A 144,179-nucleotide genomic window follows, 5' to 3' on the forward strand; every position below is an offset into this window, starting at 1 on the left:
GCTTAGAGCAAGATTTTACACCTTTGTTATAACAGAATTTGGGGGGTTTACTTCTTCACCATTACTTACTGATGATCTTGATAAAGCTTAGCAGTTAGCCTGCTGAGAAAATAAATGTGGTAGTGTTGGTTGAAAAAAACCCCATATAAGTGGACCCATACAGTTCAAATCTGTGTTAAATGAACTATACAAAATCCTGGCCCTATTCTACATACAAAGAATTTGGAGAGGGGGTAGGGTAAGTCTTGGAATTTGCATTAAATTTTTTTATTCTCATCCAATGACGTTTTTTTTCACTGCTTTTTTTAGAGAGAGGGGAAGGGAGAAACATTAACGTGAGAGGGAAACATCAATTAGTTATCTCCTGGACTACAGATCAAATCTGTAATCTAGGTATGTACCCTGACCAGGAATCAAACCCACAACCTTTTTGTTACTGAAACACACTCCAAACAACTTGAGTCACACTGGCCAGGGCATGGAATCTGCATTTTAAACAAACACTCGTAGAAATTTAATGTACTTTTGAGTTTGAAACCCATTGCTTCAACTCCTTAAATGGAAATGCCGAGTAATTGTAACTGGAATTCAGATTCTTTTCCTACTCTCTGGAGCAGCCCTGGCAGGTTCCAGCTCCAATATTACATCAGGAATATCGTGGTATATTTGAGGCTCAGAGTTCTCCCAGAGCTAGACTTCCTGGAACCCTTCCTTTCCTACCAGTGATTTAACTCAGTCTTGGGACTATGGAGAAATAAATTTTTTATTTCACCTCTTTCTTTCTCCAAAACACTATCCTCCTTTAAATTTTAATAGCTATTAAATCAATGCAGACATCCAGTTAGACCTTTAATCTTCTTCAAATAGTTATTAACCTGTACTTTGGAATTTTCAATTAAACCAATATTTATTAAACACCCATTCAAGACCATACCTAGGTTGGGTGCTACAGTCCACACTATTGAAATGCGGGCTCAAAAGCTCTCATTATGGCAGGAATTAGAAGCTCTTCATTTCAGTCCAATGGTCTTAGCACATGCAGTCCATTTTCAGAATGGACAGAAAAACATCAGTGTCAAGGCACTTGGATTATATCACCCATATTTTTTTAAAATATATTTTATTGATTATGCTATAAGTTATCCTATTTTTCTCCCCTTTGTTCCCCATCCACCTTGCACACACCACCCACCAACCTACCCCTCCCCTTAGTTCATGTCCATGGGTCATACATATAAGTTCTTGGCTTCTCCATTTCCTATACTATTCTTAACCTCTCCCTATTTTGTACCTACCATTTATGCTTCTTATTTCCTGTAGCTTTTCCTCCATTCTTTCCCTTCCCCCTCCCCACTGATAACCCTCCATGTGATCTCCATTTCTGTGATTCTGTTTCTGTTCTGGTTGTTTGCTTAGTTTTTTTTAGGTTCAGTTGTTGATAGTTGTGAGTTTGTTGTCATTTGACTATGTAGTTTTGATCTTTTTCTTAGATAAGTCTCTTTGACATTTCATATAATGAGGGCTTAGTGATGATGAATTCCTTTAATTTGACTTCACCTGGGAAGCACTTTATCTGCCCTTCCATTCTAAACGACAGCTTTGCTGGGTAGAGTAATTTTGGATGTATGCCCCTGCCTTTCACTACTTTGAATACTTCTTTCCAGTCCCTTCTTGCCTGCAGTTTCTTTTGAGAAATCAGGTGATAGCTTTATGGGCACTCTTTTGTAGGTAACTGTCTCCTTGTCACTTGCTGCTTTTAAGAGCCTCTCCTTATCTTTAATCTTGGCTAATGTAATGATAGTGTACCTTATTGTGTGCTTCCTTGGGTCCAACTTCTTTGGGACTCTCTGAGCTTCCTGGTCTTCCTAGGAGTCTATTTCCCTTGCCAGATTGGGGAAGTTCCCCTTCATTGTTTTTTCCAGTAAGTTTTCAGTTTCTTGCTCTTCCTCTTCTCCTTCTGGTACTACTACAGATGTTGGAACATAGAGTGTTGTTGTGGAGGTTCCTAAGCCTCTCCTCATTTTTTTGAATTCTTGTTTCTTCATTCTGTTCTGGTTGAATGCTTATTTCTTCCTTCTGTTCCAATTTGTTGATTTGAGCCCTGGTTTCCTTCTCTTCACTGTGAGTTCCCTGTATGTTTTAATTTCATTTTGCATAGCCTTCACTTTTTCCTCTATTTGGTGACCATATTCAACCAATTCTGTTGAGTATCCTTACTACCAGTGTTTTGAACTGTGCATCTGACAGCCAGGCTATCTCTTCATTGCTTAGTTGTATTTTTTCAGGAGTTTTGATCTGTTATTTGGGCCATTTTTTTTTTTCATCTCGGTATGCCTGTTATGCAGTCAGGGGCAAAGCCTTAGGTATTTATCAGGGCAGGGCAACCCATGTCACTGCGTGGTGCTGTATGGGGGGAAGGGGTCTGAGAGGGAACAATGCCACTTGCTCAGCTCTCTGCCTGCTTTCAGTCACTTCCCCCACTACTCACAGCAAATTGGGCTCTTCTGGTGATGATACCTGGGTCAGTGGGTTTGTGTACATTCTAGGACCCTGTGGGTCTCTCCATGAGGCTGGGAGTCTCTCCCACCACTGCAACTCTCTTTACAGCCAGAAGTTCTAAGGCTTTATTTCCCCATGCTATAACCCTGGTTGTGCAGTCTATCTCGCTCTCCAGTTGTTCCTTCTGGTTTATTTGCACACAAATGTGGGACTGCCTGGTCCACCAGCTGCCACCTTGCCCACCCGGTCCTCCAGGTCCCACCTTGCCGCACGTCCTCTTTGCCCCAGCTGCCTGTCTCCACTCCTCTTACCAGTCTAAATGAATGTATCTTCTTTACAGTTGTTGGACTTCCATACAGTTCAATTTCTTGGCAGTTCTGGTTATTTTTTGTTTTTAAATTTGTTGTCCTTCTTTTGGTTATGTGAGGAAACATAGTATAGTATATCTACCTATGCCTCCATCTTGGCCGGAAGTCATGACTATATATCATGGATGTTTCAATTTTAGGGACTTCTGAGAACGCAAAATAAAGCCGATATAAATCAGACCCTTTGAGAGCAGCTTTTCTGAGAGAACTCAGGTAAAGAGACCAACCCAAATCCTTTCCAACTAAGGGTTCTGCCACCTGAGGGGCAGATGACTGGCCATATGCTTCCACATTTGGTTGCCTCCACAATGAGTAAGAACATTGGCTAGACATCTAAATCACAAGAGAAAAAAAATCTTTCTCTATTGCTAGCAACTTGTTCCATCAGAAAGAAAGAAAATGAAAGACTTAATTAACACCTTTTAGAAAGTATTTTGGTATTTATACTTGTTACTTAAAAGCAATTTTTATGAGCAGATCTGAGGAAGACTCAGCAAAAATTATGCTTCAAAATATTCTTTTTGAAGAACTCTGGCTAATAACATTCATTTTGGAAAACAGCCTTATTTTGTTGTTATTAATACTTGCAACAAACAGGCTATTAAAACTTTTTTTTTTCTTAGAAAACTGTAATTCAGAGAGTCAAGCTTGACAGCAAAAAGAAATGGACTTGAGGAGTGTCAGTTTTTCAGTTGAACCTGAAGCCAAGAGTGATGGGTTACTTTTATTTTTTAATAAGGAAGAACATAAAGAAACTGGAATAATTTTTAAAGATTTTATTTATTTTCAGAGAGAAGGAAGGAAGGGAGAAAGAGAAGCAGAGAAACATCATTGTGTGAGAGATATGTTGATTGGTTGCCTCTTGTACACCCCCAAACTGGGGACCTGGCCTGTAACTGGGCCTGTGTCCTGACTGGGAATCAAACTGGTGACCTTTTGGTTTATAGGCTGGCACTCCATCAACTGAGCTACACCAGCCAGGGCTGGGATAGATTTTTTTTTTAACTAAGGGAAAGAAAGAGGAAGAAAGGGGGGTAAGGCATAAGGAAAGAGTTATTGATTTATTTGTAAAAGGAATACAAAGAGCTTTAGTTGGTTTATTCATTTGGTGTCTATTTCCTAACTGCACAGCCTCTGTCACAATGCATTTGTGCCAAATTCCACATACAGATCCTGATTTGCATAGCTCTCTTAATGTCAAAAAAGAAATCAGGACTAACTCTTGCGGGGGAGGATGCGAAGAAAGACTGGAGAATATTCTAGCTGATGAAAAGTGCTTTAATCATCCTTCCCCAAATTCCAAACACTGCCTTTCTAAAAGCACTCTCTAACATTGTTATTTTAACATTCTCTTTCAGCATATCTTGATTTCCACGGTACTTCTGAAATTTAACTAAAAAGAGTAGAAAGTGAATTTATTTTTCTTTCCCCTAGTTTTAAAATGAGTAGCTGAAACTCTGTATTATTATTATTTTTAATATGGAGCAAAATCAGAAGTACAGAGATCCACAGGAGAGCCAGAGAGAGAATATGGGTGGAAAGGTGTTGCTGAATAAGGCAGCAAGTTACAGTTTTTTGGAATCTAGGTGTATATATTTAAGAATAACCACAATAGGAAAAATTAAACAAGCAAAAAAGATGGGTAAAAAAATTACAAACAATTATGCATATACACATCCCCCCCCAAAAAAATTTTTGTCTTACGAAATCCAAGAATTCCAGTCCAAAATTCATGTAAATGTGTTGCTGTGGAACTTATTTTGACTTTTCTCCATAAATACATTGTTGACACAAAAAATATTATTCCTAGTTTATAGACTACAGTTAAGAGTCATTTCAGGAGTTATCTTTTCCTTCAAAAAAAAAAAAACCCCAATCTGAAGAGGTTGTAAATCTTTGTTACTGCCTTTGTGCAGGTCTTAGATTTCATCCTACTTGTTTCCAAAAAGAAAACAGTAAGAGAATGCAGACAGCTGTAACCTAAAGAGTGAAGGATTTAGTGAGCAGTCAATTTCTTATGGAATTCTTCTTTTCTGGCACTGCTATTCTCTATGTATTATTAATCTATTTATATTTAACTCCAGCCATTAGTCCTCTTCTTCCAGCCACTGAACCGTTTGCAAAGGAGAGGCGCGGGAACAGGGATTGCTATTATTAGGCATCCTTGTGTGTGCTGTGAGGGTGGAGACGATTAAATAACACCATTTTGCTGCTTTGAAAATGAGAGAGTATATCGGATGGACACCTCAGGGCTGGTTAACATAACCTTTCCCCTCAAAAAAGTAAAACAACAGAGATACATTTTTGAAGTACTTAATTAAGTCTTCAGCAAGGAGTGCAGGAAAATTGCAGACCCATTAAAAATCCTCTATTCTAGGCAAGAGTAAATTTTCTCTGCAGCACTCTGTCACTGCTCAATTACTGCATCATTTTGACAACATCCCTTATTTCCACAAAGCTTTTACATAATCTATAAACAGTAACAGAAAGGTGAGGAACAGATAATGGGGACAAAATTTGGACCTCCCACACTGTCACTTTCAGTTTTCCATTGAAGGGTGAGGGTGCAGGGTGGCATTTTAAGGTGATCATTAAAAGGCTGAGACATTAATAACTGACGCAGCAAGAAGAATGCTGTGAAAAACTGCCACCTCTTGCTCACTCTTCCAAAGAATGAGTGTAATTCAGTCGTAATGAAGGTTCTTTAATGTTCCTCCCCCAAACCTCTTTCGATCAGGAAAGCCTGGAATCTGTAGGCAAGAAAGATAATCACATTAAGTCTCAAGTAGGCAGAGTTCAAATGCTAATAACCTTTAATTTTTTTTCCTTTCAAATGTCAGTCAGTTGTTCCTGAAAGAAACAACTTCTGTGGTTTTACCCAGAAAACCACAGCAGATTAAATAATAAAAATAAATTCTACCAAAATGGAAAACATTTGTTAACAAATCGTTTTATCTAAATCAGAGGATGAAGGTGAAAGTGAATCTCATAATATTCACCTACTGGACTTTGTATGAATTATTTACTTGTGACAGACTTTAAATACATACCTTTGGAGTCTCAAGCAAATGCTTCTCTTTTATTATTTTATAATGTAGTCTTAACCCTGGATTTTTTTCTCTTGGACCCTTACTTTCCCTTGATCTGACTTTCTTTTGTATTTAACAGAAGGATATCAGAAGGTTATGCCTACAAAGGGACTTACTCCACTTTTTTTTAAACCCTTTAAATTTTTTTAAATTTATTTTTGGAGAGAGGGGAAGAGAGGGAAAAGGAGAGGGAGGGCCTCTCACATGGTCCCCACAGGGGATCTGGCCCACAACCCGGGCATGTACCCTGACTGGGAATTGAACCAGAGACCCTTTGGTTCGCAGCCTGAACTCAACCCACTGAGTTACACCAGACAGGGCTTACTCCACTTTTTTAAACACTTCTGAAAATAAATTTGGCAATCATAGCTCTATAAACTTAAGAACTCATTTTAGGAAGAAAAAATAGATACTGACCTGATTACTGTCTCTTAAAAAGTATCTCTTCTCTATGACCTGTGAGAAACAAAGATTTTAAGGGTTTAGCACACATAACTAGAAAAAGTAGCTAACTGTAATGTGGCTAAGTGCCACCCATGGGGCTAAAAGGCATATATTGAAATGAAGAGTCTTTCCAATAGCTATAGACATCTGGTACAATGAGTTGAATTTGGTGCTAATGAGATCAGGATTGTGGACATATTTCCATTAGAGCCTGCCTCATTCCAGAAATCAGAGAATGACATATAATCCCATGCAACTCTTAGTATGTAGCAGAAAATTTAGCTTTAAGTTTCCTAGCAGTCAGCCCAAAAGGCACTAAACAGAATTCATAAGATAAAAGCAAAGCACTTGCCTTAACAGTACAGCTATTCCTTAAAAAGGAGTCTGTGATACAATGAACCACACATCCCTCTAGTCAACATAGTGAAGTGACAAATTCTGTAGGGCCTCAATGGAGACAGATGACATAACATCAAAGTAGTCAATTAGCTTCTTTTAATGGACTTAATTTTGGTTCAGCAGTTTTAGAACTGTCTGTATTTGGTGAGTAGGAAAAACACAGTAGAGCAGTAGACGTATCTGCACAAATCCATCCCCACTATCATACAGAAGCCCTCAAATGACATGCCCAAATATAGTGGGTTTAAGGAGCACCACATTTTCAGATGATGAAAAATGTTTTAAAAAAATAATGAGTTCTGTTCTAACACTTGAGAAATAGCAATGATTGCAAAGACAGTACTGTTTTCTTTATACAGAAGAAATCACTGTTATGATTGAGAAAAGTTAAGCACATACGAATACACAGAGATTAGCTGGAGATTATTTCTAAGACATTAGAATCTCAAATTCTGAAAATAATTCCTCTGAATGAGCAGTGAGCTTCCAGGCCTGTATCAGTTTACTCTCAACTGCCTAAGAGCCAAATATCTGGATTTTTCTATCTTTAAGAATATAGCTGGGTTGCTGTTAGCTACAAGACATCTGGGGTAAGGTTGCATTCACTGGTCCCAGAGGTAGAAAGCTGGTTCATGATTAATATACGTGTACATCTCAAAATACTTGGTCTTACAGAAAGCAAGAAGTGACTGATTATCTTTCCTCCTTCCAGGGAAGGACAGGAAAATCCTATCATTCTAGAGTAGGGACAAATTAATGCTAGCCAAGGGAGTCTGGAGGAGTGTCAGATTCCAAGAAATCTTTACATTAAATTCTTGCAGATATGATGTATAGAAAACTGGGTGATATTTAACTGCTACATCCATTGGCTCCAGACAGCCATCTCAGTCTGGAAGTCTGGCCACCCTCCCAATGTACATACCTCTTGCTGTGTTTAGGCAATGGAGAGAGAAGTTACTTTTTTGCTTTTGCACATAATTCCCTACCTTCAACTTGTAATGTCTCCATACTAAATCTTGCTCTCTTCTTAAAGCCAATCAAGTTCCCTCTGATATTTTTAAAAAAATAAAGCCTTGACTGACAACTTGGGTCACACTAGTCTATAACCCATTGTTTCTCTAGGATATAACTTATTACATTTAACATTTCAATTTCAAGATTAAACTATTTAAAAATTTAAAGTTATATTGTGGGATTTTTTTCATGTCAGACACAGATCTATAAGATGTTGCTTTCAGGGGATAATAACATTTTGTATGAGATGGGATCAGGGATCTAAACCAAATGAAAGTTCTTAAATTTTAAGTTTGAAAACAATATAGACAGAAAGTGTGGTTCCTTGCAGTGCATCTCATTTACAAAATGGTAATATTTGCACGGCACACTGGGGTATATGGAAGAGGCTGCCAATCATCCAACCCCAGAGGCCCCAGCTGCTCTGGTAACTGAGGGAAATCAGTATCTTGGCATACCTGTACCCTATTTGCGACACACCAATTGGGAAGTTCTGCAATGAAGCAAAAATTTCCCAGTGACCTCATATTAAATAGGGAGGGGTGTGGGGGCTGATCTTCTCCCGACATATTAGATAATGAACTAAATATTGCTCTTTTAGCAATTTAATGAGATCCTTAAATTGCTGAAAGAAAAATGATTCATAAGACAGACCTATGAGGAGAGAAATGTTTTGAGGGGGATTACACTTAAAAGGAAATATAATACAGCAATTAATGTTTTTCAATAATACATACAAAAATGCATCCTATTTTACTTTCCTTCACAATGTCAGCATTGGGCAAGCAACTTAAACGGTCAATTCTATGTGCAATGCAGCTGTATAGCCTTGTGAAGGAGAGAAGAGTGCTCTAATTTACTAGCATGCTGAATCATTCTACACCTTCATTCTACAATAAGATTATGCTAGCAACAGTCAATAATTGAAATGCAAAGGTTTTTGATAGGGAAACAACAGGGAATTGAGATGAAATTACCTTAAAAATAACAGTAACAACAATTAATAGCTGGGAGAGCAAAAAGAACTCAGGGCTTTAACTAAGCAGAATCTCCTCAGTTCAGTGTCTTTTGTAGGGGTTAGGGGTGAATGAATACAAAAAGAGCTACAAAGTAGGGAAACATAAATGATTTTAAGGAGGGGAATTAGGTATCTTTGAAAAACTCCCATCTCAATCCAGTAGCTTTCATCCTTCGCTGAGAGAACACTGGTGATAGAATAAATACGCCAGCAGGCCTTGAGCAATTATACCAACAGATAAGAGAGGTCAAAACAAGTATTATTCAGTGTGTGACATTCAGGATGAAGGCTTAAAAGGATAAAGCATTCTACAAGAAATTTAAAGTCTCATATAAATTAAGTTTAAAAATAACTTAATTGAGGCCATTACCTTATCAAAAAACCTACTGAGCTTGACAGCATTGGAAGAGCCGGCAGCAAGGTACCTTGGATTTGTGCAATCCTAGAAGGTAAAACATAGATCTGCAATTAAAGGTCAGGGAACGTAAGCTCCTTGTTAGTATCACTGCTCCTGATGCACATTTCTACACTAAAATGCCAGCTATAATGCTCTCATAAAATATTTGTGTAATTTTCAAATTATGATGCACAAAGCAAAGAGGAAAGTGCTAAAGGAGGGTAACACCCCTTTTTGTTATTTAAGCAATTTTAGAGGACACTGAACCGATGTATTCATCATCCAATAATTCATAAGGGAAGACAGGACTGCTAATAAACACTAGTAAACACTTTAAACGACTTACTATACTTTTACTGAAATTCCAGGGTCGTGGTGTCTTTGCTTATCATTATTGATTTGCCACCTCAAGAGATAAGAATACTTTGATTTTTACCTCAGAGGGCACACAGGACCAAACTACGACAATATCATGTAGACTCCTTGCAAGAATTATGTTTGTCTTTCAGGCTATGTCCCCTGGGAAATTACTGAAATTATTGGTGTTGCATTTGTTGTTTTGTAATCTCTATGCCTATATGATTCCCTTCCAATGCATTTTACAGTCATTTATATTTTATCCATATATAACATTTCAAGGCGCACATTTTTAATTTTGGCTAGAATCTATAATACGTTCTCAAAACCACACACACACACACTACAACAAACTTTTCAAAGATCACAGAATACTAGAAGCCAGCAAGCTCTGTATCTGAGTGTCTGTAACAACATTTCTAGATTATGTGACATTGGTTAGGTTACTAAATCTTTAAAGTGGAGCTCCCTTATGAAATGGAGGTAATGATACTTACAGGATTTCTGTGAAAATTAAATAAGGTAATATACATCTGGCACATAGCAGGTACTGAAATATTAGTTCCCTTCTCTCTTCATCCCAAGAAATGCTATCAGGCTGAATTTTCAGACACAAAACACCTACCATAAAAGATAATTCCATATACAAATCAAACAGACTGAAATATCATTGTGGAAACTACTGTATTTGAAATAATGTGTGAGTACATTTACACAGCAGTTGGGACCTATGAGAGATAAACCTTAGATGGACCTGTGTAGACGTTTTACAAAATGTTACTGCTGATACAGTTATCAGAATGCGAAAGTACTTCAGAGACTATTTCAAATGGAGCTAAAGTACTAAATACAGAAACCAAGCAGCAAACAAACAAAACTTCCCAAAGGTTTAATTCTAAGGTTGCACAATTTCAGCTTAACCATGCTAGAAAAGTTCTATGATTTTCAGGGTAACAATTTTAAAACTGAAAAGGGTCATCTGTTATTGCTCATGGCAGAGGGCAAAGCCTGAAAATTAATAGCTCTAAAAAGCTTGTCCAAGCTTGAGAAAGGAATAATAACTAGGGAAGATGCTTCAACATGATCGCTTTAAAGTACATGTATGACAGAAAAATTTGTTCTAGACAGAATAAGCCTAACATGATTAAAAAAATAAATATGGAAAACTTTAAGTATGCTTGGAATAACCTGAGTATGTGAATTGGCTTTTTCAAATGTAAATTTTATAAAATCTAAATACAGAGCAAATATTTTGAATGAAAAATTAGTATCTAATTAAGAACTAGAATGTAAAAGACACACCAAATTTTGAAGACTTAGTATTAAAATTAATATTTTATTAATATTTACTTTATAAATACTTTTAAATGTTGATTACATCTTGAAATGGTAAAATTTGGATATGTTGAATTAAATAAAATATATTTAATTTTATCTTTTCTTCATTACTTTTTAAAATATATTTTATTATGCCATTATAGTTGCTCCATTTCCCCCACTCCATTCCCCTCCACCCTGCATACCCCTTCCCCTCCATTCTCCCTCTTTAGTTCATGTTCACATTTCACAAGTTCTTTAGCTTCTGTCTTTCCCATACTATTCTTACCCTCCCTCCTATCTATTTTCTTCTATCGTCTATGCTACTTATTTTCTGTACCTTACTCCCCGTCTCCTCTTCCCACTCCCGCGTTTCTAACCCTCCATGTGATCTCCAATTCTACGATTCCGCTCCTGATCTAGCTGTCTGCTTAGCTTATTTTTGTTTTAGGTGCGGTTGTTAATAACTGTGAGTTTGCTGTCCTTTCACTGTTCATATTTTTTTAACTCCTTTTTCTTAGACAAGTCCCTTTAACATTTCATAGAATAAGGGCTTGGTGATGATGAACTCCTTGAATTTGATCTTACCCGAGAAGCACCTTATCTGTCCTTCCATTCTAAATGAAAGCTTTGCTGGGTAGAGCTATCTTGGATGTGAGTCTTTGGATTTCATGACTTGGAATAATTCTCTCCAGCCCCTTCCTGCCTGTAAGGTCTCTTTTGAGAAATCAGCTGACAGTCTGATGGGAACTCCTTTGCAGGTGACTGTCCCCTTATCTCTTGCCGCTTCTAGAATTCTCTCCTTCATTTTAATCTTGGCTAATGCAATTATGATGTGCCTTGGTGTGTTCCTCCTTGGGTCCACCTTCTTTGGAACTCTCTGAGCTTCCTGGACTTCCTGGAAGTCTATTGCCTTTGCCAGATTGGGAAAGTTCTCCTTTATTATTTGTCCAAATAACTCTTCCACTTGTTGCTCTTTCTCTTCCCCTTCTGGTACCCCTATAATTTGGATGTTGGAATGTTAAAGGTGTCCTAGAGGTTCCTAAGCCAGTCCTCATTTTTTGAATTCTTGTTTCTTCATTCTTTTGTTTGGTTGTTTCATTCTTCCTTCTGGTCCACTCCATTGATTTGAGTCTGTTTTCTTTCCATCACTATTGGTTCCCTGCGCATTTCACTTAGTGTAACCTTCATTTTTTCATTTAATTTGCAACCAGATTCAACCAGTTTTGTGAGCATCCTGATTACCAGTGTTTTGAGGTGTGCATCTGATAGGTTAGCTATCTCTTGGTTGCTTAAAAGTATTGGCTCTGGGGCTTTGAGCTGTTCTTCTTCTTGAGCCATAATGTTTTGGTCTGTTCAAGCCGATTATGTGTGAGGGGCGGAGGCGTAGGTGTTCACCAGGGTGGGGCAAACCAGTGGCTGGGTTGTGACACTGTATGGCAGGGAGGAGTCAGAGAGGGAACAATGGTGCTTGTTCTGTTCGCTCTAGGATTTCAGCCCCTTCTCCCAGTTCCCACAAGCCAATCGGGCCCTTCTGGTGCTGGTTCCCAGGTGTGTGGGTTTGTGTACATTCTAGGACCCTGGGGGTCTCTCCAACAAACTCTCCTGTGAGGCTGGGAGACTCTCCCTGCACCTCAACCCCTGAAAGTTTTTTCAGTTGGTGCTTTTGGGCTTTATTTCCTGGATCTGGGGCCCTGCGTTGCAAGGTCTGTCTCACTGACTAGTTTTTTCACCTGGTTGATCTGCACATGAATGTGTGACCTTTGTCAGCCAGCCACCTTGAGTGCCTCACTGGGTCTGCCTGTTGCCACCCCATGCCTGGGATCTGCCAACCACCGCCTGTGCGCCTAGGTCGGTCAGGCAGCCACTGCTTTTTCCTGCTGTGACCCCACTCTGCTGGCCACCGACTCTGCCCCTCTTACCCGTCTGGATGAATGGTTCATTGTTGTCGGACTTCGGTACAGTTCAATTTTCTGTCTGTTTTGGTTGTGTTTTTGTTTCTAAATCATTGTTGTCCTTAAATCTGGTTGTGCAAGGAGGTACAGTATTTCCACCTATGTCTCCATCTTGGCTGGAAGACTCGTAACTTTTTTAGTGTGAAAACTATTGGAATAGTAACTGGTAAATTTTTAAATTTTCAAATGAAAGTAATTTTATTTCTAAAAACTAAGAAACCATTTCATTAAAAAGTAAGTAAATAATCTTCTCCCTATTTATAATTTAAACACTGACTTTTTTTCAGGCACAAGAATAACATTGATTTCTTCTTTGATGTTAAACATATAGTAACCAAATATGATAGCACTAATATTGTTAAATTCGTTTTCTTTATTTGCGGCTTTATATTTACTTGCTGAGTCTTTCCGATGATCAATCTCTTTTTGAAACTTTAATTCAATTTTCCTCATTTTTCATTCCCTGCATACTCAAGAGCGCTTGCTGTTTCTGCTGTGTCCTTGAAGCCATATATGGACACAAGGCTAGAAGCATGCTGTATGTGAACTCTGTGGAGACTGTATGCCAAAGTACCACCACCACTGGAGTTCCTTTACATCTTGTTAATAACTGGCCCTGACTATGCAGGGAAAGAAGAAAAAGCACACACCTAGCCACCTGAAACAGATATTAATGGAACAAATTAAGAATATTTAATGGTAAAATTCACTTTGGAAATAATGTTCAAATGAGGTAACTCAGTGTTTCTTCAACAAGGATATTATATATTCTAAGTGGCAGTAACCTTTTGAAATATCATGGTCCAGTGCTGACCACCTGGGGCACTTATTCTGAATATTCCATGGTGGCAGCTGAGAAAAATAATGCACTTCTATTGCAAAGTAGAATGTAAAAACCAATGGCACGGCAGACAGATGCTGTTTCATTGTCAGGGTAGAGGTGGGGCTGAACCAAGCAGTGTTCACAAATGTTGATTCACAGAGTAAGGACATCAGAATCACCTGAGTCATTTCTGAGTCATTTCTGAGTCCTGGTCCTCCTGGCAGACCTTATGAATAAAAAGCTCCTGTTATGTGACAGTTACTTAAAAAATTTCATAGGTGCTGTTTCTTGGTAATATGAATATGCAGTCAGGTTTGGGTAATTGTTAATCTCGGTAATTTCTAAGAGTTCTTTCAGATCCAAAATTCTAAATGTTAGTTGTAGAATAATTAAGTGGAAGAGTGGCTTAATTGTACAGCACAGGCCCTGAAGTCAGAGTGCCTGCTTTGACCTGTGTAACTGTGGCCTAGTTACCTCTGCCACTAGTCTTCACCATTTTTAAATATATTTTATTGATTATGCTATTACAGTTGTCCCATTTTCCTCCCTTCACTCCCCTCTGCCCTGCACACCCCCCTCCGACCCATTCCCCCACTTTAGTTCATGTCCATGGGTCGTACATAAAGTTCTTTGGCTTCTACATTTCCTATACTATCCTTACCCACCGCCCCCCCATCTATTTTCTACCTACCATCTATGCTACTTATTCTCTGTACCTCTTCCCCCCTCCCCCACCCACTCCCCTGTTAATAACCCTCCATGTGATCTCCAATTCTGTGTTTCTGTTCATGTTCTAGTTGTTTGCTTAGTTTGTTTTGTTTTTGTTTTAGGTGTGGTTAATAACTATGAGTTTGCTGTCATTTTACTGCTCATATTTTTTATTTTCTTTTTCTTAGATAAATCGCTTTAACATTTCATATAAGGGCTTGGTGATGATGAACTCCTTTAATGTGACCTTATCTGAGAAGCACTTTATCTGTCCTTCCATTCTAAATGAAAACTTTGCTGGACAGAGTAATCTTGGATGTAGGTCCTTGTCTTTCATGACTTGGAATACTTCTTTCCAGCTCCTTCTTGCCTGTAAGGTCTCTTTTGAGAAATCCACTGACAGTCTGATGGGAACTCCTTTGTAGGTGACTATCCCCTTATGTCTTGCTGCTTCTAGGATTATCTCCTTCATTTGAGTATTGGTTAATGTAATTATGATTGCCTTGGTGTGTTCCTCCTTGGGTCCACCTTCTTTGGGACTCTCTGAGCTTCCTGGATTTCCTGGAAGTCTATTTCCTTTGCCAGATTTGGTAAGTTCTCCTTTATTATTTGTCCAAATAACTCTTCCACTTGTTGTTCTTCCTCTTCTCCTTCTGGCACCCCTGTGATTTGGATGTTGTAATGTTTAAAGATGTCCTGGAGGTTCCTCAGCCTCTCCTCATTTTTGTGAATTCTTGTTTCTTCATTCTGTTCTGACTAGATGTTTCTTTCTTCCTTCTGGTCCACACTGTTGATTTGAGTCCCAGTTTCCTTCCCATCACTATTGGTTCCCTGTATATTTTCCTTTATTTCACTTAGTGTAGTCTTCATTTTTTCATTTAATTTGTGACCAAATTCAACCAATTCTTAGAGCATCCTGATTGTCAGTGTTTTGAAGTGTGCATCTGATAGGTTGGCTGTTGCTTCATTGCTTAGTTGTATTTTTTGGAGCTTTGACCTGCTCTTTCATTTGGGCCATTTTTTTTTGTCTTGATGTGCCTGTTACATAGAGAGGGTCAGAGCCTTAAGTATTCACCTGGGCAAGGTAACCCACGTCCCTGTGTTGTGACACTATATGTGAGGAAGGGGTCCAAGATATACCAATGCCAGTTGAAATCTTAGATTTTGCTTTCGGCTGATAATAATACAAACATACATTAGTGAAAATACACACCAAATTAATCTCTTCTGCATTGAAATCCTCAGCCAGGAAAGCAGTCCTAATCAAAACTTCATGGCGCTTGGTTTCATGAATCTGGTCCAGTTTAGTCCCTATTACCAACAATGGGATTTGGTTTTCAACAAACTGTTCCCGGTCATAATCCCTGTAATAAATAATGAAGAGGTGAATAGAATTTACTCTTTTGATGTAGGTATGTAAAATAGCTTATACTATTTTACTGATAATTCACTGACTCTTGTTCACCTTATCACCAAACTACTTTTTCCCTAATTTCTTCCATCTACTTGTTTGTCAATCCATCCTCACCATTTATAGAGTTCTAACTATTCATCTAATTCTCAAAATTTGTCCCCATGAGTCTTTATAGACTATTTGAATAATGGAGTGCCCACCAGGTATAACAAGGTAGGTTGAGTTGACTTCTCCCAAAGCTTTGTTTTCTAAGGCTCAGGAATTTTTTTGTACAGATGCAGAGAGTGGACTGAAACCTCAGCGGGGAGAAAACCCTGGAACCTAGCATTGCACTCAAGCCTTGAGTCAGAGCAGAAAATGGCAAGCTTCTGGGTACCTTCAGGGCTATCCATGTGCTCTATATTTCCATACACATTTCTGTTTAGGAATAAATTATTTAAGGAAAATATTAAATAGGTACATTAAAGCCAGAATAAATCAACCATAGGTGATGCTATAGCCTAGGGAAAGGTGGATTCAACAGATGGAAAGGGAAATAAACAGCTGAATCACAAAGTGAATAGTAAAAGGAAAGAATTAAGTACCAAACAGATGTTTGTTTGGAAATGTGTGCTGTGGGAGACAGAGGAGAGGCCATACAAATCCCTCAGGGTCACTGGCCATTACAATTCTTTTTTTCTATTTCTATGCAGTTGATAGAGTGCTATTCCTTCTTTACTAAAAGGAACACAGAGCTCAATATTGTTGAATTGATTTGAATTCTATTCATATATGAGAAATAAAAGGTTTGGATTTTGGACATATTACAAGCTCAATTTACAACAGTCAGCAAAATCTGGTTTCAAACACCGCGTATGACAGGGAATCAATATTTCATAATCCAATCAATACAACCCACTTGAGGATACCTTTTTCTCTTCTTTTGACATTACTTTCTTTCTCTGTGAATAACCTACTTGGGGGTGTGTGTGCAAATTATCAAATCGTTTTGCCCTTCATAAAAATCCTGCAGAGCCTCAGTTACTCAAAACAATGGTACACAACTGTTTTGAACAATGTAACCTCCCATTTTATAAAAATATTATCACTCTTTGTTTGCATCAAAGACAGTGAAGCTTCAGTTCAAGGTCTTTGATTCTTTTTACCAGCATCAACCCTGATTTAGGAGAAACTATCCAAAACTGAAATTTGCTTTATTAGAGAAAAAAGTGTTAAGAGTGACCTCCTTCAGGACTATTTCCTTTTCTCATACTCACTAAGTCTGGCTCATATACAAATTCTTGTATACAGTTTATCAAACATCATCTCTGATACACATATATTTCTGTCACTTGCAAATTTGCATAATCTCTTGCACATCAACATATATATATTACACATATTAATAAGATATATATTGTAATATATACATAATTTGCTCTCTCATAGCTCTCCTAAGCTTTCCTTTTACTCTCTTTTATTAAATCTTACATCCAATTTGACTTTGGTAAAAAACAACAACAACAAAAAACCTTGCATCTTTCAGACCACTATTTTTAACTACTATTTTAGAGAAGACTTAGGATTCAGAGAAACAAACTTAACAGCACTATAGGCATACAATCGCCAAAGGCCAGAATACAGGAAACTCTACAGGACAAACAGGCCATCTATCTTTCACAAATAAACTGCTACAGGGTAAAAAATAAAAATGAAAAAGGAAAGGGGAAGCTGAGATGAAAAGAAACCAAATACAATGAGTGGACCTTATTTAGATACAGTTTTGAATAAACCAATATTTTGGAGAAATTTGCAAAAATTAAAGTAAAATTCAACATAAAAGAACTATTGTTCACTTTAAGTATGACAATATATTTTGGTTATGTTCAAAAAGTCTTTAACCTTTAATGTTAAACACTGAAGTACTATATATATAGATGAAATATCATGTCTACGATTTTCTTCAACATAAATGAAGAGACACACTGTTTCATGGATGGGATGATACAACAAAAATTCTCCCTGATTTGATCTGTAGCTTTATTGCAATTCCAATAGAAATTCAAGCACAATTTCTGTTAATATAGACAAGCTGATTTTAATTTTATATAGAGAAGCAAATAAGACGAGTTAAACCATTTTGAAAAGGAATAAAGTGGAAGGAATCACACTGTCTAATTTTAAGACTTACTATTAATGCTACTATAATCGAGACAGTAGTATCAGTGAAGGGGCAGACACACATATCAATGGAACAGAATTAGGGAGTCTAGAAATAGACCCATATAAATATGGTCAAATTATTTTTGGCAAAAGAGTAAAAGAAATTCAACAGAAAAGGACAATCTTGTCAATAAATAGTGTTAGAGGGACGTTCATAGCGATACAGGCCTACTGAAGAAAAGATGGAAACATTTCAAGCAAACAACCTAACACTATAACTACAAGAGCTGGAGGAACAACAACAAAGAGCAGAGCAAGTAGAAAGAAGGAAATAACCAGGATCAGGGCAGAATTAAATGACATAGAGACTAAAAGCACAATTCTAAGGATCAATAAATCCAGCAGCTGGTTCTTTGAAAAGATAAACAAAATCAACAAGCCTTTAACCAGACTTATCAAGACAAAAAGACAGAGGACCTGCCCTGGCTGGTGTAGCTCAGTGGATTGAGAGTGGGCCTATGAACCAAAGGATCACAGTTCGATTCCCAGGCAGGGCATATGCCTGGGTTGCAGGCTGGTTCCCAGCAGGGGACAAACAAGAGGCAACCATACATTGATATTTCTCTCCCTCTCTCCTTCCCTTCCCCTCTAAAGATAAATAACTAAAAATTAAAAAAGACAGAGGACCCAAATAAATAAAATCAGAAATGAAAGGGGAGAGGTTACAACTAATATCATAGAAATACAAAGGATTGTAAGAAATTACTAAGAACAACTATATACCAAGAAATTTGCAAACCTCAGTGAAATGGACAAATTTCTAGAAAAATATAATCTTCCAAAACTGAATGAAGAAGCAGAAGAAAGTCTGAAAGGAATGATAACAGCTGGTAAAACTGAAGCAGAAATAAAAAAAGTCCTGGCACACAAAAGCTCTTTCTGCAGACTGCAGACAAAACTGCAAAGTTTTGCAGGGGAAAGACTGCAAAGTTTAGCAGGGGAATTTTACAAAACATTTAAGGAAGAGCTAATCCCTATCTTTCTCAGACTATTCCAAAATATCCAAGAGGACAGAAGACTCCCAAGCTCTTTTTATGAGGCCAACATCACCCTAATCCCCAAACTAGATAAAGACACAAAAAACAAAAGTACAGGCCAATATTACTGATGAAAATAGATGCTAAAATCCTCAACTAAATACTGGCAAACTGCATAGAGAAATACAGTAAAAAGATCATACACCATGATGAAGTGGCATTCATCCTAGGGATGCAAAGATGGTACAATATTCTCAAATCAATAAAAGTAATACATCACATAAACAAAAGACAAAAATCACATGATCATCATTATCAATAGATGTAGAAAAAGCATTTTATAATGTACGGCACCCATACATGATAAAAACACTCACCAAAGTGGGAATAGAGGGAGCATTCCTCAATATACTAAAGGCCAGATACGAAAAACCTACAGCCAACATCACATTCAATGGGCAAAACTAAAGGGTTTCCTACTAAGATCAGGAACAAGACAAGGATGTCTTCTTTCTCCACTTCTATTCCACATAGTATTGGAAGTTTTAGCTACAGCAATCAGACAAAAAAAGAAGAAATAAAAAGCATCCTAATTGGAAAGAAGTAAACCTTTCACTGTTTGCAGATGACATGATAGTGTACATAGAAAACCCTATAGACTCCACCAAAAAACTACTTGACCTAGTAAGTGAATTAGGCAAAGCAGCAGGATACAAAGACAATATTCAGAAATCAAAGGCATTTTTGTACACCAGCAACAAAATATCAGGAACAGAAATGAGAAAAAAATCTCTTTTGATATAGGAACAAGAAAATTAAAGTACCTGGGAATAAACCTAACCAAGGAGGTAAAAGACCTGTACTCAGAAACTACACAACACTGAAGAAAGAAACTAAGAAAGACACAAACAAATGGAAGCATATAGTATGTTCATGGATTGGAAGGATTAGCATCATCAAAATGTCCATACTACCCAAAGCAATTTATAGATTCAATGCAATCCCTATTAAAATACCAATGACATATTTCACAGATATAGAACAAACATTTCAAAAATTTATATGGAACCACAAACAACCCTGAATAGCTGCAGCAATTTTGACAAAGAAAAACAAGTAAGAAGGATCATAATTCCTGACATCAAACTATATTACAAGGCCTCTATAATCAAAACAGTCTGGTACTGGCATAAGAATAGACAGAGATCAATGGAACAGAATAGAAAGACCAGAAATTAAAAAACCATGTTTCTATGGTCAATTAATATTCAACAAAGGGGGCAGGAGCATAAAATGAAGTAAAAATAGCCTCTTGAACAAATGGTGTTGGAGATCTGGACAGCTACATGCAAAAAAAAGAAATTTGACAACCAACTGATACCATACACAAAGACAAACTCAAGATGAATAAAGACTTAAATATGTTGTGACAACATAAAAGTCCTAGAGGAAAACATAGGCAGGAAAATCTCAGCTATTCCATGCAGCAGTATATTCGCTGATATATCCCCCAGAGCAAGAGGCATAAAGGATAGAAAAGCAAATGAGGCTTCATTAAAATAAAAATCTTCTGCATGGCTAAAGAAAACATCAGCAAAATGAAAAGGAAATCAACATTATGAGAAAATATATTTGCTAACGATATCTTAGACAAGGATTTGATCTCCAAAATATATAAAGAACTCACATAACTCCACCCCAGGAAGATAAACAATCCAATTAAAAAATGGGCAGAAGACCTGGACAGAAACTTCTCCAAGGAGGACACACAGAGGGCTTAGACACATACAAAAGGATGCTCAGCATTACTGGCCATCAGAGAGATGCAAATTAAAACCACAGTGATATATCACTTCATACCAGTCAAAATGGCCATCACTAACAAATCAACAAACAACAAGTGCTGAAGAGGATGCGGAGAAAAGGAAACCCTAGGGCACTGTTGGTGGGAATGCAGACTGGTGCAGACAGTATGGAAAACAGTCTGGAATTTCCTCAAAAAACTAAAAATGGAACTGCTTTTTATTCTGGCAATTCCATAGCTGTGATTATATCCTAAGAATCCTGAAGCAACAAATTCAAAAGAATCTATGCACCCCAATGTTCATAGCAGCACAATTTACAATAGCCAACTGCCAGCAGCAACCTAAGTGCCCACCAGTCAATGACTGGGTAAAAAACTGTGGTACATTTACATAGTGGAATACTATGCAGGAGAAAGAAAGAAGGAGCTCCTACCCTTTCTGACAGCATGGTTGTAACTGGAGAGCATTATGCTAAGTGAAATAAGCCAGGCAGTGAAAGACAAATACCATATGATCTCACCTATAAGTGGAACCTAATCAACCAAACAACACGCAAGCAAAATAGAACCAGAGACACTGAAATAAAGAACAAACTGACAGTAACCAGATGGGAGGAGGGGCTGAGGAATAGCAGGGGAAAGAAAGTAAGGGTCTTCAAGGAACATGTATAAAGGACCCATGCGAAAAGCCAAAGAGGGTAGGATTGAGGATGGGAGGTTGGGGTGGGCGGGGTGGGAGACAGTGGTGGTTGTGGGGAAATGGAGACAATTGTACTTGAATAATAAAAAATAAATAAATGGTATTAGAACAATTGGATGTTCATATGCAAAAGTCACCCTCCAACTCTTTCACACTATAACCCAAAAAGGAGCAAGATCTAAAAGTTAATTGAAACTATAAAACTTCTAGAGGAAACATAGGAGAAAATCTTAATGTTCTGGAATTAGGCAAAGAGTTCTTAGATGTGATACTAAAAGGTACAATACATAAAAACCTGAGAAATTAGACTAATAGTTTCACAAAGCAAAACTATTGCTTTGTGAATGAGACTGTTAGGAGGATATTTACACATAAAACATCTTACAAGGTGTTATTCTGGAGGGTGTATTCCTTCAATTGCTGTTAACATTTCAAACCAACTGTGAACTAATCTGGGCTTACCCATTTGTTACCAAGACTCCAGTTGGCACCGAATCTCTGTTGAGAGCTTCCGATGACCAGCGATTCAAGTTTTGGGATGACTTCTTATTTGTTAAGTCATGTACTAAAATAATACCTAAAATAATCAGAGAAAATAATGTCAATATGGAAACAATTCTTCTTCATTTCAGAATTGGCAAAGTGAGGCTTAGTAAAAAATAAGCATTGAACTGTTTAGTGAACCTAACATTCTAGTATGATTAATAATTATTTTAAAATTTCCTCTAACCATAATAAGAGGCAGAGAAGGTCAGTATGCAATACTTAATGGAGTATAACTCTTGCAAACATATATGTACCAAATATAGGAGCACCAAAATATATAAACAAAATCTTGGAGGACTTTAAGAAAGCAATAGATAGCAATACTATTTTGTAGGGGATTTTAACACCCCACATTCAACAGTGGATAAATCTTCTGAACAAAAAAATCAACAAAAATATTGCAGAATTGAAGGACATTCTAGATCCAATGGACTTAATTGATATTTATAGAACATTTCACCCCAAAGAAGCAAAATACACATTCTTCCTAAAAACACAGGGATCATTCTCAAAGATAGACCACATGGTGGACAAAACAAGCCCCAACAAATTCAAGAAAACTGAAATCATATCAAGCATCTTCTTGGATAACAATGGCTTGAAACTAGAAACAAACATCAAGAGAAACACTAAAAACATTTAAATACATGGAGGCTAAAAAACATCTTATTAAATAATGAATAAATTAACAATGAGGTCAATGAAGAAATCAAAAAGTACTTGGAAACAAATGAAAATGAATACACAACAACCCCAAACCTATGGGACACTGTGAAGGCAGACTTGAGAGAGAAGTTCATAGTGATACAGGCCTACCTAAAGAAGATAGCAAAATCTCAAATAAACAATCTAACTCTACATCTAAAAGAACAGAGGAACAACAACAAACAAGGCCCAGCGCAAGCAGAAGGAAAGAAATAACCAAGATGAGAGCATATTAAATGACATACAGATTAAAAACACAATTCAAAAAAATCAATGAATCCAGGAGCTGAAAAGATAAACAAAACCGACAAACTGTTCACTAGACTCATCAAGAAAAAGAGAGGACCTACAACAAATAAAATAAAAAATGAGAGAGGAGAAGTAACAACTGATACCACAGAAATACAAAGGGTTGTAAGAAATTACTAAGAACAAGTATATGCCAAGAATTTGGACAACCTAGGCAAAATGGATAAATTTCTAAAAACACACAATCTTCAAAAACTGAATGAGGAAGAAGCAGAAAAACTGAATAGACTGGTAACAACTAGTGAAATTAAAGAAGTAATCACAATACTACCAGCACACAAAAGCCCTGGACTGGATGGCTTCACAGGCAAATTTTACCAAACATTTAAAGAAAACTAACTCCTATCCTTCTCAAACTATTTCAAACTACTCAGGATGAGGAAGACTCCTAAACTCTTTTTACAAGAGCAGTATCATCATAATCCTCAAATCAAGTAAAGACACAAAAGAAAGAAAATTACAGCCCAATATTTCTGATGAACATAGATGCTAAAATTCTCAACAAAATACTAGCAAACAAAATCCAACAATACATTAAGAAGATTATATAATATGATCAAGTGGGATTTCTTCTAAGGATGCAAGGATGGTACAATATTTGTAAATCAATAAATGTGATACTTACAGAAACAAAATGAAAGGCAAAAATCACATAATCATATTAATATGCAGAAAAAGCATTTGATAAAATCCAGTACCCAGTTATGATAAAAACACTCAGCAAAACAGGAATGGGGGGTATACCTCAACACAATAAAGTACATATAAGAGAAACCTACTGCTGACATCATCTTCAACGGGCAAAAACTAAAAGTGTTTCCCTTAGGATCCAGAACAAGGCCAGGGGGTCCACTTCCGCCACTCTTATTCGACTTAGTACTAGAGGTCCTGTGCAATCAGCCACAGAAATAAGCCAAGAAGAAGAAATAAAAGGCATCCAAATTGGAAAAAAAAACCAAACTCATTATTTGCAGACGACATGACAGTGTACACAGAAAACCCTATAGGCTCCACCAAAAGTCTACTTGACCTATGAAATGAATTAGGCAAAGTAGTGGTATACAATATCAAGACTCAGAAACTGATGGCATTTTTGTACACCTCGTTCTGAACTATCAGAAAGAGGAACTAAGAAAAAAATCCTATTGACTATAGCAAACAACAACAAAGTATCTAGGAATAAAGTTAATCAAGGAGGTAAAAGACCTGAACTCAGAAAACTACAGAACACTGAAGAAAGACTGAGGAAGATACAAATAAATGGAAGCATATATTCTGTTCACTGATTTGAAGAATTAATATCATCAAAATGTCCACACTACCCAAAGCAATCTATAGATTCAACACAATTTCTATTAAAATACTAATGGCATGTTCGACAGCTCTTTTTTAAAAAATATATTTTATTAATTATGCCATTACAGTTGTTCTATTTCCCCCCTTCATTCTCCTCCACCCTAAACACCCACTCCCCCACCGTTCCCCCCCTTTAGTTTATGACCATGTGTCTCAAGTTCTTTACATTCTATATTTCCCCTACTATTCTTGCCCTCCCCCCATCTATTTTCTATCTACTGTCTATGCTACTTATTTTCTGTACCTTCTCCCCCCTTCTCCTACTTCCCCATTGGTAACCCTCCATATAATCTTCATTTCTATGGTTCTGCTCCTGATCTAGCTGTCCTCTTAGTTTGCTTTTGTTTTGGGTGCGGTTGTTAATAACTGTGAGTTTGCTGTCCTTTCAATGTTCGTATTTTTTATCTTCTTTTTCTTAGATAAGTCCCTTTAACATTTCATAGAATAAGGGCTTGGTGATGATGAACTCCTTGCATTTGGTCTTATCTGAGAAGCACTTCATCTGCCCTTCCATTCTAAATGAAAGCTTTGCTGGATAGATAAATTTTGGATGTAGGTCTTTGGATTTTATGACTTGGAATACTTCTTTCCAGCCCCTTCTTGCCTGTAAGGTCCCTTTTGAGAAATCAGCTGACAGTCTGATGGGAACTCCTTTGTAGGTGACTGTCCCCTTATCTCTTGCTGCTTCTAGGATTGTCTCCTTCATTTGAATCTTGGCTAATGTAATGATGATGTGCCTTGGTGTGTTCCTCCTTGGGTCCACCTTCTCTGGGACTCTCTGAGCTTCCTGGACTTCCTGGAAGTCTATTTCCTTTGCCAGATTGGGGAAATTCTCCTTTATTATTTGTTCAAATGAGTTTTCCACTTGTGGCTTTTCCTCTTCCCCTTCTGGTACCCCTATAATTCGGATGTTGGAATGTTTAAAGATGTCCTGAAGGTTCCTAAGCCTCTCTTCATTTTTTTGAATTCTTGTTTCTTCAACCTATTCTGTTTGGTCATTATTTTCCTCTTTCTGGTCCACTTCTTTGATTTGAGTCCCAGTTTCCTTTCCATTCTTATTGGTTTCCTGTGCATTTCCCTTCATTTCAATTGGTTTAGCCTTCATATGTTCCTGTAATTTGCGACTGAAATCAACCAGTTCTGTGAGCATCCTGATCACCAGTGTTTTGAACTGTGCACCTGAAAGTTTGGCTATTTCTTCATCACTTAGGTTTATCAGCTCTGGGGCTCTGAGTTGTTCTCGAGCCATGTTTTGATCTGTTCATGCCTGTTATGTATGAGGAGCAGAGTCTTAGTTGTTCACCAGGGCGGGGCCACTCAGGTTGTTGGTTTGTGATGCTGTATGTGGGGGCGGGGTCAGAGAGGGAAAATGGTGGTTCCCTTTGCTGCTTCTTGCCGCTGGGGCCTGTGCAGTCCATCTCACTGCTCGCTCCTTCACAGGTTTATCTGTGCATGAATGTGTGACCGCAATCAGCCCTCAGTGGGTCCTCCCGCTTCTCCACACCTGGGATCCGCCTATGGCTGCTGGCGCACATGGGTCAAGCGCCCGGGTAGGTCCGGTGGATTTTTCCTGCCCGACCCCGCTCTGCTGCTGGCTCTGCCCCTCTTACTGGTTTGGCTGAAGGGTTCGTTGTTGTCAGACTTCCGTGTAGTTCAATTTTCTGTGGTTTGGCTGTGTTTTTGTTGCTAAAATTTTGTTGTTTTAAAACTTGGTTGTGCAAGAAGGCACAGTGCTTCCACCTATGCCTCCATCTTGGCGGAAGTCCCTAACAGCTCTTGAACAAATACTTCAAAAATCTATATTGAAACAAAAAAGACCCTGAATAGCCACAGCAATCTTGAGAAATAAGAACAAAGTTGGAGGGATCAGAATACCTGATATCAAACTATAGTACCTGGCCACTGTAATCAAAACAGTCTGGTACAAGTATAGAACAGATACATAGATCAGTGGACCAGAATAGAGCCCAAAATAAACCTGTGTCTCTATGGTCAATTAATATTTGACAAAGGGATGATGAGAATACAATGGAGTAAAAAATAGTCTCTTCAATAAATGGTGTTGAGAGAACTATACTGATACATGCAAAAAATGAAGCTAGACCATCAACTTACATCACACACCAGAATAAACTCAAAATGGAAAAATGACTTAAATGTAAGTTGTGATACTATTAAAGTCCTAGAGAAAAACCAGTAAAATTTCAGATATTCCACAAACCAATATTTTTGCTGACATGGGTTCAAGAGCAAGAAAAATAAAGAAAAAAATAAACAAATGGGGGCTATATCAAAGTAGAAAGCTTCTGCACGGCTAAAGAAAACATCATTAAGATGAAAAGGGAACTGACTCTATGAGAGGACAAATTTGCGAATGATACCTGTGACAAAGGTTTAATTTCCAAAATATATAAAGAACTCACAAGACTCAACACCAGGAAGACAAACAATCCAATTTAAAAATGGGTAAAGGACCTGAACAGATGCTTCTCCAGAGAGGACATAAAGATGGCCCATAAGCATACGAAAAATACTTCCTTGTCAATAGCCATCAGAGGGATGCAGATCAAACCCACAGTGAAATATCACCTCACACCTGTCAGAATGACCATCATAAATAAATGAACAAACAACAAGTGCTAGCGAGGCTGTGGAAAAAGGAAACCCTAGTGCACTGTTGGTGGGAATGCAGATTGGTACAGCCAGTGTGGAAAACAGTCTGGAATTTCCTCAGAAAATTAAAAATGAAACTACCTTTTGATCCAACAATTCCAATGCTGGGATTATATCCTAAGAGACCTGAAACACCAATCCAAAAGAACCTATACACCCCAATGTTCATAGCAGCACAATTCATGATAGCAAAGTGCTGGAAGCAACCTAAGTGCCCATCACTAATGAGTGGATCAAAAAACTATGGTACATTTATACAATGGAATTCTATGCAGCAGAAAGAAGAAAGGATCTCCTACTCTTTGCAACAGCATGGACGGAACTGGAGAGCATTATGCTAAGTGAAATAAGCCAGGCAATGAAAGACAAATACCACATGATCTCACCTTTAACTGTAACATAATCAACAAAAGAAAAAAGCAAACAAAATGTACCCAGAGACATTGAAATTAAGAACAATCTAACAATAGCCAGAGGAGGGGAAGAGAGCACAATGGGGGGGCAAGGGTTTTTAGGAAATACTATAAAGGCCACATGGACAAAACCAAGGAGGAGGGTGGAAGCAAGGGCAGGAAGTGGGTTTGGCTGGGGTGGGGGACAGTGGTGGGGGGAAAATGCAGGCAGCTGTAATTGAATAACATTAAAATTTTTTTTAAAAAAGAAATGAAGAAAGGACTTAGCAATTGCAATGCTTACTTAGTAGTGAATAATACATGCATACACCAGGGAGGAAGGGGTGAGATGCCAAATCTTCTGGTACATCAATCAAAGACAAGTTGAAATTACATTTCACAGTAAAAAAAGGTTTAACAAATTAACTTAAAAAAGACAAAAAGATAAAGAAACTCTATTGGTAAATCCTAGGTGTCAGTGGTTTAGTCTATTGACACAGCATAGGCCTTCTATTAACTGCAATTATGTCCTCTATTACATGCCTCTATGTGGAAATCTGCTCCAAGTTTTTGAATCTTTGTAACGAGAAAATTTTTGCACCCCTAAAAACAGCCTTAGTCATCTCTTTATAATTAATTACATAGGATGCCCTCTGAGGGGCAGATGAAAGAAATCTTTGTAACTCTGTGACATCTGGCTTAGACTGTGGGATTCCTAATAGTTCTACTGTACTTACTCAACTTACTGGTGAACTAGGACTCCCAGGGGAGAGTGTTTTGAAAGCCCCATGGTTAATGTCAAGTACCCCAAATACAATTTTATTTCTTAATATTTATTTTATGACAATAATATATAAATAGAAACACTTAGACAAAGCAAATATTCAATATTCTGAATTACATGGTTAGAATCTAGAAACACAAACTGGAATGTGATATGCAGATTTAAATGAAGAGTTGTGAGTAACTGAATCTTTCTTAAATTAAGATGAGTCCAGCATCTCACAGCATTCCACATTAGAGGATCTGTACTCTTAGACCATTAACAAATGGTAGAAATAAAAAACGCTTTACCATTTACAGAGTTGTAGAATACTGCTCTTGTGCTTTTCACACTGCTGGCACTGCCCACAGAGCCTCCGACATCCCATAATTCTATATAGTAGGTCTTCTCTTCTGGGGTTCCTTCTTTGTAGTCATGAACCTAAAAAAATCAATCCATGAAAATAATTCTTATAGCCACTTAGCAAACTGGTAAGCACCCTCATTCTAGTGTAAAGCACTAGACATTGCATATCATTATCTCAAGCTTTCTCCCTCTAATACTCCAACACTTATTATAATCTTTGACCTCACAGGACTCTATATGTACTTAATTGATCCTAACACCTTTCATAGGTTCCCCTTCTACTTCCAAATCCTCCTTTCCTGACTAAGCATAAATTCCATGATTTGTTGTTTTAGTCACTGCTTTGCCCCCTCTCACATTGTATTCACCTGATAAAATATCAACCCTAATTACATCTACCTTTTCTGATTTCCATGCCTATAACCCAGAAAGCTGTGAATGTGAAGCTCAGAAAAATACACATTCAAACTGACTGAATTCATTTTAAACTCAAGTGTACCTTTGGAGCTGTCTTTCAGTCATTGCATATAGTTCATTTCCTCTTTTTCTTTCCTAGATATGTCTTCTCTTTTTAAAATTTTCAATATCCCTTCCTTATCCTCAAACACAGCTAATTACCTTGCTTCCTGACAGAAACAATCAGAAGAGGACTTCTGCAACCTGTTCTTCTCATATCTGTCCATCTCCCTCCATTTGTATCTATATAATCCACTTTTCCTCCAGCTGTGAGAGATAGGCTAGGCTGTGTCTGTCCCTAAGGCATGAGATCCTATCTCATCTTTCTGGTCAAGGTGAGCTCCTCTCATGACCAAATTTTCCCTTTCAGCTAAGTAATTTCCACCAGTGTATTAAATACATGACATAATTTTTCCTGTAATTTTTTAGAAAAAAATAACCTTCTACTTCCTCAAACTACTATGCCACTTCTCTGTTCCAGGATTTATCTGTTTATTTATTTACACTGTTTTCTTTCTTTTTCTTTTTCTCTTTCTTTCTTTCTCTCTCTCTCTCTCTCTCCCTCCCTCCCTCACCCAATGTCAAGTCTCCTTCCATCACCATTTACCCCTCCTTTACCCTTTTCTTCTACCTTTCCCTCTGGTAATCACAATACTGTTGTGTATGTCTATGAGTTTTTTTTTTCTTTTTTTAATCCCCTTCATCTTTTTCATCAGCCCCTTAGACCCCTCTCCTCTGACAAATGTCAGTCTGTTTTCTGTATCTATGAGTCTGTTTCTATTTCATTTGTTTTTTTGTTCATTAGATTCTACATATAAATGAAATTAACATGGTACTTGTCTTTCTCTGACTGGCTTATTTCACTTAGCATTATACTCTCCAGGTCCATCCATGCTGTTGCAAAAGGTAAGAATTCCTTCTTTTTTTTTACAGCTGAGTAGTATTCCATTGTGTAAATGTACCACAGCTTTTTTTATCCACTCATCTACCACGGACACTTGGGCTGCTTCCAAATCTTGGCTATTCTAAATAATGCTGCAATGAACATGGGGTGCTTATATTCTTTAAATTAATGATTTGGGTTTCTCTATTTCTTTTTATAGTGAAAGTCTTCCAAAGGACTTTTGAGTCTATTCTCAACTGTCTCTAATTCTTTTCCTTACATTCTGTTTTGAACTCATTCCTGTCACACTTTTGCCCCAATCACCCTACTGAATCATTCTTTATCAGGGTCACCAATGGCTTCCACATTGTTAAATCCAATGATCAATGAATAATTTTCAACTTACTCTACCATTTGACACAACTAATCACTCTTCTGCTTTGCAATACTTTCTTCATTTATCTTCCAGGATGCCATACTCCTCTGGTTTTCTTCCCAACTCACCGGCTAATCCTTTTCAGTCTCCAAATAGGTTGTCCTTATCTCTCTATTCTCTAATTGTTGGAGTGTCCTAAGATTTAGTTCTCGTATCTCTTTTCTTCTCAGTCAACACTTGCTATTTTGGCAATTTCACCTAATCTTATAATTTTAAGTGTCATTATTATGTTGATGAATTCCAAATTTTTATCTATCTTGGACCAATTCCTTGAATTTCAGACTACCACAGCCACCACACTACAATTTGGATGTTTAATAGATACAATATAGCCCAGAAGTGATTGGCATGAAACACTGAAGTGATGAAAAGCAAGGACTTGCAACCAAGACTACCCTACCCAGCAAGGCTCTCATTTAAAATGGAAGGCAATATTGGGTCTTACATATAAGACCTGAAACCATAAAAACCATAGAAGAAAATATACACAGCAAAATTTTGGGAACTGCAAATAGGAATATTTTATTGCATATATCTCTCCAGGCAAAAGAAACAAAATGAAAAATAAACAAATGGGACTACATCAAACCAAAAAGATTTTGTACAGCAAAAGAAAACATTGACAAAATAAAAATGGAAAGACAACCCACAGGATTGGAAAACATATTCACTGATACATCTGACAAAAGGTTAATATCCAAAATTTATTAAAAATTTACAAAATTCAACATCACAAAAACAACCCAATTAAAAAAATGGGCAATGGGCCTGAATAAACACCTCATCAAAGAGGACATACGGATGACCCACAGACATATACAAAGATGCCCAATGTCACTAATCATCAGAGAAATGCAAATTAAAACCACAATGACATATCACTTCATACCTGTCAGAATGGCTATCATCAATAAATCAACAAATAAAAAGTGCTGATATAGATTCGGGGAAAGGGGAACCGGGAATCTTTTTTTACTGTTGGTGGAAATGCAGATTGGTATAGCCACTGCAGAAAGCAGTATGGAGATACTTCAAAGAATTGAAAATGGATCTGCCTTTTGACACAGCGATTCCACTTCTGGTAATACATCTAAAGGAACTCAAAACACTAATTCAAAAAAACATAGTACCACAATGTTCACTGCAACATAATTTACAATTGCCAAGATATGGAAGCAGCCCAAGTGTCCATCAGTAGATGAGGAGATAAAACAACTATGGGACATTTATACAATGGTAAATACTGCTTGGCAGTAAAAAATAAGAAAATTTTATACCTTGTGACAGCATGGATGGACCTGGAGAACATTACACTAAGTGAAATAAGCCAGAGAAAGACAAATATCATACAATGTCACTCATATGTGGAATCTAATTAACAAACTGAACTAACAAGGAAAACAGAGAGATGCACAGAGAGCAGGATGACAGCAAAGGGTGGGGGAGGTTAGGGGACAGAGGGATCAAGCAAAAGGGAAAAGGACTCATGGACAAGGACAATCAATAGTGTCAGGACTGTAGGGGTGGGGAGGGTGTATAAGGGGGCCAAATGGTAATGGAAAAAATACAATAAAAATTAAAAAAATATATGTCATCACAAAAAGTTTTTAAAAATGGAAGAAATCACTACAAACAATTTTATGCCAAGAAATTGGACAACCTGGGTAAAATGATAAATTTCCAGAAAGATTCAATCTTCCAAAACTACATCAGGAAGAATTAGAAAACCTGAATTGAGTGATAACAAATAGTGACTGAGGAAGTGATCAAAAAACTCTTGACACACAAATACTCTGGACCATATGGCTTTACAGGCAAATTCTACAAATCATTTGAAGAACTAATACATATCCTTCTTAAACTATTCAAAAAAATTCAAGAAAAGGGAAGATCTTCACATTTTTTACGAGGCCACTATTATACTAATTCCAAAACCAGGTGAAGACACAGCAAAGAAAGAAAACTACAGCCAACATCACTGATGAACACAGATGCCAAAATCCTCAACAAAATATTAGATAACTGGCTCCAACAATACATCAAAAAGATCATATACCATGATCGAGTGGGTTTTATTCCAGAGATGCAAGGATGGTACAATACCCACAAATCAATAAATGTGATATATCACATAGATAAAATGAAAGACAAAAATCATATGATCATATCAATAGATGCAGAAAAAGCATTTGATAAAATCCAGCATGCATATATGATGAAAACACTCAGAAAAGCTGGAAGAGGGAACATATACCTAAACATAACAAAGACCAAATATGAAAAACCTACTCCCCAAATCATAATTAACAGGCAAAAACTAAAAGTTTTTCTCTTAAGATCAGGAACAAGAAAGGGGTGTCCACTATCAACACTCTTCTTCAACATAGTGCTGGATATCTGAGATACAGTGATCAGACAAGAAAAAAAAAAGGCATCCAAATTTGAAAAGAAAAAGCAGACTGTCATTATTTGCAGACGACATGATATTAAACACAGAAACCCTATAGGCTCCACCAAAAAACTACTAGACCTAATAAATGAATTTGGTAAAGCAGTGGGACACAAAGTCAATTTTCAGAAATCAATGGCACACCAATAGTGAACTATTATTAAAGAGAGACTAAGAAAATAATCTCATTTACTATTGCAACAACAACAAAAAAGTACCAGGAATCAAGGAGTACTCAGAAAACTATAGGACACTGAAGAAAGAAAGTGAGGAAGATACAAGTAAGTGGAAGCATATATTCAAGGATTGGAAGGATTAACATTAATAAAATGTCCACACTACCCAAAGCCATCTATAGATTCAATGCAATTCCTATTAAGATACCAATGACATATTTCACCAATCTAAAACAAATGTTCCAAAAATTTATATGGAACCAAAAATGACCCTAAATAGCCTCAGCAGTCTTGAGAAAGAAGAACAAAGTTGGAGGGATCACAATACCTGATATCAAACTGTACTACAAGGCCATTGTAATCAAACAGTCTGGTACTGGCATAAGAACAGACACATAGACCAATGGAACAGAATAGAGAGCCCAGAAATAAACCCATTAATTGTCTTTACAGTCAATTAATAACTGATGAAGGAGGCAAGAGCATAAAATGGAGTAAAGCCAAACTCTTCAATAAATGGTATTGGGAGAACTGGACTGATACATGCAAAAAATTGAAACCAGACCATCATCTTACATCATACACCAGGATAAACTCAAAATAGATTAAAGACATAATAAGTTGAGATACTATAAAAATCCTTGAGGGGAAACACAGGCAGCAAAATTTCAGATATCCCACGTAGCAATATTCTTGCCACTATATCTTCTGGGGCAAGGTAAATAAAGGAAAAAATAAACAAACGGGACTACATCAAATTAAAAAGCTTCGCATGGCTTAAGAAAACATCATCAAAATGAAAAGGGAACCAACTGTATGGGAGAACATATTTGCCAATGATACATTTGACAAGAGTTTCATCTCCAAAATATATAAAGAATTCATAGGATTAAACACCAGAAAGACAAACAATCCAATTAAAAAATGGGCAAATAACCTGAATAAACACTTCTTTGAAGAAGACGTGCAGATGGCCCATAGACTTATGAAAAAATTCTCAATGTTACTAGCCATCAGAGGGATACAACTTGAAACCACAATGAGGTATCTCCTCACACCAGTCAAAATGGCCATCATTAACAATCAACAAACAACAAGTGCTGGCGAGGATGTGGAGAAAAGGAAACCCTAGCGCACTGTTGGTGGAAATGCAGACTGGTGCAGCCAATTTGTAAAACAGCCTGGAATTTCCTCAAAAAACTAAAAGTGGAACTACCTTTTTGACTCAGAAATTCCACTGCTGGGAATATACCTGATGAATCCTTAAACACCAGTGTAAAAGAATTTATACACCACCATGTTCTTAGCAGCACTATTTATCTATAATAGGCAAGATTTGGAAACAGCTTAAGTGCCCATCAGTAGATGAATGGATAAAAAAAATCTGTGGTTCATCTACACAATGAAATACTATGCAGCAGAAAGGAAGAAGTAATTCCTACTTTTTGCAACAAAATGGATGAACTGGAGACTGTTACACTAAGTGATGATCTCACTCATAACAGGAATCTAATGAACAAAATAAAGAGCAAAATAGAACCAGAGGCATAGAATCATGGAACAGACTGACAGGTGTAAGAGGGGAGGGGGAAGGTGGGGACTGAGTGAAGAAAAGTGGAATGATTAGTCAAAGAACATATATGAAGGACCCATTGACATGGACAATGGTGAGGGAAATGTTTATGGAAGTGGAGGTCAGGCTGAGTGGAGGAGGGGCAAATGAGGAAACGGTAGGGCAACTGTAATAGCATAAAAATACTTAAAAAGTGAAAAATAAAAAAGAAAAACATATATTTTAGCAGTATTTCTAAGCAAAACCATTGAAACAAAAGACAAAGTGTTACAAGGAGTCAGTTATCTGTTATCAAAAAGCTCAGGCACCTTAGTGAAGCTTTTGTTATCCCATCTCCCTTCCCTCCAAGACCTAAAACCAACTAGGGAGGTTTAGGTACTCCTATTTGCTCCCCTAAGATCCTGTACATGTCTATTATTTCTAACCACACTGTTTTATTTATCTGCCAATATCTCTTCTATTAGGCTCTGAGCATAAGGACAGGGATCATGTATTATTCATCTTTGTAGGCCTAGAAAACAGCATAGTACCTAATACATATTAGATGTTTGGCTATGTTTGTTCTAATAGATGAATAAATTTAGAATATCTCATCCTCCAAGGTTTTATTATATTCAGTTTACTATTTTATTGAATACCATTGCTTCTCAGGTACAGTTTTCAGAACTAATTAAATCAGAACTAATAGGAACTTGATAAAAACAGACTCTTGGACCACTCCTGAAGCTTCTAGGCTGGGGCTCAAATACCTGCATTTTTAAAGAAAGCTCCCTAGGTGATTCTGTTACATAATTAAGTTTAGTAACCATTGCCATACACCACTTTCATCTCTAAAATTATTTCAAATGTCTAAGGTTACCTGCCTAAATGACTGTAATTCCTCAAAGAATGGCCACCACGTAATACAATTCCCAGGTAGCATGCCCTCTTAGCTTTGCAACGACCAAGTCTGCTACCCAAATTCATTTTGACTATATACAGTTCCAACCCAGACTGACAAAATACCTGCCCTAATCAAAACTTCCATTGCTTTTCTCTAGAATTAGAAGAGAAGGTGTCCTTCTTCGTTTTCAGCTTGTTCAATTAATACTGTTTAACTTAATTCAAATGGAACCAAGTCCAAAGAACATTAAATCAGTGGCTTATAGCTTGCAGCTATGACATTATATCACTTACACAGCTAAGAGATCTCCAAGGCAAAGCTTGATATTATCACAGGTATTGCTCTTGACACAGTAAGAGGTTCCTTGGTGCTAAAGTAAGAGCCCAGATGGGGTGGGGGTAATGCCAAGTTATAAGCAATATGTTTTATACTTAAATAGGTTATCAAGGATTTAATACTCAAAGTCATTACAAGGTAGCAAAAGTGTCTGATGATCATCATATGGGAAAAGGAGCCACACTCCTCCATGCTGCTGTTGCCTTGGTTATTCTCTTATACTTACTCTTAACTTTTTATGGAATCCAAATCAAGACAGAGTATAAAAGGTTTTGTCTCGCTTGAAGTTTATTCATTGTTTCTAACTTTAAAAGAGCAAAAACAAATTTAGTAAAGACTATCATCCACATCAAGAGAGAACACTGGCCCCTACTGATGCCAATAAGTTTGGTTTAGTATATATGCCTGCAGAATTATTACTAAAGAGAAGCAGATCTGGGCAAGATGGAGGCGTAGGTAGATACCCTGGGCCTTCTCTCACAACCAAAAGAAGGACAACAACAAATTTAAAAACAAAAAAATAACCAGAACTGCCAGATAATTGAACTGTATGAAAGTCCAACAACTAAGGGGTTAAAGAAGAAACATTCATCCAGACCAATAGGAGGGGTGGAGACAGGCAGCTGGGTGGAGAGGACTTGTGGTAAGGTGGTGGCTGGAGGACAGGCAGTCTCACTTTTGTGTGAGGATAAACCAGGAGGAATAACTGGGGAGAGAGACAGACTGCATTAACTCAGGATTATGGCTTAGGAAAATGAAGCTTCAAAATCTCTGACTGTACAAACCTGTGGGGGTTGCAGCTCCAGGAGAAACTCACAGCCTCACAGGAGAGTTTGTAGGAGAGACTCAGAAGGTCCTAGAACATATACAAACCCACCCACACAGGAATCAGCACCAGAAGGGCCCAATTTGCTTGTGGATGGTGGGAGAAGTGACTGATAGCCAGCCTAGAGCAGAGCAAGCAGCATTGTTCCCTCTCAGACCTCTCCCCAACATACACTGCCACAACACAGCCACGTGGGTTGCCCCATCTGGGTGAATACCTACGTCTCCACCCCTTACTATGCAACACATGCATCAAGACAAAAAAATATGGCCCAAACAAAAGAACAGATCAAAGCTCCAAAAATAGGAATAAGCGATGAAGAAATAGCCAACCTATCAGAGGCACAGTTCAAAACACTGGTAATCAGGATGCTCACAGAAATAGTTGAATATGGTCACAAAATACAGGAAAAAGTGACGCCTATGAAAAGTGAAATAATTGAAAATGTACAGTGAACCAAGAGTGATGAGAAGGAAACTCAGAATCAAATCAATGGTTTGGAGAAGAAAGAAATAAACATTCAGCCAGAACACAATGAAAAAACAAGAATTCCAAAAAATGAGGAGAGGCTTAGGAAACTCCAGGACAACTTTAAATATTCCAACATCTGAATCATAGGAGTGCCAGAAGGAGAAGAGGAAGACCCATAAACTGAAAATTTATTTGAACAAATAATGAAGGAGAACTTCCCCAATCTGACAAAGGAAATAGACTTCCAGGAAGTCCAGGAAGCTCAGAGAGTCCCAAAGAAGTTGGATCCAAGGAAGCACATACTAAGGCATGTCATAATTACATTACCCAAGGTTAAAGATAAGGACAGAATCTTAATCTTAAGAACAGCAAGAGAAAAGGAGACAGTTACCTACAAAGGAGTTCCCATTAGACTATCCACTGATTTCTCAAAAAAAAACATTGGAGGCAAGAAGGGGCTTGGAAAGAAGTATTCCAAGTCATGAAAGGCAAGGACCTACATCCAAGATTACTCTATCCAGCAAAGCTATCATTTAGATTAGAAGGGCAGATAAAGTACTTCCCAAATAAGGTCAAGCTAAAGGAGTTCATCATCACCAAGCCCTTGTTATATGAAATATTATTATATGAAAGGGATTTATCTAAGAAAAAGAAGATAAAAAATATGAACAGTAAAATGATAACAAATTCACAACTATTAACAACCAAACCTAAAACAACAACAAACTCAGCAAACAACTAGAACAGGAACAGAATTACAGAAATGGAGATCACACAGAGGGTTATCAGTGTGGAGAGGCAGGGGGGAGAATGGGGGGAAAGGTACAAGAAATAAGAAGCATAAATGGTAGGTACAAACTAGATAGGGGAAAGTTAAGAATAGTATGGGAAAAGGAGAAGCCAAAGAACTCATATGTACGACCCCTGGACATGAACTAAGATGGGGAAATGCCCTTGGGGGGGGTGGTACAGGGTGGAAAGGAATAAAGGAGAAAAAAAAAGGGACAACTGTAATAGCATAATCAATAAAATATATTTTAAAAAAGGAAGCAGAAAGGTGGAGGTCTTAGTAGAGTGCTGAAAGAGGATAGCAAAGAGCAATTAGGAAAGTGTGCCACAGAGCAGGAACTGAATTTCTCTCATTCACTGCTATGTAGACATATCTCAAAGATATTGCAGGTTTGTTTCAGACCACTGCAATAAAGAGTCATATTAAAGGGAGTCATAACGTTTTTGCTGGTAAGAGGGTCTTGCCTTTAATTTGTAAAAATCATAACATCTGTGAATTACAATAAAGCAAAGCAAAATAAAACAAGACACGCCTGCACTTCCAATTCCTTACAGTGTCTGATACCCAGCAAGTAATACATGTGTTAAATGAACAAATTAATGGATGACTAGTATAGAGTTTGCTGCTAATTACCTCTCCTCTCCAATAATCTGATTTAGCCCTCAGCCAAGCTCATTTCCCCTTTTTAAAATAACTATCACTTTTCCATTCTATTCTATATCAGTTCACTCCTTTGCAAAAGATTGATTTAAACCTTTGTCTCTATTTCCTTTCAGCCTACTCACATCATTTGATTTCTGTCACTAACATTTTTGCACTTTCAAAGGTCAGTACTGACATCATCATCATCGCTACATTCATTTTTTTCCTGTCTCAATCTTTACATCTCTGTAGCATTTCATACTAAAAATCAATCCTCCCTTTGTAAAACTCTCACCTCTTTTTTTCTCTTGTAGTGTTTCCTCATCTTAGCTATCCTACCATTTGATCAAGCTTTCTTCGACCGCTCTTTCACTTTCAGCCTTCTAAATATGCCCCAAAGTTCTTCATTAGCTCTTCTCTTTCTAAATGTTATCTTTTTGAAAACCTCGTCATCTCTGATGGTTCAGGATTATCTCTATATAGAAGATTCCAATTCAGAATTTTCTCTTGAGCTTCAATACCTCATTTTCAAATGCTTTCTGGATAGCTTCAGATGGATAACTCAGATACGGCCATTCATCATGTCCAGAACTGAATTTATTACCATTGCCTCTTCTTGAACCTAAAAAAATATATATATATATCGCCCATCCATCCATTGCCCACACCACCCATTCAATCATTAATGCCCTGTATAATTTCCTGTATGTTCATTCTTCATGAACATGTCACTTTCTCCCTTGAATTGCTGTAACACTAATTTTCATTTAAGTGCTATTTATATAAGAATTTTCTGTGGTGATAAAAATATCCAATACAGTAACCACTAGCAACATGGTACTACTAAGCAGTTGAGATGTGGCCAGTTCAACTAAGAAACTAAATTTTTAATTTTAGTTAATTTAAACTTAAATTTAACACATGAGTCTGGTGGTTACTGTATTTACCAGCATTAGAATACTCTTTTCCTAACTGTCTTTCTTGAACAAAGGCAGTACAGAATAGTGATCAAGAGGACAGGCCCTTAGACTATGCTGTCTGGGGCCAAATCCCAGCTCCATCACTTACTAGCAATGTCCCCCTGGACAAGTCACTTAACATCTCTGTGCCTCAACTGCTTCATTGGCAAATAGGGACACTAACAGTAACTACCTTGAAGGGTTGCTGTGGGAATAAAAGAAATTAGTATGTAAAATAGGTGCCTAGTCTAATTAAAGTGCTAGCCATTATTCATTATTATTGTAATTTTAAAGAGCATTTAAATTACTATAGCAACAAAAAAAATAAAATACTTAGCAATAAACTTAACTGAGGTAAAAGACCTGTACTCAGAAAACTACACAACACTAAAGAAAAAAATGAAGGAAGACACAAACAAATGGAAGCATATACCATTTCCATGGACTGGAAGAATTAACATCATCAAAATGTCCAGACTACCCAAAGCGATTAACAGATTCAACACAATCCCTACCAAACTACAAATGACATATATCACAGATATAGAACAAATATTTCAAAAATTTATATGGAACTATAAATGACTCCAAAAGCCTAGCAATTTTGAGAAAAAAGAACAAAGTAGGAGGGATCGCAAAACCTGATATCAAACTATATTTTAAGTCCAATGTAATCAAAAGAGTCTGGTATTGGCATAAAAACAGACATATAGATGAATGGATCAGAATAGAGAGTCCAGAAATAAACCCATGTCTTTATGGTCAATTAATATTCGACAAAGGGGGCAGCAACATAAAATGGAGTACAAATAGCCTCTTCAATAAATGGTGTTGGGAGATCTGGACAGCTACACGCAAGAAAATGAAACTCGACCACCAACTTAACACCATACACAAAAATAAACTCAAGATGGATAAAAGACTGCAATATAAGTCATGATACCACAAAAGTCCTAGAGGAGAGAATAGGCAGGAAAATTTCAGATATCCCATGCAGCAATATTTTCACCAATATGTCACCTAGGACAAGGGATATAAGGCAAACAATAAACAAGTGGGACTACATCAAATTAAAAAGCTTCTGCATGGCTAAAGAAAATATCAACAAAATGAAAAGGGTACCAACCATATGAGAAAACATGCTTGCCAATGATACCTCAGACAAGGGTTTCATCTCCAAAATATATAAAGAACTCACATGACTCTACACCTTGAAGACAAGCAATCCAATTTAAAAATGGGCAAAGGACCTGAACAGACACTTCTCCAAGGAGGACATACGGAGGGCCCAGAGACATAGAAAGGATGCTAAGATCACTGGCCATCAGAGAGATGCTAATTAAAACCACAATGAGATACCACTTCATACCAGTCAAAGTGTCCATCATCAACAAACAAACAAGTGCTGGGAGGTGTGGGGAGAAGGGAACTTTAGTGCACTGTTGGTGGAAATACAAACTGGTACAGCCACTGTGGAAAACCATATAGAATTTCCTGAAAAAACTAAAAATGGAACTGCCTTTTAAAAAAATTGTTGTTCAAGTACAGTTGTCTCCATTCTCCACCCACCACTCCCCCCTGCCCCACCTTCAATCCTACCCACTTTGGCTTTGTCCATGTGTCTTTTATGTATGCTCCTTGACCATCCTTCCCCTTTTCCTCCCCATTTTCCCCTTCCCTGCTCCCCTCTGGTTACTGTCCATTCGAGAAATTGCCTTTTGATCCAGTGATCCCACTGCTGGGATTATATTCTCAGAATCCTGAATCACCAATTCAAAAGAACCTATGCACCCCAATGTTCATAGCAGCACCCTTTACAATAGCTAAGTGCTAGAAACAGCCTAAGTGCCCAACAAAAATGAGTGGATCAAAAAACTGTGGTACATTTACATGATGGAATTCTACACAGGAGAGAGAAAGAAGGAGTTCCTACTCTTCTGACAGCATGGATGGAACTAGAGAGCATTATGCTAAGTGAAATAAGCCAGGTGGTGAAAGACAAATACCATATGATCCCACCTAGAAGAGAAACCTAATCAACAAAACAAACGAATGAGCAAAATGAGACATGGAAATAAAGAACAAATTGACAGTGACCAGGCGGGTGGAGGCAGGAAGGTAATGGGGGAAAGAAGAGGAAGGATAAAGTGAAGGAATAGGAATAAAGGACTCATGGGTATGGACAATGTGGGGAGATTGACTGTGGGAGTTGGGGGTGATGGAATGGGGGTCAGCAATGGGGAAAAAAGCCACACAACTGTAGTAGGAAAAAAATCTAAAAAATTAAAGAAAATAAATATTATTTATGTATAAATGTTGTAGTACCTACTAGATCCCACTTCATATTCTTACTGAGGATAGACTGCTTTATAAAAAAAATTTATCCCCAGTGCTTGCCCATTGTTATGCTGTCCACATTCAATGAATATTGATTATAGGCAATGTGTAGAGTTAAAATCCCATTAAAGTGAACTAGAAAAGACAAATCAATTTCCTTATTTATAATCTGTGAAAAGATTAAGTTCTATAAATCTCGTCATAAATAAGAGTATCCATACATTTATATTAGTCCCATTAGACTTGGGGCAACAAAATTAGGAGACAGGAATGAATAATACCACAAAATAAAACTCTTCTGCCTTCCACTGAGTTACGAATACCTCTGCAGGGGCCTAAATCCAAAATGTTAATAATCACTGAGTACATACGTTAAGCTCATCAGCTTCATTTAGTACTTGAAATTAAACAAATACATCATTACCTTATCACTGCCATTTTTAGTTGGCTCTTAAACAAATATGAAATGAATTAAAGGAGGCAACTGCTTGTGCATTCATGGGTCTACTCGGATTCTGGAGATCCCCTTTCACGTGTGTGAATAACAAGGAAGCTATAACTGCAATATAAAAGCTGCTAGGAAGAAAGTATTGGTACAAGCACCTGAGGTAAAGGCTCTGTCAGATTAAATTATTCTCCCTAAAGGGAAGAAATGTTCACTTTATTACAAGAATAGTCAAAAGCATTTACATATCTATGACAATTTACTGAAGATTATAATTTAAAAATACCTTTTACTTATGTTGTCACTCAGGAAATGCATTCTCCTCAAAGAATGAAGACAGAAGATCAATCAGCCTAGATACAATGAAGAGTTTTAAGAGCAAGGTCACTTTCAGTCCCACTTCGGAAATGGGACTGAAAGAATTGTTGTCCAAGTACAGTTGTCTCCATTCTCCACTCACCACTCCCCCCTGCCCCACCTTCAATCCTATTCATCCAGACCAGGCTGGCTTTAAAGAAGTTAGTTAGTATCATAATCATTCCAGGAAAATCAGTCACATTACATGACATTTGCCTTTGACTACTGTAGCCTTTAGTCAGTGTTCCTTGGAACTATGAAGTGAGTTCAAAAATCTGAAGTCTAGTATAAGCTAAATAACTAAAGGGAACTCCAACTTCACTTCTCCCAAAAGCATGGTTTCCAAAGGTAATTACTTCTGTTACATTTGAAACTTGTTTGGAGTCTGGAGAACTAACTAATCTCATGCTGGTCTGCTCTCTGGGACTTACATAGAACCACCCTTGCAGATACAATCAAGTCTCCACCTTCATATACAGTGGACTGTTGGGACAGGTTCTTCTGGAAATCTTGTCACCAGCTACACTCAAGGCATTTCACATCCCTGTTATCCTCATCTATCATACATTTTGGGCCTTAATTGGTTTTCATATTCTCACCCCCAAACTACATTCTGCTTCCCCTACCCATCATTCAACCCTCATTTGTTTTCTCCTCTCCACTTTTCTCCTGGAATCTTACTCCATGGTTACAAAATTCCAAATTATTCTTACCCTTAACTTCACTGGATTAACTAATGCCAGCCTCTACTCTGAACATACTTCTCCCACTGCCCCCTCAAATGCTGTTCTCTTTCTTGTTCTAATTACCTTAGAATTGAAAAGTTAAAACAAATGCCTGGCTTACTCTTCAAAGTTACTTCCAGTAGATTATTAATCTGCTCTTATATTTTTAAAAACTTTATTATTTACAGGCTTCGTACCATCCACCTATACTATCGTCCCTCTCCCCTTGCCGTATTGATAGCTACTTGCTTCCTATCAATGAAAGATTCATACTTTTATGCCTCCTGTGCTGCAAATCTCGTCATTAACCACTTCCGCATCCTAGTAGACTGATTCTACATCCTAACCAGTGCTCCTCAAAATACTATTCACCTATATATATCAGAATCACCTCAGATGCTTTTTAAAATGCAGATTCCTGGGCATCATGTATAACTCTGAATCAGAATACCTGGAGGCATGGTCCAAGAATCAAATTAAATGACTAAGACTGTCAGAGTGGTTATCAAAACAAAATTTAACTACATCCTACTTACAAGAGATACATCTATTTATATGCATTTGTTGTTACAAGTGGCAGGATTTCCTTCTTTTTATGGCTGAATAATAGTCCATTTTATGTGTGTGTATAATCTTCTTTATCTATTCACCTGTCGATAGACACTTAGATCTTAAAAGTTAGATCATAACCTAAAGTAATTAAAAAAAATTTTAAAAAGTTCTCATCACAGAAAAAAACTGTAACTATGTGAAGTGATAGATATTGATTAAGCTTATTATGGAAGTCATTTTGTTATACGCATATTAAATCTTTATGTTGTATACCTTAAACTAATACAAAGTTATATGTCAATTATAACTCAAAAAAACTGGAAAAAATAAGTAAATTGGTTTAGCTGTTTTATTATCAGAGAAGACAAGACTTCAAGGCACAATGTAGTACCAGATTTGGAGAGGGACATATCACAATGAAAAAATGTTAAGTCCTTCAGGAAGTTTAAACATTCTTAAATTAGTACATACCTAGTAATAAAACCTCAAAATATACAAATGAAAAATTAACAAAATTAAAGTGGGAAGTGGACAAATTGACACTAATAGTTGGAGATTATAACACTCATTCCTTAGCAACTGGTAAAACAAGGAGACAAAAATTTAGGTTTGAACAAAATAATTAAAAAACTTGACCTAACTGGTATAGCTGTATAGCTGAACACTGTACTCAACAACTATAGAATATGCACTCTTTTCAAGTGCACATTAAATATTTACTAAAATTGACCATAAAATGGGGCATCAAGCAAATCTCATCACATTTCAGAGAATGAAATCAGTGTGTGTTCTGAAGACAATGAAAATAAACTACAGAGAAACAATTAAAAAATAAACATTCTCAAATGGTTGGGAATTAAGTAGCATATTTCTAAACAACTCATGAGTCAAAGAAGAAATTACAATGGAATTAGACAATATTTTGAACTGAATAAAAATGAACAAAACTTCAGAGGTATAGCTAAAGCTGCGTGTTGTTAAAAATTAAGAGCCTTAGAGTTATAAAAGGAAGCCTGCAAAAAAAATCAATGAAAACAACTACCCATTTCAGAAAGTTAGAAAAAAGACAGCAAATTAAACCTCCAAAATGTATATATATATCTTAAAGAGTAGAAATTAATGAAATAGAAAACAAATATATAACAGAGAAAAATCAACAAATCCTAAAACTGGTCCTTGATAGACCTCTGGCAAGACTAAAAGAGAAAAACCACAAATTACTCATACCAGAAATGAAAAAAGTAATATTACCAAAGAGCCTACATATATTGAAAAAGTAGATATAAAAAGATTTTGACAACTTCTTTGAAATGGACAAATTCTTTCAAAAACGTGTTATCAAAATTGACAAAAGGAGAACATAGTCATTTTCACATTTTCTTTAATGTTATTTAAAAACTTCCCACAAAGAAAACTTTAAGCCCAGATAGTTTCATCTGTGAATTCTTTCAGATAAGTAAGAAAAAAATAACAGAAAACTTAGATAAATTCATCCAGAGACTAGAAACATAAACAACTCTTCCCAACTCATTTTATGAGGCTAGCATAACCCTGATACCAAAACTCCACAAGACAATAAGAAAAATGACAGACTAATATTTGTGATGAATTTAGATGCAATTATTTGAAAAAATATTAGCAAACTGAATCTAGTGATATATGAAGACATACAAGACAAAGTTGGATTTATTCCAAGAATGCTAAGCAGGTTTAATATTTAGAAACCAATCAATATAATTTATCACAGCAACAAATTAAAGCTGAAATATTAGGATTATCATAAAAAAACTAATAAAACACAACACCAGTTCATGATACAAATTCTCATCAAAATAGGAACAGAAGGGAACTTCTGTATCTCACAAAGCATATCTACAAAAAATCCTAGAGCAAACAGCAGACTTAAGGGCACATCGAAAGTTTCCTGAGATGGGGAATGAGACAAGGATGTGCAATGTCACCACTTCTATTCAACATGATACTAGAGACTTGGCCGATTCAACAAGTAGGGGAAAACCCAAGAGGTAACTGAAGTGAGCAGACTGAGTTCTGGGTGGGAGTAAGAGGGTCAAGACAAGGGCAAAGGGACAGGGAGGGAAACTGAACTAAAATTCAATTTTAAATTTAAAGCACTGTACCTTAACTTCACATCTAAGCTTCTCTAACCCTCCCTACAAACCTATAGGCTAGAATCAGGAGTGTCAAACTCATTTTCACTGGGGGCCACATCAGACTTGCGGTTGCCTTCAAAGGGGCAAATGTAATTTCAACTCCTTAACTGTTAAGGAGTAGTTACATTTATACAGTCCTAAAATTATTTTGGCCCTTTGAAGGCAACCGCAAGGCTGATGTGGCCACACACCCCGCCCTCCCCCCAGTGAAAATGAATTTGACATCCCTGGGCTAGATAAAGAAGGTATTATTTACCACTACTTTGCAAATAATAAAGCTCAGAAAGTAAACTGATTAGTCTAAGGTCACTTTTTTAAGAAGCAAAAGGTAATAGGACTGACCCAGAAAATAGGAGTTTAAGTCTAAGGTTTTTTAATAGATTTTTTATTTTTGTCATTTTTTGTTGTTCAATTACAGCTGTCCCAATTATCCCTTTGTTGCTCTCCCCTGCTCTATCCCCCCTCCACTCAATCCCTACCCTGTTATTCATGACCATGGGTCTTTTACACATGTTCCTTGACTTGACTCTTCCCCTTCTTTCCCCCAGTATCCCGCTGTCCCTACCTGCCTGGTCACTGTCAATTTGTTCTTTATTTCCATGTCTCTGGTTTTATTTTGTTCATTCGTTTGTTTTGTTGATTAGGTTCTTCTTCTAGGTGGGATCATATGGTATTTGTCTTTCACCACCTGGCTTATTTCACTTAGCATAATGCTCTCTAGTTCCATCCATGCTGTCAGAAGGGTAGGAACTCCTTCTTTCTCTCTCCTGTGTAGAATTCCATCATGTAAATGTACCACAGTTTTTTGATCCACTCATTTTTGTTGGGCACTTAGGCTGTTTCTAGCACTTAGCTATTGTAAAGGGTGCTGCTATGAACATTGGGGTGCATAGGTTCTTTTGAATTGGTGATTCAGGATTCTGAGAATATAATCCCAGCAGTGGGATCACTGGATCAAAAGGCAATTTCTCAAATGGACAGTAACCAGAGGGGGAGCAGGGAAGGGGAAAATGGGGAGGAAAAGGGGAAGGATGGTCAAGGAGCATACATAAAAGACACATGGACAAAGCCAAAGTGGGTAGGATTGAAGGTGGGGCAGGGGGGAGTGGTGGGTGGAGAATGGAGACAACTGTACTTGAACAACAATTTTTTTAAAAGGCAGTTCCATTTTTAGTTTTTTCAGGAAATTCTATATGGTTTTCCACAGTGGCTGTACCAGTTTGTATTTCCACCAACAGTGCACTAGAGTTCCCTTCTCCCCACACCTCACCAGCACTTGTTTGTTTATTTGTTGATGATGGACACTTTGACTGGTATGAAGTGGTATCTCATTGTGGTTTTAATTAGCATCTCTCTGATGGCCAGTGATCTTAGCATCCTTTCTATGTCTCTGGGCCCTCCGTATGTCCTCCTTGGAGAAGTGTCTGTTCAGGTCCTTTGCCCATTTTTAAATTGGATTGCTTGTCTTCAAGGTGTAGAGTCATGTGAGTTCTTTATATATTTTGGAGATGAAACCCTTGTCTGAGGTATCATTGGCAAGCATGTTTTCTCATATGGTTGGTACCCTTTTCATTTTGTTGATATTTTCTTTAGCCATGCAGAAGCTTTTTAATTTGATGTAGTCCCACTTGTTTATTGTTTGCCTTATATCCCTTGTCCTAGGTGACATATTGGTGAAAATATTGCTGCATGGGATATCTGAAATTTTTCTGCCTATTCTCTCCTCTAGGACTTTTATGGTATCACAAGTTATACTGAAGTCTTTTATCCATCTTGAGTTTATTTTTGTGTCTGGTGTAAGTTGGTGGACTACTTTCAATATGTTATCTCACCGAAGGGGAGCTAGAAGAGTGCAAAAGAGAAATTCTGTCTGGAACTTGCCACTGGGTCTCCCAAACTTAAATAAAGTTGTCATTGAAGAATTTATCTAGAATTTGGGAATACGGTAGGCTGAAATGGCAGACAAGTTCCCTCTGACTTTACATGCATAGAAATAATAAAATGTTAAAAAATAAATAAAGAGGACAAGCTCAAAAGAAAGGAAAATCCCCAGATGCTAGAAACAAAGAAAGAACTTAAAATCAGAGTGATAAGTGGGAACTGACCTAGATTCAGATATAGCTTCAGGGTCTGGTCCCTGGAGCTTTAGTGCCCATCTGGGAATAGAGATTTGTTTTCCAGCTTTTAAGGCAAGAGTATATGTGGGTGAGTGACAAAGACCAGACTGAAGTTCTCTGCATGAAGTCTGGACTTGGATGAGCTGCCTAGTCAGTGACAGGGACTTGGAAAAACTATCCAATGGTCAGGAAAACGACAAACTTTCTATCAGGGACCTCAAGTAGGGGTGGTAGAGAGTAGATAAAAAGCCCCCAAGAAATGGAAACCATAGGCCCATGTTATAATTACACATTAGGGAAATTTACATGATCTAGCAGGAAAACTCCTATGTGAGACATTACAAGGACCACTGAAATTGCTAGGGCTGTGGCAGAACAGAAATGAAAAGGCACTGACTGTACTTTCATAACACAGCACAAAGGACTTCCACGGGGAAGAGGAAACAAAATCCCACTGAAGATGTGATCATCTTCAAAAAATTAGAAACCGTACAAAAAGATACATTTTCATGAAGTAGAATCAGCATACAAGGTAGGATATGTATCATCCACCCAGAAAAAAAAAACAGAACATTCCAAGAGCAACCACAAAAGAGCATGTTTAAAATGATTAAAATAAAAAAGTAAAACCATAATGAAAGACTGGAATATTCTGAAAAATTCTGACATTTACAAAATAACAAAAAATAACATCTAAAAACTAGAATTACTAAAATGATAACTGAGTAGACATATTAAAAGCAAATTAGACATAATTGAACAGACTCTTAGTTAATTGGAAAATAGATAGGGGTACATCATCCAGAATGAATTAAGGAGAAATAAAAATGGAAAATATGATAGTTCAATTAAAAATACAGAAGACAAAACTCTAATAGAAGTTCAAAAGGGAATCATCGAAGAATGAAGAAAAACAGATAATGGCTAAGTTTTTTGAAAAATGAAGGAAGCTATGAGAAGCACAACTTCTGAATAGAATGGCTAGTAACTAATTCACACCTAGACATAGGTTAGCAAAACTACATAACATCAAAGATTTCTGATGCAAGATTTCTAATCAGCAGCAAAATAAGTTACAGCCTGTGGAACAACAGCTTCAAAGAATTAAAGGAAAATAACTGTCAATCCAGCTAATTACCATCCCTCCCCTATTTATTTAACTCAATGGAGAGATGTATGCCCGCAGAAGACACTTGCAAGGGAGCAGCTGGAATTCGCAAACACCAACAATATCTGGGAAGATACGTAATTCAGTGGACTCTGCACCTGTGTTTCTGAATTGTGAGATGGAACAGATGACCTAAACATAAGGCTTCAGAAACTTTTGCCTTTGCACTATTTCTAGCCAAAAGTTGGACTTATCAGTGGCAAAGGCTAAGGCAGAATTATTTATGGAGATATAAAGTGAACTTCATATAAAAAGCATAGTAATTAAAACGGAAGTCTCTGGAATCAGACTAACAGGGATCAAAACCTGACTCTCCTTGTTAAGCACTGAGTGAATTTGGTCAAGTTATTTTACTTCTCTGTGCTCTGCGTTCTGCAGCTATATCTAACAATTTAGAAAAGATTTAATAAGCAGAGACATGTAAAGCACTTGGCATAGTATCCAGCACAGAGTAGGTGCTTTATAAAGCCCAGTTATCATCATCACTTAATTTTGACCATAGTACTATAATTTGATTACATACAGGGACTGGCAGAAGTAACACCTGTTTGAGTGTGTGGTTGGTAGGGTAATAATATGGGTGTAATAATTTATAGTTTTAATTTGAACACTTCGCCTACAATGTCATATGGTGTGGTAGAGTACGATATTGTTATGTTACAGAATTACACGTTTATGATTTTGTAATAAAAGATTTTGTATAAAAAGAAGTGTTATTTGTGTTGGACTATGTAGCTTGAACAAGTTATTTTGAATATGACTACTAAAAACTAAAAATAGGAAACATACTCTGACATCTACTGAGCAGCCCACAGTCCACGATGGATTTCCCAGCACTTGATTTTGGCATAGAAGATGAACAAGTGAAGATTTCCCAACACCTGTAAAAGATATAAGAACTGTAATCATACAAGAGTCAAGCTGAAGTCCATTATGGCAAAGGTATAACTGGGAATATGCAGCATTGGTGGTATGTAAAGTACAGTTGTTTAAAGGGTATTCACACCATACCAACCATTTAATAAGTTTTATCAATAAATTAATGGTCAAGGAAAGTGCCCTCTAAAATTCACTTAATGAGGGATTGTTAAAACACAGAATGCTGGGTCCTGCCCCCAGTTTGCTATTTAGCAGGTCAGTTGTGGAGCTTAAAACTTTTGCACTTCTAACAAGCTCCCTGGTGATGCCGATGCTGCTGGTCCAGGGGCCTCCTCACTTTGAGAACTACTGTTTCAGGGAAATTTCATATGAACTAGTCCTTTCCTTTTAAATTGTTTCATTTGTTCAGATTATTTTTTAAATATTTCTTTTATTTTTAGACAGCAGGGAAGGGAGGGAGAAAAAGAGACAAACATCAGTGTGTGAGAGAAACATCGATTTGCTGCTTTTCCCAAGTTACCCAACTGGGGACTGGGCCACAACCCAGGCAAGTGCTCTGACTGGGAATCCAACCAATGACCTTCTGCTCTTCTGGACAGCCCTCAACCAATTGAGCCACTCTAGTCAGAGCATAGTCAGCCTATGTTAGATTTGTAGATTAACATATCCTGAAGGTATCCTCTATCCTGATCACCAATGGAGAGGTCCCTCCATGGCACCCTGTTAGGTGGTCGTCCAGACTGTGCTTGAACACTGTCAGTGATAGGGATTTATTTGGACACTCCAGTTCTCCCTCAGTAAATTTTAAAAGGTAGCCAACCACTTGGCCCAGCTTTACCCTTTGGGAAAAAAGAACAATTCTATTCCCTCTTCTACATCACAGCACTTTACCTTAAAGAAGCACTTTATTTTTCTTTAGTTTTCCTGGGTTCAGAACAATCTGTACGAGGGGAAGAAAAAATGAGTTCTCCCTGTATATTGGTGGAGTCAGTCATTCAATTAACAACATTTTGATGCCATTATGTCAAGCATAGTTGGTGAATCTTTATGTTTCATTAGTAGTATCAAATATTTAGATGCCAGGGCAAAGTGGCTCAGTTGGTTGGAGCATCAAGGTACACACCTAGGTTGTGAGTTCAACCCCCAGTCAGGGTGCATACTAAAGGCAATCAATCAATGGTTCTCTCACAACGATGTTTCTCTTTCTCCCCCTCCCCTTTTCCTCTCTCCAAAATCAATACACATATCCTTGGGTGAAGATTAAAAAAAATTTAGACCATTTCTTTGCGTGTTTTCTTTGTATTTTTATGTAGGAACTTATCATTTGTGGGGTTTTTTTTACTACATAAAAGTTATATTTACAGACAACCAGAAAGTATTTTTTAAAAGGGGTTAAAAAAAAATCACCTGAAGAGCACTACCATCAACAAGTAGGTTTAATTCCATAAGCAGGGTTTTCTATTAGCAGATTATTATTCCAGATAAGGAGTACTTAAAACAACAAATCATAAGCTTTGTTTATAGATCTGGTTCTGTTTGGAATATACTACCCATTCTCTCCCCAACCCTTCCCTCCATTGGCCTAATGAATTAATCTGTCAACACTCAGCATCATTCTACTTATAAAGTCTTTTCTGACTCCACACAGAGAACTAAATACATAATCCACCATCCTCTGGGTCTCCAACTGTACCCTGTAATTTTTTTACAGAACGCTTAAAACATTATGATACTTTTTTGTTTAAAGGTTTTATATTTTATTCACTTTACTTTTAATTTCGTGGAAGATTGGGATTGAATTTCATTCATCTTCCTCCCGGACATAATCTCCAGTACTCAGGAACAGGTTCTTAATTAGTATTTATTTAGTGACTAAAGTTTTCCATTAATACAGAATTTCTCGAACATGTGTAATGTCTCCATTGTAGTTCAGAACACTGACATAACAATTTACTTAACCATTCCCTCATTATTAGTAATTTAGGGTGTTTTGAAATTTTCACTATGCTAAGAAAAAAAATTTTTTTAAACTTTTGTTTACAATTAAAATTACTTCCTTGGTGTATCTTCCCAGAAGTGAAATTCACATGTAATAGGAAATAAACATTTAAAGTTCTTAATATATATTGACCACTTTCATCTAGTTACTGTGCCACCAGTTATACAGATAAGCCTGCGAGTTTTGCTGCACCTCAACAATGTTATATAGCTGCTTAGTGTTATTAATATTTTCATGATCTTTCTCTATTAGATGTCTCATGTAATTGAGTCAAACATTTTCCCAGGTTTCCTTTTTATTCCTTGCATAGACATTCATTTTTGTCACAAACTTAGTTTTTGTCTTTGTATTGATTGCACTGCATCTGTCATTTCTGGGGCATGTTGCTGATTTTTGTGATGGCATATTAGTTTATGTTGGAGGTATATATCTAGGCAGTTTTCAGTTTGATGGGAGGCTTGAGCTTCTAGTTAAGCTTAACTGTATCGGAATAAGCATTTTTATGCAGTAACACATATAGCTCTCTATGAATTAACTTTGGGTGATAAGAGCTAGTTAACACTGAATAAATTCTAAACAGTAAGAAAAATTCACATATCAGAAACAACGGCTAACAATTTCTTTAAGAATTTTGGGAAGTTCTGATTCTACATTTTCACTATTAGGACTAAATTAGATTTAAAAATTCATTGATTACTTGAGGAGAGGGAGGTGGTAAAAGGCCCAATATAATTAAATACCAGCTCCAAATATAGTTGTTGGTAATGTATTTAGCATGTCCCTTCTGTCTGAAAGAACAAAGAGCCAGCGTGTGCCTATTAGTGGGACTTTCAGAATTCCTTACTAAATCATCAAGTATCTCTATGACACAAAACAAATCTCTAAATCCCTTTGTATATTTGTGAAATCCTCCAAGTTTCACCAGGGAAATAATCCCTTTACTCCAAAGTAAACTTTGAAGTTTGAAAAAAAAAAAGCTGGTGAAGTGTACAGAGTATATCCTAACTTGTCCAATAGCAAATCACTGTTAAAAGGGAAATGATAAAAAAAACAAAACTGTTAACTGACTTTACACATGTAGCCTAACATCACTGAATGTTTAACAAGATCTGTCACTTTCCTGGGTGGGCATTCTGTCTTATGTTTTACAATTGAGTTATAATGAGCAACAGTGAAAAAAGCTTACTAATTTCCTGTTTACTTTTCCTCATTTAATACAGCAGTCAATGCAACCATGTTACGGAATGCACTGATTAGTTATAACCCTAGTACCTAATACAGTGCCTGCTCTGCAGTACATATCTAAGGGGGAGAAAAATGGACTATTTCCAACACTATCTAACATGAAATAATTGATGCAATACAAAAGGACATTATAAAAGAGACACCTACTTCAAATATCATGAAACTGTGTTAGCTCTGTATTTCAGTTGTAAATTCTACTTGGTGATTCTCTTGCCAAATTAGACCACCATTACTTTGTCTGTAAAACTGCGTGATTTTTATCAAATTAACTTCAGCACGACTTCGAGCTAAAGTACTGGAGCTGACATATGGGTTTTATTTCATAATGTAACTTCCTAAGGAGAATTTTAAAACGCTCTCTATAAAATATTTTGTAATGTAAGAAGTCTTCAGGCAAGGTGAAAATGTTTTTGACCTGTTCCTTTCCCCAGCTTTGCCGTTCAGAGTTCTGTAAGGGTAGTTTTCAAGCTTTTTGGGCTACGTTCTGTCCATTTCCAAGCATGTGGCACAATGTCTTTGCTCACAACACATATTTAAAGGTCAACTCCTGAAAAGCGCATCTATGAAATGCAAGGTTAGGATTTATTCCCAGTTCGTGAGAAGCGTACGAATGGAGGTCATGGTGAGAGGAAGGATAGTGAGGTGGGAGGGAGAAATGCAGACTTTCAATTTGAGTTCTCAAATGTCCAAGGTATCAAAAGAATTCAAACACTAGGATTAAACTGGGCTCAGCATTGTCTTGAATACTTCATAATACTTCTATTTCTTACAACGTAGTACGTAATAGGTTTTCAATTAAGACCAGCGAGAACAAACAAATCAAGCCCAATTCAGAGTAAAAGAGGACAATCATCCAATATTTCATTTCATAATATAGCTTAGTATTTAAGTACGGGGACACTGGGTTCGAACCGGTTCTCCCAGTTACAACCCTCCGCAACACTTTTCTCTTGGAGGCACGGTCCTAATATCAGTTTCCTTAGCACCGCACCAAACAGAACACGCAAAGTCTGCAAATCTTTTAAAACAAAGGAACTGATCACAAGCGCCAAATTACGATCGTCCCGGAGACCGACGTGGAAAGAAAGCTGCGAAGGCGGAGAAGGGCCGGCACTCCGCGCCCCTATCTGCGGGAAACCGCCGCTGAGTCAAACATAGCAAAGTCCTCTGGGAAGTGTAGTCTTTAGGCTTTCAGAAAGATTTCAGCCGCAGGTCGGAGCCTGTTATTTGGCGGAGGGAGGGAGTGGTAGTTATCGGATAATTTAAAAGTGTCGGGAGCCCAAGAGTTGGGTTAAGCAGCTCACCTGAGTCTCCCAACACCAGTACTTTCACCCGATCCAGGGACGCCATCTTGCCAATGTCTTTCTGTGGTTAACGCCCATTCTGGAATGTAGACCAATTAGAGCTGGGTTTAGAGGGCAGATCCTTCAATTTCATTGGCCAATCAGAGTTTGACTGGCCTCATTGACGGTTTCACTGTGCTGATTGGTCAATTTGGGTTAAAAAAAATAGGGAGTGTCGGTTTACCCAAAGCTGGACGCAGGAATAAGACGTTTCCTTTGTCGCAGGAGTGTGGAGACCCGTTTAAGCCGGTAGTTGAGTCGCTGAGGGAAGCTGTAGTACGAGGGTTCGAGGATTCGCTTTGGTAAACCTTGTTCCCTGTTCCTTGTTCTGGGTTCTCTGGCCGGGAGTCGCATTCAGGGTTTCTCCTCCTTTTCTCTGCTTTCTCTTTAGCTACCCTTGTCCCCTTAGCTACTCTTTTGACTTGGTCCTCCAAACAACCATTGACCCCGGAGCGGCCCGTGTGCGACCTCGGGTACGACGAGCTCGGTTCCACCGTGTGTGGTCCCTGGACTCAGCTGGCAAAATCCGCGGGAACTGGGGGTCTCGTAGTATGGGGAGGAGTGAACATTACTGAACCAGGCTCGTGGAGGGCAGCTGGGTCCAGAGGTTTCGCGGTGGTATGCAGCTTTCTTAGGTATAAAGGCGTGGAGAGTACCATGGGTAAAACATGGTAACTGAGAAAACTACAGTTAAATATATAGGATCCACATTCTTATAGAACTGGAATAGTAGTATATTGAAATAATCTACTTACTGGATTAATAAACTGGACCGCCGCATCTTCTCCTTCTTTTATTTTATACCCGGCAGTGAGCATAGTCTTTTAAAATTGGGAATTTGAGCCTGTTGCTTCCTGCTTAAAACCATTTGGAGTGTAAGAAGGTTTCCAGTAGCTTGTTTTTCTATTCTGGAAGCAGCAGTGAAGGGAAGTAAATTGCTGGGAAGCTGGCAAGGGTAGGCATGTTGGAAGAACACGTGCTTAGGAGATGAGATCTATTGAAAGTTTTATGGAAGTACTTGACTGGCTGTATTGATTCTGCAAAATCAAGATGAACACGATATCCTTGTTCTCAGAGTTAGATGTGGAGAAGTTCAAGTCTATTTACTGCACAAAGAACATTGGAAAAGAGCTATAGGAACTTGTTAAAGCCATTAAGGGGAATCTGGAACGGCCTTTCTAAGGAAATATCCTTTGAGATGTGAGGATTAATTACGAGAAAATAGTTTGGGCAGGGAGAACGGCATGTGCAGAGGTCTGGAAGTGGGGAAGGCATGTTTGGCTGATGGAATTGAGAGCATGGCAGTGTGGCCGGAGATAAGACTGACAGGGATGGACAGTGCAGAGAATTCTTTCATTTCAACTTTGTTTCTCCAACTCTGTGCCTGTTACTCAGTAGTTCTTCAATGTTTGTGGAATTAGAGTACATAGGATTTGAAGACAAGATCTTTCCGGATCTGCACTGGGTAGGAGGTAGGTGAGACTGGGAGGGATTTAGACTCTCGAGCAAACAAAGAAAAAAGAAAAAAGGGCGGGGGGGGGGGGGCTTACCCTTAGAAGTCACACACTTAGAAATTCCCAGAGGCTAACCAGGCAAAGCTCTTTCCCTGTTTAAAAGTGACAGATGCTTTTCCGCTTATTTTTTCCATTTGGAAACCTGTTCTTTTCTTCAGAAATTTCCAGTTTTCAAGAGGAGTTGAAAGTTGAGATTTATATGGAATCCCACTACTTTTAAATGTTGACACTTAACTCAGAAAAGTTTCAGTACATTCAGTACATTCAGACTGTGTGGCAGAGGCTGCCAGTTTGGGACCTCTGACCTAAATAACAAAAAATGCAGAGATTGAGTAGGAGATTGAGCATATGTGAGGAAGTGGAAGTGATAGAGGAGAGAAGACAGTGGTCAGGAAGGGTGACTTTAGAAGGTAGAAATTTTGAACGAGGTGGCGTGACTTCTTTCCTGAGCTCCAGTCTCACTTGTTCAGCTGGACACCTTCACGAGAATTCTGTGCCATTTCCTCAAAGTCAAGCAACTATAAGTGAATACCTCATTTCTTCCAAACCTGTTCTTCAGGCGTTATACTATTTTTGATAGTAATACTTTTCCTAGTAAGACTGTTTAAAACAAATAGCTGTGTCTTATTGTTTAATGAGTATAGTGTTTCAGTTTTACAAGGTGAAGAATTATAGAGATGGATGGTGGTGATAGTTATACGTTATGAGTATATGTAATACCACTGAACTAAGAAATGGTTAATTGGTAAATTTTATTATGTGTATTTTACCTCAATAAATTTATTTAAAAGACCCAAATAACTATCAATATTTAACGTTTTCCTACTTCTTTACTCCATTTCCTATATATTATTCGGTCCTTTTGATTTTGTTTCTGTAATAAGTTTCATCCTGTTCTCTTGCAATTTTTTGCTTTCTTTCTTAGTTCAGGTTTGGTTACTATAGTTCCTAGTACTTCTACAGTGTGTCCATCTTCACTTACCTCAGTCCATTCCTCAGTGTCCTAAGAGTCACTTTTCTAAATAGGGGGTTGTATTATAAATGCCAGTACGTAATGGAACTCATGATGCCAGCTCTGTAAGCAGCATATTTTACATGAGTTATTTAATTTGTACAGCATCACCTTTATGAGAAAGGCACTGTTAATCACATTTTATATATGCAGAAACAGACTGAGAATTTTCAGGGCCACAAGCTTAGAAAATGGTGGAACTGGGATTCAAAACCCAAAACTTTGGACTGCAGAGTCCTCGTGTCACTCCCCTGCTCAGACCACCTCAGTTGTTTCAGGAAATGGAAACAGGCTAAATAAGGGGTACAGGGTTATGCGGGTTGTACATTGGCGGGGTATGTAATAGCCAGTCACCAGGTTTGTCTGGTGCAGTGGTCAGGGACTTTTTCTGTTTACTAGAGTCACCTAAAGAGCTTTTAAAATAAGATGATGCCTAATCTGACCCTCCCAGACCAGCTGAAACAGAATCTCTGGGAATGGGGCCCAAGTGGGTATTTGAAAATGCTCCCTAGATGATTCTACGTTATAGCCAGGTTGAGAACCATTGGTTCCAGATATGGAGTGTATATGGCGGGAGTTCAGGGGAATACAATAGTAGCAAATAATGTTGGAAAAGTGGGTTACTTAGGTTACTTTGTCATTTGTCTGCCATTTGGTCTGTTGGATGTTTCTGAAGCCATATTTTGTGTTTTGCCAGTCATGGAGCACGTTAAAAAAATTGTATCAACCATATTGGAAAGGAGAACAAAATGCGTCTGACAGTATATTAATGATACTACTTTGGTGTTGAATCCGGGCACTCGCCTGGCACCCTTGAGCCTTGGGATAATAGGAAGGCTGTAGGACCACAGGTTTGGCTATAGGTGCTACTTTGTGATCTCTTGTATAGTCTTGCCTGAGTTTTTACAATATGAAATATATACAGGGTCCTGCAGAAGTAACACCATTGAGAGTGATTGGTAGGGTATATGAGTGTCTCACACTAGATGGACAGCAATTTGAACATTTCACCTAAAATGTCATGTGGTGTGCTTGAGTGTGATATTACGTTATAGAATTACATGTTTATGATTTTGTAATAAAATATTTTTGTGTAATTAAAACTGTTATCTGTGCTGGACCCTGTATTTTTTAATTATAACTAACTTCCCATCCTCGCCCCAATTATGTTTATAGATTGGTTATTTAGGAATATCTTTTTAGTACAGTACTGTGGATATAAAAATATCTCTCATAAAAAGATACTATATCTGATAGGGTTAATAACCATAGGTTTTAAATAAAAGATGCAGTAGAAACTGGTGCTAATAACAGAATATGATTCTTTATTGGAACAGTTCAGTGGGATGTCTATTAAAAATGTCCCTGTGGTGTATGGAATTTCATTCGACATAGTCTGTGTGGATAGCCTGACCATATGTATTTTGGGACATATTAAATCAATATGGAATCTGTTATTAACAAGAGCATCACAAGCACATTACATACATTCTCATTTATTCATCACAACAACCTCATTGAGGTAATTAATATTGTTATTTCTCAGAGACTAAAGTATGGCTGTGGTGGTTCATGGGATTTGCTCGGGATCACGCAGCTACTAAAACACAGGCTCTTTGAATCAGAAACCCAGAGCCCGTGCTTTTTACCAGTTACATGACTAGTCTGCCCCATGCCATTCTGGGTCAGGAAGAATTGGGTACAATTTCTTTGTTCTGCAGGGGTTCTAGTATTTAAGAATATTTTGGGCTTTTTTTTTTAAGTACTGGATGGTATTTAATTGGTCATCAGATTTAACTTTGCAAGATTGGTAAAGCTGTCTGGATCTAAGTCTTCATTTCTTTCATATTATAACAGTAATTTTGCTAAACACCTAGTTTGTGATTACTTATGTGTTTATTGGTTTATTGTTATTTTATTGTGAGAACATGACTGTGTAAAACATTCTAGAATTTCAGGGGAAAAGGAAGGATTCACAGGAACAAGTATAAAGGATACATGGACAAAAACTAAGGTGGGGGGGAATGGGAAAGAGGTGAGGAGCACTGGGGGGGTGGGCTGGGTTGGGAGTATAAGACAGAAAACTGTACTTGAACAATAATTAAATAAATCTAAAAAAATTAAATAAAATATATCTTGGTAGAGAAATTTTACTCAAGAACTAAAGACACTCTAAGAATATGCTAACTCCTAGGCTTCTTGGGGGAGGTTTCCAACATCCTCAAAGATGTACAGCAGTGATTTTCAGCTGGTATGCAGCAATAATATTTAAAACATGCCATACCTGACCTCTTTTCCCTTAAATTGTCAAATAATAAATGACAACAGCCAATGGAACAATAGCTGTCTGGTGTGAATGAATCAAAAGTTCACCTATTTTTTTTTCAGACTGGTAAAAAATATATATTTTTTGGTGTGTGGCAGAATTTTAGTAATTTATGTGTGCAGTAAGATGAAAAAGGTTGAAAATTCACAGCTCTGTAACATTAAAAATAGTGTGACTTCATTTAGTTTTTTGTTTTTCTGAAATAAAGTGGGTTTGACATGTATCATTGCTATTAGTAAGTTAATTTTTTGAGCCAAGCACATGTAAATGATGAAAATAGCTGTTTAAGAAATAAGTCAAGCTTTTTAGGTGTAATCTTTTGTGTATTCTGGAGGAGAATATTGTTCTCTGTCAAATGCTTAGGCATTATAAGTCTTATACAACAATGATTTGAGTGCCTTTGTGGCACTCCAAGAGCAGTTAGTGATAGCTCCCTAATGGGTTGATTAGTCTAGATTTCACATGATTACTATGTCCTTATTATGCCTAGGTAATCTTCTCTTTTTTTCTGAATTCAGTACATTTAAAGTGAAGTTTACTGCTAAAAGATGGCAGACCCAGATGTCCTCACCGAGGTTCCTGCAGCATTGAAGAGGCTGGCCAAGTATGTGATCCGAGGGTTTTATGGCATTGAACATGCTTTGGCCTTGGACATCTTGATCCGGAACCCTTGTGTGAAAGAGGAGGATATGCTGGAGCTGCTCAAGTTTGATCGGAAGCAACTTCGATCAGTTTTGAATAATTTAAAGGGAGACAAGTTCATCAAATGCAGAATGAGAGTAGAGACTGCTGCAGATGGGAAAACCACTCGCCATAACTACTATTTTATCAATTATCGTACTCTTGTTAATGTGGTAAAATATAAATTGGACCATATGAGAAGGAGGATTGAAACTGATGAGAGAGATTCCACCAACCGGGCTTCCTTCAAATGTCCTGTCTGTTTTAATACTTTTACAGATTTAGAAGCTAATCAGCTCTTTGATCCTATGACAGGTAAGGCTTTTCCAGTAATCTTTTTAGTAACTTACAAAATATGTACCCTTTTTCTTAAATTGTTTCATTTAATTTTTAAGCCAATTAAGTATGGCATTATAAAAGTAAATGGATATATAAAAGTAAATCAACAAATGTTTTTTCTTAGTCTTACTGTCCTGTTTGACTGTCATTCTCCTTCATAAGGGAGTGTGGGCTTCCACCCATGGCCTTCCTACACTGCTCCTTCACTTACAGCCTGATCTGAGGGGTTGACTTCTCTACCACTTTGAGGCTATTCTGACAACTTTATTTTTGACCTCTTCTGTTCAACAAATATTTGAGCACTTACTTGTCCCAGTCACTGCCAGATGGTTACAATACAGTGTATATAAATGTTACATTGGTGGAAGTTTAAAGTGCTATCAGGAGTACTTAACTAGGGCATCTAATCTGGAAAGGCCTCTGGAAGAGTTTTAAGTAACAGCTGAGACCTAAAAGGTAAGAGCCAGATGAAATAAGAGGGGCACCCTTTCCAAGTTAACAAGTGGATAGATATATAATGTCTTGGCCACTAATTAGCGGAGGAAAAATGTCAACAAGATATATAATTTTCTTCATTTAAATACTTTAATTTTAAGGATTTTTAAAAATCAACTAGAATTAGAAGACTCATTTTCCAAAAGTACAGTATAGCTAGCATTAACATGAAAAACTTTAAAGTGCTGGATTATATAGTTATTTTGTCTTGTCACTTGTAAACTTGTAAAGAGATTATAGTTTTGCTAATTATTCAATGGATCAATTAGGTATTATTTTTGAGAGGTAAAAAAATCTATAGAAAGAGTCATACTGTTAAGTTAGATTGTCCCTTTGTTATGGCTGAATTCAGGAATATAGGTTCCTTCGTAGTTCATAGATCTGTCTTTTAAAAAACGATCAAAATGTAATTTAAAGTTTTATACATAGAATGTTTTATTGTAAGAAAATTAGAGATTTGTGTACTGTTTAGTTTTCTAATTTTAAAATATGTTATATACTGTACATTTTAAAAGATTTTAATTCTTTTTAAATGGGGAATAATCTCAATACCAATTAAGATTATTAACAAAAAGAGCTAGACTATGATTTTTTCCTTATTTACTGTGAAGCAGTCATTTTGATGAAAAGTCATTTAAAGAATTCCAATTTTTGTTCAGTGTTTATTTTGTCTGAACCTGTTTACCTTGAACAGACAATTAACTAGAAAGAATCTTGGTTATAACAAAATCTTAACCATCTTGAATATAAGAATTGCTTGAGTGTGCTGTAGAGGAAATCTGTAGAGTATATCTGGAGCTCTTTCAAAACAGACTAGGAAAACCTTGTGATTTTTGCTGTTCATTGTAACATTTCTTTAAGGAGCTCTGGGTTTTGGCTCTGTGGTCTTCTGCAGATGTTGGTGTTATAGTGGTCATCTTCACCTCTCTTGACTACAGTGAAAGGTGTTATCCAGTCCCTCAGAGAGGGTAATCTAAAGTAATGTGCTTCTACTGCATTTATTCATCATTTGATTCTTACTTAATCTCATGAACCTTTCTAAAAGGAAGTTATTCCACTACTTATACATCAGTATTTATGAGACCGATCCATGATGCTCTTTAAATTTCACCCAAGGTCAGTGTCTGAGTGAAGCTAGTTGTAATTGACTGGTGGGTGGCCTGTGGAAAAGATGGCCTAACACCCAAATATAGTCACGTTGTTTGAATTGGGGAGTTGGGATAGGGTAGGGGGCATGAAAACATTTTATGGAATAGAGCTAAAACTGAAATCGTTGTTTTGTGGTCAGTCTGAGCAAAGACTATTTTTAATAAGAAAGTTATGGTCAGCATGAAGGTGGAAAGAAGGGATTCAAGGAAAGCAAGAATAAGTCATTTTACCTTTTGATTATAATTTGGCTTTTCATTTGGAATTTGCTTTGAGGAGAGAATGTGCTGATTGGGTGATATTAGGACCCAGCCTGCTTGTTAGTTTTGTTTTGTACTGTTAATGACTCGACACCCTCCTATGGTCTATACATTCCCTTCAGAAACTTTGGTCTCTTTCTGCTCCCTTTCTGTGTTGCTCACTATTAGTTCCCTTTCCACTCATTTTAAGAAGATGGGAAATAAACATTTGGTATGTGTATCAGAGGAGGAGGGGACTTTTTCTGCTGTAATACTGTAATATTTATGCTCTGTTTAAATTAATAGATTATAGTTTCATTCTAAGCCCAGACTTATACAAAGCTATTCTATTTCCTGCCTGCTTTTAGAGAATGATATTTCCAACCAAATAATGGGTGTATCTGGTGGGCTATCTTCATTGCCATCTCAACAGTTACTAGGTTCGACTGTTGTTTAATCAAATGGGGGGAATTCGGGAATTAGATTTGAAGCCTTCTAGACTTTACTGCCTCCCTGATAAAAGTTCTTAAATCATATGTATGGGCAGTTTCTTGCTACTGGCCAGAGAGGCTAGTGACTCCGAGGTGAACATCTGGAAGCTCTGGGCTTAGGAAACTCTGAGTCCAACAGGAGTTATTTTATCAAGTTTAATTCACACATAAGCCAGAGATCTCACTATTCAGTTTACAGCTTTTCCCTACCTCATCTCTCTTTTCTCAAAAGATGGTAGGTTTTACCCTGTCCAGTGTGACTCAGTTGTTTGGGCATCGTCATCCCACAAAGCAAAAGGTTGTGGGTTCTGTCCCAGTCAGGGCACTTGCCTGGGTTGTTCGCCTGATCCCCTGTTGCAGGTGTGGGAGAGGCAACCAATCGATGTTCCTCTCACACATCAGCATTTCTCTTCCTTTCTTTCCCCCTCCCTTCCCACTCTCAAAAAAAAGATTTTAGATTCTCTCCATACTTTCCATCAGGTTTTATCTTTGGTGTTCTTAGGTCAGACTCTCTCCAGATGTTTGATGGTTGTATGTGTGACGTAATAGATAATATATGTTGGTCTCTGCCCCATTCCTTGGACAGCTCGTAAAAACCCTTGTAATTTATTAAGTGATAAGAACACTAAAACTATTTTTTGTACTATTTGGTCTTTGACCGCTATTCCTGACCCAGGGCTCCTGAAAAGGAACCTTTGTAATTTCATGGGTGATAGAAATGTCTTCTGTTCTAATGAGGCAACTATGGTGGGCTGCTGGATCAGGGCTGGTCACCAGAAAGATCAAGTCATGATTAGAAGTTTGGAATTTTCAGCCCTATCCCCCTTTCTCTAAAGACAGAGGAGGACTGGAATGGAGTTAATAACCCATTATGCCTGTGTGAAGAAGCCTCCGTAAAATCCTCCAAGTATGACGGTTAGAGAGCTTCCAGGTTGGTGAGCCCATGGACGTGGAAGTGCTGGGAATTGGCATGCCTGGACAGAGCGTGGGGGCTCTGAGCCCCATCCCACGTACCTTGCTCTACACAGCTCTTCCATTTAGATACTCGTCAGTATTCTCTATCACATCCCTTTAAAAATTTTTTTTATTTCATTTTTTAAAAGATTTTATTTACTCAGTTTTAGAGAGAGGGGAGGAAAAGGAGAGAAATATCAGTGTGCAGTTGCCTCAGTTGCCTCTTATGGGCCCTGTACTGGGGACCTGGTCCGCAACCCAGGCATGTGCCCTGACTGGGAATCGAACTGGCGACCCAAGACCCTTTGGTTCGTAGCCCACCCTCAATCCACTGAGCTACGCTAGCCAGGGCTATCACACCTTTTAATAAACTGGTAAATGTAAGTGTTTCCCTGAATTCTGCAGTTGCTTTAGCAAATTAATTGAACCCAAGGTGGAGAGGGTTGTTATTGGAACCTCTAATTTATAGTCAGTTATTCAAAAGAACAGGTGGTAACCTGAGCTTGTAAACTGGTTTCTAAACTAGGAACCAGGGAGCAGTCTTGTGGGACGGAGCCCGTAACCTATAGAATCTGATGCTATTTCTAGGTAGACAGTGTCAGAATTGAGTTAAATGGTAGGACACACAGCAGATATTACTGAGAATTGCTTGGTGTGGGGTAATACCTCCACATATTTGGTCACCAGAAGTGTCGTGTTATGTGTAACTGGTAAAAGACACACAGTGCAGAAACACAAATAGAGAACTGGGTTTTTCCCTACACAGAAAGGGAAAAAAGTCTGAGGTTTTTCCATTACAGTATGTCGAGATACTTTTATTTCGTTAAAAATGGAATTACCTGGCCTTGTCCACTAGTCTCTGGTTTCAAAACTTAACCAGGCAAAACTAGTTGTTTTACTTCGCAAAATATCGGGTTTGAAGTAATCAAAACAAAGACAACATGACATGAAATTCCTCGAATCAGCAAAGTAGCATCTTGTGGTTCATAAGTGCATGCTTTTAGATTTAGCAAGCTTTCTGACATGTAAATAGTATTTCTACTTTAGCAATCTCAGCCATGGGTAATTTAGTTAATGACACTTCTAAGTTAAATTCAGCAACATGGCTTCCCCAAAAGGAGAGTTTGTATTCTCTTTATAGGTTTGTATTCTCTTTATAGATGTTAAGGCCAGATGAAAATGGAAATGGCATTATATGGAAATAGCTTTATATTTTCCATTTTTATTTAAAAGTTGTGCAGCCATAAGGCCAGAGATAATTTTGAAGAGAAAATATTACCCACAAAGCTACTAACTTGCATATTAACATAATTACGATCATAGCCAAAAATAGTCTGTGATCTCTTGATTCCTTAACGTACCAAGCTCTTATTTCTATTTGTTGTTTAAAAAATGTTTTAATAGGTGAGATTCCACCTCCCTCCCCCATTTTCCTTTCTGCATCTTTTTTAGCACTTTGATTTTATCAATTTTTTCCTAGTGTTCATATTAATGCTTGGAATATTTTTGTATATATACTGTTTTATTCCTCTTCAAGTGTTTTCTTAAGAATTTTCAGCAGTTGGAATACAGGGTGAAAATATAGTTTTACAGCTTCTGTAAAGGTATGTATGTTTATTGTCAATAAGGATAAAGTTGTTTATTGTGAATAGGATAAAGTTGTTTATTGTGGATAGGATAAAGTTGTTAGGTGTTTGAAACACAGTTTGGGAGCACCTATTGCTGAAATCATCTGGAGACCTGGGCATCCCATTTTAAATAAACTTTGAAATAAGTTAAAGTTTATTTTATTTTATTGATTATGCTATTAAAGTTGTTCTAATATTTCCCCTTTTGTCCCCCTCCATCCAGCACTGCCTACTCCCTTCAGTGATCCTCCCCTCCTTTGTTCATGTCCGTGGGTCATGCATATAAGGTTTTCGGGAATTCCATTTCCTATACTTGTTCTTAACATCCCTCTGCCTATCCTGTAACTACCAATTTGAACTTCTTAATTCCCTCACCTTCTCTCCCATTCCCCAAGAGCCTCTCCCAAGTGGCCACCATCCCAGTGTTCTCTATATCTATAATTCTGTTTCTGTTAAGCTTGTTTATTTTGTTTTTTAGATTCAATTGTTGGTAGTCATGTGTTTATTGTCACTTTAATGTTAATAGTTTTGATCTTCTTTTTCTTAAATAAGTCCCTTCAACATTTCATATAGTAATGGTTTGTTGATGATGAACCCCTTCAGCTTTACCTTGTCTGCGAAGCACTTTATGTGCCCTAGATTCTACATGATAGTTTTGCTGGCTAGAGTAACCTAGGTTGTAGGTCCTTTTCATCACTTTTCACCCTTTTGAATACTTCTTGCCCTGTCCCTTTTAGACTGCAAAGTTTTTTTTTTTTTTTTTTCTTCGAGAAATCAGCTGACAGTCTTATGGAAACTCCTTTGTAGATAATTATCTGCTTTTCTCTTGCTGCTTTTAAGATTCTTTATCTTTAACCTTTGGCATTTTAGATGTGTTTTGGCGTGTGTCTCTTTGTGTCCATCTTATTTGGGACTCTGCTTCCTAGACCTGTATGCCTATTTCCTTCACCAAATTAGGAAAGTTTTCTTATTAGTTTTTTCCAAATAGGTTTCCACTTTCTTGCTCTCTCTCTTCTCCTTTGCCACCTCTATCATACGAATGTTGCAGTGCTTCAAGTTGTCTCAGAGGCTCCTTACACTGTCCTCAATTTTTAGAATTCTTTTTTCTTCTTTCTGTACTGATTGGATGCCTTTTTCTTCCTTATGTTCCAAATCATTGATTTGGTTCTTGGCATCATCCTCTCCACTGTTGATTCCTTGTAAATTGTTCTTTATTTCAGTTAGTGCCTCCCTCATTTCTGATTGGATCATTTTATGTTGTTGAAGTACCCACTGAGTTTCTCAAGCATCCTTTTGTTTCGAGTTCAAAACTCTGCATCTGATAGATTGCTTATCTTCATTTTGTTTAGTTCTTTTTGTGGAGTTTTGATGTGTTCTTTCATTTGGGCCATATCTTTTTATCCCCTCATTTTGGCAGCCTCCATGTGTTTGTTTCTGTGTATTAAGTAGAGCTGCTTTGACTCTCTTGGTAGTGAGACCTAATGTAGTAGGTGTCCTGTAGGGTCCAGTGGCACAGTCTCCCGTATCACTCAAGCTGTGAACTTGAGGTGCACCTTCTATGATGCCTGAGTACTCTCTCCTTTTGTAGTTGAGTCCTGATTGCTGTCAGCAGATCAATGAGAGGGATTTTCCCATGCCAAACAGCTAGTGGGACTGTCTGTGACCACTGGCCATCAATCACCTCCCTCTGTAGCTTGTGCAGATGATTGGGTGGTGGTGCTCCAACATGGTCTGTAACTGTCTGCTGGGTGCACAGGCTCTGCATTTTCTAGGTGGTGCAGGCCAAAGTCAGCCACCACCTGTGCTTGGTTTGGGGCCCCTTGGTGTAAGCTATAAAGCTATCTGCAGATGGCTGCTGCTAGTGTCAGGCCAGTTTCCACCCAGCAAGAGGTACGGAGCTGGGCTCAACTGTTGCTTGTTTGAGCAGATTTAGGAAGATCTAAAGTCTGTGCCTAGCCTGGCCATTCATATGGAAAAGCCACTGTTACCAGCTTGGGTGGGTCTATAGGTTGGATGGGAACAAGCCTTAGGTAATTGTCAAGGCAGGGCTAATGGTGCGAGCCAGTTTGATGGAGACTCAGGTATGGTGCCACTGCATGTGGCTTTATGTTGAGGAGGGCTCAGAAAAGGAACAATGGCTACTGTCTGCAGTTCTGTCCAGGATGAAGCTGTCCCCCAGCTCTCGTCTTGATGCCAGATACTTAAGTTCTTCCCTGTATGCCACTGGTACCCTTCAAGGTGCCACCCCAGTGCTGGAGTCCAGAGGGAGTGAGTCTGAGTAAGTCTGTGTGTCAGGTCCCCCAAGAGGAGACACCTGAGAATCCCGCAGTTTCTTCTGCCGACCCAACCCCCACTGGTTTTTATAGCCTGAAGTTATGGAGATTTATCTTTTTGGCACTGGAACCCCAGGCTGGGTGGTGTGATGTGGGGTCGTGATCCCTCAGTCTCGACATATACCTCCATTTTTATATCCACCACATATGGGTTTGGGACCGACCCATTCTGCGTGTCTGCCATTCTGCCCTTTCTACCCATCTGGATGAATGTGCTTTCTGTAATTCCTTAGTAGTTGGACTTCCATACAGCCTGAATGTCTGGTTGTTCTGAATGATAGAGGTTCTGTATTTAGCTGTAATTTTGCTGTGATTGTGCAAGGAGGTGAGCTGCATTTACCTACACCTACGTCTTAACCAGATGTCTCCCGAAGAAAGTTAAATTTTAAAAAATAAATTTTATAGGTATATATTTAATAAAATTTTAGGAATAAGAATTTAGAGATTATTGCCCTGGCTAGTGTGGCTCAGTGGATTTGTGCCAGCCTGTGAACCTAAAGATCTCCGGCTTGATTCCCAGTCAGGGCACATGCCTGGGTTGCAGGCCAGGTCCCCAGTTGGGGGTGTGCAAGAGGCAACCAATTGATAGATCTCACACACATCAATGTTTCTCTCCCTCTCTTTCTCATTCTCTTCCCCTCTCTTTCAAAAAATAAATAAAATCTTTTAAAAAATAATTTAGAGATTATTTTATCTTGTTCAGCTCATCAAATTGTATGTGAGTGCATGTATACATGCCTATGTTGAACTTTAGGATTTGGAGTATTCTTATAAAGTAACAAACCTAGGGCTATATAGATTTCTGGGATGTTTCAAAATGAATGTTAGGGAAGAATATGATAGCTTTCGTGGAGAATCAGCTTATGTTTTGTGGCTCCATGAAAATTTTAGAGACACAGATTTTAGAATTAGTGTAAAAGAAGTCTTTAATAACTAACTTTTAAAGAGGTACACTATCTAATAAATAATAAGTCTTAAAAATAGCCAGTAATGGAAATTGATGTAATTCTAGAGGTTAGTTCTGAGTCACTTGGAATATTCAAGTAAACTTCATATGTAGAAATTTGGCTTTATGTTATATGAGCCTCTTCTTGCCTTGTGACTACAGGAACAGCTTTTTGATTTATAGACAGATCAGTTTCCTGATTAAAATTCCTCTTCAGTTCCCTTAACCCACAGGTGGCAAACACAAGGGGCTGAATCCAGCTCTCCACCTTGTTTTATCCAGCCCGGCACCTTGTTTCTACCCAGCGGTCGTACTGAGCTCTTGCTTAACCGTTAAGGAGTAGTTACATTTATACAGTCCTAACATTACGTTCGGCCCTTTGAAGACAACCTCAAGGCTGATGTGGCCCCTGGTAAAAATGAGTTTGACACCCCTGCCTTAACCTAAGAGATTTGTTAATGTTACCTCCACAGAGCAGGCTACTTTTCCTTTATCTCTTTCTAGTTAGAACAGGAGATAACTTATAAAAGCAGTGCTTTCAATTCCTAAAATGCTAAAAATGCAAATACAGAAAGAAATCTTTCTATGATTATTTTTTCTCAGTTGCTGAGTGGAATCTTGCCCAGAGCAAGTTCTTTAGGAAATGATACTGGAAAGCTCGAAGGTGTGGATTTGGAGGGGAGGAGGCGATTATTAGAAAAAGTTAAATAAAAACAAGTATGGAAAGAGTATGGAACAAGTGTTTCCCTTTTTTACCTCCCCTCTACTCCTGCCCCGCCTGCCAAAATACTTTAGGGCAGACTTTTTTTTTCTTTTAATTTGCTGTGTTTGATCTTGAAGATTTGAGAACTTTAAAAAAAAAAGTCATTTGCCTTTTCTTTGTTGTATGTTGATATTGATTATATATGAGCTAAGTTATTTGTGCAAAATTGCTTTTAGTTGTGATGCTGGCATGCAATATTCTATTAATTATTATCTTTCAAATAGTTATAACCACAGACTTTTTGTCTGTTCACTGCTTATTGAGATTAATTTGATTTAGGCCTAATTTATAGAACTTATTGTTAGCTTTAATATTCACTGAACTACCATACTTAAGTATATTGTTTTCCCTCCCAGGCACAGTATGTTTTTCCCCTATATAAGAAGACTTACAGAATCTAGGAATGATACATGATTATACCAAATCTAGATGTGCCTATTTAAGGAAGGACAGAAGCCAATTTCATTCATAAATTGAGTTTTGGGGTGTGGAGTTTTATTGTGTATATCATTAATATATTTGAGATATTCTGAATTTAAAAATACATTAAACTTTATTGTTTTTCTTTTGCATGCAAGTGAGTATTTTACAGAGTTAGGTGTGCAGTGAATTTTTAAAGTATGATTTTTAAAATTCCTTTTTATTATAGGTAAAATAATACAAATATATAACTATGTACCTGTCATGCCTGTTAGTATTTTAGAATAGCAATTCCTTTTTCTGGCCATTTCCCCTCACCCAGTTATACTGAAGAGATTTGTTTTATCAAATAAAGTTTAGAAATTAGAATCAAAGGTGACTTTGAGACTGGCATTTTAATATATATGCACCTTTAGAGTTATGAAAGTTATAACGAAGGACTTGATAATGCTTTCAAAGAATGACCCAAGGATGACTGTATAACTTCTTCATGTCAACTAGGAGGGAGTTGAGTGCTTTCGAAGGATTCAAGATAACATTTGTTTTCTTTCTAAAAATATGTAAGTAATATGTGAATTTAAATTTAGAAAAATATGTAGAATAAAATGGCAAACCTAATTTTTCCCCTGGGTTCTCCCACTCAACCCAGCCCCCACTCTCACCACCTTTCAGTGTGTTAACAACTGTTTGGTTATGCTTCCAGCCCTTTCGCCTTATATCCCAACCCCACTCAACACCAACCGCCCCCACCCCCGCAGCCCTTCTGAAATCTGAGAAAGCAAAGTGATTCTTAATTATTTTGTTGTTATGGCACTTATGGTTATCATAATACTTGGTCAGCTTCTATTAGTATTGTCAGGGTTTTTAGGGCACTTACTGTATTGAGTCCTTTTGCCTAGTTGGAATATTCAGTTAACATGCCATTTCTGGAAGGTTTTTTTTTTTTTTAAGACAATAATTATAAAACAGTAAAGTGACAGTGCATTAGGATCCAGAGCCCTGCTTCTCGTCTTGGGCTATATTAGTAACTATTACCTTGGAAAATCCTTTAAACATTCTAGACCTTTTTTTAGCATGTATAAAATGTGAAGTTCAGTCTGTTCTATACATATATGGTTTCTCTCAACTTTAATTTCATAACACCCTTTCATTCAGAGAATAGTTGACATTTTAAACGTATAAAGAAGCTTGGGGTTGTTTTATCACTGCTCCTAGAGATGATGTTAGTTACCTTTGGATAATTTGAAAGTCTTGGTTAGCAGTTGAAACTCGTGTTTATAGTAGTGTTTATATAGCAAATATGTGCTGTTGAATTATGGTATACTCAGAAACACATTGTGGCATAGTGGAGAACAGTATTTACAGTTTTTCCGCAGTGTCATTTTCCTAAGCTCTCCAGTTCGTTCCCTTTCCCCATATGTACATGATCTATAAAATATTCAGTGGGAGGTGAAACAATCTCTATATATGCTTCCTAAGTTATATAGGGTGATTGGTAACATTAATCACGTATGTTAGTGATATGTCTTTGAAGTTTTATGGTTTCCTCTTTATCTGACTAAAATCCTAGGAGATCTGGTCCTGGTTACTTGGTTTTAACATGGAACTAACTGTTCATCATTTGTTTTATTGTTTTTCCTGGAAGCTTGTTGAGTGAAGGTGAGTTTATTCAGAGTTGGTGGGTTTTTTCGTAGGGTTCTCCAGAAAAGTTATCTAAGCCATAATCTCTTGCTTAGATTTTGCACCACTGTCTTAGCTAGCCTCCTTGCTTTCACTCTTGCTTCTCCTATGGACTGTGTGTCACAGCCAGTGCCTCTTCTGAAAAGCACGTCAAGTAATGTCATTCTTTTTTCCCAAAACTTTCCTAAGGTTTCCCCCACCCCACTCAGTAAAATCAGAACTTATAAGGTCTTTTATCAATGCTCACCTCTTATTTCAGAGGCTTTTGTTCCACCACTCTCTCCCATGTTCACTCCGTAGTAGGCACCAGGCATGCCTTTGCTTTACCTGTCTTTGACATGCTGTTTTCCTTTTGCCCAAATGTCTCTATACTGCTCTTTTAAGTCTTTGCTCACTCAGTGCCATATCAGAGAGGCCATCCCTGAGTTTCCTATATATAGGGTGGGGGCAAATGTAGGTTTGTAGTTGTTTGTATGGAAGACAATACAAGAATAAATTCTGTGTTTTGCATACTCACAACTGTAAACCTATTTTGCTCCATCCTGTATAGTAGAGTAATATACCTTTCTATCACCCTTTTTTCTTCATCCTCTTTCACTACTTTGTTTTTCTTTTTTGTACTTATCAACACCTAATGTTATGTTTTGTCTTGTTTACTCCCCACTAGAACACGAGTTCCACCAAAGTGACTCAGAATGTGATTGGCTAGACTTAGGAAGGCAGAATGGTGGGGGGTCCTTGGGACATCAGTCCCACTGTGCTGGTGCGAGGGCTGTGCAGCAGCAGACATTCGATCCTCCCTGGCTCCTTAGCCGGCCCTGAGGACTTGACTGCAGCGTGACTGCCACTGTAGCACCTGTGCCATATATCAAAAGAATTGGGCTTATTTTGATTTCTTCTTCTCCTTCTTATCCTCCTTCCTCTTCCCCTCCTCCTCCTCCTTTTGGTGGGTAAAATGGCTGAATAATATTCTTGTCGCAACTAGTACCTCTGACAAATCTTTGACAGTGAATTCTTGACATTAGCTGATGATCTATTCATTGTATTGGGTTGGCCAAAAAAGTCCATAAAATAAGACACATTTTTCATTTTCAACAATAACTCTATTGATTTGGATATTTTGAGGATGTTGGCTGTCTCCACATAACGTTGATTGTTCTCAATTAATGTCTCTACTGGATCGCTATCAACTTCAGCTGTTCTACCCAACCATGGAACATTGTCCAGTGAGAAAATCTCTAGCACAAAACTTCACAAACCACTTTTTCTTCTTCTTTTTAATTGTTTTGAAAGTACAGTTGTCTTCATTTCCCCACCTCCACTCCCCCTGCCTCCTGCCCTTGATCCTACCCCCTTTAGCTTTGTCCATGGGTCCTTTATATGTTTTCCTTGATGACCTTTCCACTATTTTTCCCCATTATCCCTCTCCTCACTCTTCTCTGGTTACCATCAGTCTTTTCTTTTCTTTTTCAAAGTCTCTGTTTATTATTTGCTTGCTTGCTTGTTTTGTTGATCAGGTTCCACTTATACATGAGATCATGTGGTATTTGTCTTTCACTGCCTGGCCTATTTCACTAAGCATAATGCTCTCCAGATCCATCCATGCTGTCTCGAAGGGTAGCAGCTCCTTTTTTGTTGCTGCATAATATTCCATTGTGTAAGTGTACCACAGTTTTTTTAATCCACTTATTTACTGATGGGTACTAGGCTGTTTCTAGCACTTAGCTATTATAAATTTCACTGCTATGAATATTGGGGTGCATAGTTTCCTTTGGATTAGTGCTTAGGGGTTCTTAGGCTGTAATCCCAGCAGTGGAATTGCTATGTCAAAAGGCAGTTCCATTTTTAGTTTTCTGAGGAAATTCCAGGCTGTTTTCCACAGTGGCTGCACCAGTCTGCATTCCCATCACAGTGCACTAGGGTTCCCTTTTCTCCAGTCCTTTCCAACACTTGTTGTTTGTTGATTTGTTCATGATGGCCATTCTGACCAATGTGAAGTGGTATCTCATTGTGGTTTTAATTTTCGTATCTCTGATGGCTAGTGATTCTGAGCATCCTTTCAGAGGGACTCTGGTCCCTCTGTGTGTCCTCCTTCGAGAAGTGTCTGTTTGGGTCCTTTGCCCATTTTTTAATTGGGTTGTTTGTCTTCCTAGAGTGGAGTCATGTGAGTTCTTTATATATTTTGGAGATCGAACCCTTATCCGAGGTATCATTTGCAAAGATGTTTTTCAGTATGGTTGGTTCCCTTTTCATTTTGCCGATATTTTCTTTAGCTGTATAGAAGTTTTTTATTTTGATGAGATCCCATTTGTTTATTCTTTCCTTTATGTTCCTTGCTCTAGGGGACAGATCGGTGAAAATATTGCTGCGTGAAATATCTGAGATTTTCCTGCCTGTGTTCTCTTCCAGGGTTTTTATGGTGTCACGACTTATATTTAAGCAAATCACTTCTGACATAATTGATCAGTCACAGTACCTTTTCTATACACTGCACAAATTTTTTTTGCATTTCAATTGTGTTTGTACCTTTCTTGAAATAATGAAGTAAATATGCCAAAAGTGTTGCTTATTTTCTTCCATCTTTACATCTAAAATGGCTATACAAAACTCACCAATTCTGATGTTTTTTTAAAAAATGCATACTCACATGGCAGCTGTGACAGTACATTCTAACAAGATTGTTTCGGATGAAGTTAAAGGCAACTAAGCAGTACTAGAGCCTTTGTATGGAAAAAAACCAAACAAACTTTTCGGCCAACCCAGTATGTACTGCAGTGAAGAGGGAAAAATATAGTTGTAAACAGGGGATTTGTGTTTTTTTCCTCAATTAAGATTAAGTTCCAAAGCATATTTTCTCTTTTCAAACTAAGGAGAACTTCATTTCTTTTCTCATTTTGGAGATATGTACTTTCATTGGAAGAGTCCCAAGTTACAGAATTCAGACTTTCATATATTAAATACTACTGAATAGACAACCCACACAGAGTTTTGAAATATTTGTTTGTATAAGATCTTTTCTCTCCCTATTTTCCATGCCTGTTAGTAGTTACAACTAGATCAATTTTGATCCTCTAGAAAACTTTCTACATTAAGGCTCAGCTTTAAAAAAAAGCCTCAGCTGCTGAGTAAATGCCAAGTATGTGATAGGTATTTAATGTTTGTTAAATAAAATCTTTGTTACAAATCCTTTCTCCCTCTGTTTTCTATGTTAAGAAATTAGAGCCTATGTGTATACATGGGGAGACCTTATTAAATTGTATCTGGCAGGGATGATAGTTGTTGGGAGAGCTGTGGTTCAGGACAGTACTGTGAATTTAGTCTTTTGGGTCCGAAAGATTTGTATTTGAATCAGATGTATGATTTTTGTTTTTAGCTATGACCTAGTAAACTTAACCTCTTTGAGTCTTTATTCTTTCATATGTTAGATTTGGATGGTACTATTGACACAGACTTGGCTCTGATGAACATATGAGAATATCTGTGACATAGCTTTCTTATTTCTTTTGTGGTTTGTGAATGTAGATGACCAACAAATGTGTTATTGAACTTTTTTTTTCTTGCTCCCATCATTTGTCAAGCTTTGCCTAAAGAATCTTTGTAGTCTTTGTTTTTTCCCCTGCTGCCACATTGTTGGATCTAACTTGCATGTTCTCCTTGGCTTGGATTTGCTATTTCCAGTTTTTGCCTACTTGGTTTAATGTGAGGGAAGGGAAAAATGGCAAAGAGCTATGAGCTTCAATTTCAGTTTCTTCTCTCATGCTCGAGTACTGTATTCTGTGCACACTACTTAGTGCAAAGTGGTCCACCTACAAGAAGAATTGGGGTATTTATCATATTGATTATTTAACAGCAGCTCTCCACCAAGGGTACGCATTAGAATTCCTTGTGGAACTTTGAAAATTTATATCCTGGGTCCCACTCCAGAACTATTGAACATCTCTGGGGTGGGGCCTGGGTATTAATTTAAAATTTCACTAGTGATTTTTATGAAAACACTGTTAAGAACTGACTTATTGGAAGACCATCTCAAGCCAGTAAGGCAGGTCAATTTTAATAAATACTAGTTTTGATTACCTCATGTTCTTTCCCAAAAGCCTTCAATCACCTTTCTGTTACTCAAGAATAAAGTCAAAATGAATCCTGACATTCAAGACCCACTTATGGCCACTGTAGTTTATCTGTTAATTCTGTTTTGTTTTGTTTTACCATTCTTTTTGATAACTGTATTCCTAGAAGACTGAAATTACAGTTCAGCATTATTTTCAACTACCTTGTTTCTCTTATGATCTAGAATGTCCTGTTCTCTCCCCTTTTTCCTTGATCTCTAATAACTACTTTTCTTCTAAAGTCTACCTCAAAAGGTGTACTTTTTCCATAAACTTTCTCTAGTACTCTCAAGCAAGAAGTTGTATTCCTTATTTTAACTTTAAAATGCTTATGTGCTTTATTTTTGCACTGATCCCTGATCATGTTTATGTCCAGATACCCTTCTTCTCTAGTAAACTTTAAGTTTATTGATGGCAGATTCTATTTGTGCTCCACCACTCACTCAGTAGAATGGTACTTTGTACATAGTATGTGCTAAGTTTCTCACCCCTGCCTCTGGTTTGGGGAAAGCTTATTTGCATTTTTTTAATGTTTAGTGAAATTTATATAAGTGCTGCTGGTATGTTAAGCTGGTCTTAAGTCATTTCCATAAAAATGTAGAATTTCCTATTTTTCTTGTTAGACTCCAGACCTGGCTTTTGACAGGCCTGTTCCTGTTTAGAACTGGTGTGTGGTAAACGTAGGGTGCAGAGATGTCAGGTCGGTGCCTCCTAAGTGGTTTGGCAGATGTGGTAACTGTTGGGAGATGACAGTTCTCCGTGGGTCTCTCTCACGTTTGTATGTCTTGCAAGAAGAGGTACTATCTGATGGCCTTTTTTCTAGACTACATTTTTTCAAGGGTATTTATATAGTGAGCAGCTTGGAAGCTACAGATATTTTTTCCAGAGCAAAGGGCAAGTTTGCTTACTGTTTAGTATAATAAAAATATACTCCCCCACATATAAAAAAAATGCTTAACATCAGTAATCATCAGAGAAGTGCAAATTAAGACCACAATGAGATACCACTTCACACCTGTCAGAATAGCTATCATCAATAAATCAATAAACAAATGTTGACAAGGACGTAGAGAAAAGAGAACGCTCATGCACTGTTGATGGGAATGCAGATTGATATAGCCATTATGGAAAACAGTGTGGAGATTCCTCAAAAAAAAATTAAAAATAGAACTGCCTTATGACCCAACAATCCTACTTCTGGGTATATATCCAAAGAAATTTAAAACACTAATTCTAAAAGAGATATACACCCCTATGTTCACCGCAGTGTTATAATAGCCACGGTATGGAAGCAACCCAAGTGCCCATCAGTAGACCAGCGGATAAAAAAGTGGTGGGCCATATATACAATGCAGGATTTGTGACCATGAAAAAGGATGAAACCTTAGCATTTGCAACAGCATGGATGGAATTAGAAGGTATTATACTAAGTGAAATAAGTCAAATAAAGACAAGTATGATTTCATTTACATGCAGAATCTAAAGAACAAAGTAAATGAACAAAGTAGAAACAGGCTGATAGATACAGAGAACAAACTGAGTGTTGCCAGATGGGAGGCTGATTAGGGGATTGGGTGAAAAAAGATGAAGCGATTAAGAAATACAAATTGGTAGTCACAAAATAGTCACAGGGATGGAAAGTACAGTATGGGTAGTATAGTTAATAATATTGTAATAACTATGTGTGGTGCCAGGTGGGTACTTGAAATATCAGGGGGATTACTTCGTAAATTATATGATGGTCTAACCACTCTTGTCTTGCATATTGAATGTCTACTGTAATTGAAAAATAAAATTAAAAAAGTAATAGTCTCCCTCTAGCACATGTTTGCTCAGTTCAGTATAGTCAAGATACCATCACTGTCCAGAGCAAAGGATGGGTATATTTATGCCCATTTTATAAAAGACTTGGGTTCCTTCATATCAGGATTTTCCTCTTGTAACATATCTCACTACGTGTACAATTGTCACCTGGCTCTCTGTGTGTCACTGTATGGGAATTGGGGGCCTTCAGAGCTGTCACAAAGCTGACACTGGCCTCTCCTATTTTTGTGAGTAATGAATGCTTTATCTCTGACCCTAGGAGTCTTGTGTCTTTCTACAACACCCATGAAATGGGCAGGATAATTTGTTAGCTTATAAGTAGGATAAAATCTCAGATTTTTTACAGTTCTTGATAGTAGTACTTAAGCTACTCATTTGAGAGCTGGAAAATGGGCCCTTATACAAGTAATTGTTAGTAAATCTTAATCTAAATTAAACCTGGGTCTTTGGAAAGTTACTTGAATGAGGCTGGAATTCAGGACCCTGGTGACTTATACTGCTTTCCTATTTTTGCCCCCACAAAGCCAAATTTATTTATTCAAGTAGAGGACTATTACTCTAAGATTACTGTTCTACCAAATGATGATGTGAACAGAGAGAGATCTCTTTCACTCTTTTCCCAAAATAAAAGCATGTTGTTTTATGTGGATGAGTAACACTAACAAGCATATTTGTTTATTTAAAGTTGCAGTTTGGAATGTATCTTGTCTTCAAAGGAGAAATTGGGTATTTGGGAAGGTCTTAAAAAAATTGGTATAACTTAATTTTAATGACAATCTAATAAACTAGATAAATAATAAAACATAATATGTTTAATAGCAACAAATGTTAAGAAAAAAGGGAGGACAGGATGGTATTGAAATTTTAGGTAATGTTGGTTAGGGAAGGCCTCACTGAGGTGACTTTCTAATAGAGAACTAGACTAAGAAGACTAGCCATTCACCTATCTGGAGGCATAGCATGCTGGGTAGAGGAAACAGCAAGTACAAAGGCTCCCAGCAAAGTACGCCCAGGGCAAGACTTTGAGGAGCCCAGCTTGTAATGCTTTGAAGACATATGTCGAGAGGATTAGAGTGTTGCCCTTTGTCTCGGCTCTCTTTCTGTGCTTTAATTAGAATACTTGTATGTTTATATATTAGTTACTTCTTTACTTGTGGAATGGAATTTCTTCCTTGAAATATAATTTTGGAAACTGTTGAATTAGATAGTTTTGCAGTATTCTCCAGTTTTCTTTGACAGTCTTTGTAAGCACCCATTTTTCAACATTTAATGTAAGTTCCACATCACTTTTTTTTAATTCAGCAGGTATTTGAGAGCTGATGTAGACCTTATTTTATATGATCCCACATGGATTATATTCTTTCTATTTCTGTTGAAGAGAAGAGGCTGAGACAGCCTGAAGTAGTTAGAAAATAACATAAGATAGCATACCAAATAAAACCCCACTAACCAAGGTTACTAATTTTCAATTTTTAACCTTGATAAGTGAACACAAATCATTTCCTTGAAATTCCATCTGGTTAGGCCATATCTGTCTTAAGGATTCCTCTTTCCTTGGGTTTATGCCTTATCTGCCTATGCTTCTCACTCTCCTTGATCTTTTTTGATGTTCTGATCTATGTTATGGCTTCAGTTACCATTTATATCTTGTTGATTCTCGTATCAGAATTTCTAGTCTACTTGAATACAGGACTTAACTCACTTAAGAGCTTTAAGCAGTTGTAATAAGTTGCCTTCTAACATACATTTTAATAACCAGTGGGCAACGTGGATTCAGATATTTAAAGCAAATTTATATCATTTCCCCCACAAAGAAAAAAGGACTTCTTCTTCCTCTCTTTATTTTGGTACATAGTATGCTTGTCTATTTGGTTAAGCTGGAATCTTTGTTGATGCCCACTAGTCAAAGACCATCAGTCAGAGACCCATAGATAAACAAAGTTGGGTTTATCAATGCTTTCTGCAAAAAGGGAAGCCACTTGCCATGGGGAACCCTGGAGTGTCACAGTAAGGCCCCACTGGACAGAGGATTTGGGCTTTTGTTAGGTAATTTTGGGGAGGATTTGGGGAAGTTGGTGGGAGTTTGGTCTGGATTGGGTGCTGTCAAGAAGTGGGGCTAATTTTGTGATTGGGAATCTTAAATCTTATCTACGAGGTGAGAAGCACAGGGCCAGGCTAAAACTGTAATTGGTAAGGAAGCAATAGTCCCAGTTAGCTGAGATTTTTTTGTTTTGGGACAGAGACCTTGCCTTTGTCTGTACTCGGACTCAAACAGACTTGGCTTTGCATCACTTCCATAATGGTCACAAAGGACCTTCCTTATCTGCCGTCGGTGTAATCTGTGAGATTCTGTTTAATAGAGAATCTAGCTGTGAATGCTGGGCCACCTTCTATCTTCGAGGGGTGGTTTTTCTCTCTCACTGATTTTGAGTTGGTGTAAAAAATTAGGTACCATTTGGACAGTGGGAAGACGGATGAAGGGTGTTTTAGACAAGATATATGGACAAAGAATTTACATGATATTGGTTATTTATGTGTAAGAAGCAGTAAAAAACTTTCTGTTTGAAATAATCAGCAGGCTTTAGTGTTGTGTTGAGACAGAAATGCTTGGTTTATTTATTACTTACCAGGGAAGAGGGGTTAGGGGATTGGGCTATATATATCAGTCACATGTGTAGAGTGTGAGTTTCAGCAAAATAGTGTGGGTTTGATTCTTGCCCCCTCCTCACAATTAGTAGTTAGTTGTATGACCTTGAGTAATTTACTTAACCCCTTAGAACCTCTGTATTTTATAGATCTAAATGGGCAATAATCAGAGAGTTGATGGTACTTGGTAAGCACTCAGTATACAACAGATGCTGTTACTGCTTTTCTTTTACTGGCCATGTGACTTTGGACAAATCACATAACTCCTCAGAGCCTCAGTTCTGACATCACTTTGCAGGATTGGTATAAGAATCAAAGAGTGTATGTGGAAGTGTTTTAGAAACAGAAAACACTACAAATGTAGATCTTAATTTCTAATATATTTTCTCTCAAATGTGTGAATTTACTCAACAGGTAAAGGACTGTGGTTGGGTTGTATATTTAGTGTCAAATTATACAGGATCTTGAATGTTAGGATGAAAAATTTAGATTTGATGCTGTGGGCTTTAGAAATCCAGCTACCAGATAGACTTCAGAGCAGGGCAAGGAGGTGACAGCAGTGGTGGCACAGAACACTTGGGATTGGAGAGGTGGGATTGGACAGGGAGAACCCAGAGGTTCAAAGACCAGAGTTAGGAAGTTGTTTCGTGCTAAATAATGGTAGTCATGGTTAGTGAAATGACAATAGAACTGAAAAATCTTAGCTGTTCTGTCTAAGAAATTACTACAATTTAGTTGCCAGTTGCATGTCAGGGATATAGAAATAATAACAAAGCCTTTTTGAACTTTAAATTTTAAAATGATTGGTTAAATTGTTTATAATAAATGGCTAATAAATTTGAAAAAATAGCCTTGTAACAATGGACAGTAAGACTAGGAACTTGGTTTCAGGTATCTATTACCCAAAATTTATGTATAAAAAGAAGGCTTTGGGGAAAGGGCACAGGTTTCACTGGTAAGCTGAAAAAAATTTGATTTTAAGTTAAAATAAGTATAAGTTTGTTAGAAATATGATTAAAAACTGCTATGCTGCATTTGGGGGTTAGACATTAGTTTGAAATGCACTAAAAGTGAGAGATGGATAGAAATGTGATAAATCACATACAGCAAAATGTTGATTTTACAGTCTCAATGGTGTGGATGTTCACTGTAAAACTCTTTCATCTTTCCTGTATATTTGAAAGTTTTAATAATGACATGGTAGAGGAGTTGTGGAGATACAAACAGTTTGCTAAAGGCTAGTCTTGATAATTTTTCTTGCCTGACCTGAGACTTGTTTTCTCTGTAGGAACTTTCCGCTGCACTTTTTGCAGCACAGAGGTAGAAGAAGATGAATCAGCAATGCCCAAAAAAGATGCACGCACACTTTTGGCAAGGTTTAATGAACAAATTGAACCCATTTATGCTTTGCTTCGGGAGACAGAGGATGTGAACTTGGCCTATGAAATACTTGAGCCCGAACCTACAGAAATACCAGCCCTGAAACAGAGGTGAGGGTAGGCCCTGTCCTCAGGAACAATTTTAAGCTTGCCCTTGTTTTAACTACCTGTACTTGGAAGAGAAAGAGTGGGTAATTAATTTGCCAGAAGACTACAGACTAATTTTTCATAGATTCTAAGCTCTGTTACACTTGTTTTACTAACTTGTGCCTGTGATGAAGTAAGTTTGTACTGAATGCAGAACAGTGTGGGCCTCAGGCAAAAATCTTTAGGTAGTCAGGTCTGGTTTCAGGTACTCACTCTGCTTAGGCCTGCTGCAGCTCAGCTGGTTGTTAGCTAATCCTAAATTAGTTGTACCTCTTGGGGATATTTTAATTTTCCTAGCCAAGTTCTGAAGGCTGAAATTCTTTAAGGAATGCAGCGTTTGTTCTTTTGAAGCACATTAACCACACCTTTCTTGTCCCCCTCGGTTTTCAGTGCAACTTCCTTCAAAGTGAAGTAGGTGTTACCTGTGGGTTAGTACTTCTTACCATGGCTTCCTATTTTTTTAGTGTACCCTAATATTTGAATTGCAGAGTTAGCCATAGTTTTGCATAAATGAGAATTGGGGTCAGTGAGTGTTCTACTCTACCACTTTCCTTTTTCCTCCTAATATCAAACTAAGGAAAAAGCTAAGAGCTTAGATTTTATACCCTTTCATAGAACCCAGCAGTCCTAGTTGTAACTGTATAGTTTTTAAGAGCACTCTTCGTATTTTATGCCCTCTGGTACCAGTGTTATAGAAAAGCCAGTTCTGGTCATTCCTGAGCAAATTGAGTTTCTTTTGGGTTGTTGAAAACAATCCAATTGTACAGAAATGAATTTTATCCTTTAGTGCTGTGGATCACTTAGGCTGCCTTTACATGTGATCATTGAAAACTGAAACAGAAGTAGCTTAATAACCTAGTTACATTCTCAAGAATCTAGATTTTATCCATGTTTATAACCTGCAGAATTCAGCCTGTTGGTTGTCTTTTTTGGAGCACAAGGGGATCTAGTCTAAGATGGTCATGTTTTTCTAGGTATCACATGTAGACGAAACTCTCCAAATGCAGAAAAAATAGGCCATCCCTTCCTAAATTTTATTTTAAGACTTTAAAATAAGACTTTTAAGTCTTATCTTTAAGTCCTATTTTAAGATGTTCCCAGAGGGCATCATTCATCCTACCTTACTCCTCTGTGTCTCACTGGCCAAAATTACTTTATGTGTTAATTTCTAAACCAGCATCTGGCAAAGGTTATGAGATCACATGATTGGTGCTTAGATAGTTCAGGTTTACCTCCCACGGCTAGGGAACGTCCAAGAGTCCTTTGGAGCAAATAACCATCAGCACTTGAATAAAATATGTAAGGAAAGAAGGGGAGGAGCCACCATTGGTAGGAGCCAATATCATCCATGTCACAGATAGTCTTAAATTTCTGTTACTGGTCATTTGGTCTCTTATCAAGGATATATTGTTTATATCTTTTTCTGTCTACATAAGTAATACTATAACCCTAACATAAGAACCAATGAGGCATAGTAACGTTGTAAAAATACATACTTTTCTAAGCCTGTGGGTTATTTCAGGTTGAAGTATCCTTTAGCATTCTCTCTGGTTGCCTTCTACATAATACAATACCATCCATGAATTATTCTTGTGTTTCCTCTTCTAACTATAGTTAGTTTGCTTTTTATCAAGATGTTTTCCCACTACAATAGTATTCTTTCCCCATCACTACTGGCATCTGGCTCTGATGTTCCCACCTGCCACTGTCTACCTCCCATTCCAGATCTTTATTTAGATATCCCTTGCTCCATTCTGGGGACCAGTCTGAGTCATGCAGTGATGCTAGAGGCCCTAGCAACTCACTGTATCAAATAACCTGGCTTCTTAGGAATGACGATGATTGACTCCAGAGATGAAGAAGAATCAGGAAATAGAAGAAATAAACAGCAAGAAAGAGCTGTTCAACAGGCTGGTCTCTAGGAAAGAAAGGGTGAATGGAGGCAGGCAAAAGAGATAGAACAGAATACCTGGAGGTGCCAGCTAGAACAAAGCACAATTGCTTCCATGAAATCAGGAGAAAAACCATTGGAGCTAGGTTTTAAGGTGTAACCTGGCTGAGATGGCCCCACCAAGCAATTGACAAGCTGTACCACCTGAATATAACATCCTGAAAGTGGTATTGATTTAGCCTTTCTCTACTATAGGATCTGTTTCACAGCGTAACAAATCTGCAATAACCACCCTGCCCCAAATATAAGAACAGAGACTACAGTAGAGGAGAATGGAAGCTTGGGGATGATAGTGATTCATCGATGATTTTTTTAAAAAAATAAGTGCCACCATGGTTAGTTTGGTTACTGATTTGGAATCAATTAAATTCTAGCTCATCCCTAGATCAGGAATCAGAACCTGCCTCTGCAGAATTAGTAGACTTAACCCAAGAGCTGATGGACAGTTTCAGCTTTTCAGCAAGTCTTTCTTAAATGGCATTCCTTGCCCGTAGCCTCTCCTTTTTCATCATGTCTTTTTAACACTCACCTTAAAGATCTTTAAATTTTTAATTTGAAATAATATTCCTCCCCCACTCCTGAGCAAGAGTTATATCTTTTTAAAGTTCTAAAATTTCTTAACATAAAAAGATTCAAAGCTGAATCGTCCCTTTTATCATCTTTAAGTAAAATATCTACATTCTCTCCATAGAAGACATATAATTATGTACAAGGAGTGAACCTACGTGTCTTTCATCTAGATTTTTAGTGTCATATTTGCTGATAATTTAGATTTGTCTGTATCCATGGTAAAGGTAGAAATAAAACCTGTGTAGTCAGTGCTTTATGGTTAAAAATATCTTTTTAAAAAATTCTTCTAAGTTTTAAAATTTGTGTGACTTGTGGTCACACCTTTTATGTTTCAAACTGGAATTAAACAAATTTTCGGTTTCTGTAATGGAATACTAAAAACAAGATATAGTATACTGTCTTTTATTAAAAAAGTAGTCTCATGCTAATATTTATATTAGTTATCCTGTTCTTTTTCCCCCACTCACCTTTCTTGTTCTTCTCTACTCATTGACCTTCAGAGTTAATGCTAAAGAAAGAGCAGAGATGAAAGCTATATGTTCAAGATTATATAGGGAGAAACAATAACTTCAGAGAGAGTGAGTGGAGCATTTAAGAGTCTGGATAAAAGAGATACAGAAAAGGACAGGGGTGTAGTTGGCCAGGTTAGAGTTAGAGAAGCATGAGTGTATGGAAAGAGACAGAAAAGGCATATGAGCCCTGGCTGTTGTGGCCCAGTGGATTGAGCACCAGCCTGCAAGGCAAAGAGTTGTCAGTTGGATTCCTAGTCAGGGCAAATGCCTGGGTTGCAGGCCAGGTCCCCAGTAGAGGACATGTGAGAAGCAACCACACATTGTTGTGTCTCTCCCTTTCTCCCTCCCTTCCCCTCTCTCAAAAAATAAATAACTAAAATCTTTCTTTAAAAAGGCATATGGCTAGCCCAGGGAGACACAGTTAGGGGCAAATAGGCAAGTAGATTAGGCTCATTACAAGATAAGGATGTTGGCTGAGGATAAAAGGGAGAGAGGAGAGACTCAGGATATAAAGTGAGCACATAAACATATAAACATAGATTAGGTCAAGGGAGAAGAGAAGAGAAAGAGGTGAATGCTTGAGGGAGACTAAAATTAAAAAACTCAATTGGCACCAGAGTAAGTGGAGTCAGATTATAGTGATGACAGAGATGCAGCCTTTTAGAAGACATCAGAACTGTTAGAAGATGGAAAGATAATGACCGAGGACAGATAAAGATTAAATTGAAACAAGCAGAGTAAATAGTGCAAAAAATAACTTTAGATAAATGCAAAAAGAAAAGAGAGAGGAACCAGTTATTAGCAACTAGCATAAGACTTTATAATATATTAAGATAAATAAATTGGATATAGAGAGATACCTAATAAGCCTAGAATAGGACAGCAAATAACTGGTATAAAGGCTATAGGAGAGGTTTATAGCAGCCCTAGGTGTAGCTAGGGCAGTAGCTGGTAGACATGGATTAAATGACTGAATCAGTTTGAATTGGACAACCAGAGAGTGCATTTTTGTATAACAGAAGTGGCAGTGGGCCTGAGGACAGCAAGAGGGAGGGAGAACTGGAGGGATGGGATAAGCTCAAGATAATCTCCAAAATATGATCAGAAACAGAGTGTTCTGAGGGAGAGATGTAATGACCCAATCAGATACACTGACAGAGCAATCCATCAAAGAAACTTAAAGTAAGCGTGAGGCAAAAAAGCTCAAGTAGATATAAGTGGGCCTGGGAGGACATGAAGAACAATGGAATAAGCAGAAATGAAGTAGGATCAAAGAGAAGAAAAAATAGTGAGTGACTCATGAGAGAGAAGTGGTACAGGACATAAAGACAAGTGAAGAAGTATTGGGTAGGCCTAAAAAGAGACAGGACTGCACACTAGATGACAGTTCAGGTTCCGTGGAAAACATTTAGAGAAAAATGAGAGAGAAATAGAGGAGAAATGTGGGGCCGAAGGAGTCAGGCAGTGCACACTGAAAGGAACACAGCAAAAGGTATGGAGAAGGGTACATGAAGATGTACATGGGAGAGATTTTTGCCAGCTAGTGTCTTTCAAGTATATTATGCCGCCAGACTGTCTGCCCCCTTCCTAAGTAGATTTATTGCAACATCTTAAACCTCAGTCATTTATATACACCAGATGATCTGATCCACTGTTTGAAGAATGTAAATGTAAATATGATGTGTTCTTATAACCCATGCAACTTTCGCCATGAAATATGAGCGGTTTCTCAGAATTGTTAAAGCTTGTATACATGATTGATAGCTAGCATTCATTCAGTAACCACATGTGCAGCTGCCCTCCTTTTCCAATGCCAAGACTTTAATATTTTTCCTCCTGTCTTCCTTTAATCTTTTTATATAGCAAGGACCGTGCAGCAGCTACTGCTGGAGCTGCTGGCCTGGCAGGTGGGCACCACCGGGAAGCATGGGCCACCAAAGGTCCCTCCTACGAGGACTTATATACTCAGAATGTTGTCATTAACATGGATGACCAAGAAGATCTTCATCGGGCCTCCCTGGAGGGGAAATCTGCCAAAGAGAGACCCATTTGGTTGAGAGAGAGCACTGTCCAAGGAGCATATAGTTCTGAAGAAATGAAGGAAGGTAAGAGAAGTCATTAAAATGAGCATGTCTGGGTTTGGTAGAAAATGAGTTTGATTTAGTGGGAAATTGTTTAGGCAATTCTTAGTTTTATTGGTAGTCCACTCTGTGTTTTCCAAAACAATTGCCTTATAGCAAGAAGTAGGAAATTAAGTATAAAGCATTAAAACCAAACGATATACTTGCATTATTTTTTCACTTAGTTGAAGAAACAAATAGACAGCTTTTAAACCTATCTATCTTTATTTTTAATTGAGGTAAATTGGTATATAGCACTATATATTTCAGTGTACAACATTATACTTCTACATGCATATGTATTACAAAGTGATCACCACTGAAGTGTAGTTCCCATCCTTCACCATACAGTTGGCCTCCTTCACCCATTTTACCTGCACCTTAACCTCCTTCCACTCTGGTAGGTAACTGCCAATCTTTGTATGTCTGTTTGTTTTTGTTTTATTTGTTTTGTTTGTTTGTTTTTAAGATTTCTCATATGAATGAATTCATACAGTATTTGTCTTTCCCCTGTTGTTGCAAATGGCAAGATTTCATTTCTTATGGCTGAGTAGTATTTCATTATGTATATATGCTTAGATGGATACTTAGATTGTCTTCATTTCTTGGGTATTTTAGATAATGCTGCAGTGAACATAGGGGTGGATATATCCTTTTTTCCTTTTTATTGACTTTATTGAGGTGACACTGGTTAACAAAATCATACAGTTTCAGCTGCACAGTTCTACAGTACACCATCTGTACACTGTATTCACCACCCCAAGTCTCTGTCCATCACCGTATGTTTCCCCCTAAACCCTTCTCAGCCTCCCCTCACCCACATTCCCCTATGTCATTTTGAATTAATATTTTTGTTTTCTTTGGATAAATATTCAGAATGGAGTAGCTGGATCATATGGTAGTTCTAGTCTTAATTTTTTGAAGACTCTCCATACTGTTCTCCGTAGTAGCTGCACCAATTTAACATTTCTACCTACAGTGAATTCTCTTTTATCTACATTCCTTCTGACACCTGTTATTTTTTTGTCTTTTTGGTAATAGCCATTCTAACGGGCATGAGGTGATGTCTCACTGTGGCTTTAATTTGCATTTCCCTAATTATTAGTGAAGTTGAACATATTTTTATTTCCCTGTGGCCATCTGTATGTCTTTGGAAAAATGTTCAGTTCCTCTGCCCATTTTTCAATCAGATTTTTTGTTCTTTTGTTGCTGAGCTATATGAATTCTTTATATTTGCATATTAACCCTTTGTTGGATATATTATTTGCAAATATAGTCTCCCATTTCATAGGTTGCCTTTTCATTTTGATGATTTCCTTCACTGTGCAAAAGCTTTTTACTTTGATGTAGTCGCATTTTTGCTTTTGTTTCTGTTGCATTTGGAGTCAGATCCATGAAAACATTGTTAAGACTGATGTAGCGGAGCTTACTATCTGCTTTCTTCTTGAAAGTTTATGGTTTCGGGTCTTATGTTTAAGTCTTTAACTCATTTTGAGTTAGTTTATGTGAATGGTGCAAGATGGTGGTCTGATTTTTATTCACACGTGGCTATCTAGTTTTCCCAGCACCATTGTTTGAAGAAACTGATCTTTCTCCATTATACTTTTTTTACTCCTTTGTCATAAATTAACTGTCCATATATGTATGGGTTTATTTCTGGGCTCTGGGTTCTCTTTAATTGATGTATATATTTGTTTTTGTCCAAATACTATATCATTTTGACTACTGTGGCTTTGTAGTATAATTTGAAATCAGGAAGATACCTGATACCTCCCTCCAAGTTTGTTTTTGTTTCTTAAGATTGCTTTGCTATTTGGGAATGTTTACGGTTCCACACAAATTTTGGAATTATTTGTCTTATTTTTGTGAAAAATGCCATTAAAAATTTGATAGGGATTGCATTGAACATGTAGATTGTTTTGAATAATATGAACATTTTAACAATATTAATTCTTCTAGTCCATAAGTCCAGAATGTCTTACCATTTATTTGAATCTTTATATTATCAGTACCTTAAGTTTTCAGTGTACAGGTCTTTCACCTCCTTGGTTAAATTTATTCCTCAGTATTTTATTCTTTTTGATACAGTTGTAAATGGAATTATTTTCTTAATTTTCCTTCCTGATTGTTTATTATTAGTGTATAGAAATGTCACAGATTTCTGCAGATTGATTTTGTATGCTGCAACTTTACCGAATTTATTCTAGTGGTTTTTAGGTGGAGTTAATAGATTTTTCCATGTTCAGGATGGGGGAAATAGGTTTACAGTTGTTCATATGAAAAAATGATACAATAATTAAAAAATAATATAATAACAAACTCTTTGTTTCATGTGTTCATAATTGTAAACCTATTTTTTCCCACCCTGTATTAATCATGTTATCTGCAGATAGTGAGAGTTTTGCTTCCTTTCTGATTTGGATGCCCTTTATTTTTTCTCTTGCCTAATTGCTGTGGCTAGGACTTCTAATACTGTGTTGGGTGAAAGTAGTGAGAGTGGGGATTCCTGTCTATTTCTGATCCAGCTTTTCATCGTTAAATACAATGTTAATTGTAGATTTGTCACATATAGCCTTTGTTATGTTGAAGTATGTTCCCACTCTGTTTTTATCATAAATAGATGTTGAATTTTGTCAGTTTATCTTTCTGCATTTATTGAGATGGTCAGATGATTTTTATACTTTCATTTATGTAGTACTCTACATAAAAGTATCACATTGATTAACTTGCAGATGTTGAACCTTCCTTACATCTCTGGAATAAATCCCACTTGATTATGGTGTGTGATCCTTTATATGTATTCTTCCGTCAGTCTGGTAATATTTTGTTGAAGATTTTTGCATGTATGTGCATTAAAGATATTGGTCTATAAATTTTTTGTGGTGTTTTTGTCTAGTTTTGGTATCAGTGTAATTCTGATCTCATTAAATGAGTTCGGAAGCATTCCCTCCTCTTCAGTTTTTTGAAGTAGTCTGAGAAGGACATGTATTAAATCTTCTGTGAATATTTGATAGAATTCACTGGCTATTCACCAGTGAATCTTGGTCTTGGACTTTTGTTTGTTGGGAGTTTTTAGAGTACTGATTCAATTTCCTTACTCGTAATCAGTCTACTCAAATTTTTTGTTCATGAGTGAGTCTGAGAAGAATGTGTGTTTGTAGACATTTCTTCTGGATTGTTCATTTTGTTGGTGTATAATTGTTCATATTATTGTCTTGTGATCTTTGTATTGTAGTATTAGTTGTAACTTCTTCATTTCTGATTTTGTTTATTTGAACCTTCTCTGTTTTATTATGGGTTAATACAGCTAAAAAAAAATGTCAATTGTTTCTCTTTTCAAAGAACCAGCTCTTGGCTTTATTGATCTTTCTAATTTCTTTTTGTTTCCATTTTATTTATTTTCACCCTGATCTTTATTATTATTTCCTTACTTCTGCTAACTTTGGGCCATGTTCTTATTTTTCTCATTCCATTAGGTATAAACTTAGATTGTTTGTTTTGAGATTTTCTTATTTCTTAAGGTAGGCCTTTTTGCTATGAAATTCCTTCCCAAAACTGCTTTTGCTGCATTCTGTAGATTTTGGTGTGTTGTATTTGTGTTTTCTTTTCTCTCTAGGTATTTTTTTTGTTCTTGATTTTTTTGTGATAACCATTTGATTATTCAGTAGCCTGTTGTTTAATCTCCACATTTTGTGTCTTTTTTTTCTTTTCTTTTTTTTTTGTAACTGAGTTCTAGTTTTATACCATTGTGGTCAGAGAAAATACTTGATTTGATTTCAGTCTTCTCGAATTTATTGAGGCTTATTTTGTGGCCTAATGTGATATTCTGGAGAATGTTCCAAGTACACTTTGAGAAGAATGGTATTTTGCTACCAGTTGGATAGAGTGTTCTGTATATAGTTATTAAATCCATCTGATCTAATGTGTCATTTAAGGTCGATGTTCCCTCATTGATTTTCTGTCTGAATGATCTATCCATTGGTGTAAGTAGAGTGTAAAAGTCCCCTATTGTTACTGTATTGCTATTAATTTCCCCTTTTGGTCTGTTAATATTTGTTTTGTATATTCTGTTGCTCCTGTGCTGGGTACACATAAATTTATAAACATTATATATTTTTGCTGTATTGACCCCTTTATCATTATGTAGTATACCCTTCTTTGTCTTTTATCACATTCTTTGTTTTAAAGTCTATTTTTCTGAAATGTATATGGCTACCCTAGCTTTCTTTTCCTTTCTATTTCCATGGAATATCTTTTTAAAAATTTTTATAAGGGTTTGAGTCAAACAGAATATGCCTGGAAGCATGAACAGTAATATACTTTCTACATGGACTATCTTTCACCATCCCTTCACTTTCAGTATCTGTGTGTCCTTATTTCTGAAGTGTCGTGGTGGAGGGTAGGGCTGTCACCTGGCCTGGCTAAAACATGCATCAGCTGCTGCCGGAGGGTAGGTGGGGCTCTCACGAGGGCCTGCCCAGCTGTGCTAACATGTCAGGGGAGAGTTCCAAAATGGTGCCTCCCGGTGCCAACATTTGCAAGGTAGTAGGAAATTACAGAAATGGTACCTACCAGTGTCTCCATTCCCAAGGAAATTTACAAGTTTTCTTTTTCTCTGGCAGATGTTTTAAGGTTAGTAAGTAGGTTTCCTTCCTATATGGTCTAGATACTTTTTGAACTGGTGGTTTTGCACTGTTCCCAGGGCAAGTGAGTTTGCACACAAGTCCTTTAAGTGCGGTTCTCTGTTCCCCACAGTTCTGTGGGTTTCCTGGATGTACTCCCCATTGGTTTTCAAAGCTGTGTTTTGGGGTTTGTCTCTTGTGCAGGATCAGGGTCTCTTCCAAATGTGGATATCTGCACCTGGGGTGTTTTTCTGTTTTTGTTTGTTTTTTGTTTTTGCAAGACTTTGTCTCTGCCTCCCACCGATCTTTTTTTTTTTTTTTTTAATTCTTACCTGATGATATGGTTTTATTGATGATGGGGAGGAGGAGGGAGGAACATGGATGTGAACAGGAAACATTGATTGGTTGCCTCCTGTTTCATCCCAACTGGGAATCGAACCCACAACCTAGGTATGTGCCCTGGCTGGGATCGAACTCATAACCTTTTGGTGTACAGGACAACTCTTACCAACTGAGCCACCATACCCAAGGCCTGGGCTACCTCCTATCCATCTTGATGCTGTCCTTTTATTCTTCATTGTAGAGGCTTTATTCACCTAATTTCCAGGTCTTTGTCAGATGATATTTTCCAGATGTAGTTGTAGACTTGTGTCTATGGGAGGAAGTGTGGTCAGGATCTCCTGTGCTGCCATCCTGAACTGCTCCTAAATCTCCATCTGTAGATTTAAGAAATAGCCATCTCTTTCTCTTAATTTTTTTTTTGACAAGTGCTATTGTGTTCAAGGTGGCCAAATTCATCTTTTTTCTTTTGTGGCCCTAATTTATATGCACTTCTATTTCTCTGAATTGGGAGGAATAACTATACACTAGTCCAAGATTTTTGTTGTGTCATAAATACCAAGAAGTTTGTGCAGTTTAAAATACATAGTAAGACACCATCTGAGTAAAGGATCAAGGATTCTCACCTTCATGAAGATTGATGCAACTTTGTACTAGAAGATTTTAGAAATCTCTATGAGCACTAAAGGTTTAAGAATTGCATAATAAGGGAGACTGGATGAAAGAAGGTGAAGGGATTAAGAACAAATTGGTAGTTACAGAATAGTCATGGGGATGTAAAGTACAGCTTAGGGAATAGAGCAGCCAAAGAACATACACGCATGACCCATGGACACGGACAACATGTCCATGTGAGGGGATTGCCTGAGGGAGTGGAGGTGGCCAAGGGAGAAAAAGTGAGGACAACTGTGTGGCATGAACAATGACGTACAATTAAAAATAATATAAAAGTAATAAAAAAGAATTGCACAATAATCATAAGTTTGAGAACTGTAAGATTTTACTTTTTAAATTTTAGTTTTAAGTTACAGGATTCAAAGATTTTGGGGATGAGGATTTAGAAGTACATAGAAAATGGGAGGTTAGCGCTTGCTTTGGCAGCACATGTACTAAAATTGGAACGATACAGAGATTAGCAGGGCCCCTGCGCAAGGATGGCATGTAAATTCATGAAGCATTCCATATTTAAAAAAAGAAAAGAAAATGGAAAGCTAAGACTATGAACAAAGTTTACTCAGGAACTGGGAAGCAGAGATGAGGGGGGGTGTGTACCTCTGGTTGGAGTTCCGCAGCATTCACATCCGCGTGCCTCCACGTAGCGTTATCAACGTGTCAGCTGAGTATGGTTCTTCACTAGTAAGGAATTATCAGTAACTGAAAACCACTTTATCTTTTTGGCCTTCTAATCTCTTTTCCCTTCACAATTAGCCTTTCTTTACTGTGTATGCTAAGAATTGTAAAAGTAGTGTGGAATTGAGTAGTTATAATAAAATCATGTGTTACCTCTTTGGTGTTTTAATTCTGATCAGAAAAAGAAGTTTGTTTTTGGCAACCATACTTCACATACTTCCTCCTTCCCACCGGTTAGGTTGGCTGTGATGCATAGCTATTTTGATTCAGTTGTTCTAGATTATGTAGTAATTAAACTGTCAGCTGTTTAATGGGCTTATTTTCTCCACCTTGGCTTTTTGCGTATTGAAACAACCAAACCTTCTTTTCTTTGAACTTAGAAACAAAATTGAATAAAACTATTGTTAGCCAGTATTAAGATGACCTTAAATAAGACATCTAGCCTACCCAATTAAATTTTGTGAATATTACTTTCTGTATAAATTAATAAGCTGTCATATCTAAATTTGTCTTTGTTAAGTTTTATGATAATATAATAGGCTCTATCCAGTGAATGTATGAATTGAGTCATAAGTCTTATTTGTCTACCCTTAATTTTCTTCAGATGTCAAGTCATTTTAATGTCTTTCAGAATTTTATAGACTTCAACCATGTCCTTATTACTATACAGAAAGTTCTAATTTCTTTTGATTCTTCTCTCCTTATAGATAAGTCCTCTTCCCCCAGTCACCTCCACCTATAGTTTTAATTTTAGTCACCTTTTTCTGGACAATCTCCACTCATAATGTACACCGCTCGAGACCTACTGATCAGAATACATGTTGTTCATACATGGATTCACATTAAGTGATTTGAATTTTATTTCCAGCATCCTACTGGTTTTTATCAGAAAATTTGTTTTGCTTTGGTTCTGGAAGTGTATTAAGAATAACAACTTTAGAAACATATGCAGGGTTTTTTGAAAAACTTCTTCTGCCCTGTATCTGACAGCTTAGACCACATATTTCAGGATATTTGAGATTATTTTAACCAGAGGCAGATTTTCTTACACTTGTCAGTGTGGAACTAGATCTACCACTTTGCCATCTGTATGTATAGGACCCTTGTCAGAAATCTCTTCTGACCCTCTCTCATCCCTCTCATGACCCTTGTCAGAAGTCTTCTAGATAATTTCATTTGGTTCTCAAAGATAAATTGCTCTCCCCCTCATTTTATATTTTATTCAAAGAAGCAATGATTGCCTTAGAGACTCATATATATTTCTTGTCTTTTTTTTTTTTTTTTAATTCCTTCATTGGCAATAAGGGCTCTGGGAAGAGAGGTTCAGTCTTCTTCCCTGGTGATGATGATAGGTTGATAACACTATTCTAAGGGCCAGGACTATTCTGAGCACTTCACAGAGATTCACTAACTTTCACAGCAGTCCAGTGAGATAAATACTTTTTTTCCTTTTGTACTTGAGAAAATTGAAGCAGAAAGAAATTAAGCAACATGGCCAAAATCACACAGCTAAAAAGTGTTGAATCAGGATTTCAATCAATGAGTCATTTCCACGTAACACTTTTAATCCTGTTATATATTTTAAATGGCAGTATGTTTGCTATTATTTTCTGAATATAGAATGCAAATGTTTGTCTAATTTTGTCATCTTCGGTATATCAGGCCAGATGTGTACACAAAATGATAGGTTGGTGGTATGTGGTGAGAGAAGCTTCATTCTGATACCAGATTCATTTTTATAGAGTTCAAAGTGTGCTTAGGTTGCTTCAGGAGGCTAAAACTGCCAAATATCTACTCATTCATTCATCAAATATTTATTTAGTGCCTAACAAGTGATAGACACTATTTTAGGTGCTTTGGATATATTACTGAGTAAAAAAAGATAAGTATCTGTTGTGGAGAACCTTTCCCATGCTGGGAAAGGGTACCAAAGACAATAGACATAAGTTATTTATTGTGTTAGAAAATCATAATCTCACCTATAAGTGGAACCTAATCAACAAAACAAACAAGCAAGCAAAATAGAACCAGAGACATGGAAGTAAAGAACAAACTGACAGTAACCAGAGGGTGGGGTGGGAGGGGATAATGAGGGGAAAGGAAGGAAGGGTTTTCAGGAACATCTATAAAGGACACATGGACAAAGACAAAGGGGGGTAGGATCACGTGTGGGAAGTGGGGATGGCTGGGGTCAGGGGGAGTGGTGGAGGGAAAATGGAGACAACTGTACTTGAACAACAATAAAAAAAAGTTAAAAAAAAAAGAAAATCAGTGCTATGGGGGGAAAATAGAGTACTAGGAATATAGAAGTAAATTAAAAGAAGGTGAAAGATTTGTAAGACCTGAGGCAGATAGATGTAAGTATCCCAGGTAGAGAGAACAGGCAGTGCAAAGGCCCTGAGGTAGGACTGTGTGTAGTGTGTACAGGAATGCCATGGAAGCCACTGAGGGTACAGCGGAATGAGCAAGAGGAAGGAAAAGACGTGTTGGTGGGAGAGAGGGGTCTCACATAGTGGAGGACCTTATATACCTTTGGCTTTTACCCTGGGCAAAACGAGGAGCCATATTTTGATTCCCTACTATGGCAGCTACCATATGTGGTCTTTCATAGGTATTGTTTTATATGCTCTTCTCCAGAGCCCTAGGAGGTCGATGCTTGAATCACCACATTTTATAGAAACAGATACTGAAATTTCGAGACTAAATATCTTGACCAAGGTGGCATGGCTTACATATGAAAGAATCAGTATTTAATTCTAGGCTATATTATTCTTAAAACCCATGTGCTTAACCATTATGCTGTTTAAGTTCCAGTTTGTGATAACCATTTTGAATGTATTATGGACAGCGACTCTGAAAATAGAGTCAATGAAGTCTTATCAGTGTTATTTTATATTAAAATGTATTTTTTATTATAAGGGAATATCTGTTATATTTTAAGGATATCGACTTTCTGGGTTTTTCCTCCCAGGTGGCATAGATATAGATGCCTTTCAAGATCGCGAGGAAGGCCGCACAGGGCTGGACGACAATGAGGAGGTTATGCGAGCACTGCTCATTCACGAGAAGAAGACCCCCTCTGCCACCGCGGGCTCAGTGGGGGCGGCTGCGCCTGTGACCACTGCCAATGGCAGTGACTCAGAGAGTGAGACCAGTGAGTCAGATGATGACTCTCCCCCTCGTTCAGCAGCCGTGGCTGTGCATCATCGAGAAGAGGACGAGGAGGACGAAGAGTTTGAGGAGGTAGCAGATGACCCTATTGTCATGGTGGCTGGTCGTCCATTCTCCTACAGTGAAGTGAGCCAGCGGCCGGAGCTGGTGGCACAGATGACACCAGAGGAGAAGGAAGCATACATAGCAATGGGACAGCGCATGTTCGAGGACCTGTTTGAATGAGCTCTCTCTACCCTTTCCTCCTTCCTGTAATGTTCATTTCAGAAAGAAATTTCTTACCTTTGAAGAAAAGTATTTAAGTGGCTCTCTGCCCTTCTAGATGTAAAGTGACTATTAATCTTGCACAAAAAACAATGGGGGATAAAGACTGATTTTTATGACAAACTTTCCCAAAAGGTAGGTTGGCTACAAGCATTCCCTTCCCTGGTATTGCTACAGTATTAGTGGTATTTTACTATATATTTTTTAATCGAATCATCTTCTTTTTCTTTTTAAAACACATCCTGCCTCCTTGTGAAATAAGTGAGGGGAGTCTGTATGGTAAATTCTTCCTTCCTGGCTGCCTGCAGAAGTCCACTATGATGGGCTTGCAGTAACTCACTGATCACATTTTTTTAGTCTGTCCTGAGCAAGCATTCTGAACAATTTCTAATAAAAAGCAGTTTGCCAACAGCAAATCATTTGATGAGGGAAAAAACAATCTTAAAATTTCATATAGCCTCACAATCGAGGATGTTGTCAATAAGTAAGAGGAAGAGGGAATGTGTGCCAAAGAGGGGTGGGTATGCCTACATCTCATGATTAATATCTGAACCAAAATTTGTGTGTTTAGAACTGACCTGACTAGTAGATTCTGTTGTTTTGCTTATTGCCTCTTGGTTTGTACATTAGATGATAGAAAACAAAGTGTGCTTGGTAAACACTTACGAAGAAATTAGAAAAAAGTGTGGATATAAGGACAATGAGTCCATATAAAGTGTTGAAAAACAAAGAGCATTTGGAATAGTACTTTTGAGAATTGCTGAGTTTGTGCTGATTTGGATGTCCTTTATAGAAAGCTGTGACTGGTTCCTTTTTTCCTTCTTCTACAGTGCTATAAATTGTTTCATGAGGGCATTTCAGCAGAAATCAGCATATAACAACTGATTACTCCCCTCTTTTTCTCACTCAACACCATGGACTGCTGTCTTTGCCTCTCTCTTGATTGGTGTCAGACAGTGGTGTTTAGAGTAAATCCAGTATATTGTTGAGCATTGTATCCTCAACAAACAGTTTATTTTCAGTTCTGATGTATAATACGATATTATTCCCTAAAGCAGAACTTTAAAAATAAGGAACTTTCATACAAGGATCTATAGCAATTGTATATTTTGTAATATCCACCCTTGCATTGTAATTTTCAAGTATTTATCATCTTATAGTACTTGTGAATTAAGATAGATTTTAGAGTTATCTGAGCCTTGTATGAAGTGATACTTCATTTACCTGGGTTGTGTTAATGACTGCGTATTGACAAACTATTTTATACTGATTGAAATTTGTTAATTTCCAGCTCTGTAACATCTTGGAGCATAATTAAAATGAATACTCATCCCATTAAAAAAGAGTTTCAGACTTTTTTCTCTTATTAGTCATATTTTAAATAACAGATGCAGTTGTATGTGGTCTAAACTTTTTTCTGGCAATAGTTGACTTAAGAATGACTTTCATGTATACAAACCTTGTACACATGGGCTGTTCAGCTTTTCAACATTGTTTCTTTAAACTTTTATAGTTCTAGAATGAAGTTCATTTAAATAAAATAGGAACCAGATGTTAAATTTTAAAACAGTTGCAGGTTAACTGTCAGCTCTTTAAGTGAGTAAATATTTCTGACTATTTTTTCTTGGATGTGACTTGCATGAGTTCTACTTCATAAAATTACTGTTGTGTTTTTCTTTCCCATTATGTACTGGCTTGTTAAAGAATCATATAGAATAGTTACACACTTCTTTCATCTCCATCTTGCAGTCTAGGTGTTTGCCCCACTCCTACGATGAAATAGCTTTCTCCAGGCCTAATTGTCCAACCTAACAGTCCTTTTATTCTTCATTTTCTTTGGCGGCTCTTCATTATTTGATGCTGTCAACTCATTGTTTCTCCTTGAAACACTTTTCATTTAGTACCCTCGCTGTGACACTGACCTGGTTCTCTTTACTTCATTGGTTACTCCTGCCCAGTCTTTAGGCTTTATTTTTTCTTCTGCTATATGTATCAGCACAGCTCAAGGCCTAGCTCTTTTTTCCTTTCTTTGTGTGTGTATGGATATGAGGTTTGTGTAATGGAAAAAAATTAGAAGTGAAGACAAAAGTATGAATAAATATTCATAGCAGCAGTGTTTCAAATAGAATAGATACATAGGTATACTAAATAGGCATTAATCAGGAATTAAATTATTTTCCTGTAGAGCCATTTAGAAGACTGTATTGATAGGAAAATATATCCGTAATTTATTAAGAGGGATTCGGTTTTTCTACCTGTGTATATGTTTGTGTGTGTGTGAAGAAAAAAAGTGGTCAATATACGTGCTTAGACACTAACTTTTTTTACATATGTTGACTTATTTAATCTTTATAAACTGAGGTAGATATATGTATACAAAGATATATATGATCAGAGTTGAGGATTACAGTGGTCTTAAGATGTGCTATAATGGAAAAGATATTTCCCTTTTGAAAAAAAAAATCAAGTGGACATAAGAGACCTTACAGGCAAGAAGAGGCTGGAAAGAAGTATTCCAAGTCATGAAATCCAAAGACCTACATCCAAGATTGATCTGTCCAGCAAAGCTTTCACTTAGAATGGAAGGACAGATAAAGTGCTTCTCAGATAAGATCAAATTCAAGGAGTTCATCATCACCAAGCCCTTATTATATGAAATGTTAAAGGGACTTACCTAAGAAAAAGAAGATAAAAAAGATGAACAGTGAAAGGACAGCAAACTCACAGTTATTAACAACCACACCTAAAACAAAAGCAAACTAAGAGGACAGCTAGATCAGGAGCAGAACCATACAAATGAAGATCACATGGAGGGTTAGCAACAGGGGAGTGGGAGAAGGAGAAGGGGGGAGAAGGTACAGAAAATAAGTAGCATAGACAGTAGATAGAAAATAGATAGGGGGGAGGGTAAGAATAGTATGGGAAATATAGAATCTAAAGAACTTCAGACACATGGTCATAAACTAAAGGGGGGAATGGTGGGGGAAGGGGTGTGCAGGGTGGAAGGGAATGAAGGGGGGAAATAGAACAACTGTAATGGCATAAATAATAAAATATATTTTAAAAAAATTAAGAAGTTCACATAGAAGATACCTGGCAGAATTAAAGAAAAAGAGTGACAAAAGTCAAGCCTTTTATATTAATGTTAATGCTAGGATTTTAAGGTATGCCTTTTTTTTAATCCTGGATTTATCATTTCCTTAGATAAACATCTCTGAATTTACTATCAGAATTAGTAGGAAAATATTAATATATAAAACTTTGTGTACTACACCACATTTCAGTAACATATCTAGTGACTCAGTAGAGTTTGACATTACTTTACCCAACAGGTTTATGTCTGTTAAGTGGCACAGTAATCTGATGAGAAAAACCAGTCAGTGACAGAATGGCCAGAAATGGGAGCCCTGCTAATTGACAGCCTCGGAAGCTCTCAGCAGGCAGACTCACACCCCAGTTAGTCAGTACAGGAGGTCACAGTGTCTGCTGACCTCAGGATGTCTGGAGTTGTACCACCCACAGCCTGTGTATGGCCAGCACTCCTCTCTGAGTGAGATTGGCTGTGTTAGTGAAACCCCAGTGTCAGCTGTCCAGGTGTGCCATTGTCCTTTAAGATTCAAATAGAACAGTTTTACCCTAACATCATGGGATACTCCTTCAGTACTGATTTTCTGTGTGTGGGGGCGGGGTGGGATTTGCAGAAGGGGTTGGTGATTTATATCATCTTGCTCTGCCTTCCTGCTTCTTTGGCTTCTCTACCTCCTCTGCACCCCCTATACTGGCTCCCAGACTGGCATCAGTGCAAGATCTGCACTGAAGTTTTTATAGTAATGATCAGGGACAGGCGATGAGAGGGGGTTTTGCCTCAGTATTTCATAGTCTAGGAATATAAGAGTGGATCATATACATTTTTGTTCTTGGGTCTCAGCATTCTCACAGGTTTCATCTCCAATGAAATCCTGGCTTTAATTAAATCTTGCTAAAATTTCAACTCCTCTTTTTTCTTTTCTTCAATTACCCCTTTCTTTCTTAAGGCCTTGCAAAGCTATAAATGTATTAGAGGAAGTAACTTTGTTCATCATTTTATTCCTATTCCAAATAGTGCTTTGAACGTTCCTGTCACATCCAAAGTGCCTAGCAAGATGTTTACCTAATCAAGGAACCACCTTCTCACCTCTGGGAGGTTAACTGTGCCTTTAAAAGGAGCTTTTATTTTCTTCCCGCTGCACTAAAAAGTATTACTCATCATACCATTATAAGTAAGATGATCTATAAATAGCCCTGGCCCCAGGTGATCCATAACCTTGTAAGTTGGTAGAAAACTACTTTTATGCTATCTGCCCTTAAAGTTGAAGCCTTTTTTTTTTTAAAGATGTCCCTTTTTCCTAAAACACCTTAAGGAGTATTCAGTTTAAATGATGAAAAGAAAATACCCTGTTTGGCATAGCTGGGAAGTCAGGAGACTAAATTCTAGTCCCAGTCCAGTTAACTACATACTTGCCCTGTGACGTGGTTACCTGATATAATCTTTCTCGGCTGGTTTCTGGGCTGTCAGTAATGAGAGGATTATGCTAGGATCACTAATGAGTCCTTCTGCTCTGATATTCTATGGAGGGAATACTTATTGAAATGAGGCCAAATAATAATAACCAAACAAGAAAAACCATGTCTTCTGATAGGCTACAGCAATTCAAAACAAGTGAGGATATTTTAGTTGAGGGAGTTGTGTAAGTTGCAGGTGTAGGATTTAGAATGTAGCCAACCACAGAATAAACAAATGCTAATTAGATTTCTCCTTTCCTATTTGATAAGGTACTTGCCTGAGGAAGACATAATTGAATACTTCATAACTTTTTGGTACTGTTTGGAGAGAACTGGACACTGGATGGGGATAGGACTGGAAAAAGCAGTTCATTTTCTTTTCTACCAGTCGGCTCTATGGCTAGATTCCCAGCCAGGACCACAATAGAAAGACTTAACATATGTACTTCCTTTTCCCTTTATTTCTGAATTTCAAAAAGTAACTAAGAAATGCCCATCAAAAAGCAAATATGAAAGTCTTTAGAATTTAGAAATTGGTATTCTATTTGTTTAGTATTTTGTTTCCGCTAAAGCCTATTTCACATATGTAATCTTAGTCGAGCTGGGCTATTACAACTTTTAAAAAAAATATCTAAAAATCTCTTGGAAATATGAAAAAGATTTTCAGAAAGACACTGGCACTATGGCAAATTGACTATCTATTCTTTTGGCTTTTTATATTATAAAGGGAGCAAAATAGACTAAGTACAGCTACCTTCAAAACATGTAATGGGCTGAGAGGGAGAAAAGGTCATGCAGTATTACTCCTTTCTTTGAAAAGCTAAAGGAACGAGCCGATTCTGGTGTAGCCTAGTACATGACCCAGTTTCAACAGTCAACCCCCCATTTCCTGTCAACAAAAAGAAATGATTGCCCACCTAATGTGAGTCAGTCTGAGAATTAGTCTGGATAGGAGGCTGGTGCCAGGTCCTAAAGTGCATTCATCATGTTAAAGCACACAAGATGGTCATACCGTTTTTTTGATGGTTGTTACATGCATATTACTTTTAAGAAAATTCATCTAGTAAAATATATGTAGTAAAAAAAGGAAAACTCTTTACACAGCCTGTTCCTACCTCACTACCCTGCGGTAACTTGTCAATACGAAATTTGAATGTGTGTCTTGCCAGGCCCTTTCTGGCCTTTAAAAATCAACGTGTAGCCCCTGGCTGGTGTAGCTCAGTGGATTGCGCTCAGGCCTGTGAACCAGACAATTGCGGTTCGATTCCCAGTCAGGGCACATGCCTGGGTTGCAGGCTGGTTCCCTGCAGGCCAGTTCCCAGCAGGCGATGCATGAAAGGCAACCATACATTGATGTTTCGCTCCCTCTCTCCTTCCCTTCCCTTCTAAAGATAAATAAAATCTTTTAAAAAAAATCAACATGTACACATACACACAGGTATTCTGCAAAGATCTTTAAATGAATGCAGTTACATACACATTGACACTTGCCTTTATTTTTAAAAAGATGAAAGTCTTTACTATCAGTATATTTAGATTTGCATCAGTTTTTTAAATAATGACTAGACACAATTTTACAGTGTAGTTGTATCAGTTTCCATATTTTACGGTTTGTGTAACAATTTCCATATTGAATGGCATTGGGGAAAGTGTCCAGTTTTTCAAATGTTAAAACATTACAATGAAATACCCTCATATTTTTATTCTCTGAGTATTTCTACAGGATGAAATCATAAAGGAGCTAAAGGGCACGTCCATTTTAAACTTTGATAGCAGTTGCCAAATTGCTCTTCCAGAACATTATGAGAGAATTTTTAAAATATATTTTATTGATTATACCATTACAGTTGTTCTATTTCCCCCCTTCATTCCCCTCCACCCCGCATATCCCCTCCCCCACAATTCCCCCCTTTAGTTTATGACCACATGTCTCAAGTTCTTTAGATTCTATATTTCCCCTACTATTCTTGCCCTCCCCCTATCTATTTTCTACCTACCATCTATGCTACTTATTCTCTGTACTTTCTCCCCCCTTCTCCTCCTCCCACTCCCCTGTTGCTAACCCTCCATGTGATCTTCATTTCTATGGTTCTGCTCCTGATCTAGCTGTCCTCTTAGTTTGCTTTTGTTTTAAGTGTGGTTGTTAATAACTGTGAGTTTGCTGTCCTTTCACTGTTCATCTTTTTTATCTTTTTCTTAGATAAGTCCCTTTAACATTTCATATAATCGGGGCTTGGTGATGATGAACTCCTTGAATTTGATCTTATCTGAGAAGCACTTCATCTGCCCTTCCATTCTAAACGAAAGCTTTGCTGGATAGAGCAATCTTGGTTGTAGGTCTTTGGTTTTCATGAGTTGGAATACTTCTCTCCAGCCCCTTCTTGCCTGGAAGGTCTCTTTTGAGAAGTCAGCTGACAATCTGATGGGAACTCCTTTGTAGGTGACTGTCCCCTTATGTCTTGCTGCTTCTAGAATTCTCTCCTTCATTTTAATCTTGGCTAATGTAATTATGATGTGCCTTGGTGTGTTCCTGCTTGGGTCCACCTTCTTTGGGACTCTCTGAGCTTCCTGGACTTCCTGGAAGTCTAGTTCCTTTGCCAGATCGGGGAAGTTCTCCTTTATTATTTGTTCAAATAAGTTTTCCACTCGTGGCTGTTCTTCTTCCCCTTCTGGTACCCCTATAATTTGGATGTTGGAGCGTTTAAAGATGTCCCGGAGGTTCCTAAGCCTGTCTTCATTTTTTTGAATTCTTGTTTCTACATTCTTTTCTGTTTGGTCATTTTTTCCTCTTTCTGGTCTACTCCCTTGATTTGAGCCCCAGTTTCCTTTCCATTACTGTTGGTTTCCTGTGCATTTCTTTTTATTTCAATTAGTTTAGCCTTCATTTGTTCCCGTAATTTGTGACTAAAATCAACCAATTCTGTGAGCATCCTGATGACCAGTGTTTTGAATTGTGCATCTGAAAGTTTGCCTATTTCTTGGTCGCTTAGAGTTATTGGCTCTGGGGCTTTGAGCTTTTCTTCTTGAGCCATAATGTTTTGCTCTGTTCGCACCTGTTACATATGAGGAGTGGAGCCTTAGGTGTTCACCGGGGCGGGGCCACCCAGGTCACTGGGTTGTGACGCTGTATGTGGGGGTGGGGTCAGAGGGGGCAATGGCAGTCCCCTCTGCTAGTTCCCTCTGCTACTTCCCGCTGCTTGGGCCTGCGCGGTCTGTCTCACTGCTCGCTCCTTCGCTGCTTTATCTGTGTGCGAATGTGTGACCTCGGTCAGTCTGCTGCCTTGCACCCTCACTGGGTCCGCCTGTTGCTACCCCACCCCACGCCTGGGATCCGCCAACCGCCACCCGGGCCTGGGTCAAGGGATCTTTCCTGCCCAACCTCACTCAGCTGCTGGCTCCGCCCCTCTTACTGGTCTGGCTGAAGGGTTCGTTGTTGTCAGACTTCCATATAGTTCAATTTTCTGTGTTTTGGCTGCCGTTTTTGTTACTAAAACTTTGTTGTCTTTAAACTTGGTTGTGCAAGAAGGTACAGTGTTTCCACCTACACCTCCATCTTGGTGGAAGTCGAGAATTTTAAGCAGGGGAACAATTTGTAACATTGATGTTGGGTTGGAGTTTAAACCTGAAGATTACAAAGCCCATTTCAATAGTCTTGGTGAGTAGTTTGGTCTAAAAAATTGTCGAAGTCAGTGGGGATGGAGAGGAGCAGATGGATTTGGGAAACTGGGGAGGTAGCATTAACGGATTTGTTGACTGGATAGGCCAGTGCCTTGGATAAAGCTCAGGTTTCTGACTGGATGGTGGTTCCATTTATCTAGATGGAAATACAGGAGGAGGGGCAGGTTTTTGCTCCTGTTTCAGTTCACCATCTCAGTAAATGGTACCGCTGTTGCCCTTACACGCTTGAGCCAATCGTCTAATAGTTGGTCAGAGTTGTTTCCCACATGCAATTCATCAGCAAGTCCTGTCAGACTCAAAATCTAATTTATATCATCTAATTTTGAAGGTAGAGCTAACAGGATTTGCTGATAAATTTAAAGTATATTTTAAGGACCCAAGATGGTGGTGGAGTAGGTGGGAGGTACACTAACCACCTCCCAGGACCAAACTGGAATTACAACGAAATTATAGAAAAGTCATCCTGCATCACCAACCAATCAATGAACTCTAGCTGGAGAGAAGCCTTATAACCAAGGACTTAGGGAAGAAACCACTTCACCGCATCAAGACTGCAAGGCTCCTTCCAGTTGGCTCTTCCTCAGGCTCAACATCCTACATAAAAAAGGTTTTGGGGAATCCTTTTTCTTTTTTCCAAAGTAAGACTGATGAGGCCAAATAGTTCTTTTTTCTTTTTGTTTTTTGTTATTGGGTGGTTTTTAAAATTTTTTCATTTTTCCTCAATTTTTAAAAATTGTTGAAGTCACCATGTCTAACTAATGTCTTTGCAGACATCTTTGCCAAGGATTGCCATATTGTCAATTGCATACTACTAAACGCCATTGGCAAGGAATCCTTTGCCGAAGTAAGGTTGTGCCAGCACATTCTGACCAGCACAGACTTGGCTGTGAAATTCGAGCCAGTGGGGCTTCTGTGAAGTTTTTTAAGAAGTTCATTGTCTTAAGAGCCCAAATTACCCCAACATCACCAAAGTTTTTGAGGCTATTGCCACCTGTAAATACTGAAACCAGTATTTTCTCTTTGTGGAACATACGAGCAGAGGGAGGTCACTTGACTTTCTTAAGAACTACATCTGCAGGACCTAGGAGAAAGCTCGAGGCACGTTCCAGCAACTGATATCAGCGTTACCGTACTGCCACCAAAGGAGAATCATGCACCAAGAACTGAAGCCAGGGAACACATGTCTAGAGAGTGAGGTGAATATCAAACTAACAGACTTTGGCTTCAGTACAAGATTTTCAGACCATGAACTGTATACGTTCTGTAGCACCACCTCCTAAACGGCCCCAGATGTCTTGCAGCTCTGTGACAGCACTTCCCTGACTCCAACAGCAAGCAGTCTTTTCACAGCCCGAGAGGTTCAGGCGTCAGGCAGAAAACCAGTAAGTCCACCACTCCCCTACCTGGTCTGAAGTCTAGGCCTACCAACCCCAGCCCAGCCCTGCAGCATGGCCCTGACCTCCACCACCCACAGTAGCAGCACCAACAGCAGCAGTGGTAGAACTCCAGAGGGAACCATTAATAAAAACTGCCTCCAAGCTAGTTAGCCTGATGGTGGGACCCCAGCTTCTCCCTCTGGACCCAGCCAGGGCGGACAGGGGGTGGTTAGGAGGGTCTTCAGGTTTTTCCTAAAATGTATATACCCTAACAAACAGCATCTCAAAAGCACAAGAGTCAAGCTGATATAATTTGTTTTATTATTCTTTTTATTTTTTAAGCATTTTATTGTTTATGTTATTACCCTTGTTAAGCCAATGTAGTTTTTAAAATTTTGCACGGTGAAGGCAGAGCCACTGTCAAAGACGCTGGGGAGATCAAGCTGTACTCCATTTTAAGTGCTAAACCTGAAGGTGCTGAGCTCCATGGAGGTCAGCCATGTGGTTCAGCAGATGAGCCAGAAGCTGGACACAAACAACTGCAGGTGAGAGCGTTGCCAGGAGCACACGCTGTGTGTGCAGGTGAGGGGAGGTGTGCAGACTACTGCAGCATTCCCTGCCTGGGATTCACATCAGGAGGGTGTCCGGCATCTCCATGGCCTTCAGAAGCACCTTATCCAAAATACCTGCTGAGCTTGGAGCATGGCCTAGAGCCCCTCGAGGGTCAGGAAGAGAGGCTGCCGCACTGTGGGTCCGCCTCTCAGCCCCGACCTGAGTGAAACTTCAGAGAATGGACTGTTTTCCTGGAGCCCTTCTCCCTTCCCCTGCTCTCCTTTGCTCCCATGTTTGTTGGAGTGTGTATTGAAGTACAGAGTCCAGCAGAAGTAACGCCTGCTTGAGTGTGTTTCTCAGGGTAATAATGAGGGTATGATAATTCATAGTTTTAATGTGAACATTTCACCTAAAATGTCATGGTATGTTTGAGTGTGGTATTGTTATAGAATTATATGCTTATGATTTTGTAATAACAAGGGGCGTTACTTGTGCTGAACCCTTTATTTGATTCTACTCCCGCCCCCCAAAATAAAGTACGTTTTAAATTTGATTTCTTACTACTTTTACCACTGGCAGCCTCCTCCAAGCCACATCAGCTCTCACCTTGGCTATGGCAACCTTTCAGCTGGCCTCCCCACTCTTATTCTTCTTTTTTAAAAGACTTTATTTGTATATTTTTAGAGACGGGGAAGGGAAGGAGAAAGAGAGGGAGAGAAACATCAGTGTGTGGTTGACTCACACGCCCCCACCTGGCGACCTGGCCTGCAACCCAGGCATGTGCCCTGACTGGGAATCCAACCAGCGACCCTTAGGTTTGCAGGTCAGTACTCAATCCACTGAGCCGTACCGGCCAGGGCCCCACTCTTATTCTTAACACCTCCCTAGGTGTTAAGAATAATTTAATCATATGTTGATCACTCCTCACATACAAGATTTTTTTATGTAAATTAGATGATTATCTCCCAAACTGCCTACCCCCTTAGAACCCAAATTGATTTTTTTTCTGTCAGAATAACATCTAAATTTCTTACCCTTTTCTATGGGCCCTCAGTGGTCTGGCCCCTTGCTCCCTTTTTGACCAGGTCTCCTTGTATGTATTCTCCTTGTTAACTCTTCTCTAACCACTTTGACATTTTTCTATTTTGCAAGTATGCCAAGCTTTCCCTACCTTGGGTCTTTGTCCTGACTACATTCCCTGCATAAAACAGTCTCCTCCACTCTCGTCCCTGTTACTTCCTTCTCAGCTTAAGTGCCACCTTCTCTGTCTGCGCCATTTGTGATCGTGTTTCCCTATTTAATTTCCTTCATAGCAAAATTGCTATTTGAAATGAATTTATTTCTTATTTGATTATTATGTCTATTAACCTCTCCTCCAAAATACTAAGCTCCTTGAGGGCAGGACGCTAGCATATAGAATTAATTCTGGTACATAGTAGGCTCTCTGTTGGAGGGATGGACTGATGAATCAGCATCAGGGTTCTATGAACATAACCCTTTCTCCATTAAGGCTGATCATTTTGTTCCTGCCTGAATTGCGAGTATATGTATATTTTCTTAATTAGTTTATTAGGTCCATTTGTGGTTCATGGCACCCAGGGCTGTTTCTCCAGGACTAACAGTAGAGGGTGCCAGAATATAGCTTCTTGGGCATAGCCAATGAGATGGCTAGGAGCTTTGGTTCTGGAGAGCCATTAGCTTTAATGTTCATGGAAAAGGGAGTTTAGTGAATGCTTTGTCTAGGACTGTACTGTCCAGGTTGGTAGCAACTAGGCACATATAGATATCTGAGTGCTTGAAATGCATCTAGTCCAAAGAAACTAAGATGGGGGTATAAATGTAAAATACACAACACATTTTGAAAACTCAGTATGAGAATAAAGAGTGTAAAATATCTTATTATTAATAATTTTTATATTGATTATGTGGATTAGAGGAAATATACTATTACAAGTAATTTCCCCTGCTTTTCTTTTTATGTGGCTATTAGAAAATTTCACTACTTTCCTCTTCTCCCCAACCCTTTCAACAAGGCTTTGTTTTGTTTGTAGGCTCTTTGTTCTTGAGTCAATAATGGTTCCGCCGGTTTAATTCTTCCCCCTTTAGGGCTGGCAGTGGTTGGGATGTGGTGTTTTTGTTTGTTTCCTGAAGTAGGGGGAAATGTGAAATGTAAGGATGTCAACAACGGCGAGAAGGAACTGAGTGGTTCTCGCTACTGAGACCGAGTTTGCGATGCAGAAAGTGCTGCTGACTGCCGGGCAACTGCGGAACCTGAGCGCCCTGCGAAGTCCCGTTGGAGCTGGAGGGACTAGGAGCCAGTCTTAAATCAGAGGAGAGTTGGGAGCTCAATATGTCCCTCTATATGCATTATATTAGTATATAATATATATGAAAATTGCTTATGTGTTTATTGTCTATAGTTCCCCTTCAGTAGAATGTAAGCTACATGAGGGCAGAGACTTTATCTTTCTTGCTTTCTGGTAGTGTTCCAGCTCACATCCTCAGCTCAGTGCCTGGCACTTAGTAAGTAGTTGTCAACACACATCGAATGAATAAACAGTTATGTCTGTTTAGTCGAGGAGTAAACTATGGCCTTTCTATAAAAAGACGGTTATTTTCGGTTTCTGTCACTACTTGTGTACCCGATGACTGTGATGCTGTTTCACATTATCTTCCTGAGAGCTGATCTGTGTGGCAAAGGGCATCTCCCGGCAACTGGTGAAACCATCCAGTCACAGGCACATCTAACAAATGCCTCTAACCCAGACTCCTGTGTGAACTTGTTTACTTAGTCTGTGTTAAGGTCATTTTTTAGGGAGAAAATGTGTAAAGAACAAAGATTTTGCTAATTCTTTGACTAGGAGTTTTGTCTCAGTAAAACTGATGATTCCATGGTTTCCTTCATGACATCTAAGACCCAGATTCCTTTCACCTTTATGCTCAGCCATTCCTGGCAAATGTTTGTCGCTTCATGGTTGCATAATGGCTGATGCACCTACACCCTCAGGTGGAAAGAAGGGCGCATGTCAGGGGGTAAAGGTATGTATAAACAGCCGGGTCAGGGCCCCTCACCCCTTTTTGGATTTTTTATTTGGTGAAATTCATGTGTCCATTGAATGAAACATTTTAAAGTGAACAATTCATTGACATTTAATGCATTTATAATCTTGAGCAGCTACCATCTCTATTAAGTTTCAAAATATTTTCATCATCCCAAAAGAAAACCCAGTGCTCGTGAAGCAGTTGCTCCCCATTTTTCCCTTCCCCCAGACCTTGCCAGCTGACAATTCCGTCTGTCTGTGGATTTACCTACCCTAGATACTTTGTATAAATGGAATCGTACATTATGAAATATTTTATGTCTAGCTTCTTTCACTTAGCGTGTTTTCAAGGTTGATCCACATTGTGGCAGGTATCAGTACTCCATTATGTTTTATGGCTGAAGAGTATTCTGTTGTATGCCCACACCACAATTCATTTATTCATTCAGCTTGCGATGGACATTTAGATTGTTTCCACATTTTGGCTATCGTGAATAATGCTACTATGAACGTTCATGTAAAAGCATTTGAGTACCTGTTCTCAATTTTGGGTAGTATATATGTAGAAGTTAAATTGTTGGGCCATGTGATAATACTATGTTTATGTGCTGTTTCTTTTTAAAGCAATACCTCTCCCAGCTCTGTGTGCAATAATTACTGTCATTCTCTGGGGAGTAGACAGAGCCTTGCAACCAAGTTTTTCTTTTGGATGTGAGAGTCAACAGAGAATACCAGAACTCTAGGATTTGTGATCAGAGAGCCTTTCCTGGCAACAACCACAGCAGACAGAGTAATAGAAGACATACCTCATATGTATATGAGGTAAGAATTCAAGAGTCCTGGAACTCCTTTCCTGAAGGAATTAGCTTTTCAGACCTGCCTTTTACATTCATGACTGGGGTTCAGACTCTAAGTCACAACATGGACTCCTCCTGGCCTTCTAGAGTGCTCACCTGGAACTGTGGCCTCTGTGCCCCAGCTCTGTCACACGGCCCAGCCTTGAAGCCCAGGGTCAGAGCGGGCTAATGTCTTTATTTGCTGAAACATAAGATGAGGCCCTTGTGTGTGAACGTGCTTGGAAGTATACCAATATCCAGGCTGGCGGTGATGGCGGTTGTTAAGATCCAGAGGATAGATCCAGAACGGAATTGCCCATCACAAGTAGTTGCTCAGTATGAAGTCGTTTTTAATCAGCCCTGTTCCACCAGCTTCAAAAACGGGAGGCTGGCAGCTTTTCATTTCAGGGCAGTAACCTACCCAGGAGGCCTAAAGAATGATTCTGACAGTGTTCCAAGAGAATGTCTCCCTGCTGCTATGTGCCTGTGTGCAGGTACAATGTGTATGTAGGAGGGTGGAAAAGGCAAGACAGAGTGGGCCTTTATGTTCAGTGGGTGGGTGGAGAGGACCTGCTGTGCTGTGTGTGTCAGTCACATTTCACAGCTCCGACAGGCTGTAACTTCCAGTAAACTCGGTGATCATTTCTTTGCTGCTTTTCCCACTGAGACTCATTAAACTATAAAAATATGGTAGTGTTGTGGCCATCTATGCCCATGTCTCCTGTATTAGTCTAGCTCCTTCGAACGGATACAGTCTGTTCCATGCATCCCTCCCTCACCCCCCAGCAGCTAGGGACAAAAACACCTCCTACCAAGCGAAGAACTAACTGAAAGCTTACGACAGTGGCTCTTTTGCCTCCTAAACCACTATTTTCCAGGAGTGCACTGGGCCACTTTGGGAGTTCTTCAATACGTCCTCACTGTGTTTTGACGGGCAGACCTGTATCATTATACCACCTCCCTACCCCCCAGAATGAACTTGGTAATCCCTTTTTAAACTTGACCTTCTCCAGTAAGTGCTACTTACCCTCTGCCTTGGGCTCTCCCATGGTCTTCCTCCCTCCTCTGCCCTGCGTCCTCTCTCCTACAGTCATCACTTTGGAAACAAGCCCCTTCAGCCCACGTCTAGGGTGGAGGCTATGGGTGGTTTTCATTTGCTCCCCAACAGTTTGTATTTCTCCCCACCCTCCCTCCATGTGATTCAGCTGGGGATGGTGCCAGTCACAGTGATTGATTCAGACAATCCAGGCCAGACAGTAAGGGTTTCTTCAGGACCTTCGTTGAAATGAGGAAAAAGCACTCTCTCTTCCTACCAGGGTTATTAAACGAACCCTGACTAACCAGTATAACCGGTAGCTGCTGGGGACATTCTTTGTCATCATCTGAGGACAAGCTGCCCGAAAATGAATCCAGCACGAAAGGCAGACACTAGAGATGGGGAGAGACAGCTTTCCAACCATAACAGCTGAGCACCTGACTCCTGCCACATTTGAAGTCATTCTCCCCTTGCAATTATTTCTGTTGTATGAGTTAATACATTTTATTGTTAGGCCAATTTGACTTGGGTTTCTATGCCTTGCAATTAAAAGTCTTGACTTAGACAATGCCTCTCAGCCAGCCGATACGTCCACTCATATTTACTCTGTCTCTCCCTCTGTCGGGTCCTATGTAGTCGGTGACAGTGTCTCACCTATACCCTAGACCTCTCAACTCTTCCCGTGACCCTCATGGGTGTTACAGTCCCATACATACATGCATCTAGGGCTTTGTAGTTTACCCAGGGCTTCCCTATTTCACTTGATTTTCCCATAACTCCCCAAGGAAGGTAGAGGAGGCTTTATGACCCTCTTTCCTCAGCTGAGAAAACAAGTTGAAAGAAGTTTATGATGACTTTCCAATATCATATTCACAGTAACTGCCGGGGCTCAAGCCCAACTTTCTTGACTGATGGTCTAGAAGAATTCTTTCTTCCATGTTGTGTTGCCTCCCCTGGGCACAAACTTGGCTCTAATGTAAACTCAGACTGTCCTCTCCCCTGGAAACCTCTTTTTCTAACACCTGTAGGCCCAGTGGGACAGAAGGCCTCATGTTTGTTTCCGTATCTCTTTCAGGCTGTCCGTCCTCCATTTTCCATCGTTTGCATTCCATTTCATCTGTCTGTACCACATGCCACAATTCTTTGTTACTGTAATAGGTTATTTATCAAATATTTAACCTAGTTTAAGAATATGACTGGTTGTGAGCCATATTATGACTTGGCTTCCCGTTGACTCTTTTAAAAAAATATATTATTGATTATGCCATTACAGTTGTCCCATTTCCCCCCTTCATTCCCCTCCACCCTGTACACCCCCTGCCCCAACATTCCCCCCTTTAGTTTATGACCACGTGTCTCAAGTTCTTTAGCTTCTACATTTCCCACACTACTCTTGCCCTCCCCCTGTCTATTTTCTCCCCATCATTTATGCTACTTATTCTCTGTACCTTCTCCCCCTTGTCCTCCTCCCACTCCCCTGTTGCTAACCCTCCACATGATCTCTATTTCTGTGGCTCTGCTCCTGATCTAGCGGTCCTTTTAGTATGCTTTTGTTTTAGGTGTGGTTGTTAATAAGTGTGAGTTTGGTGTCCTTTCACTGTTCATCTTTTTTATCTTCTTTTTCTTAGGTAAGTCCCTTTAACATTTCATATAATCAGGGCTTGGTGATGATAAACTCCTTGAATTTGATCTTATCTGAGAAGCACTTCATCTGCCCTTCCATTCTAAATGAAAACTTTGCTGGATAGAGCAATCTTGGTTGTAGGTCTTTGGTTTTCATGAGTTGGAATACTTCTTTCCAGCCCCTTCTTGCCTGTAAGGTCTCTTTTGAGAAATCAGCTGACAGTCTGATGGGAACTCCTTTGTAGGTGACTGTCCCCTTATGTCTTGCTGCTTCTAGGATTCTCTCCTTCATTTTAATCTTGGTTAATGTAATTATGATGTGCCTTGGTGTGTTCCTCCCTGGGTCCACCTTCTTTGGGACTCTAGAGCTTCCTGGATATCCTGGAAGTCTATTTCCTTTGCCAGATTGGGGAAGTTCTCCTTTATTATTTGTTCAAATAAGTTTTCCTTTTGTTGCTCTTCCTCTTCCCCCTCTGGTACTCCGGTACTCCTATAATTTGGATGTTGGAACGTCTAAAGATGTCCTGGAGGTTCCTAAGCCTCTCCTTATTTTTTGAATTCTTGTTTCTTCATCCTTTTCTGTTTGGTTGTTTCTTTCTTCCTTCTGGTCCACTCCATTGATTTGAGTCCCAGTTTTCTTTCCATCACTATTGGTTCCCTGTACATTTTCCTTCATTTCACTTAGTGTAACCTTCATTTGTTCGTCTAATTTGTGACTAAAATCAACCAGTTCTGTGAGCATCCTGATGACCAGTGTTTTGAACTGTGCATTCAATAGGTTGGGTGTCTCTTGGTCACTTAGAAGTATTGGCTCTGGGGCTTTGATCTGTTCTGTTTGAGCCATAATGTTTTGGTCTGTTCGCACCTGTTATGTATGAGGAGTGGAGCCTGAGGTGTTCACCAGGGCGGGGTCACCCAGGTCTCTGGGTTGTGATGCTGTATGTGGGGGCGGGGTCAGAGAGGGAGCAATGGCACTTGTTCCACTCTATCTTGGATTTTGGTCCCCTCTGCCGCTTCCCACAAGCAAATTGGGCCCTTATGGCACTGGTTCCTGGGTGGGTGGGCATGTGCACATTCTAGGACCCTGTGGGTCTCTCCCACGAACTCTCCTGTGAGACTGGGAGCCTTTCCTGGCACCTCAACCCCTTAAAGTTTTTCCAATTAGTGTTTTAGGCTTAGTTTCCTGTTGCTGGGTCCCTGGGTTGTGCAGTCTGTCTCACTGCTCGCTCCTTTGCCTGGTTTATCTGCTTGCAAATGTGTGTTCGCGGTCAGCCAACGGCCTTGTGCACCTCACTGGGTTTGCTCATTTCCTCCCCGCTCCTGCTAACCAGTCCACTAAAAGTCCGATAACCACCGCCTCTTCCTGCCGGGACCCCTCTCCACAGGCAACCGACTCCAACCCTCTTACCAGTCTGGATGAATGGTTTGTTGTTGTAGGACTTTAGTACAGTTCAGTTTTCTGTCTGTTCTGCTTGTGTTTTTGTTTCCAAATCTTTGTTGTTCTTAAATTTGGTTATGCAAGAAGGTACAGTATTTCCACCTACACCTCCATCTTGGCCAGAAGTCAGCCATTGACTCTTTTAACTTTCCAACTTCTTTAACATCCCAAGACCTCCCACAAGGCCCCTCAAACCATCTATCATCCCTACATCTTTTCCTGACCTACTTTTTAAGCTCCCATACCTGGCCTTGGGCCTGTCACAGCAAAGAGATTAACTTGTGCATTTGTGGCCCTGCTGCATATTTTCATCGGGACCCTTCCTCTAGATGGCTACAGTGGTTGCTTCTCTCCTTGATCTTTACCAATCTGTTCATGATGTTTCATGCCTGAGATCAGTTTGCCTCTATACAACTTCCATAGTAAACATTATTGGTTGCCTAGTCAGAATCCATTGCTTCTTTCTAATACCACCTGGTTTTTGCCAACTGATCTTCTCAAGGAAGTATATGTGCTTCTGGAGAAGCTAACTCTATATGTCATCTGTTGTTGACTATACAGTTGTTTCTGATTGAGTGAAGGATAATCGTATTGTGGTAGTAATTGAGACTATTCATAAATACTCCATTTCTCCTAGATACATGGTAGGCGTGTACTTCCTAGCTTGTTCATGTTAGGTATGGCCATATGACTTGCTTGGCCAATAAAATGTGAATAGAGGTGATGCATGTCATTCCCAGGCAGCAGCCTTTAGAGCCAGTGTGTGATTTACCAGGTCCCCTTCCCCCTGCTGCACTGATTTGCTAAAGCATGTGTCAAGGTGAAGCCTCCTTCAGCCTGGGCCCCAGAGTGACTATAATGATAGAGCTCCCCCTGCCGATCTCCACTGGCAGGCAGTGAGCAAGAATTAAATTTTTGCTACATTACAAGCTGCTGAGATAGGGGAGTTGGCTGTTACTGCAGTATAAGCAGGCCATCCTAACTGATACAGTAATCTTATCCTCTCACCAGTGCCTGGGTCGGGAACCTCGCCTAAGCCAAGGAATCTATGGCATTCCTTGCTCAAGGAATTGGTTGAGAAAAAGGCTTGGGCTGTTGGTATACTGAGAAGAGAAGAGAGGTTTGTTGGGTCTTTGAGGAAGGAAGTTTCCTCACTTCTAAAAGAGCTACCAGAAGAGATGGATTTTCTTCCTCTGGGCATTACTTGTAAATGTGAAGCCTGGAATTATTAAGTCATCTTGCTACTGGCCTGAGTATAAAACCAACACACAGGGAGAGTAATGCCAAAAGAATGACAAAGAAATGATGCCAGAGCTCTGATTCATCATATCCAATTATCACCCTACCTTTGGACTTTTTCAGTTGGAAAAGCCACTAAGTCTCCACTGTTGAAGCCATTTGAGTTGGTTTTCCGTTACACACCTCATAACGCAACCTAGTTACAGTTCGTAACATCCTTTCTAAGTTATTATCTTTACTTCCCACTCATCAGCCTAGCCTCAGAGAAATAATAACTAATAATAGTGTCTACTTGTAGAAGGCTTACTGTGTGTCTGGTACTATGCTAAATGCTTTCCAGAAAGAAATTCTGATTCTATTTCAGTGTAGTAGATGCCTGTGTGAGCTCCATGAGAGCAGAAATCTTTTAAAGTTTATATTTGTTTTCCCCACAATGGTGATTTGGTGCAAAGTAGGTGCTCAACAAACATTGATTAAATGAACAAATATAAATTGAGCTTTTCCCTTAAAGAGCTTATAAGTCTCACAAACCTGAAAAATTAGAGAACAATACAAGAGAGTATAAGCTGTTAGGTACTAAACTGAAGTTCCAAAAGGCATGTTATTAACAAACAGTAAAGGCTATGAAGAAAGGATGTTGTTGCCTGAAGTTTGGGAGCAAAAGGTTTTTGGAGAAGGTTAGATTTGATCTTAAAAAAAAATCAAATCGGTATTGAAGAGTGAGAGAGTGGATATTGCATAGTGTTTGGACAATAAACAACAAGGAACATGATGCTTTGAAGACCATTCAATACAGGTGCTCAGTAAAAGGTTAGACCTTTTATTTTTCTTATGAGAAAATGGCCATTTTCTCTAGAATTTTTTTTATGTAGTTTTGATATAAAAGAAGTGGCCACTACCTTATTTAGCTATTTACTTGCTCAAATCCCTTGCACATACTAGGCAGTCAAAGATGTTTATGGAATTATAAAGACATCCTTCCATGCACGTTTTCTCCCCAGAAAAAAGATGCTTCTAGGGGCTTTTCTGCCAAGCATTGTACTTTTCTGGCTCTCAACTCAGTTCTTGGCACATAGTAGGCCCTTAGTTAATTCTCATTTGAATTGATTCGAATGATCTGGTTTGGGAAGAAGTTATTTGCCTACTGAGCCTGGTTTCTCAGCACATCAACACTTCATCATACCTCTGTCAGATCAGATTCTCAATAGGGTATCTTAACTGCATGCTATTAAAATACCTAAATAGAAGCCCCATCTGTTTGAATAGACTGAGCCTGATGAGTCAGCGAGAAAGGTGGGAGGCTGATCCAGCCAGACATGAACTGATCCGGTGGGGAACAGGCAGCACTCTTCCTTTGCCTCTCCAGAGTGCTCACAACAGAACGGACAGATTTATAAGACAAAACAGCACCAAGCCATTTGGCAAACATGAGCACCGAAGCAAGCCACAGGCAGTGTCCGCGGGCTAATTATCAGAGGTCTGGTCGGGGCTTCTTGTCCCAGCTGTGGACCCTGCAGGAGTGTTTGTGGGAGCAGGAGAAAGAAGATCCTGGGGATTACTCCTTTCATAATTACTATATATACCTTTAGAATCTAAATTTTGTTTTCATGCAATTGTTAAAAAGCACTTAAAAAGAACAGAATTTATTTTGGGAATTGTCATTGGTGAAGTCACCAAGGACTTAAAGACCTAAGATGAAATACAATGATGGAAAGTGTTGAGGAAGCTGCATCCATTCCCACCCCCGCCCCACGCCCCAAGGATTGTGCACAAACAGCCACCCCTGATGACATGTCACCAAGCCCTCATTTTCAGATTGTCTTGGCTGTCAGAGTCCTAGTCACAGTCAACTATCTTTTCAACTATTACATCTCCGTCTCCCTACCTCTGTAAATACCCCTGGTGTGGACTGTACTCTTTGATACTTCCATTAAAGAAGGAAAAATGTTTTTGAGGAGTTACTCTTTACTACACCCAGACACCACAGGTTGAAAAATGTTCTTTCCTGTGCTCTAGACTTCCTGGTAGCAGTTAGCACACAAGGCCTTGCACATAATAGGTGCTCAATAAATAATTGGTTAAACTGAATTATGTCTCCGTTCTCCTGGTTAAGAAAACAGTTTGATGTGCTTTCTTATTATCACATGGTATGATTTCTCTTCTACTGTGCTGTCAACTTGCCTTTCCATATGCAACCTTAACCCAGCTCCCTATACACATGCAAACACAGTACCACTCAATCCCACCCAGGGGCTGCTATTGTTCCTTTAGGGTTTTATTTTGGGTATTTTCTGGTAACTGGGAAGAGTATAAAAGTTAGAAGACCTGGATGCTGGTTCTAGCTGTGCCATTTTGAATATGAGGGAAGCTCAGATTCCTCATCTCTGAAATAAGAATAATAGTAATATGTCTGATTTACCTCTCAGGTTGGTGCAATTGTCAGATGAGCTAATATATATGGAAGCCTTTTGAGAACAGATAACAAATTGTAAGTGACTGTTCTTGTAAGTTCCTAACTCCTTCTTTCAAGTTCACATAACCAGTAGAGCGCAGGTAGTATTATCAGGAAAGTCCTCCACAGTGAGTTTCCCTCTGAAGGGGGCTCCTTCTCTCCTCCCTCCCCCAGGAGAGGCTAAATGGCTGGCCTCCTAGGCCTGGATGGGACACTTACTTTGATGAATTCACTGGAGTCCAGGGTCAGGCCCTCAGCTTTGCAGCCTCAGAAACTTGATCTTGGCAGAGCCTCTGAGTTGATCAGACTCAGGGATGCTGACTCATACTAACTCACAAGAGACTGATATATAACAAGAATGCAAGCTGATTAATTTACAGTGGGAAACGTTTGACCTGATTTGCCCCTTTTCTCCATATAGGCCAGTTGTGATGGGAGAGAGATAATCAGAAGGTCACTCAGTGAGAGAGGGACCTTGACAAGGGGTGTTAGACAATTCAAATGTTTAATAACATCAGGCTCTGCTCACCGGCTCTGCTATCTTCTCAATAGGAATCCATTTTCCAGATGGCCTAGATGTTTCTGGCACCCTGGCAGGGAACCCAATTCCAGAAGCCTGTTTGCATGAGCCAGAATGTGCCAAATGTACCCCTTTGTCCAAATTCCCTTGGCTGACCAACCTTCTGCTGACCTACACGTTGCTCTTTATATGTGCTAGTTCTTCTCAGACTTCTCACAGTGTGATTGGTTCCCAAAGCCAGTCTGCTGCCATAGAAGTACCTGGGGGATTTATTAAAAAATACAAACTTTTTTTTAGCTCTACTAAAAACTAATATATTGGGTTTGTGGAAAGGTTTAGGAATGTAAATGTTTACTGGGAGCACAAGTGACTCCTGATCATTAGCCAGATTAGGGAACCACTGATATAAACCTTTTATTTGGCTAAGAATTATGCTGTTGCTTTAAGATGACTTTGCATATTCTGATCTTATCCATTATGGATTGATTATATACATTAACTCTCAGAGCAAAACGTTATTTCCTAGTTCTTAAGGGCCAGCCACTGTTGCATCATTAAACCAATTTTCCTCTCTTCCTTCCTCCCTTCTTTCCTCCCTCCCTTCCTCTCTTCCTCCCTCTTTTTCTTCCTTTCTTCCCATTTTCTTTCCATAAATATTTATAAATACCTAATTCATAAGGAAGTTTAACTAGAGAAGGTTGTGGCAATCAACACTACAACTGCCAAAAGCAAAAGCTGCTTTTAGGTGCTAATGGACTTTGAGGATTAGGACACATGATCCTGGTGCTTTAAGGCCAGCCAATAAAACCAAGGCCTGACACTGAACGGTCTAGAGCCGATTTCCCTGTGGTGAGTAACCCTGGGTCTTGTCGTAGTTCCTGAGCTGATGTCCTCTAGGAAACAACCTTATATTCACCACTGGCTTTGACGGATGGAAACTACATGTCCCCATTTCACTCATGGCAAAGAAAACATGTTTTTCCTCTCAAACATGGTTCCCATCTCACTAACATCTGGCAGTGGCCTACTTCCAGCGGAGCCCCCAAAATCAGCGGAATCAAGTGAGAATCCTTTAAGGAGGGAGGCTAAGGAGAGATGGGCATCTCAATATACTGGCATTGTGCTTTCACAGCTGATATGCCTTATGCATCACAAAAAACACTGATAGGGGTTAATAGCCCCGTTTTCCAGATAAAGAAGTGGTTACCTTGCTAAAGTCACTTGCAAGCATAAGTGGTAGAATTGGAATTTGAATCCAAGCCCGCTTGGTTCCAAGTTCTATGTTCTTTCCATGATCCTTTGCTGCTTAGTAAACAGGGTGTAGAAGTGGGTGTTTTGAGCATAAGATTGTGACATACATATGTATTTACATATGATATTAAAGTTTTTATACAGAATTATACTATATATATGTGTGTATATATAGTATACATATATATACATATATAAAGATATATACACACATATATCTTTTTCAAATATTCTCCAGTGAGAACTAGAACTATTACATTCCTACATATAAAATATATTGGCATTTCAACATGCATTTGGTTATACAGCTAATTCTGGTTCCTTTCTGGGAAAAATAAAGGCTATAATTGTGGGCAGAACTGGGAGCCGGGACACCCGGTTTATGGTCCTGGCTCTGTCGTTTACTCACTGTGTGTCTTGCAAACCTCGTTATTCCTCCCTGGGCATCAGTTTCTTCACCTGCAAAAGTAATCTAATTTAGATTTCTAGATTAGACTGGATCTCTAACTCGGTAAGATCCTGAAATCCTGATGACAGCTGTTACCATGTTTCTTCCTTGTTTCAGATCAAAGCATAGCAAATTAATACTAGGAAAAAAGAAGGCTGAATATATATATATATATATATAAGATACATTATTATATTAAGATACATCATTATTTTAAAATAAGTAATATTTACTGATATTTATTGAGCACATTATAAATGCCAGGGACTGTGCTAATTAGTTTACAAACTTTTGATTCATTTTTATCACATCAAACCAATTTTTACTTATCCATCTCCAAGGAACAAAGAAGTAATTTGATCACGATCCCATGGCTTGTTAGGTAGAGAAGCCACTACTGAAATCCAGGCCTGATTCTAGGGTCATCAGCTGAATATGGTCCTATCTTCTACTATCTTGCTTTGTGCCTCCCGCTCAGATGACTGTGTAGGACATTTCTGAAAGTTTCATTTGAGATTACTTGACCTTGGAATATGAGGAAAAAGGAGCTTGTATGAGCCAATGTAAGAGAATTTTCTAGAGACTATGATTATATTATCTCCCTTTGGGAGGGCAGCTATAACAGTCGGACCGAGCAAGTTCAGGTTCAGAGAGTATTTTTTCATTTCAACTGTATCAGAGGAAACATTATACTGGTCAGCAGGCCCTGGCCAAAAAATTGCTTCTTTTCCTTAGTTTTATTAGCTTGATTTGCTTTCCCAACATTAAGCTTCTAAAAGGCCCCAATTCCCCTAACTAGATCTAAATAGGAGGAAATAAATCCATGAGGGAAAACTCCTTTTTCTGTCTGGTACTGATCCCACAAAGGTGCAGGGAAAGGGGAGGAGGAGGAAGACAGAGGATTATCAAAAGGCCGAGTCTTGGACAGACTGCAGCTACCGCATTTGACATCCATCCTGTTCAAGCGATGCCTTGATGTGATCTGTTGCCTGGGATCTTCCTGGACAGGGTGGCCAGGCTGAGCCATGGTCTAGGAGGAACTAGAAACACATCATTTGCCTCTTCTAGCCCCAGGGAATCAGGCCATAAGAGTGTCTGATCCTGGGACCGGGGACAGGAGAATAGGGAAGAAGCTGCAGGCAGGGCCAACACTTCTTTCTGTTTTATTCCTTTGCTCATGACCCGCATCAAAAGTCCTCTTTTTTTGTGTGTGCCTTACATTATGTGTTGTTCAGGTGGGTTGAAAAGAATTGAAAAAAAGCTGTCAATAGATTGCTCAAACTAATTTAGAAGTCATTCTGTGTTGTGAACCCAAGCCTGCACTTGTGCTATGCATCAACAGGTTAAATGGCATTTTATTTTTACTAAACCTACAGGTGGCACAAAGCTGGGAAATATAGCTACAGAACTAAACCAAAATTCAAAATTGTCTGGACCTAATGAGATGAAATGTTATCAGAGATAATTGCAGATTTCTGTATTTAGGATAAAAAAGAAAACCAGCTATTCAGGATTGAGGAGTTAACTAGACAGAGTTTGTTCATAGGAAAGAATTGGAGGTTTTAATTAAGTATGGGTTGAATATTTGCCAAAACTATGATGTGTCTGCTGAAAAAAAACCACCCAGTCTTTGACTGCACCTAGGGAAGCTGGGTGGAGATCAGAGGCAGCCCGGCCTTCAGTGGGCTGTGGTCATACCACACTGAAGTACCGGGTTCCGTGGTAGGTACCACAATTCTTGGAGGATATCGACCAACTAGAGCAAGGTATATAAGATAGTGAGAGTCAGGAAATCAGAGTTAATTGATATAAATAATCACATTTAGCCTGGAGAAGAAAAGTAGCCAGCCAAAGGAACACCATACAGTTTTCTGTAAATATTTCCAATGCTCTCACGTGACAAGCCGAATAAATTTTTTCTTCTCTATCAAGATGTAGAGCTAGACCAAGGAATGATAGTTAAGAAGGCTGAATTCAGTTCAGCTTAAGAGCTGTTCAACAGCTGAGCTATTGTCCCAGAGAGAGTGAGATCCCAGATTCCAGGAAGTACTATGGCTAAGTCTGCCTTAGAGAAGAGCTTTACAGTGGGCAAGGATGAGGTGCAAGGTGGAGAAGCATTACTTGTTTTGTTTGTACTCTCCAGACGGAAGGGGCCACCATTGTCTCTGCTTTTCCACAATTGAATTCATCTCTCTGATTTCACCTGTTGTTTCCTGTTTTTGCCTCGGGCCTAGATTGGAAGCCATGCAGGCCTGAGGACCATGCCTAAGGGTTCAAAGCCTGTGACTCTAGGAGCAGGAAGCATCACTTTGGAAAACCTGAGCCCCTTAGGAATTCTTTCCACAGTGAAACTCAAGATCTTGTACTTATTCATTTGCATAGTAACAGAAAAAGATTCACTTTGCTTTTTGAGCATATGTTTAAGCAATTGTTTCTGCTGCAGAAATATTTTTATTATTCCATATATTGTACTTTTATTTCTTTGCGTGGTAATTCCTAGACACAGAATTTTGATAGTATACTAATTTTAATAATAATTACATTTATTGCATGAAGAAAAAAAGATGAACAAAATGTTTTGCTCTAAGCCTTGCCTGTGCAGCTAAAACAATGGAAAACTTATCCCTGCAAAGTACATTCATGCAACCCTGAAAGAAATTGATGACCATGCTCCAATCACCTCTTACCTCATAGCTATTCCATTAAGAAAGGCAAGCAGTATCATTCTTGAAATCCTTGGTCCAGGAGCTTAGGAGCATTAGAGCTCAAATTGCTTTTCCAGGAAAATATAAAAGGAGCTTCAAACTCTCTTGGAATGAAATAACAGCGGCAACAGCAAAACAACAAATACTTTCATGTGCTTACTATATGCCAGGCACTGTTTAAGCATTTTCATAATTTATTTAATCTTCAGAATAATCCTGTAGTAGGTGCTGGAAATATATAAAAAAGAGAAGTTTTGTAAATTTCCCTGGGTCACAGAGCTCACAAGACGGCAGTCTGGCCTGGGGAGTGGAGCCCATGAGTTCTGGCTTCAGAATCCAGGCTCTTACCGGCCATGCTGTATACACCACGATACACACCCTCTCATTTTTAGAATGCTGACTGCAATTCCTCAAGATAAATCCATGACTACAGCTTCTATTTTCTACATCCTATAATATTTTTAAGGCATGTATATTTTCTCCATTATAAAAATAATAGTGTAGTGGCTAAGAGTCCTGACTTTATTGACAGATAAACCTGGACTCAGATGCAGGCTACCCACTGATAAGTTGCTTCATTTCTCTAGTTTTCTTATATGCAAATGTATAGATTTATAGATTGAGTGAGATAAAATATGTAATGTGCTTAAGTAGGGTGCCCAGCCCAGCATCAGTGCTCAGGAAGTGTTAGCATTTATTAATATGTATTATAATCAAAGGAAATATGGGAAGACTGAACGTGGAAATAAGAAAACACCAATAGTTCCACCACCTGAACTGTGTTTATACTATTTCATTTTGTTTTTTACCTGTGTGTAGGAGAAAGCAATGTTTTGCTGTTGCTTCTGATTCTGAGAGGAACTCCTGGTAGCCATCATGGCCTGTTTGCAGAGCCATGATAGGTGGTGGGAATTAAAATATGGAGGTAAAAACTGGGGTGCACATATGCGTGTGCAGAATTGCTCCCCATGATACAGAGAGGTGAATCAGAATCCCAAGTGGAGAAATGATTTAATCTCTGACTTAGATTTTCTAGCAGTCCCTGTTAAAGACAGAGAAGGAAGCCATTGAGGGCCCTGGATGCTGGAATTAGAACTGTCCCAATCAACATGGGCTACCTTTGTGACATCTTTCACACCAGCTCCCAGTCTGTTGCCAGTGACGTAGAATCCCAGAGAGCTGAGCCGGAGGCACTCGGGCAGACAGGGCTGTTTGTGTAGCCCTCCATCCCCTCCAAGTCATTCTCTCTGACTCATTCTTTTCAAGGGTAGCCAAGGTGGTCTGTTCCATGTTCTCCCTTCTCAAGTTGGGCTGAGCCAACTTAAATCAAACTAGTCAATAGTCCTGTGAATGCTTTAGTAGTAGGGAATGTGACCAGGAGCGTCGTTTCCTGGAGGGCCTGAATTAAAGATTGTGCCAGGGTCCAAGGAGAAAATGCTTGACCAAGCTAATTTGTAATCACAAGGTAATGCTGCTCAGTGACAGCTTAGGGAAGGATGCTGCTTACCACTGAAACGCAGGCACCAGTGTTTCTATTTACTCATTTACTTTGCTTTGCTTGTTTATATCCACTAGTTGGAGATATTAGATTGGTTTGAAGGTTGTCACTTATCCATTAGGTAAACCTGGACTCTCAAGATTGCAGGTCCTGTGAGTTGCCAGAATCATAACTCAATGAGAAAGATTAATGGGTAAAAATAATAAAATGGAATAAAGACCTCTCTATGTCTATGGCTAACTTTTGGGGGAAAAAAATCATGCAACCCAAATCTTCTTCATTAGCCAAATCTATGGCTACAGATTTTCAGCTGTGTCTAGTCAGCCATGATGACCCCTTGCTGGTACTATGGGGAATTACATACTCAGTTTGATAACGTCTATTAGGAAAAGGAAACAAATCCTGAAATTTAAGATAAAAATTGAGCACATCTTAGTGGAGAAATAGCATGTGTAAATATTCTACAAAGAAATAGTACATGTAAATCTTCCATTAAGCAATTATTAGCAAGTTGGCCAGGATGACCCCTAGCAGGAGAACAGACTAAATTGAGGAGGAGATGGGAGAGAGAGGTGGGGCTTAGAGGGAACAGCAGGTTGCCAGGCAGAGCCAGGCCCTTTCAGGGGATGCAGCTGTAAAAAAAGCAAAGGTAAGAGGAAGAGGGCCCAGCCCTGGGAGTCTAGGAAGTAAAATCCAAAGAGTCCAAGGAGTGAAGTCCTGGCCTTGGCAGGGCACCAGCGAGGGAGGGAGGGGTCCATGGAGAGGCCCAGGAAATCCCAAGTAACTAAAAGATCCAGACTCAGAGGGACCATCAGCGAATCCAAAGAGGACATTCTCTGAAAGCATTTCAGCGTTGTTTGGGTCCTTTATCAGTAATTTTTAACTTCCAGTAAAATAAATTCTAATAAAAGTGTGGCTGAAACATGATGGGCACATACTTTTATCTCAAATAACAAAGTGGAGAATTCGGTAGTCCAGAGTTGGTGTAGCAGCATCACAATGTTGTCGATGTAGACATCTTATTCTTTCAGATGCCAACATGCTAACCTGCAGTTTCCATCTTCAAGGTTACCTCCTGGTCACAGTGGGTTTCTGCAGCTCCAGCCATCACATCTACCACAGGAAGGAGGATGAGGAAGAGCAAAGATACTGAGGGAGCCAGTCCCCTTTAAAGAGGGGACTGGCTGCAATATGCCACCCTGTGATTTCTGCTTAAGTTTTTCACCAAATCTGTTTCACAAGACCAATCCTAACCAAAAGAGAGGTGGCAAATAGTTTTTAAGCTTCACATTGAGTTCCCGTAAGTAAAATTGGAGTTCTCTTAATAAAATAAAAGGGAATTATAGATATTAAACACTGTATTTTGCCATGTATAATGTGCATTTTTGTCTAAATTTTTGAGAGAAATCTAAGGATGCACATTATACATGATTAGTACCTAAAAGAGATCTGTTCTTGTGTTCTGTAATTATTCATTACATAAAGTTTCTTGTACCATAATATGTTCAAAAATAAATCACAAAATTCCTTTATAAGAAACAAGTATCTAAATATAAATTTTAAAAATTTTAATTAAAACCTAAACATTTTTTCCAGAAAGTTTGGTCCAAAAACGTGGGTGTGCATTATACTTGACAAAATACAGTGGGCCAGTAGCAGTCTCTGTCCCACCCCCCCCCCCCCCCGAACCACAGAATGACAAAAAAATAATTGACAACTTCCAGTTACGTGCTGGGTGAGGCTCTAGATATAGTAGTGTCCCCTGGATATGCTTTCACCAATTCTGAGGAAGAGCTAGACAGTTTTATAGCCAACTTATTTCATCACTTGGTTTGAGCTGAGTCAGGTCCAAGACAGATAACAATGATGTTAAAAGGGATGCCTAAGAGAACCGCCTGGAGGAAGTACATCCTGTGATTATAGTGGCCGGTAAAGTGATGAGATCATGACTTTTCTAGTTTCCTATTTTGCATTTGTTTTATTTTAAATTTTCTTTTAAAAATAGAGGATTCTCTATTTTCCTGTTTTCAAAGGGAAGGCATTTGTGCCAGCCTATTTAAAGTAAGGCACATGCCTAATGTGCAAAGCAGGCCAAAGGGCCACAAAATGTGTTTAGGAAACAAAGCAGGCACATGAGGTTGCCCCCGTAAAAGCATATTGTGTGTGCGTCATATTCAGTTCCGTGTCACAGGGTGAGCCATAGTGAGCTGGCAAAGGCCCCTGGAGGAAAAATTAGAAGACAGCTGCCCCGGGAAAGTTGCTGAAGAGTGGGCAGCAAACTAGGCGGCCTGCGGGAAGGGGACCTGCGTTCTAGGTCTTTCACCACTCCTGCCTTTAACCACCTGCAGGATCCTAGGAAAATTAACCTACTTTGTCCTGGTTTTCTTACCTATAAGACGAGAGAATGGAAACAAACTGATCATTGAAATTCTTTGCAATCCTAAACAGTTTTATTTTCTGTGATTATTGAACCCAGAGAAAACTATGACACATGAATGAAGGAGGTAAGGGTAAGGAAGAATGAAAGTAGCCTACCACGTGGAGAGCTTCCGTACAAGAGTAAAAAGACTTGGAAGAAGAACACAAAAAATATGAAGCCCTTTGGGGGTGATTTTAGGTGCATGGAAGCTCTATGGGTTGGGGGATTTCGTCTACCCCACTGATGAATTAAATGTGCCGTTTGCAATTCTAGATCAGGAGGAGATCCCCATGTGCATCTGGTTGCAGCCACACAATTAAAGTTCCTGAAAAAAAAAGGAATTACTTTGGTAACTACCTAAGTCAGTGAAATGGACTAATTCCCCAAGAAAGATTTTAACTCAATTATTTTTAAATAGAATTCATCCCACAATTCTCTAACCTTTCCATATAGCTTTCCCTTATGTCTGTTTCAGCAAACTCCCAGTCTTTTTCTCTTTAACCTCCACAAGTCTTATCCTCTAACTTTAGTGGTCAGTTTATTTTACTTTCTCAATGCTTTTTAATTGAAAATGTATTATGTACTTTTAATTGGAAAATTAAGAGTGTGCATATGTTTCTGTGTGCACATTTGCAAGAGATTGCTATGGTTCTCCTGAAATTTTTTGGCTTGAAAATACCTTATAATCTAATATACCGCTCTAATGAGATTGCTTTTCAAATGCAAATAAAGGCCTGAATTCTGCAGAAGAAATGGAGCTTCTCTCCCTGCACTATCACACTAATTACAATTATTTCATTATAATAGCTCTTCCTTGAGCAGAGCTTTTGCTATTCTTCTTGCCACCAGAAACTTGAAAATAGGAGGAAAATCCTGTTTCCTAGGTTGCTGGGGAAGTCAATGAGCGGAACGTTAACAGTGTAAATTTAGCCCTGATTCGGTGGAAATGCAGGCTCTTCACCTTCGTTGTGGCTTCATTGTTGCAGCTTCCACTTTTCGGTCTCCCTAAGCCTGAGCCTTCAGGAACGATTGCTCAGATAAACTCAGGGGTTCCCAGGCTCCTGCTCTCAGTCTCTGCTTTCATTTTCAGCCCAAGGCATTGACGTCCTTCAACAAAACTGCTCTTTCGAAATCTCCCTCCACTGTGACACAGAGAAAATCCTTCAGTCCTTGTTCCAGAGCCAAAGAAAGAGGTGCCTCTCTGTCTAAAGTTAATTTCTGTCATTCACACCCCTCCAGAGTTCTTGGAAACCTTTCCTTGGGGCTGTCTCACTCTCCTCATGGCCAGACTCAGCACAGTATTGGAGACAGAGACTAATGAAAACCCGAGGCAGAAAATTCTAAAGGGCAACGTACAATACAGCTTCACTAGAGTTTCTTAAGGAGGTGGGAAACGGATACTGAAAGCTTCTTAAAAATATTTTGTGAAGTTTTCTCCTTTCCAAATCGCTCTTCCTTCTTCCTTCCATCTCCTCCTTCTACATCCCACGACCTGGGCTTTTCCTCGGGGCGTTGACTTCTTCTCCCGAAGCCACTTGTCTTCCATCACCTTTTCCAGTGATCTTCTTCCCTCCTCACCACATGGTCAACACGGAACAATATGTAGCTGTCAAAGAAAAATTTCTTTCTCCTTACGGGTCGGGGTACTGCGTGATATTCATTACTACAAAATAGGGAAAAGAATCATGCTTCATAGAGATGTTGTGAGAATTAAATGAGAGAATATACATGAAATTCTTAGATATGTGAAGTTCTTCGAAGAGTGACTGGTGCAAGGTAAGTGTGAAATACACTTTAGTTCCTGTTATTATTACCTATTTAAAAAATTTATTTATTTATTTATTTTTAGACAGAGCAGAAGAGAGGGAGAAAAAGAGAAAGAGAAACATTGACATGTGGTTGCCTCTCACACATCCCCAACTAGGGACCTGGCCCGCAACTCAGGCATGTGCCCTGGCTGGAAATCGAACTGGAGACCCTTTGGTTCACAGGCTGAAGTTCAATCCACTGAGACACACCAGCCAGGGCTATTAGCTATTTTTTAACCAGCATGTCACATTTATTCTTTTTTTCTAACAGTTTTTTATTTCCCATTTTTTCCTATTTTCCATTCTAAGCAATCTACATTCACTATTTCCAACTGTTCTTTCTTTGTTTAACGATAAGATTCTTGGAAAGACAAGCTATTCCTCTAAATTTTAATTTTTCTGAATTCCTATTACCTCCTCCAGTCCTTAATTTCTAGGAGTTCAAAAGGGGAAAATAACTTCAAAAGAACACATTGCGATGTGCACCAGGGCCTCACAGAGCTGTTCGTACCAGAAGGATGATGGGAGGGAGGGATACAGGCTCAGTGGAGTGGGCCGGGAGAACTTCAGCGCAGTGTGGGAAGAGAGGGAGGTAACTTTTTGCAGAGAGTGGAGAAGGGCATTCAGATGGGAGTAAACTGTAGTTTGGAACAGAAATGTGTAAGTTATGTTCTGGAAATAGTAAGGTTTTTATAATGAAGCAGAATTTCTGAAACACAGCAATGAAATGTGAGGTTATTACAGTATAATTTGTGATGAATGAAGGCTAGGCTATAGGTAATTGGTAGGGAATTTGAAACACATGCAAAAGTGTCTAGATTTAACGTAGGGTGCAAGAGTAAGATTATGTCATTTAGGTTTATAATTATTTAAAATAATGATAATTGGTTTTATTTTTGGAGGGCTTACTATGTATGAGGTATAGCCTAAGAACTTCCTAAATGGTTTCACTGTGTTTGCCCTTCTGTTAATCTCACATCCTCAACACAGCAGCCACGGTAATTTTTTTAAAAGGCAAATCTGATTATGTTCCTGACTTCTCCATCCTTCTTAAAATCCTTTACTAGCTTCTCTTTGCTCTTATGAAAAAGACCACAGTCCTTTACATGACTTAGTAGGTGCTGCCAGATCTGCCTCCAGCCTCTTCAGCTTCAACTTTTGTTCTATTTTTGGTCCCTTAACACAAGTCCTGCCCTCTCCTGCCTCAGCTCTTCACAGTTGCCCTTTCTCATTCTGGACAGCTCCTGGTTGCACCTCTTGGTCTGGCTGACCCTGCCTTGGCCTCTACATCTCTGTTTAAACGACACTTTGTCAGGAAAGCCTAGGTTAGGTCCTGTATTAACCTCTACATTAGCACCGACAGCCATGGAGGTACATCAAGTAAATCACCTTTCAGGAATATGCTATTTATCTGTAAAGAGTAAAGTTAACTGAATGCCTACTTTTGGGTGCTTTCAGGACCAGCCCCAGCTTTCTAGCCAAGGCCACATCCAGGACACCCCCAATCTAATGGCTAAATAGGTGGTCCTAGTGCATGGTTATTTCTGTTCAATGTGGGATTCCTCTAACGGGCAATCTTCGTTCCTTAACTGGCTGAGCCTTCCTTTGACAGATCAGCACTGCACGCTGAGGCTCTTCCTGCTCAAGTCTGCTTCCTCTGCCTGTAACATTTCTCAGCCATTAACCCCAATGCACTTCTAATGCTTCGAATTCTGTCTTTGCATGTGCTTTCTGGAGGACCCAAACGACACATAGCGCTGGTCAGTACTTAAACATGTATATTTATTTGTGTAATATCTAATTAATGTTTACAGCACACTGAAAAATTCATGGGGAAAGGGACCACCTCAAAAACTACTTGTGGCAAGAAAGTTAACTTTCACATGCATTATCTCACTAATCCTTCGAGAGAGTTTCCATTATTGTGCCATTTTGAAAATGAGAAAGCTGATGAGATCCACTTGACCAAATTTGATTTCAGGTGCATCTTGTTGCATCCTCTGTCACGAGAAACAGAGGTTCGGAGACTTTCAGAATTTTCAAGATGTTACTTTATTGGCCAAGTTTTACCTGCGCAGGGGCGAGCTCTCTGAGTGTCCGAGGACACTATGCTCAGGAGAGCTGCAGATGAGCCACGCCCCGGCGCTTACAGCTATGTCCTTATATAGGGGTATGCAAGCAAGCTTTGAACAGAAGCAGATGCAACTGTTAGCTATTGGCTAGCTCTAAACAGCTGATTGCCATTGGCTTATTAGGGAAGTTCAAAACGTAGTTGGCGGTTAGCCCTTTTAGGAAGTAAAAAGTTCCCTGCTCCTGGTCAGCCTAACTTTAGTTCCTGGTCAGCCTAACTTTATCCGGGGCTCGTTCGGAATCGTCCCTTTTCCACATCTGTTTTGGACCTCAACACATCTGATGTCAAAGATCTTCCAGACCTCTACTTACTGCCTTTTATGAGCAGGTAAAGGGTCAGATGACTTTTTCAATCAGGACCCTTGAGTTTTTACCTTCCTGGTTCTTGTTCTTACCAAATACTGTGAGCTTGATTTGGAAAGGATCCTACCTGATTAATTTGTGTATTTCTATTAGTGTCTGACTCACAGAAGTGCTCACTCCCTGTGTAGTAAACTGGGTGGGCAGTGGAGGGCAGGGACGATGCTCAAAGAAGGTGATTCTTGCTGCCTCTATAGATGTCAGCAAAGGAGTGTGAGTCTGCTCTATGGATTCTCAAGAGGAGTTGATGCCCAGGACCCTGGAGCACAGTTTTCTTTGGTCATAACTCCCCTTCCCCCCATGTCTGACCCTATATGGCAGTGTCCTCAGTAAAGTTTCCATTTGTGCTGCCAACAGCAATCAGTGCATGTGAGAGCCAATCATTCTTCCTCTTGCCTTCAGAGTGTAATGCATTTGGTGCAGCTAAAACTGAATTATTGCAGTTGAGCCTTCAAGGATTCTTAGAAAAAGATTTAGCCTGTTTATTTTGTAGGGGGAAGAAATTGAGACTGAAAGAAAACAAAACAGCTTATCTAAGTAGCAGCGGTAGAACTGGAACGAGATCACACATCTCTGCATTCCTGACTCCCAGCCTGCAGAAGCAACTGAAGCTCTTTATTTCACTTCCTTCCAGTTAAAGCTAAATGTTGCTTCCAAGAGAATCACACAACCACATTTTTCTGGGATGTGGCCCAGGGAGAGAGCCTTGGGCCACAAGAGGTGAATAGGAGGTTCTAGAATTAGCAGTACCGTACAAGAATCAGTGTTGCAAGGACAAGTCTGACTTCTGAAAATAAGATATACTCACCGAAAAGAAAAATATAATTGCTTGACTACAGAGTTACCTCATCTAATTTGATCTTATTGTTGGACAATCTGACCAAAATCGAGTTCTTCTGCATGAGTTTCTGAAAACTTTAATAGTTCTAGACTAAAGCAGTCCCTACTTTCTTCCAAGGAGCTCTAGCCACTGTGCTGACACTGTCTCTGTGTGAATATTTGTATCTTCTGGTTGTTCTTTTCACAGAACATTAGAACAAAAACATTAGAACAAAAATGAGGCAGAAATAGGTCTTCACAAGGGTCAAACCATCTTAATATTATCACCAGTCTCTCTTTGTTTATAAGGGTTGATGGATTCTTAGGCTAGGATAGATGGGTCAGGTAACCCTGTTTCTCTCCCAGCCACTGGTCCTCCCTGGTGCCTGTCAGCCTGTCAAGAGCCGGTGCTGTACTCTCTTAGTGCCCATCATTGTCTTGGTTGACAAGGAGGCCCGGGGTTTGGAGGGAGTCAGGGCTCAGGGCCACAAAGAAGTGAACAAAGAAATCCTGGGGAAATGCAACAAAACAGTGCTGAGAGCAAAACTCGGCCTTTGAGCCCTGACTGGTGTGGATCAGTGGGCTGGCCATCGTCCTGAAAACTGAAAGGTCACAGGTTGGGTTCCTGGTCAGGGCACATGCCTTGGTTGTGAGCTATGTCCCTGACTGGGGACGTGTGAAAGGCAACCATTGATGTTTCTCTCCCTCTCTTTCTTCCTCCCTTCCCCTCTCCCTAAAAATAAATTTTTAAAAATCTTTCAAAAATCTTTTTAAAAATCAAAAAAAATCTCTGGCTATGGACTGAGGGTTGGCAAGAAAGTGAAACAGCCCTGTTGAAGGTCAGAGCAGTGAGGACATTCTCAAGTTGGAAACCGAAATCAATTCCTGCTTCCTTTCAGCCCGGCAGCTGCATGTGGTTGGTGCCTAGGAAGCTGGAGCACAGACACACGGCTGGAGCCAGAAAGGAGCTCATTCTCTGACCCTTGTCGTGGGCTCTGTGCTGGGAAAGGCGGAGCCACTCCACGGTCCTAAAAAGGGCATCACGGGAGTACTTATTTTTATGGGTTTCCATTTTCATCATGATTGGTTTTTCATACATTTGTTTTTCATGTCCTTGTAGCTAAGGCCATGTTTTGATGAGAGTGAGGGTAAGAGGAGACAATTACTCTATTATAAAGCTTAAAATCCAGGGCAGAGAAAATGCTGTGTTTCTTACCAGAGTCAGTTGTTGCCCAAACAGGTCCAAGTGTTTTGGATCAATGAAGCAAGAGGAAGGAAGCTGGGGGAATATAGAGAAATAACCCCCTTCTCTCCCTTTCTTGCTTCACCACTTGGTGGAGTATATAAAGTGAATGTAATTTACAGCTGAGAAGGGGATGAGAGAAAATAATGTTAGGAGAAGGAAAGTATCACAGAATGGGAATTTCTAGAGATAGAAGAAAATCCATTTCTAGAGATAGAAGAAAAGCGGTTTTGAAAATTTCAGTCTGAAAGACATGTTTTCATACATTTATAATTTACGTAGATCTATAAATGAGCAAATAAATGAGAAAGGAAAGGAAGAGAGAATACAATGGCCAGAACAATATGGACCGGAGGCAGATCTGACAACCTTATAATGGAGAAGAAAGAGAAAAGATGTGGTGAAAGCAGGTGGTCCACCCTTTCACATTTCACTCAATGAACACGTGTAGAGTATCTGTCAGGCACCAGGCACTGTGCTGGGCACTGGGCATTCACAAGCAGATCACGGAAAACCTCTTGGAGGAGGTGACATTTGATCTGGAATTCAAAAGATGATTTTCTTTTCCTGTGCTCTGTGCATGAATATTTTACTTATTCGAATAGCTAAACTTACTAGCTTAAGAAAATTAAATCTCTCCATTTTGCAATATAACAACAGCCACAAAAATAAGTGTGATAGATGACACTTGGGGATATTACCATCATCTGTCACAGCTAAGGTCCACATTCAATTGCTAATAGCCATGCAATGAGTCTCCTGGAAACAAGAGAATGCAGTGTCTGGGAAGAACCCAACAAACTACAATAAGAAAAAGGAATTTCTTCAGGGCAACCGATAACACATTATTTAAGAAAAGCAATATTGCTCCATCCCCAGTATTATGCAGCTCTTGCATCCTGTGATCAGAACTTAGATTATATTTACAATTCAGTTATTTTTAATGTGAAATTGCTTTAAGGATATAACAAGATTTAAATCAGAGGTCGGACCCCCTCCACCCAGGTGTCTTAACCAGAGGCAAGCAAACTTTTCCTGTAAAGACTGAAATAACAAATATTTTCAGCCTTGCAGGTCATGTGGTCTCTGTTACACCTACCCAACTCTGCCATTACAGAGTAGAAAGCAGACAGGCAATAGGTAAATGACGCATGGAGGGTGTTCTAATAAAACCTCATTTACAAGAACAGTGACCTGGCTTTGGTTCTGTGAGCATCATTTGTTGAGCACTACTTGCGGTCATCGGTTTCACATGACTCCTCAAGCCTGCCCCCCTCCCACTTCTGTAACCTGGAGGGCAGTGCAGGGGCCCCTAAGAGCCTAGCCCGTCTTTCAACCCCCCCATTCATATTTCCTAATCCATCATTTTCTTTTCATATTTTTAATAAAAAACATTTTTTCCCTACTTTCTTTTTTGTTCATTTTTGTTGCATTTTTCCATTGCTGTTTATCCTCCCGACACCCTCTTCCACCTGCACCCTCACCCCTTTCTCTCCTGCAGTCTGTCCCTACTTTCTAACCTAAATTTCCATATCCATTTTTTTTCTACCTGTAGCCAAGTGTATCTTAACAGTGACATGGATTACTCTTCTCATCCTTAGCAACAACTGTGGCTCAGCTGCTCTGGAAACAGAATTTCTAGAGCTCTATCCTGAAATGCGGCATAGATTGCTAGTTGTTAACCTCAATATTAATTCTTTTCTTTCCTTAGTAATATAACTCCCAATATTGATCTAGGCTTATCGCCACCTGGAATATAGACATTTCCCAGTCTCTTTGTAGCTGAGGATGACCAGGTGATTAAGTTCTAACTAAAGTAACACAAACAGAAATACTGTGCAGCACTTTCTAGGAAACTATTTTAAAAGGCAGCTGGTGAGTGTCTTTTCCCAATCTTCACCTTCTTCTTCATGATGTTATGTGGGAAAATGATGTGATGACTGAACTCCAGCTGTCTCTTGGACCTGGAGGACAAGGGCTTTATCATAAGGGTGTCAAAACAGTGAGCTGGAAAGACCACTTATTAATACCTGAAGATTGTAGATTCTCATGGTAGCCTTAGAACAACTTTTTACCTGATGTAGAAATAAACTTCTCCCTGTTTAAGTCACTGTTACTTGAAGCCATACTTAATCCTAATGATTTTATTCAGATACTTTTAAATCTTAGATAAGAATTTCTTTGAAACATGGACTGAAATGAGCTTTATTGCAGTTCTTAAAATGACTTTTTAAAAGCAAACAATGATCGTTTCAAGATTTAAATAATTGAATATTTATGATTGCTAAATGGGACAGGAGAGAGCACAGGTGTCTATCTGAATTGATTGCAACTTTGTAATTTAACTCGTAAACTTTCGTTGCCTCTTATAATTTAAGTAACAAAAAGATACAGCTGAGAGACATTTACTAGTATGTTAAGTAGTCCTGGGACCTGGAGCCTGCTCGGTTCTCTCAGCAACAATTGTTAAAGCAACAGGGCAAAGGTTATGCTCTGTGAGCAGGTTAAATTGACACCATCAGGGTGTTTAAACAGAGCATATCTCTCAGGGGAGCTGAGAGCAGTTTACTTGTTGCTTATTTGCACTTCGGGGGCAATCTGCAGTAATGGCTGTTCTCTACCCACCCCCACCAACAACCCTAGCTTGCACTTCAAGGCCAGCTTCTTGTGCACGGTAGGATATATTATGATAGGAGCAGGGAATCCCATAGCTATCAGCTTCGGGTCTCAGTTCTCCAGAGAGGAGCTTGTCCTTTGGTTACCAATCATACTGCCTGAGTGCTCACACTGCTGTGGGACTTTCATAGGAGGAGAGAACCTGCAGAGCTGTACTCTTTTGTCTGTTATTCCAGTACTGAGCAGCGTAATTTATTTTTTCCTTCTTTGCACTTGGTGTGGTGTTTCGTGCCATGCTGATTTGTAAGACACAGGACAGATGCAAAAGGCTGGATGCTGGCCTCGTTTTTCTCTATCTGCCATTAGCTGGGCAACCTGGAAACAAAGATTGCCCCTTCCTGCTGTTCTTTACTTAAGAAAGTGAAAAGAATTGGGTGAGCCAAATAGATTGTATGGTTTCTTCCATACTATAAAAGATACGTTTTCATTCTCACAAATAACTTTACTGATTTGGGTTTGTTTTTTTTTTACATATGGGGAACACTGTATATTTTAATGTTATATTTTTCAACATTATTTTTTATACTATAAATGTAAGTTTCTTCTTGGGGTTAGGAAAATTGATACCCTAATTTTTTTTCTATTCTCTACTCTGCTTTTTTCACTTGAGGTTTTTTTTTAAAAAAATGTATTTATTTTAATTGTTCAAGTACAGTTTTCTGTCTTTCACTCCCATTCCAGCTCACCCCCCCCAGTGCTCCCCACCTCCCTCCCATTTCCAACCCCCTTAGTTTTTGTCCATGTGTCCTCTATACTTGTTCCTGTAAACCCTTCCCCTTGTCCCCCTGAAATTCCCTCCCCTCTCCCCTCTGGTCCTTGTCAGTTTGTTCTCTATTTCAGTGTCTTTGGTTCTATCTTCTTTATTTGTTTGTTTTGTTGTTTAGGTTCCTGTTGAAGGTGAGATCATATGGTATTTGTCTTTCACCACCTGGCTTATTTCACTCAGCATAATGCTTTCCATTTCCATCCATGCTGTTGCAAAGGGTAGGAGCTCCTTCTTTCTTTCTGCTACATAGAATTCCATTGTGTAAATGTACCATAGTTTTTTGATCCATTCATTTACTGATGGGCACCTAGGTTGCTTCTAGCACTTGGCTATTATAAAGTGTGCTGCTATGAACACTGGGGTGAAGAGGTTCTTTTGGATTGGTGTTTTAGGGTTTTTAGGATATAATCCTAGCAGTGGAATATATCTGGGTCAAAAGACAGGTCCATTTTTAGTTTTCTGAGAAAATTTCATGCTGTTTTCCATAGTGGTTGTACCAGTCTGCAATCCCACCAACAGTGAACTGGGGTCCCCTTTTCCCCACAACCTCTCCAACATTTGTTACTTGTTGCTTTATTTATGATGGCCATTCTGACCGTTGTAAAGTGGTATCTCATTGTGGTTTTAATTTGTATCTCTCTGATAGCTAGCAATATTGAGCATCTTTGCATGTGTCTCTGAATCTTCTGTATGTCCTCCTTGGAGAAGTGTCTGTTCCAGTCCTTTGCCCAATTTTCAATTGGGTTACTTGTCTTCTTACAGTGCAGTCATGTAAGTTCTTTGTAGACTTTGAAGATTAAGCCCTTGTCTGAGGTATCATTGGCAAATATGTTTTCCCATATGGTTGGTTCTCTTTTTATTTTAATACTGTTTTCTTTAGCCGGGCAGAAGTTTTTATTTACATGAGATCCCATTTGTTTATTCTTTCCTTTATGTCCCTTGTTCTAGGGAACATACCAGTAAAAATGTTGCTGCATGAAGTACCTGAGATTTTCCTGCCTATGTTCTCCTCTAGGACTTTAATGGTGTTATGGCTTATATTTAAGTCTTTTATCCACCTTGAATTTATTTTGGTGTATGGTGTAAGCTGGTACCCGAGTTTCATTTTTAGGCACATGGCTGTCCAGTTCTCCCAAACCATTTGTTGAAGAGGCTATTTTTACTCCATTTTATGTTGCTGCCCCCTTTGTTGAATATTAATTGACTGTAGAGAGTTGGGTTTATTTCTGGGCTCTCTGCTGTGTTCCATTGGTCTATGTGATTGTTTTTTTAAATATATTTTATTGATTATGCCATTACAGTTGTCCCATTTCCCTTCTTCATTCCCCTCTACCCTGCACACCCCTTCCCCATATTCCCCCCTTTTAGTTCATGTCCACGTGTCACAAGTTCTTTAGCTTCTATATTTTCCATACTATTCTTGCCCTCCCCCCTATCTATTTTCTACCTACCATCTATGCTAGTTATTCTCTATACCTTCTTGACCCTTGTCCTCCTCCCACACTTCTGTTGTTAACCCTCCATGTGATCTCCATGTCTGTGGTCCCACTCCTGATCTAGCTGTCCACTTAGTTTGCTTTTGTTTTAGGTGTGGTTGTTAATAACTGAGTTTGCTGTCCTTTCAACGTTCATATTTTTTATCTTCTTTTTCTTAGATAAATTCCTTTAACATTTCATATAATGAGGGCTTGGTAATGATGAACTCTTTGAACTTGATCTTATCTGAGAAGCACTTTATCTGCCCTTCCATTCTAAATGAAAGCTTTGCTGGATAGAGTAATCTTGGACATAGGTCTTTGGATTTCATGACCTGGAATACTTCTTTCCAGCCCCTTCTTGCCTGTAAGGTCCCTTTTGAGAAATCAGCTGACAGTCTGTTGGGAACTCTTTTGTAGGTGACTGTCCCCTTATCTCTTGCTGCTTCTAGGATTCTCTCCTTCATTTGAGTCTTGGCTAATATAATGATGATGTGCCTTGGTGTGTTCCTTCTTGGGTCCACCTTCTTTGGGACTCTCTGAGCTTCTTGGACTTCCTGGAAGTCTATTTCCTTTGCCAAATTGGGGAAGTTCTCCTTTATTATTTGTTCAAATAAGTTTTCCATTTGTTGCTCTTCCTCTTCCCCTCTGGTACCCCTATAATTCAGATGTTGGAACGTTTAAAGATGTCTTGGAGGTTCCTAAGCCTCTCCTCATTTTTTTGAATTCTTGTTTCTTCATTCTTTTCTGTTTGGATGTTTCTTTCTTTCTTCTGGTCCACTCCATTGATTTGAGTCCCAGTTTTCTTTCCATCACTATTGGTTCCCTGTACATTTTCCTTCATTTCACTTAGTGTAGCCTTCATTTTTTCATCTAATTTGTGACTAAAATCAACCAATTCTGTGAGCATCCTGATGACCAGTGTTTTGAACTGTGCATCTGATAGGTTAGCTATCTCTTGGTCACTTAGAAGTATTGGCTCTGGGGCTTTGAGCTGTTCTTCTGCTTGAGCCAAAATGTTTTGGTCTGTTCATGCCTCTTACATATGAGGGGCGAAGGCTTAAGTGTTCACCAGGGCAGGTCTTCCTGGTTGCTGAGTTGTGACTGGAGGCAGGGTCAGAAAGAGGGCAATGGCATTTGTTCTGCTCTCTCTCAAACTTTGGTCCCCTCTGCCACTTTCCACAAGCAAATTGGGCCCTTCCAGTGCTGGATCCCAGGTGTGTGGGCTTGTGTACATTCTAGGACCCTGTGGGTCTCCCCAACAAACTCTGTGAGGCTGGGAGCCTTTCCCAACACCTCAACCCCCAAAAGTTTTTTCAATCAGTGCTTTTAGGCTTTATTTCCCATCACTGGGGCCCTGGGTTGCGTGGTCTGTATCACTGACTGTTTTTATTTTATTTTATTTATTTATTTTTTACTTCCCAATTTTTTTTATTTTTTAAAAATTTATTTAGTTATTTTTCAAGTACAGTTTTTTTTTTGTCAATTTCTCCCATCCCAGCCCCGCCCCCGCCCTGTCTTCCCACCTCCCTCCCATTCCCCCCCCCCACAGTCCTCATCCCTGTGTTTTTCATACTTGTTCTTCAAAATCCCTCCCCGTTTTTCCCCTTAAATTCCCTTCCCTCTCCCCTCTGGTCGCTGACTGTTTTTAAACCTACCTGGTTTATCTGCTTGTGAATGTGTGTCCACAGTCAGTCAGCCACCTTACGAGACTTACTGGGTTTTTGTCCTGTGGCCACCTGGTCTGCTAACTATCGCCTTTTCCTACTGGGACCGCTCTCTCCACTGGCTGCCAACTTAGCCCCTCTTACTTGTCTGGATGAATGGTTTGTTGTCGGACTTTGGCACAGTTCATTTTTCTGTCTGTTTTGGTTGTATTTTTGTTTATAAATCTTTGTTGTCCTTAAATTTGGTTGTGGGAGGAGGTACAGTATTTCCACCTACACCTCCATTGGCCAGGAGTCCTATGTGCCTGTTTTTATGACAATACCAGGCTGTTTTAATTATAGTGGCCTTGTAATACAGTTTGGTATCAAGTATTGTGATTCCTTCTACTTTGCTCTTCTTTCTCAAAATTGCAGCTGCTATTCCAGGTTGTTTATGGTTCCATATAAATTTTTGAAGTGTTCTATACCTATGAAATATGCCATTGGTACTTTAATAGGTATTGCATTGAATCTGTAAATTGCTTTGGGTAGGATGGACATTTTGATGATGTTAATTCTTCCAATCCATGTACATGGTATATGTTTCCATTTGTTTGTGTCTTCCTTGATTTCTTTCTTCAGTGTTGTGTAATTGTCTGCATACAGATCTTTGACCTCCTTGGTTAGGTTTCTTCCTAGGTATTTTATTTTTCATTTTACTATATTGAAAGAGATTTTTTTAAATTTCTTCTTCTGGTGTTTCATTGTTGGTATACAAAAATACCTTTGATTTCTGGTGATTGACTTTGGATCCCGCTGTTTTGCCAAATTTATTTATTACATTGAGCAGTTTTTGGGTGGAATCTACAAGGTTTTCCAGGTACACAGTCATGTCATCCCCAAACAGTGACAGTTTTGTTTCCTCCTTTCAGATTTGCATGCCTTATATTTCCTTTTCTTGTCTGATTGCTATGGCTAAGACTTCCAATAATATATTGAATAGAAGTGGTGAAAGTGGATAATCTTGTCTTGTTCCCAATCTTAGTGAAAAAGATTTTAGTTTTTGCCCATTGAGTATGATTTTGGCTGTAGGTCTCTCATATATGGCCTTTATTATTTTGAGGAATGTTCCCTCTATTCCCACTTTGCTGAGTTTTTATCATAAATGGGTGCTGTACCTTATCGAATGCTTTTTCTGCATCTACTGATATGATCATGTGATTTTTGTCTTTGCTTTTGTTTATGTGATGTATTACATTTACTGATTTGTGAATATTGAACCATCCTTGCATCCCTGGGATGAATCCCACTTGGTCATTGTGTATGATCCTTTTAATGTATTTCTGGATGTGGTTTGCCAATATTTTGTTGAGGATTTTAGTGTCTATGTTCATCAGCGATATTGGCCTGAAGTTTTCTTTCATCGTTGTGTCTTTACCTGGTTTTGGGATTAGGATGATGCTGGCTTCATAAAAAAGAGTTTGAGAGTCTTCCATCATTTTAGATTATTGGAATAGTCTGTGAAGGTTAGGAGTTAGCTCTTCCTTAAATGCTTTATAGAATTCTCCTGTGAAACCATCTGGTCCAGGGCTTTTGTGTGATGGGAGTATTTTTATTACTGCTTCAATTTCATTTGCTGTTATTGGTCTGTGTTGCATCCGCCGTCACGAGAAACAGAGGTTCGGAGACTTTCAGAATTTTCAAGATGTTACTTTATTGGCCAAGTTTTACCTTCGCAGGGGCGAGCTCTCTGAGTGTCCGAGGACACTATGCTCAGGAGAGCTGCAGATGAGAGCCGCGCCCCAGGCTTACAGCTATGTCCTTATATAGGGGTATGCAAGCAAGCTTTGAACAGAAGCAGATGTGGCTGTAAACAGCTGATTGCCACTGGCTTATTAGGGAAATTCAAAAGGCTCTTTGTGTAGTTGGCGGTTAGCCCTTTTAGGAGGTAAAAATTTCCCTGCTCCTGGTCAGCCTAACTTTAGTTCCTGGTCAGCCTAACTTTATCCGGGGCTCGTTTGGGATTGTCCCTTTTCAACATCTGTTTTGGACCTCAACAGTCCGTTCAGACTTTCTGCTTCTTCTTTATTTAGTTTTGGAAGATTATATATTTTTTAGAAATTTTTTCACTTCACCTAGGTTTTCAAATTTCTTGGCATACAGTTCTTCACAGTAATTTGTTACAATTCTTTGTATTTCTGTGGATTCAGTTGTAATCTCTCCTCTCTCATTTTTTATTGTGTTTATTTGGGTTCTCTCTCTTCTTTTCTTGATGAGCCTGCTTAAAGGCTTGCCAATTTTGTTCATCTTTTCCAAAAACCAGCTCATGGATTCATTGATCTTTAGAATTGTGCGTTTAATCTCTATGTCACTTAATTCTGCTCTGATGTTGGTTATTTCCTTCCTTGCTCTGGACTGTCTTTGTTGTTGTTCCTTGAGTTCTTGTAGGCAGAGGATTAGGTTGTTTGTTTGAAATGTTTTTATCTTCTTTAGGTTGGCCTGTATTGCTATGAACTTTCCTCCAGGACTGCCTTCTCTGTGTCCCATAAGTTTTCGGTTGTTGTGAGTTAATTTTAATTTGTTTCCAGAAACTTTTTTATTTCTTCCTTAATTTCATTCTTGACCCATTCATTCATTGTTTAATAACATGCTATTCAATCTCCATGATTTTGAGTGTTTGGGGTATTTTCCCTTGGGGTTGGTTTCTAGTCTCAGTCCCTTGTGGTCAGAGAAAATGCTTGGTATGATTTCAATTTTCTTGAATTTGTTGAAACTTGTTTTGTGTCCTATCATGTGGTCTATCTTTGAAAATGTTCCTTGTGCATTTGAAAAGAATGTGTATTTAGCTTCTTTGAGATGAAGGGCTCTCTTTATATATATCAATTAAGTCCATTTCATCTAGGACATTATTCAATGCCACAATATCTTTGTTGATAATTTGTTTGGAAGATCTGTTCATTTTTGACAGTGGGGTGTTAAAATTCCCTACTATAATTGTGTTGCTGTGAATATCTTTTTTGAAGTCCTCTAAGATTTTCTTTATGTATTTGGGTGCTCCTATTTTGAGTGCATATATATTTACAATGTTTATGTCTTCTTGGTGGATTCTTTCCTTGAGTATTACGAGTATTCTGGGTCTTTCTTTATGGTCCTTTTTTTGAAGTCTATGTGGTCTAATATGGGGTATTGCTACCCCAGCTTCTTTTTTTCCTGTTTGTTTGCTTGGAAAAATTGTTTCTAGTCTTTCACTTTTAGTCTGTGTAGGTTTTTTGTCCTGAGGTGGATCTCTTGTAGGCAGCATATGTGTGGGTCATGCTTTCTTATCCATTCAGCTATCCTATGTCTTTTGATTGGAGTATTTAATCTATTTACATTCAAGGTACTTATTGATAGGTACTTATTCATGGCCATTTTTTTTTACCTGTGTTTCTCCGTCTCTTTCTTTTTCTTCATTTCCTTAAAGCAGTCTTTTTAATATCTCTTGAAGAGCTGGTTTGGTGGAGGTGTATTCTTTTAGACTTCTTTTGTCTTGGAAGCTTTTTATTTGGCCTTCTATCTTGATCGAGAGCCTTGCTGGGTAAAGTAGCCTTGGTTGCAGGCCTCTGGTTTTCATTACTTGGAATATATCTTGCCATTCTCTTCTTGCTTTGAGTGTTTCCATTGAAAAGTCAGCTGCTAGTCTTATTGGTGCTCCCTTGTATGTTATTTTCTGTTTTTCCTTTGCTGTCTTTAAGATTCTCTCTTTGTGTTGAAATTTTGTCATTTTAATGATGATGTGTCTTGAAGTGGGCCTCTTTGGGTTCCTCTTGATTGGGACTCTC

The 144,179-nt window shown here is 38.6% G+C and overlaps 2 protein-coding genes and 1 non-coding gene across 3 annotated transcripts; 2 read left to right on the forward strand and 1 right to left on the reverse strand.

Moving 5' to 3' along the window:
• Positions 1-4,124: 4,124 nt before the first annotated feature.
• On the reverse strand, positions 4,125-54,835 carry RABL3 (RAB, member of RAS oncogene family like 3). Its single transcript, XM_053663136.1, has 8 exons — positions 54,775-54,835; positions 50,137-50,228; positions 28,541-28,670; positions 21,948-22,062; positions 15,602-15,752; positions 9,202-9,273; positions 6,374-6,412; positions 4,125-5,617 (listed from the first exon to the last, which is right to left on the reverse strand). The coding sequence occupies exons 1-8, from the start codon at positions 54,818-54,820 to the stop codon at positions 5,552-5,554; spliced, it is 711 nt and encodes a 236-aa protein (XP_053519111.1). The 5' UTR covers positions 54,821-54,835; the 3' UTR covers positions 4,125-5,551.
• A 173-nt stretch (positions 54,836-55,008) lies between these two features.
• On the forward strand, positions 55,009-98,118 carry GTF2E1 (general transcription factor IIE subunit 1). Its single transcript, XM_037139810.2, has 5 exons — positions 55,009-55,115; positions 60,184-60,661; positions 81,645-81,846; positions 86,779-87,020; positions 96,318-98,118. Exons 2-5 carry the CDS (start codon positions 60,214-60,216, stop codon positions 96,740-96,742), a joined length of 1,317 nt encoding a protein of 438 aa, XP_036995705.1. The 5' UTR covers positions 55,009-55,115; positions 60,184-60,213; the 3' UTR covers positions 96,743-98,118.
• On the forward strand, positions 93,082-93,185 carry LOC119045189 (U6 spliceosomal RNA). Its single transcript, XR_005081747.1, has one exon. It is a non-coding gene; the product is annotated as a U6 spliceosomal RNA (small nuclear RNA).
• Positions 98,119-144,179: the final 46,061 nt, after the last annotated feature.

The sequence above is a fragment of the Artibeus jamaicensis genome, unplaced genomic scaffold (genome assembly GCF_021234435.1).
Source record: "Artibeus jamaicensis isolate MK-2021 breed Jamaican fruit bat unplaced genomic scaffold, CSHL_Jam_final contig_3126, whole genome shotgun sequence".
Classification (NCBI taxonomy): domain Eukaryota; kingdom Metazoa; phylum Chordata; class Mammalia; order Chiroptera; family Phyllostomidae; genus Artibeus; species Artibeus jamaicensis.

What these genes read in the sequence shown, in the direction of transcription:
- RABL3 (XM_053663136.1), bottom strand. Translation starts at nt 54,820, where the DNA reads ATGGCGTCCCTGGATCGGGTGAAAGTACTGGTGTTGGGAGACTCAG. An exon ending in ATGCAGAAGAGATTAATTTG is followed by an intron (nt 9,274 to 15,601) that starts GTGTGTATTTTC and finishes TTTACCTTCTAG; the next exon opens with GATTGCACAAATCCAAGGTA. An exon ending in TTTTAAGAGACAGTAATCAG is followed by an intron (nt 5,618 to 6,373) that starts GTCAGTATCTAT and finishes TCTTGCCTACAG; the next exon opens with ATTCCAGGCTTTCCTGATCG.
- GTF2E1 (XM_037139810.2), top strand. Translation starts at nt 60,214, where the DNA reads ATGGCAGACCCAGATGTCCTCACCGAGGTTCCTGCAGCATTGAAGAGG. An exon ending in GCTCTTTGATCCTATGACAG is followed by an intron (nt 60,662 to 81,644) that starts GTAAGGCTTTTC and finishes TTTTCTCTGTAG; the next exon opens with GAACTTTCCGCTGCACTTTT. An exon ending in ATACCAGCCCTGAAACAGAG is followed by an intron (nt 81,847 to 86,778) that starts GTGAGGGTAGGC and finishes CTTTTTATATAG; the next exon opens with CAAGGACCGTGCAGCAGCTA.